The sequence below is a fragment of the Heterocephalus glaber genome, unplaced genomic scaffold (assembly GCF_053883595.1).
Source record: "Heterocephalus glaber isolate CG9 unplaced genomic scaffold, H.glaber_assembly_v1.0 deba00000594, whole genome shotgun sequence".
Taxonomy (NCBI): Eukaryota; Metazoa; Chordata; class Mammalia; order Rodentia; family Bathyergidae; genus Heterocephalus; species Heterocephalus glaber.
The window spans coordinates 25232977-25377155 of record NW_028258151.1 but is presented as its reverse complement, the minus strand read 5'-3'; the positions used below and the strand labels follow the sequence as shown (position 1 = coordinate 25377155).

Sequence of the window (144179 nt, the reverse complement as noted above, 5' to 3'; positions counted from 1 at the left end):
TACAAGGCAAAATGAGAACCCACACCAGACCCTAATCACACAGATCTAAGAACTCCAACCTCCAGAAGTGTGAGGAACAAATTTCCACTGCTGTTTTGTTATGGCTGCCTGAGCAGACAAAGACAGACTTGTTCGAGGTCATAATAACCTAGGCCATCAACATACATACACCATGACCAGTGTGCTTTGATGGAGACAAACATTGAGTATTAGACTGCCTCAACCTTGAGGGTACAAAAGTCTTCCCCAAAGGATTGAGGTCTCAAGTTGGATCCTAAAAGAGGAAAAGGGTGAGAGCATCTTCAAAAGAGCAGTGGCTATGTATAAAACCCAGAAGGCAGCAGGGAGCGTGGCTTCCATAGGTATTCCAAGTGATTCAATGCAGCGAGAAAGCAGAGAAATAAGTGGAGTGATTGGAGATATTAATAAGGACAGGTTGAGAAGCTCTCACGGGCCATGTCAATGAGTTTGGAAGTTATCCCAACAGTAAAGAAAAAGGAACTGAAGTGTTTTAAACAGGAATTGAGAAAATAGGAATTTTTTAGGAAGGTTATGTGGAATAAGCCACATGTCTATGCACAACAACAATATTAATCAACTAATATTTATTGAGGATTTAATGTGGGCCATGAATTTTTCTAGGTGCCAGGCATATAGAAATAAACAAAGTGCACAGAAATCCTGAATTTATGTAATCTATATTCTACTATGGAGATGCAGACCATACAAAAATATATAACATGTCAGATGGCAATTTGAGGCTAAAGATAAGGGAAGGGGGCTAGGGGATTGTACAGCATGCTAGGAGAAGACTTTGCTAATAAAATAACAGTTGAGCAGAGACTTGAAGGAAGTGAGGAAAAAGCTAGTGGAATCTGAGGGCAAATCTCTCAGGCAGAGGGAATGGCAAGTACGAAGGTCTTCAAGTAGAAGCAAGCATGTCCCGAAAATATCTAGGAGACCAGTTGTAGATGGAGTGATGAGAAAGGAGAAGGGAAGAGCTGAGAGCAGAGGCCAGCTCGTCAGCCTCTGTGTTGCACTCAAAGCCTTCAATTTGTGCACTGCTAGAAGGACAGATCTGGGAACTGGGACATTATTCTGAGGCTTCTTAGAGTGCTAAGCCAAAAGGAAATGCCAAAAAATTTTTTTAAAGGATCCACAACAATGATAGCATGTCAGAGGGACTTAGGAGCCGACAAAGGAGCTTTGAGTGACAACCTCTAGGATAACTCGAGCAACAAAAATAATTTCTGAAAGAAAAGTAGAAAATATAAACTTCCTCATCTCTATGTCACACATTGTCACCTGGGCCCCCAGGATGTGGATCTACAGTTTGACCTGAACAGTTCTGGTAGCTGCTGCTCTTGGGCCTTTGACCTATTTCTCACAGGTCGGTTTTCACCTCTGCTCCTCTAACCAAAGAAATTTAAACTCACCAAGGAATCTAAAAGGAACTGAACTAAGCCATCCATTTCAACTTCTAATCATCCCCTAGCTTCTAGCCCTAATCAAAATTCTCTCTCTCTCTCTCTCTCTCTCTCTCTCTCTCCCTCCCTCTCTCCTGGGAACATCTGAAAATACAAACACTTGCAGAAGCAAATACACTTACCTGCACTAGTGTCTGCACACCTCTCCCCTGAATAGTGCTGAATAGGTTAATTTTCACTAAGTCCTAAAAGTTAGAAAAAACAATTCAGTAGTGAATTTTCATAAAACTACATTTATTCCATTTCAATTTAGTTTGAGAGCTGTTTTGATTGACTGCTGTAACAATCAACAAACCTCTTAGTGGTTGAATACAACAAAAGTATATGTCTTACTGTGCTGCTGGTGATTAAGCTATCATCTTTCTTCTGGAAGCCTGCCTTTCCATACTCAGATTTCTGAGGCTGGGGCTGGAATTCTGCAAGCCACATTCTACAGGCATAGTTGTATCCTGTCAGTAGTGTGCACTAAAGAAGATTGTAAGACTGAACCAGAGCTAGAAAAGATAAGAGATGTGCTCCATCATGGGCCTGGGTTGTTGTGATTTTTGTGGATTTAGTTTAGTTTGTTATAGCTGTCAAGATTACCTGAGTGCCACTTTACCTGGTGACCACAGCTGGTCTTAAAAGTAATTGGCTCCAATATTTTGCCTTATTTCTAGAATGAGCTTCAGAGTCATCAGCACCAGTGGTCAACATCCCTTCCTGAGTGTCAACTTGAATGTCAACTAGGAGCTGGCTCATTCATAATTCAATGAGAATGTGCCAAATTAAGGTGCCCTTCCATGTGGTCATTTGGGTACACTGACCCCCCTCACCCTGTGGCTCAGCCACCAGTGGGCTCTGGGGTCCTGTGTGCAACATTTAGCATCTGTCCTACAGATGACAAATTGAAGAGGATTGTATGGGATGTTTCTATGGGCCAGGACAGGGAGTGGTGAACCTCATTTCTGCCGCATGGGAATGGGAAGCTGGGAACTGTACCCAAAATGTGGCTTTTGGCAAGCACTGCCACACAAGTAACAGTACAGAGTGAGGGTTTTTGTATTGGCACAATAACGGGTTAATTGTCCCCCAAACTTCACTGCTCAGTGGGTGAACCACTATTCTGTGCTAATACAGCTAGCCTCACATGCCTTCTTTGTCCTCATATAAAGTGATGTTCTGGATCTGCTCATGCTCATTTCCAAGTTATACCCTCTTTTCTCCTGAATAGAGTGAAGCACACAAAGCTTCTCTCCCACTATTATACGGAACACTTACACTTATATATCATCCTCGATTCCTAACGTAAGGATAATTGTTCTCTAGCAAACTAGCGTATTCTAGACTCCAAATGAGTGTTGAAACTGGGAGAGTATCGGTCAAGTTCTCTGAGTTCCCGAAAAGAAATTTTCTATTAAAAAAAAAAGAATAGGAGCATATAGAATAATGTGTATATCAGTTCTGATTTATACATGTTTTTAGCTTTTTTAAAACTTGCTTTCCAGGTAGCTAGTTATATGTCACATATTTGCATTTGGCTCCTTTATTAAGGAGCCAAAGAGGTTTTAAGGGGTTTTCTCCTCCATCAAATTCCATGCTGCTTAAGGGTAGGAAGCAAATCTCAATTGTTTTTGTTTGTCTGGTATCTGGTTCTGTTTCTAGCTCCATCCGCATCAACAAATCTCTGTTGACAATAATTACCAACCAGAGTCTAGAATTGTTTGGTTTTGAAATACTAATTGGCATATTCAAATTTATTAAAGCTAGAGTGCTGCTCTTCAGGACCAATCCCAAAGTGTGCTATTTTAGATAGTTTAGAAATCCCCCAGCACCTCTGTCAGAGTCTCAGTCATGAAATCATCCCTTTTTAAGAAGTTAGAAAACAGAATTTACTTCTTAATTCATTCATTCATTTAATTCTAATTAAAAAAAAATAAATGCCATGAACTCCCTTTAATTAGGATACAGAGACACAACACAAATGTGACACTCAGAATGGGAACATGTACCCTTAACCATCTAGAAGCCACCTCAGAGATTTTCACAAGTATTAAACAGGATCAAACATCTGCAGTCCTCAGCACAAAAGCTGGAACACAGTAAGTTCTTAACAAACATCTGCTATTATTATTTTTGTTATTATTTAAGAGAACAATAACAATCATTCACTTGAACTATAAAATAATTCATTCATTTACCAGTACTAGGCACCAAAATAAAATTGTCTACTTTTCTATGGCCTCAGAAGGAAAAACAAAGTGGAAAATAAACAGCAACCAAATGAGATTGTGGCTATGAAGTCACCTTATAAGCAAAAGATGCTCTAGAACACAGGCAGCAGGGTCTCAACAGAAGACAAAAGTACTTAAGAAGGGTGTCACATCACTGCACCTAGTGGCCCTACTCCCAGTGTGAGGACTATTTATTGTTCTCCTTAACAATTGGCTTGATCCTATAGGAAAGTGGAAAGGGCCCCAGACTTGTTTCTTCTGTGGACATAGATCACACGTCAGTCCTATCTGTGTCCCCATGGGAGCCAGCATCGTAACGAAGAAAAACCACCTAAACCCAGCCTTCTTCACTCTCTAGCCTGAGAACTCTAAGAGGGGACACCATCTTCAAATTCAACTGTTTTCCATGTTTTGAGCTATTTCCTATTTCCTCCAAGCCACATGAATTCATTTTCCGTCCTTGTGGTTTGATTGAAAGCAAGTAACAGCATCTCTCTTGAAACAGGAGAGGATTATTTTTAATTGAAAGAACCTGTGTTACTATAGGTGCATCACATACATCAAGCAAAGATCCCTGCTGTGAGAAGGTCTATAGCAGTATTATCAAGCAGGACATCCCACTGGTCGATACGGTAGCTACTATCTGATGTACATACTGAGCTTTCAGAATATACCTACTGTAACTGAGAAATTAAAATTTTAATTAATTTAATTTTAACACATTTAATTAGACACATATAGCTAGTGGCTACTATATTGGATATTATACCTCTCTCAACCACTTCTACTGGCCAGTGCAGAAAGGTTATTCAGGTGTCAGGAGCTGACCTTCCAAGAAAAGCAAAAAACATAAACTTGCAGGAGGCTGGTCCTCTTAAGACAATCTGTAGAACTATAGCCCCAAATATTTCTAAAATTTGCTTCCAGAAGAATAGGACTGCTCAAATTGGCCCTGGGCCATTTGGTCACTAGTCAAGTCAAGAACATGAAATAATTACTTCTTTCAGTTCTAAGTAAAGATGGACTACTGACATTTGAGCAGCAGGAAAAATTGGAATTGCCTGCTTTCCTATGAAGATGGATTTGCTAAAGTGGAAGGAAAGATGACACATTTTTCAGGACGTATAAAGAGCTAATGCTAAGTTTTTCTGATGATGCGAGTTTGAGCAAAGAATGTGGGGACTGAATCTTAAGAGCAGTGGGAAGCTATGACAATCAGGGAGGGGACAAGACCGGTCTGGATTTTGTAAAGATGCTACAGCTGCCTTGGGGAGAAAAGTCAGGAGAGGGGCAAGAGGGGGGTGAGTTACAAGTTAGGGGGCCTTTGCCATTGCTCTGGCAAAAACCAATGGTAGTGAGGATCATGCACTTAGTAGAACGAGAAAGGAGTTGGCAGATCCGACAGATATTTGTGGACAAAATTAATAGGGCTTTGTGAAAGTTGCATAAACAGTAAGGAGAGAAACAGGTAATGAGCCAGAGATACTATTCCCCATGATAAAACACCAGAAAGAACCCAATCTGGTGGAATGAGAGGTAAGTTTCACTTTCGATATTCATCTTTTGTTGTGGCAAATCGTGAGTCCAAATGATTGCTCAGAGACAGGAGAGTTGAGTAAAACAAAAAGAAGTTTATTGCCAGGCAATGGCCAGCTTCAGGAAACGAGTCCTTATAGGCCAACCTCAAGTTAAGATAATTTCTCCTTTTTATACCTTATCATAGCCTATAGGGTAGCTTAAGTTGCAGTTACATAGCAGAATGTAGCAAGGACATGGCAAAGCAGCATTAGGCAATTTTCCATGGTTTCAAGGTTGGAGACTTACATAAACAAATCTCAAGGCTGATTTCTAATCTTTCTGGAAACAGGCTGCCCCACAAGAGGGTGAAGGCCACCCGGAGTTTCCAAGCAGGGACAAGTTTCAAACAAGTTTCAAACAGGGTTTTAGCACAGAGTTCATAAACAAATATTTTACAATAATTATCCATTCCATGTTATGTTTGGCAACTCTTTCTGCCTCAGTTTGACCTATATGATGAAAACAATGAGAATGACAAGTAGAGATTTCAAAGCAGTGGCTTATTCTATACTAAAAATTTCATCTTTTAAGATGAATTGATAATTTGATGAAATGTCTTACTTTCCAATCCGCTAAAGGTTAAGCCCAGAAGTAGCATCAGTAGAACATGGACTCCACCTGAATTGAGCATATAGAGGTAGTAGCTTAATCCTCCCAGGACTTCATGCTGCTCAAAGCCTGCAGAAAAGTCTGTAGTCACAATTCATTTGGGGAACACTGTGGTTCATGGTCGTGTTCTCATATATCCTGCTAAGAGACTTCTGTTTTTACCAGATTTGTGGACCCTTTGTTCTGCCTCCTAGGCCGAGATGGTCTTAAAATTTCAGCACTTGATGAGTTTTGAGGTCTCTCCTGACCTCTTCCTCAATCTACAGCCATGTAACCTCTGAGCTCAGAGAAGGCATAATTAGTCTGGGATTAGCCCTAGTGGATCAATGTCCACTGGAGTCAAGCTTATATTAAGCTACCACCTAGCTCCATCTTGTTGTTGTCAGGAAGGGAAGCCCAGTACCCTTGGCATTTAGAAGAGAATCTGAAAATGTGGATATTTTAAAAAATACAATGGTGCCTGAGCTCACGAACTTAATTCTTTCCATGGTTCTGGTCACAAACCAAGTTGGACAAAAACCTAATCAAATTCAATGGTTAGATTCGATGTTGCCCTTATGGGGAAATTTAATTTGGTTCTCATCCAATTCAGGTTGTGACCAGAATCATGGAAAGAATCAAATTTGTGAACCAAGGTACCACTGGATATGAAATCAAGCTCAGATTTTTTCAGGACACTACCTGTGCCAAACAAAACCTTCCATAGGTTCCATTTATACCAAAAGCCATTAATTTGTGACTCTTCATCTCATGGGTGCCACATGGACAACATTAGGAATTCATTCATTAATCATCCATAACAGATACACCTTCCTGTCAAGTCTGAATGTAGCCTCAAAATCCATATCAATGTAATTCTCCAGAAAGACAACATCCCACACGTTCAGAGTTGCATGGGAGTTGAAATCATCCCCCATGTCTATTCTTATGGTAGCCAATACTTCTTCATAGGAACATGAGAACATCAGAAGATGCCTCAAACAGAGTTCTCTTTTTCTGCTTTCAAAGAAAAAGAATGCCTTGGAGGCCAGCCACAATGCCAGAATCCCTTTAGTGACTGCTTCCCTGGTACATATTATCCAAGTTTGCAGACTCCTCCAATTTCCTCTGCACCTTGACTTTGCATAGCGACCTTTTAAATGCCACTGTTGTTCAGTTAAATCAACATCTTTTTCTTTTTCCATTCACTCTTGACCTTCACCTCTCCTCTCAGATTTTTTTTGGGAAATCTCAACAGCATTTCTCTAAACACTTTGTCCTGATTAAAAGCAAGGCCTGGACACTTTTCTTTACATAATTGCATAACATGGTGATAACTGATGAAAATGACTTTACATACACTGACCTCGGAACTCAAGGGCAAGTGGAAGAATTTGCAAGTCCCTGTAATTTCTGGCAAATGACTCACTTTGTTTTTATCTGAGTTTAAATGAATTGAAGAAAGAGTACGCATTCGTCCCAATTAGTAAAAAAACTATCATTTTCCCACATAAAATTCAAGCATACCAGGCACCTTTCCTCAGGAAGACACGAAGCTGAACACTTAATTTAAGCCAAACAGGAGCATTAAGAAGATGTATTCTAGATCTGTATTCCTTCAGGGTCCTTGAATGCCAATTATTGGCTTACGTTTTCACCAAAGTAAAAGATATTTTTGCTCTTGTCTTTATAGATTACCATTAAGAAAAGAAGGAGCAGTTATTCCATTACTGAGTTTCCATCAACAGGGGCAGAAGGAGGAGGAATTATAGCCTCATGACTTGGGTGGCCATTGTATTCATTAACCAGAGCTGCCAGACTGGCTGGCTAAAATCATAGAAATTTATTTTCTCATAATTCTAGAGGCTAGAAGTCTGAAGTCAAGGTATTGACATGGTTGATATTTTCTGAAGCCTCTCTCTGGGCCTCTGTAGGGGCATCTTCCCCACGTCTTCATATCGTCTTCCCTATACATATGGCTGTGTCCTCATCCACTCTTCCTATAAAGACCCCACTTCACTGAATGAGCCCTCACCATCCAGTGACATCACTAAAATGTAATTATCTCTTCAAAGGCCCCGGCTCCAGACACATTGACATTCCCAGGTACTGAGAGTTAGGACTTCAACACAGGAATTTAGGCAGGACATAATTCAGGCCATATCTGCAGTTTTGAATATAATCTATGCTGGAGTAGAATATATGCTTTCAGGAACAAATTCGCAATGCCAGTGAGAACCAAAATTTAATAATAGTGATGATGGTGGTGGTGATGAGCAAAATAAAGAAAAAAAGATCTAAGGCAGGAATACAATCAGCCCTGCCTCTGGAAGGTACAGACATTAGGAACTGAAAATTTTAATACACATTGCCCTTCTCCTCTATTCTTTCTGCAGCTAGGCTTCCTCTCCCTCCACAGGTATGCTTTTTCTTCTTCACATTCCATAGGCAGCAAATATCTCAACCTCCCACACCTACATAGGACAGGTCCTGCCATTCAGCCTACCTGTAAAAAGCTTCAGTCCCAATTTCCAAGGGACAGAAACTGACTGTCCCATCCTGGGATGGGAGTTCACCTGATCCAATCAGTTATACTATACCAATGTGGTCAACTACAGTATTTTAAACAAGGACACATATATATTGTGGGCTCAATCCTGTAAACTAGGGTGATCCAAACAGAAGCAAAGGGTGGAGATTTGTAATAACTCTTCCTGTGACTGGGCTGAATATCTTAAAACTTGTCACTCCATGGATAAGGATTCTTTTAATGCGTATTTCACTCTTTCTTGTCAGACCTCAGCATCTATTTTTCTTGCTAACTAGCCTCACTGGATATTTCTCCTCTAGACGCATAGACAATAGGTAACTATAGCAACTGATTGTACTAGTAATTACTATGAAATGTTGCCCCGGGGTTAGAAAGCCATGGAGACAGTGATCCCTACATTCAAGCTAGGCGTCAGTTCACAGCCAAGGTGAGTTTCTTGTCTCCAGAACAATTGCCACTTTACCTTTTAAAATAAAGAAAAGTATGTGCACAACAATTCTATCTGAAAGAATGCGGCACTGACGAGGGCCCAGGACATGCACTTGCAAATAAGACTCGCCTTTTTCTTCCAGATCCCTGGCTTGGTGAGGTCTTGGGGGTCTCTAATCTTCTCTTTTGTCATCTTGGCTTCAGCTGCCAGTGCACTACTTGGGGGAGTAGGCTGAGGAGGAAAGATGAGGTTCAGTGACATCACCTTTAGGGCCACCAAGTAATCAATTCACCCCCAAAAGTTCACCCCGAATGACCAGCATCGCAAAATCCTTCAGCCTCTCATTCTTTCCCTCCTCTCTCATTTGCTCCCTCTGGATTCACAGACAGAAGGACAGTATCTTTCCTTCTCCTCTGTTCTAAGCCAAACACAGCCTTGGAGTGACTTACTTTAGAATTCCTGAGATGAAGAAACAGACATAATCCAGGGATTTATGGGCTTATTTCTTTATCAACAGAGTTTGGGTGACAGCCCAGTGATTAGGCACATATATCATGGAGCCGGCCAACGAGATTGAAGCCCAGCTCTACCATTTACCATGCTGGAGTGATAGCATCCCATACTCTATTGTGCTTATTTTTACCAGTCTGTTTTCCCAAATGAATTGTGGGCTGCTTGAGATTAAGAACCCTATTTTATTCATCTTTGTATTCGCACCATCCAGAATAGCAGGAAAGTATACTTCAACATACTTCAAGTTACATGATTCCAAATAAAAGGGTTGTAGGAGTTCAAGGATAAGAAAACAACTTATCTAGATTACTTAATACCAGTGCTTTGCTTAAAAAAACACCGCTTTCTTTGACAAAATATGTACTAAATATCATGTTTCCTTTTTAAGAGTTTTTCCCTACTTTTTCTGCCATGATACCCCACCCCAGCCCACCTGTAGCCATCAGTACAACTGGTCGATTATACAACTTCTTAGGTTGTCTCCTGCCCTCCACTTCACTGTAACAGAGACTGGATCCTTTCATCTCTTCCCTGGACTACGACATCAGCCTCCCTTTTGGTCACATTATCAATTCTTCCTCCAAACCACTGTTCATAGTGCTGCTGTAAGGCTCTTTTTAAAAATTTAACTCAATCACACCCTTTCCAGTTAAAAATTGTTTAAAGGGTCCCTATTGCCTTAAAGGTATTTTCCAAAGCTCTTCTCATAGCCCGGGACCCCATTTTTAGCCGCCATCTATTATTTCCATCTCATCTCTAAACACTCTACTTTCCCTACCATCTGCACCCCAGCCTCAGAGAACCATACGCTGTTGCTCTTCTGCTCCAAGTGCTTCCACATATTGGGCTGCTCCTTCTATCCGGAATATCCCAGTCTTCTACCCCTCCTCCCAGCTCATGGCTCACTCCCACCCATCCCTCAAGGTTCAAGTCAACACCTGCTCTAAAAGCCTTCTGTGGTTTATAGTCTAGCTCTCAGTTCATTATAATCTCCTTGAGGGCAAAAAACTGTTTCTCATCAATCTTAGAATTTCCTTCACTATCAAGCCCAGTGCTGCAGAACAGAGTATGCACTATATTAAATATGTGACAAATGAATGAAGAAAGACAAGAGGAAGAGGATGCCCTTCTTTATACGCAAAGTTGATACCACCACAGTACTGCCCTATCAACAGACCATGCTGTTGGATAGGTTTCCCAGCATCAGAATGGATTACATAAATCACAGCTATGTCCTTTCCCCTTTATTGCCCTAGGACCAATACCCTCATACACTGAGAGCATTCAACAATGTCTGCCTAGGGACAAAGCCAGGCTCTCCCCCTGAAGGCAATTCTGCCTCACGATCACTTCCCAGATGACACCAAGTCCTTGTCTGGCAGGAGCTTGCAGCACAGCCTGGCATTAGAATTGAGAAACGGAAGGACAACCCTCCAACTTTCCACAAAACTAAAATAGCTCTGGTGCGCATCAGTGGATGGAAGTTCCCCGCTCCCACCTTTCTTCGACTCAGGATACCAATTGTGGAGGGGACGTAAACGTGCACCTAAAAACTTCACTGGCTGATTAAACTCTTCAGCTTCACTCCGCTGCTAATCAACGACAAAAACCGATACACTCTCCGACCTCGGAGAAGTTTTATCACTTAATTACTATAAAACACCCCACAGGTTAATGCTTGCTTGATCTCAAAGGAGTGGCAGTGGCTGTTATGTTATTTATGTCAATTGCACAGTTAGAAACAAACACAGAGAATCCGGGGTTAGAAAAGAGACCAATGAGTTAGGAGGAGAAAAGTTGCATGGCCTCCCAGCCCCCACCTCAAAACTCAGCCCATCGGTTTGCTATGGCCTGAAATTCCAGAACCACAAATGTATGCCTTTGTTATAATGCAATTCTGATAGGATAAATCACATGTGAAACCATGGTTATTTATGCCTTAGACTGAAAAAAATTAGCCATTTACCAGGGCACTGATGTTTCCAGGGGGTTGAAAGACATTACCTGGAGCAAGGACCTGAGGAGTTGGAGTAGGTTCCCATGGTGGGAAACAGGCCAGAGAGAAGCAAAGGTCTGAGAAAGGAAGTGTCGCCTGTCTCATGTCTGCACTTTCTGCATGACTTTGATAAAATTGTGGATAATTACACAGAGATAAGAGGTTGAGGAATCCAACTATATCTAGCATCCTGTTTTGCAAAATTGAGTTACTGAAATTTTCTGCCTCTGACTTTGCATCGCTAAGATCCCAAGAATGAGGCAGCATGAATTCCAGCTCAGCTTTATTTTATCCAGTGTGTACAGTCTGACAAGCTCTGGATAAATAATTTTTCATGAATAAAATCATAATATAGATAAGCCAAGTGATAACTGGTGAGCAGATGATCTTGAACAGTTAAAATGTCTTGACTATTTTGAATAAATGCATAATGCTATACAGCAGGCTTGCTAAGAGGTAAGCAATTCTCTCTCTCTCTCTCTCTCTCTCCCTCCCTCCCTCCCTCTCTCTCCCTCTCTCCCTCCCTCCCTCTCTAAAAATATTTAGAACTCTGTGACAACTAATGATTCCATTTATTAAATGCCTGCTCAGGTGCCCAAAGTTTTGTAAGTAAGTAATTGTCATGATTTCAATATGTCTATACATGATGCACGGGGTAAATACTACCCCTAAACTGGTAAGAGATTTGCTCATCTTATAAGCTACTAGAGGAACAGCAGTCTTTTCTTGTGGGAAGAAGAGACCCCAGGAACTTTTTATATCCATAGATATACATGGCTTCTTCTACCTACAGGCTCTTACATTGAGAACAACTGATAAAATGTGTATTTGAACAAAAGCCTCAGTTTCATTGAAATAGTTAAAAGAAACTCAAGAATAATGATGTATATAATTGTGTTATATGAGGTTAGACAGAGAAGTGGCTTCCAACATGGATTAACAATCTAGAGGGTATTATGAATAGAAAAGCATGCTTCATATCTCAGCCCCTTAACTGGGTTTTCACACAATGATGGTTGAGAATTTTCTCACTAACAAAAAATAATTGGTTTTTAAAGCAGTAGCTGGGGGCAAAGTGAATCAAGCCCCCAAAGAAGTGAGAAATAAGTATGCCCACTGACAGACAAACCAAATAAATCAACACTGAATAGGAGGAAACAGGAAGTCTACCAGATTCTTTATATAAAACATAATCAATGGTGTTGGAAAAGTGGAACTTCATGATGACTCAGAGGAAATATTCCTCAAAGCTATCTGTATTCTTTTGCTCTGAATCCCTACTCAACAAGCTAGTGATGAAAAATGCAGATCAAGACTGGAAAAAGTAGCTATCCAGGCACAAGCAGGAATTCTCTCTCACTGTAAATATCACACTAATGCTCTCCTTCAGCCCCCATCTTACATAAATTGAGTCATTGGGTAACCATCACCTTACATCTGATCAATCCCAGTCTCTGGCAGTGGTCAGTTCACAAAGCTACTGCTGCATATTACTAGTAAATTGTCCTATGGCTTTATCCTTCCCTTGCCCATTGATCTTTTTCTGAACTATCAGTGTGTTTGAAAGATTTATTTCCATTAATGGTATAGCTCTTAAGTAATATGTATACAATCCCAAAAGAGCTAGGTGATTGCTTTACACTTTCAGGGAAAACCCAGTTGAGATTGTTATTTAGCATCACTGGCAGAGATGCAAAGTTAGACTTCAATATGCTCTTCAATATCACCTAAAGTTGAACTTTTCAGTACTACAGACCACTATAAGAATCTGGTAAGAGCTACAGTCCTCTCTCCATTAAAATGCACAGTCACAAGGTTTGGAGTTTTGGGTGAACCATGGATCCCATCTACAGGCTGCTATAGAAGAAGTCTGGTCTTCTGAAAACTCTTCACATTGTAGATAAGGACAGTGAGGCTTAGTCAAGGGAAAGGATGAATCCAAGGTTGTACAAATACTTACTCAGACATACATAATTAGGTCTTTAATATCTTCAAGCCAAGAGTTAAAAGACCAATGTTTTTCATCTTATAACAAGTCATATTGACATCAAGGAGATACTTTCCATAATGTAGAAAATAGTTCATCAATTCTATTTGGGCACCAGCTTCTCCTGGGACTTGGAAAGGATATCATGACCCAGCCAACCCCCATTCTCTAAGCTACACTCCATTTGGTCATGCAATTCTTAGCTTTCTGTGTCATTTAAAATGGCACAAGGAGCCAGGTGTGATGGTGCTTGGCTATAATCCCAGCACTCTAGAAGGCTAAGGCAGGAGGAATGCAAGTTTGAGCCCAGCCTGGGAAACTTAGCAAAACACTGTACCAAAAAAATATGGAAAATCAAAAAGGACTAGGAATGTAGCTCCATGCAAAGGCCTTGGGTATAATCGTATGTACTGCAGGAAAAGGAAGAGGAAGAGGAGGGAGGAGGAGGAGGAGGAGAGGAGGAGGAAGAAGGGAGGAAGAGGAGGAGGGGGAAGAGGAGTGAAGGAGAAGGAAGAGGAGAAATAGAGAGGCTGAGGGGTACAGCTCAGTGGCAAAGCACTTGCCTAGCATGTGCAAGATCTGTGTGGGTCCCATTCAAACCACACACACACACACACACAATGGGAGCTAAGAAGGACAGTGGAAGTGACCTCCCCAATGTGCAGAAGGTTCCCGAGTTATTATTGCTTCTTCCTATGGTCTAGACTCATTATGTAAGTGGGTTGCTCAATTATGCCAAACAAATAATCGTGATTTCATGGAAAGAAAACAGCTAATTTATACAACCTGACTAAGCTGGTCAATGAAAACAGATCGTCTAAAAAGAATCCAGGAAGCCTTGTTCTTAACTCAATTTCTCTGTAAAATATTAACTCACATATCTTTGGTGTTTTATATTTTGTAAACTTACTTCAGGTACACATAAAAATTGAAGAAATAAAAGGGAGGAAGGGAGCAGCAAATCCTACAAGCGACACCTTTACATCAAGTTTTTTACTTCTGGAACAACCCTGAAATAACAACCTTTCTTCTCACCTATAAGGAGTCAGCCTGAATGACTAATTCTCACAACGTCACATAGTAATCACCAGAACCAAGATTCAAGCTCTGGTGCCTGAGTAGAATCCTATCTTCTAGATGACAAATTGAGAGTGTGGTAGGTTAAAGTACTGGCCCCATGATTCCCAGTTCTAATTGTTGGGGCCTATATTTGAATGCTCATCTTTAGACCCTAAAGCAGGCTTTCATTCCATTGAGTCAATATTTCTCCACATTCTACGCAGAGCACTTTATGAGAATCAGCCAGTTGCCTGTGCTTTAAGAGGTCTAGCGTAGGTCTCAAAGTAGGTTCCCTGAGCCAGCAGAATTCCCATCATCCAGGACTTGTTAAACACAAGCATTCTCAGGTCCCAACTAGACCTGCAGAAGCAGAAGCTGGGGAGGGGGGATTCCACCATAACAAGTCCTCCAGGTGATTCTTATGCCTGCCTGAATTTGAGAATGGCTAAATGGGGCATGCTTTCTCTCACCCACTTGCATGAAAGGACCTCATCCACAGCTAGAGAGAACAACTCAGTCACCTGGAAACTCATCTTTAAATACCACTGGGAAATATTAGTATTTAACATAAGCCCAACATACTTGGGAAGGTACCAGACACTGGGGCATTTGTTCCACCACCAAATTTCATTTTAGTCTCTTCTCCCAAAATATGAAGAGAAACCAGAGAACTCAAGTCCAAACGGGTCCTCAGAGATAGACACCTAATAAAGAGGGAAGAGTCCTAACAATGCCATTTGCATGAGAACATTTCATGCAAGAAGAGAATTACTTTTGATAAAGAAGCTTATAGGAGAAAATAGAGCCTCCTCCAGGCGATGCCATCAGGGTCGGTTGCAAGGCTTTAGCTGAGAGCCTATCTTGGCAACAGGATGTTGCTGTGGGCTTTTCAGTTTCCTTACTTCTTGGTGGGTGGTTTGTTGTATGACATTAAATGTTCTGCTCAAGCAGGTGTTGGCTAGATGGAATAGCACTAAGGAGTCTGGTGTTGGGGAAAACCAAGGCTTTTAAGACTGAACTTCAAACTGTCCATATTTGCTATTGCTTGAATTATATGAATGTTCTAACTAGGGGTGAAAATGAATTACTTTTCCGGAAGAATGCTGTATTTTATCATGGAAAACAGGATCAGTGGTACCAAATACAAGTATAATGTTCGCTGGTTAAACCAACACGATCCTGTATCTCCCAATTTATTGCTTAGCAATTGAATTTACCTGGAGTCAGGCCCTGGATGAAGGTCGTGTGAGGAATGATACAACACTGCCACCATGTGGTTGCTGGGTGAAAATGACTGAGGCCGAAATAACATCCATCCCCATTAAAACAGAAGCACTTCTTCCTGGACCTTCCTATATATTTAACCTTTGCATTTTCACCTTAGAACTCAGCCAGTAGAGAAGGCCTATTTCCAGACAAATGCAAGGTATTAGTCAAACAGTGCAATGGTAACTGGGGAAATCAGGTTATCTTCCGGGGCTCCTATTTTCACCTCATTCAATTCATTTCATTCTTTTCCCACCCTGCTCCTTTCTCCTTAGTAGCTGTTATATGACCCCAGTTTAATCGACCTCCATGCCATTTCTAAATCTTAGCTGTTGCTCATTTAAGTTGGGGCCCAGAAATCTACTGTACTCCCACTTTGATTCTCTAGGTTTCACAAAGCCCACACCTAATGATTAAGAACCAAAGCTTACACTGGTCTTTAAGGAACCAAAAAAAGTGAAAAAGACTTCATAAAATTCTGGCGATGATCACAGACAGTCGACAAGCCTTTTCTTTGACATTTCCTACTTCTTTATTGATCACAAAGGAGTTACTAGTGTGGATATTGAAGAACCTCACAGGCCCTTTATAACTTTGGGGGATGGTTTTTCTCAGTGATTCAAAAACCTATCGATAAACTTACATATCTGCAAAGAACAACACCATGCTTCCATTAATGAGCATTCTGGGTTCCTGTTGTAAATGATTACTTACAGTCAGTCAGTGATGACCAGGCACATATGATGTACCAAGCACTGTGTCATGTGTTTTGGATAAGATGATAAACAAGACAAACACACCCCCAGCTATCATATCTTTTACCCTCCAGAATGGAAGGCAGGTCTTTAATTTTAAAAAATAAATGAATGAGCATCTTCTACAACTCTCTCATGGGTCAACAGTGTACTGTAGTAGAAAAGGTTGTGAATCTTAAGTCAGATCTGGGTTGGAATTCTGACCTTTCTAACCATCAGCTGATAGGAAGGGGGCTTAGGCTGGTCAAATAAAGTCTTTTGAGATTTTTTTTGAGACAGGGTCTTACTATGGAGTTCAGACTGGCCTTGAAATCACTGTGCAGTCCAGGCTGGCCTTGAACTCATGGCAATGCTCTTGCCTCAGCCTCCCAAGTGCTAGATTATAGGCATGCACCACCACACCCGGCCTCAAAGTCTTGAAGCCTCGGGTGTTTTATAAATAGAATCAATGTGCAATTCTGTCCTTCATAAAGGTACTGAGAGGATTAATGTGATATTGCATGAGAAGATGTCCAAGTTCATAGCATGGAAGTATAAAAGGTAGCTCCCTCCCCTTCCCAACCAGCAGGCTCCTCATGGCAAGAGTCGTTGATGGTTCCCACCTCACAACTTCACCTGAAAGCTGGTTTGTGCACTTAAAGACTGAACTCTGGATTTCATATCCACCCCCCCCCAAAATCAGGTCACCCTATTTTTTCTTTTTATCTCCATTTTACTAATGTCCCTACTGCATGAAAGGTCTGGCTAGGTCCTCTAAGTCTATGCTATTTCTAACTCTAAAAACATTTCACTCAGAAAAAAAAAGCAAGCATTCCATTTCAAAGCTAAATACACACACACACACACACACACACACACACACAAAGTATCTGGGAGGCTTCATTATTTGCAGTGGGAGGTGGAGACTTTTATTCCCAAGGTATGGGTGATAGTTTCAGTATTTACCAATTGAAACGCTAAATTCCAAATGACTCCTATTCCTATCCCTGCAGATAACTCTTAATATAAAATGGAATACTTGGGTTGACCATTTGAAGCCACAGAAGATTTTCTAAGAGTTAAGTATATTTGTTTCTCCAGATCTGCTTGCCAGTATCTTTGGTCCACTCACCATGCCAATTCCTCAGCGTCCCCCATGAAGGAGCTCTTCTCCCACATTCCCTCCACCTTGAGAAGCACTCTGATGCCTTTGTGAGCTGGGATCCAACTTAGAAGCTTACAGAGAAGACCAGGGAATGTTCACTCCTGAAGAAATGTGAAAACAACCCACTCACTGTAGCAGGATCAATATTCACTCACAGTGTACTCCGGACGTACGAAAACAAATCACCTTTTTATTCTTCTGTAATTGATCTGGTCTTCCTCATAGGCTTTCATCTACTTGATGGCAAGAAATAAAAAAAAATGTTTGTCTTACTTAGTAAGGTACTCTTTGTGGACACTGCAGCTCGGCCAGGACAAGCTGGGTAGATTGTCAGTGTGTCAGGAACTGAGCCTCCCTATCCCTGTGTCTCCTAAGTTGTCCTATTGGAGTATAGTAGGATGTGGCTCCTGTGACCTCATAAGGGTAGAGGGAAGAATGCACACTGGTCTCTGCTATGGAGGGCTCAGGGTGGGCTGACTCTTAAGGTCAGCTGAGGTACGATCACGTGCCCTGGGCATATTGCTGAGCCTCTGTAGAGTCTGTGGCTGGCATAACTCAGGCTCTATCAGACCAGCCCTACATCAGCTCTTGCTGGCAGAGTGGTCAGCAATCACCTGGCCAGTGATTCCTGCCTTGCTATACTCAGCAACACGGCTCCTTTGCCCACCACTGAAGCAGCCCCTTTCTGCCAACTTCTAGTCAGGCTTTGCGAAAAAACTCAATAGATGCCCTAGAGAAATGAGGCATTCTTTGGTCTTTTTGGTTCATTTAGGAATTAAAGGAGATTTGGGAAATCCAAGCCTGGCACTCCCAGAACTAACCAGGCTGTGCTGACCAGGGTACTCAGATGAAGCTGCCCACAGAATGTTACCAGGGCAACCGTGAAACAAATTCACACCCAGAACCCCATGCGTGTGCACACAGGCCTCCCATCTCCAGAGTTCACCCAGAAAAGAGAGAACAAAACCTGTGTTTCACACACCCCTCACCTCCCTGTTCCCTGCCAACAGTAGACCGGATTTTCTGCTTGCTCAACAAATGATTCTCCTTCTGGGCACAAAGTCTCATACCCTTCTGTCCCAATCAGGGGGAAAATCTTCCTGCTTTAACCCACTGAAGCTCACCTCTTGACACTGTTAGAGAAAGGCAGGAGCAAGAGGACTTAGACTGCATCTTTTCTCTCTTGACAATGACTCATTTGCTTGAGGCAGAACCAGAAAATACACTTTGAATATCCAAAATGAAATAGTAAAGTTCTCTTCACGTCCCTCTCTAACCATCCTAAACAGTAGGAGTATGCAGCTAGTAAACCAGAGAAGACCGTGGGGGAGGAAATGCAAAACAAAACTATATTTCAAGAATCATCTCACCCTAGCGCATTCTCACAGCTCTTCAACTAAATCGTGCAGATCGTTCGACGTACCCATTGCATCCTCACAGTCAGAGAAGTGTTACAGGAAGCACAGAAGAGACAAGACATGGCCTGTGGCCTCAAGAAACCTATTAGAAAGAGAGCCCAGGCTGCTGAATGATAAAGGGCAGCATCTGCCTTGCACAAATGAGTGATGTACGGCCATAAACACACCAGGTAGCAGGAGTTCCAAAGGCACTCTGCCCACTGACTCCTGATTTTCTTTCCTCCTCTGCTACTGAGAGGTTCTTTATGTATTTATTTATTTTTATCTCTCTGCTGCTTCTAAGAGAAGCACTGAAGCAAAGAGAAAGCAAGCAACCGCTGCACACTGGTGGCTGCAGTCGGGCCTGTTGTGGGGAACCATCCATTCCCTGGGGTATAAGCAGAGTGATGAGGACACCCACAGGCTCTCAGTTTTGCATATGACATTGGGGCCCATAATTATTCTGATTACTTCACGGGTCGCAGAGGCTTTACCAAGCAAACATCCACTAATTAAATATTATGCAAAATGTCTTGTTCCTGTGCAGTCTTCTATAGATGGAAGTAGATTCTACTGAAAACTACACCTTCAAATGATTTTCACATGTATGCTTTAATTTCAGTAAGACTTGAGAGAATGGCAGATATTAATTTAAGAAAAATGTCACCTTACATACAGAGACTTGAAGGATGTAGACCTAAACGTTGCCACTGTTTTTCTGGATATCTTTTCCTTCTGCTTTTTTTTTTTTTTTCAAGATTAGTATCAGCATTTAATGGCCAAATAGAGCATGGAGTATAACTTTCAGAAATCAAAATTTCTTATACTAAATTTATTGTCTACAGATGGCGGAAATCTTTGTCTTTTCATTTTTTGTGTGTTTGGTTTTTGAAGACCACTTAGATTTCCACCACTTCACATGGTGTTTTCTATCTCTGAAGTCAGGTCATCACAGATTCTCACCTGTTAGCTTCGGTCTTCTGCTTAGAGGCCTTCTCCAGAAAAGGGATCCACATCTGCTTTAGCAGGCTGGCCTGCAAGGCCTCTACCTCCACTTGGCCTTCTTCTCCACCTGCACAATTTCTCACATGCTAATTTGAGTTGTTTTTCTTCTGTGAGGCCTTGTGCTATCTCCGGCCTTCCTTTCCCATTTTCAGTACTTACACACCACCCCAGCGATTCTGCGTGCTCTCCAGAGCCTTCAGTCACCTGTGTTCCTCGGATACCCTGGCAGGATCAGTGACAGCTCTATCCACAGAGTGCAGGTCTAGAGAAGTTGGTCTTTATTTTACAGGAGTAGCCCCAGGTGGTACTGATGTTGACTCCACCAAGCCCCTCTTTTCCAGCCTCCATCATTGGTTGATGATTCCTTCACATCCACCCATGATCATCTTCCTCATGGCTGGGCATTACACCACAGCTACTCATACTTTCTTAGTCCAGCTTCCAGGCCCTTCGGGCTGTGCAGCATATCTGCATTGGGAGGGACAAGGAGCAAAGATGAGTCCAGGGCCCCAGAACACATCAGGAAGAGTGCACCATGAACATGGAGTGCCCCCAAGAAATAACTCCACCAGCTTGGCATCAGGCAGATTTTCAGAGGAAGGCTTCTTTGTATCACAAATGATGTTCTTCTCCATGGCCAAGGGGACTCTTGTGGCTGGAATGAGGACTGTCCCCCAAAGGCTTCGTGTGCTCATAGGTGGGGTTTGGGGAAGATAAATGAATTATGGGGGTGCTATAGCCGACTGGCTGTTAGGAGGTGGGGTCTAGTAGGAAGATGTAGGTCACTGGGGCCATGCCCTGGGAGGACATATCTCTTCCTGTTTCCTCCCTTCTACCTCTGCTTCCTGGCCACCATGACATGAGAAGCTTTCCTCCCCCAGACCCTTCCACCAGGCCTTTTCTGCCTTGGAGCTGACCAACCATGGTCAGAAACTGTGAGCCAAAATACACCTCTCCTCCCTTAAGCTGTGGGTATCTGATCTTGTGTCTCAGCAACAAGAAAGTGACTAAGACAGAGACCCAATTTATCAGGGACCTTTTGGGTATGATGTCTTAGCTACCTAGCCAGAGCAGCATGGCAGAGGGCCACCGCAGAGGATACGGAGCTCATGGCAAGGCAGACAGGAAGCAGCATGCAGTCAAGGGCGAAAGAGGGATACATATTATATTCAGCCCATGTCCACAGTGACCCACCTTTTCCCATCAGGCTTCACCTCCAATACTACACCCAGCTATAAACCCATCAGTGGACTGATCCACTGATGAGTATCAAACCCCTGTGATCCAATCACCTCCCCAAATCCTCACCTATGCATGCATGAGGATTTGAGGAGACATCTAGATATACACCATAACGTATGGGTCAAATTTGTGGAGTTAAAACAGTTTTCTCAGGGCAGACTCCCAGGGAGAAAGTCCTAAGCTGCTCTAAATAACCCACCCGCTCTCTATGCCTGGAACACGGAACAGACATTGTAGCTCTCCTCCTTCAGATTCAGAGGACACTCTGGCCCCTGCTGGGAAGGGGGAGCATCGGCTCAAAGCACATGAACTCCCAGACCTGAAGAATTTGCTGTTTACTCCTCCCCTGCTGCTCTTCTGGGTCTCTCAATTTTGGTATGTAGATATAGATATAGATATAAATATAGACATAGATATAACCACAGGAGATTAAAATTTGCATACAAGATTGAGAAACACTAACAAAAGTATAGAGTTGGAGGCCAATGGAGGACCAGGTAATTTAAGAAGCGGCCTACAAGAGACAATTAGGCAATTGTCTCATTTCTCGTGTTTGGCTTTTATAGCTTTGCTTAATTAGGGTGTTTCATGATTTGCCAAAAGAAGATCAGCCAACTCCTCATATATTATTAGAAAATGTACTCTAGAGACAAATGAATACAAATTTTGTGTTTTTATATATAATGCTTTTTGCTATGTTCCTCTCAATTATGCAAGTCATTAAGATTTTACTATCTTTGGCTAAACGAAGGTTATCTAATATCTTCATGTCAGATATCTTAATTTCTTGCCAACTAATTGAGGGTAACACTTGTTAGCAGAGCCTGTGACTACCTACCTAATGCACAACTCCAGATAATTATTAATTCAGGCACAATAAAATCCTTTGCTTTCCCCAATCCTTTTCACATGCCTGCTGTCCACAGTGCTGTACCAGGATGCTCAAACTTTAAGGAGCATGGTCATCACAGGGAGATCTTATTGCTGCCCCACCCCAGAGTGTCCTCTTGAGTAGGTCTGGGCTGGGATCTGAATTCCTAGACAGTGGTGATACTGTTGGTACAGAGATAAGTCCAAACTAGAACAACAACAAAAAATGAACAGAATTCTCTTGGTGGAAAGAAAAGGGAAAGAGGCCTTCTCTCACTCCCTTTTCACTAACCGAATACTTTGGAAAACTAGTAATTGTAAGCTCTTTCTCTGCCTCTCTGAAATGCATATAAATCTATTTAGAAGCTAAGTAAGCCTCTTGAAAGTTTTACAAGCTGAGAATGGTTCCTCCAGGACCTAGGAGCCACCCCTTGGAAATGTAACCATCAAAGAAGATGGTTTGGCAGGAAGGAAGGAGCCTCACTTTGTCCATCCCTACAGTCAAACTGCAAATCTACCATTGGTCATAAAGGTATAATAATTTTATTTTTTATTTGGTTAAAGGCAATTATCAAAGGCAGACATTAACCCCAATCTCCAAGTGAACTTAGATTGACCTGTGTGTAACACATGACTGCTGTCAAGTTGTCTTGTTTGAGGACAAGTTACCGTTTGTCCTGAGAACAGGTATGTCATGGATTGCATCTGCTTGGGATTAGAAAATCCTAAAACTTCCTTGTGTCTTTGCTATTGCTAAGTGAATTGCCTGAGATATCACATTCTGGTTTAATGCTCATTCAAAAATGAAACTTTTCCTTTGTGCTTTTTCTTGTGTTCCAAATTCTCTGTATCTACTGTTGTGCCCAGATAGCGTAGTCCCAAAGACCACCAGGAAGCCAATCCCGATGTAAGCACACGAGGGTCGTTTATTCAAGCTCGAGCAGGGACTCTCAACTGTCACCGACACAGCGGGTCGAGATTGAGAGCCCCGAATTTCAAATTAGCGGGGTTTTTATAGAGGTTACAGCAAGGTTTGGAGATTTTCCACTTAGCAGTTACATGATTGGCTAACAATTAGCAAGCATGAAGTGTACATTTCTGATTGGCTAGGTGCATCGGGGGTTGAGGGGTGGCTACATGTAGGTTTTATGAGGGAAAAGAGGGACAAAGGTTAGTGGTCAACTGTCACGTACTGATGGTCAGCAGACACACTGACTAATAGTCACGACCATTACGTACTGACAGCACATCTACAGATTGTTCTATGGATAGTGGGCCCGGAACATTCATTTCCTGGGCAAACAGATGGCTGAGTAATTAACTCAGGAACTTTGCTTCGTTACAGATTGTATCTTTTGTCCCAAAGCAAGCACATTTTAACCATTAATTTGTGCGAGGCCAAGGGAATAGTGGATTTTAGCAAAATGGAGTCGCTTTGGTCTCACATCTACTACATATATTCATATTAGGTATGTGATTTTAACATGTTTTAATAGGCTATGGAATTAAAATGATAATTAAATCCATCTGAATGCTTGGATTAAATTAAAACCAGAGAAGAATTAAGTATCAGGAGAAGGGAAAAAATCTGGAAAATTCTGGATAATCTTTAATGTAACTATTATATATTTTGGTTTTTCTATCTGAGAAATGAGGATTATGTAACTCGTGCACTAATCGATTACAGGTATTGGAAGATGTTTAACATCTTTACATGTTCTGAAGGACAAGAAAGAAGCATCTAGCTTAACCACATATCTATGCCTCCAGGCCCTCCTGCTGGCTATAAAGCTTCTTTTTGATGGAAATTTCATTTCAAAGTATGGCTTTTCTGTTAAGTAAGTGGAGCAGGAAAGCAAAAAGAAAACAAGCTAGGGACTTCACCAACTTTTTAAGTAGTCAAGATACAGAAAACAAATACGTAGGTTTCTTGGCTGACACTAGCTGAAAGCCACCAATCTACCTCACCTATGTCATCTGTTGTATTTCTATCAGCAAAGTAGTCAAGGATTTGCTCATTTTTTAATTACTAGAAATACATTATTTTAAATCCTAGAAAGTGCTAGCTATACTCTTACATACATTTGGAGAATGCCATAGCAATGACTAATGAATAATGCACCCAAGCTCTAAGACCAAATTTCATGGCCAACTCCCTATTTAACTTCATGTGACCCATGTCTTTTACAACAGCCAGATGAAGGATGTTTTCTTTCATTACCTTAGTTTGGGGTGCACAAGCTACTCCACCCCTTCCCACAGCCTGTCTGTTGTGTAATACATCAGGAATTGCCTGTGGTCAAGCCAATCAGTAGAAGAAAGACTGATCTTTGTTCCTGCAATTTGGAGAATTGAAAAGCAACTCATGACTAAACAATTAGGATTAGATGTGCATCATTTGGCCCCAAACACCCACCTGTGAGCAGCTCACCCTGGTCTTCGGTCACCCATCTCCTACAACAAATGCTCCTAAACCAGCCTCCTAGCAAGGTGGCTCTTTAGGGATGAAATGTCTCTCCCATCTTCCAGTCTGATGGGTCAATGCAATAAAGTTCTTTCTCTACCACCATCTTGTCCCACAACTCATTGATTTGTGTTGTGGGGCAAAACAAAGCAAAGCTTTTGCATGGTAGCAGTGACAAAGATCAACGATATTTTCATTGCCTTGAATCTTTCATCAGTCCTCAATTCAAACAAGGTCGTATTAAAATAACTCATGAGGAAAATAAAGAATCTCCCTGATATCCAAAGCCCGTGTTGAAACGCACAAGCCACCTAGTAGACATCATTGCTAATTCGGTATTTCTCACTAACCACACAAGAAGCCCCCTCACTCCTCAGAGTCTCAGAAGAAGCCACACACTGAACACTGAAGGGCACAGATCTGGGATCAAAGGGACCTAACTCTGAAAGCAGGCTCAATTATTAACCTACAAGGTCAGCTTGACCAGGTTATTTGGCCTTCCTGCAAAATTCCTTCCGCTATAAAGAGAGTTCAAATTAAACTAGATAATTTCTCAATAAAAGGTACCCACTCGGTATTATCATAGGTTATTCTATCCTGCTCTGTCATTCAAATATATTAGAGTTTTTAGTTTTGCATATGTGCCAATGCCTGTTTATGACTTTGGTAATTGAAAGGAAGAGAGAGAGCGAGACAGACAGGATAGGTTGGCAAAATAATCTCATAATTTAGATTTGCAACTAAAAGCCAATAAATCCCGGCCTGACTTTCAAGTGAGTCACAAATTCTTTTATTTCTCCCTTAAAGTAGCTCAGAGTGCACTACTCAGCCAAAAATAAAAAATCTAACTGTAGCTCATCCCTATCATAGAGACTTATTGCTTTCAACCCAATTTATCATTTTATGGCACAAATCAGCATCACGATAGCATGTTTCAAATTAATTAAAAGACATTCCTTTCCATCCAAGGTATAATCTAGGCAATTTACTTCCAAACATAATCAAGAAATTATGAAAAAGAAGATTAACCTTATGAAGATTTTTTTCATGTGTGAAGTTAATTGATTTTTGTATCTTTTTTTTCAGTTTTAAATAGGGCTTCTGAAAGACTGGGTTTCCAAAATATTTCAACTGAACAGAGTTTTGAAGTACTTTCTTTTAAAAAAGATCACACTTTCCACAGAAAAAGTTCCCAGGCTATGGGAAACCTTGGGACACCGAGCTAGTGAGTTTATCATGAGACTGCCAACATTTGTCTTTGCAATTCCCAGAACCCTTGCCTGGAAATCCTGATCCCTCAGAAGAGGAGGCAGAGAATGGGGAGGTGTGTGCTCTTTCTTTCCATAAAGCTACAAGCTATGTATTTTAACTGTCCAAGTGAAGATAAGATCGTTAACAGTTCTTATAATGGCAGGGTAGTAAAAAGGAAAAACTACAGTCATGTTTGTTCACCTCAATTCCCTCAAAAAAAAAAAAAAGTCCTCATGGACCTTTGCCTCCATGAAGAGGACTAGTACTTCGGCTGAGAGCCAGGTCAGAGTGGAAAAAGCAGACTGTCACAAACTCTGTCATAAATGTGGAAGCTGAAAAGCTCTCCCTAGTCCCAAATCTCTACTCCAGCACTTCCACAGCCCCTACATCTCCTTTGAGCCACCCTAGGGAATCCCCTCCAACCTGAACATGAGGAGAGTAGCATTAGGAATCCATGAGCAGTTATCACTTACCTTTGTACCATATCTTCATGATTTAGGGTCTCTTTTGGCATACACTTCCCCAAATCTCCATGGGGTCCATGTTATGAATGATTTTACAATAAAACAAATGATCCTTAGTAACACTCCTTTGTTTCCCACTTTTTAAATTAATGCAGGACATATAAAATTTCTAATTAAGCTCTTGTCAGCACAGAGCCACTGTACTACTATCACCAGAGTGAGCTGGTATAATCCCAAACAAATGCCAGTAAGAACAGACTCTGAAACCAGAGAGCCTGGCCTGGAATCTCAGCTCTGTCACTCTCTAACCTTGAGACTTTGGGTCTCAGCCTCTCTGTACCTCAATTTTCTCATCTGGAAGATACTAGTAATAATAGTGCCTATAAGGTTGTTGGAGAGACATTTAAAGAACTTATTAACAATGTCTACAAAAAATGATAAATGTTCATTTCTGCCAGCTCTTATTAATTTTTAGCAACTCTGGTGCTAGAAATTATTCCAGAGTCTATTCTTAGGGACTTGTGTCTCTGGATGTTTGGACATAAGTGAAAGACTGCTCTTTCAAATTTTATTCTGTGTGCATGTGCCCCACAACTCCCCACTATAATTAATCATAAACTATAACACTATTATTCTGTATCAGAAGAAGTTTTAAAAAGAAGTAATGATCTATACTGGACTAAAGATGCTATTAACACTAATTCTGACCATGTAAACCCTAGATATTTTTAAATGATTTTTTCACTCATAATATCACCAGGGAGTATATATTATTGTCATATTCTCCATTTTACTTGGAAACATAGGGTATGAGATATTTGATAGAAAACCTTGCTTTGGGGAAAGGAGGTAATGGAGTGGCAAGAGAAGTCAACTGATTGTATCAGATTTCTGGGAGAATTGGTTAAAATGCCCTAAATGGCCAACTATATATTACTATAGTTGAAACGAAGACTGCAGTAATCTTAACATAAGGGCACAACTCTGAGAATGGCAGAGGCCCATCTTTCCCAGTCACTGAAATGAGTAACTATTAACTGGGTGCCATTTGGGCCAAGTGCTCCTCGTACCAGCCACCCTCAGGGCCACCAACCCTGGGAGGCTGCTTCCAAGGGCTGACTCTGCAGGCTGACACCTCATCCTACCCCGGCCAGTTTCCAATACTGGCTTGACAATCTTACAAAGGTACTCAGGGGCTCAATTTTCTCATCTGGAAAATGGAAATAATAAACTGTACCTTCCTTACAAGATTTTACAAGATATAAATGACTGAGGCTCTTACAAATCCTGACATGAACTGTTACTATTATGTTTATTTGTTAAAATTGGGTTCCCCAAAGCTAGTGAGTCAGAATCTGCAAATCTCCCCAGATGAACAGGATAGGGAGAGTCAACTACCACTTGATTATCTCATTTAAAATATCTCAGAGTGACCCAGAAACAGAACAAGGAGTTTGATGGATTTTAGACTATGATTCTTAACAGGTGTCACTTTTGTCCCCCAAAATATTCTTGTCGGTTCTTAAAGAATTCTTGGGTTGCCACATTTGGAAGGGGAGTAGAAAACAGAAATGCTGTTACATGTACAGGACAGCTCCAGAATGGAACTGCCAGTCCCAAAATGTCAACAGAGGTGATACCGAGAACCCTGCCTAACCAGGGCTGCTCATACTTCACGTGGGTAGGAGTCACTGTGGGGGTTTGGTAAAGTGTATATTTGACTTAATACATCTAGGGCAAGGGTTGAGAGTCTACTTTTCTATCAAGCATCACCAGGGAACTCGGTAGAATAAAACCAGCCCCCATCCCAGACCTGCTGAATCACAGGCTGTGTTATAACAAGTTCCCTAGAGGGTTTGCATGTCCCTTACATCTTGAGAACTTTGAGAGTAAGGAGAATAGGCACCACTGTAGACAATGCAGTCTACGGGTTGGAGCCAACCCACAGAACAGAAAGCTATTTTTCACAAGTATTGACAACGAGTAAGACTGGCCAGTCTTCTCTCAGCAACATTGTGATTTCATTTAAATATACTGAAGAACTATGGGGATGTTATTAAGTGAATCTCTGGCTTGGATGATTTAGACATCCAAAGTAAGCCTCTATACTCCTCAGTCAAATTCAGTAAAATCTCAGGGTATTCTAGGAAAGAAAAGAAAGAAAGGAAGGGAGGGGAGACGTGGGGAAGGAAGGACGGACTAGACTCTACTGATCAAGAGCCTTTTAGAGCTCTCAGTGATAACAAACAGCCCACTGTGGTACATGTGCCACAGGTTCACCACCACAGGGGAGGAAAGAAAAAGAAACGAGACTGTGAGCTTGGGAAATGTTCTATAGAATGTTCTATTAGTAGCTCTATACTATGTTAAGCAACAAAAATTTTTATCACAGGACTTCTCAAGGCCTCTAATGTTCTAATATGCATTTTGAAATTCTAAATGAAGATATTTCAAATACTTGCCCACAGAAGCTTTTTATGCCAGAACATCTCAAGGCATTAACAATCTAAGGAGCTCACCTTCAGAAGTGCTAGTCTAAGTAAGCCATCATATTTATTGGGGTCTCCAGGGGATTGTCATGCCTGCCTCTTTCTGACTGACCCATCCTCATAGCACTTTGCAAACTTGAGGAAGGAGAGTAGGCACTACCAAATAAAATGCCAACTGACATGTTTACCATTGAGTGCGTGCCACACACTATGCAGAATACTTGCTATGCATTTCCTCTCATTTGTGCAATGGTCCTGCAGGGTAGAAATTAACCCAGTTCATAATTTAGAAAAGCAACATATGGAGGCCGGAGAAAGTTGCCCAAAGCCCATTCATGTTGGTGGAGCTTGATGTGTCCTGCCAGGTATTTTGCATGGATCATGGCCTTCTTCACAGGGCTAAGAAACTATAGGCCTCAGACCCCATCCAGATTCTGGCATTGATTTCTGCTCTCCTTGACACTCAACTTCCTCTTTGCTTGGACATGGCCTGGCCTCTGGCTAGATTTCTGACTCACACCTCTCTCCTCATTTGCTTGCCTTTAACGACTCTGGTTTGCTCCTTGCCCTCTGCTGCAGATGAGTTTGGCAAGACATCTACCTCTGGACCCCTGGGACTGAGACCCAAAGCCTTGGAGATTGGGCTTCCTTCTCAGATTACCTGGAACAGTTGAGTCACCACTTCCAACACTGTATGTATACAGAAGCCACCCAGCAAATCACGGAACTGGCAGACCAGCAACTCCTACCTGAGGGGGGTCTCCTTGAACCATTCTGTATCGAGTAAACTTTGCTTCTTCTTTTGCTATCTGAGTCACAGGTGATCCTCACACTAGACTTGACTGTGCAGCCTTCCTTGTCACCTGATCCTTGCATCTGTTACTCACTTCCCCTCATTGCAGATGACAGGTGCCTACAACAGCCCACAATTAACAGAGTGCTTATTTTATGCCAAGCATAAGGCTAAGTGTGTACCTCTCTTCCTTTGTAACTCTCACACAACATATGAAGTAATACTCTCTCCTACGTCTACTTGGAAGGTGAGTACATTAAGCCATAAAAATTACATTACATACACAATCACTCAACTAGCATGTGCTGAGCTCAATTCTGCTTTGCTTGCCCTTAAAATTCATTCTCTCACATAGCTTCAGAAACCCTCAATAGAACAACTAAATCCTCATGAAATCATACTGGATGTGGATAAAGGTGGGGGGTATCAATCTCATTTGTCACTTGGTTTCCTCTTGAAAGGCACTGAACAAAGATTTCTTGGCAAATTTTTCCAGTGGCAGATGTTCAAACTTAGGAAAGCTGCTATAACATGCAATTGTATTTTTCCAGCTCAACTTAACAACTAAACAGGTTTATGTCAAAACAAGATACTAAAAATGGGTTCACAAGCTCCAATCTCGCAAAGATGCAGATTTGTGAAGAAAGTTGAACAAAATCACAATACTAACAAGTGGGCATTGTGAAACCTCCCCCACATGACCTCAACTACTTTGTAACGAAAAATGTCAGCAAATGTTCTTTATCCTGGATTTCTGGATCCTGCAGGATTTTTGTCTCAAAGCATATTCTTAGAATATCAGTTATTTCATCTGTAAAATGAGAACATGGAACAAAAGACTCTTGTATGCATTCTTCAACTCCGAATTTTATGGCTTTCTGAAACAGTAAAACAATCAAATGATCCATTGGGAGCAGCTTACAGAACATTCCCTAGAAAGAGACATAGATAAAATTGATCCTTTTCACACATAAATTTTTTCTATTGCCTACTAAACCTCAGTTGTATTTTCTCCAATAATGTGGACTTATGGAAATCCTCCACCCACTTCTTGTTTCCACTTTTCAGATACTCACAGAGTATACATGTTAGAAGAGTCCTAGGCTCACCATGACCCACTTGTGATTGCAAAAGCCAAAAAAGGAAAGAGCGAGAACCATCTCTACTTCTCTAAATGCCTTTAACCTGTCCTGGGATGCCACCATATACATATGCCTTTCCCAATTAGAAAAGCAAGACATTGGATATTGTTTTCCATAGATGGCTTCTCAAAATATCCAATGTGATATATTAATTTTCTTGTTTGGTTTTTAATTTCCAGTCCATCTCAGATTAATATTTTATCAAATAAAAGTATATTACTAGAAAAATAAAATGAGGCTTATTATCAGAGCAATTTTTAATTTTTATAGAAGTGTCTAAATGATTACTGTTCATTTCCAAACTTATCCTTCAATGGGCTAGGAACAAATAGTTCATGACAAATAGTTCACAGAACCACATATGACTGCAGATCCTACTAAGTACTGCTGTCCTACACCCTTATTTAATTCTGCATTTATTAGGTTATCTCCATATCTATACTAGGTACTGTAAGCTCCAATGATATTTAGAAGACTGGCTTAAGAATCTCTGTAATATGATGAGATAATGAGAATAAGACAAAATTGCAAAGTGATAATATTATTAAAAATAATCCATGAGTTTCTAACTTGAAGGGGTCAAAACAGCACTTGGCTTTGGAGGTATCACTTCCAACAAAATCAGGGAGTATAATATTTAATCAAGAATGAAACCTCATATGATAGCATAAGTGTCATTTTGGAAGTGCCCAACAGATCTCTCCCAACATATTTTTCTTCACCCCAGCTTTAAACCCTGGAGATTGGGAGAAAAGCCAACTTTTCTCATCTACTTCCCCTCCTCATATCTAATCCTCACTAAACTTTCATCCACTCCTCCAGAACAAGTCCTGAATCCACCCACTTCTCTCCACCTCCACCAGCCACACTACTGTCACCTCACCACAGGGTTGCTACAATGGTAGCTTCCAAGTGGGTCTCCCAGCTTCTTCTCTGGACCCTATCTCGATTCCGTCAAGCAAATTGGTCTCTTAAATATAAACACCAAGAGAGACTATGTAAAGGTGCAAATTTCCAATGATGAATGTCATTATATTGTATACCTAAAATGTACCAATGACTAGAATGAATAATTGATAATGTAAAATAGGAAGAAAAGGTCCAAAGGGGTAGGGTAGTGGGAGGGGCAGGGGAAAGGAAAGAAGGGAAAGGAAAAATGATGAGAAATGGAAAAAATGGAAATAAAGTCTTTGTAAATAGGGAAGGGTGGAGGGGGTGAAGGGAGGGCTAGGAATGGGGAAAAAATAAGAACCAAGATGCATCATGTAAAGGTATAATTCCCACTGAGAAATGTAATTGTGTTGTATACCTACAATGTACCAATAAAAGAATTTAATTTAAAAATATGTATAAACACATCAAATGTTTAACAGACAACTCAATGGCTTCCCATAGCACTGAGGTTAGAATACAGCTCCTTACCATAGTCAGAGAGTCTCTGGACCCTCCCACTCCACCTGTATGACTCTGTTCCCACCAACCTTTGCCTTCCCATACTCCACTCCAACCACACAGGTCTTCCTCGTGCTCCTCTGGCCACCACGCTTGTTCCCACTTTGGGGTCTTTTACCTATTGTCTCAGCCCAGGGACACTCTTCCACCAAGACACTGTAAGTCTGTCTTCATCCTAACATTTCATTCTCAGTTTACTTGTAACCTCCTTAATGAGGCTGTGCCTTACAGCTCAAATGATGCCTTTCATTTCACTCAAATTGCTGTTAATCACAATAATCTGATATGTGTTGGGTCTCCTCCACTGCTGTAACTCCTGCTGGCCAGTGCTTATTATATCTTCAGCATTCAATAATTTTACTGTCTTTAAGGAAAATTTTCAGCAGTCCAAGAATTTGCCCTTAGTTGCTACTTAGCAGTATGAAAAGGAACTAGTTCATTTTTTTCAATAAAAGTACAATAAAAGACAGTGGGGATTTGTTTGCTGACTTACTTGGGATTTAATTACATGGAGAATTTTGATGAAAAGAAAGAAAAATATTGTAAAGCATTTTGGTGCTAATGTGTGGAAGTTTTTATTGTTTACCCCTGTCTCCTTCCTAGGGTTTTATTAATGAGCCAACTATCTTGTATGTGATAATGTATTACAATGAGTTTCATTTGGTTGCAGGTCAAGATAAAACAGCACAGTGTAATTTAAACAAAATGATGTTTGCTTGGTGAATGGCAGACTCATTTAACACTTGCTTTTCTTCTTATGCACTTTAGCTGCACACTCCCATGTTCAAGAGACCCAGCCACCCTCCCATTTAGTCCATGGGAGGAGGCAAATGAGCCAGGGACTCAGCAATCCAATTTGGCCTGTGGTAGTGATGGGGAATCAAGGTGGCCCCTGAAACAGTCGAGCTTAGCGGACTCATTGCCTTGCCGGACAACCTTTGAACAGTAGTAGGATTTTGACAGCCAGCCACCTCTGATTTTCTGAAAAGCCAAACGGGTATTCAGCACCTGGTTACTTCTCAGAAGCAGCTCCATGACTCAGCACAGGGGACTAATCCCAGAGAGGTGGCAGACAGCCTTCAAAAGGTAGGCAGCACCTTACGCCCACCTGTGTTAACTGTCAGCTGCCCACAAGAGAGTGCAGCGGTGGGAATGCCCCCGTTATCTCCAGCTTTCATCACTGCAACAGAGAGAAGCTGCTCTAGCGGGCTGACAGGGAAGAGTTTCAAGGGTTTCTTTGCCTTTGATGTCAACACTTCACCACCACAAGATGAACATGTGCCGTATGCGGTGGAGCTAAGTGTCTGTCTAAGAGAAGAGTTGGACAAGTCAAGGACTTCCATCCATACACAGCAATTTGCCATTGAGGCTATGAAATCGAAGTGCGCCATCTCTCTCCAAAAGAACATTGAACTTGAGTTCTACAAAGTATTTTTTAAAAGTCTATCCTACTCTTGGCTATGAAAAGTAAATATCTGAGGCAGCAGATCAAGCTAATATGTTCCTAGTTCTTCACTGAGTACCCAAAAGTATGGCATTGACCCCTCTGTGCCACCGCTTGCCTCTCTGTGATCGTATGATGCAATATTTATTTTCCTCCTTCCATCCACATTTCACCTAAGAAGATTCTGAACATGTTGCAGACACTCAGTTAATACTCACTATTTTATCGCCTCTATTTTCCCCAATTGTTGTTTTAAAATATAATGACTGTCTTACCTATTTAGAGAAAATAAACACATGGGCACAATTTTTGCAAAATTTATTTCATCTCTCCTGCTAAACTCTTGTGATGGCATTGAATAGGTCAATTATTTGGTATGTGGCATATTAGAGTTTAATTACAGAACAATGCAAAGTGATCACTTTGGGTACCATCTGTGTAAAATTCTTTATGATTCTTGAAAATTGAGCACAATAACTAAATAAGATACAGTAGGCTCATTTAGGGTCATAAATACAGAAGTCATTATATCAGAGAAATCCCTTTTCTGAAAATAAATAGTATGACCAGCACTTTATACAGTCTCAGACATCTAAGGGACTCACACCTCCTTCTTTGTTTTTGAACACAGAAGCATCTTAAACCCAACACCCAAGCCCTCATCTGCTTCTTGTATGAATTCTTACTTTTGTTTGTCTTTGATTAAACCCCTTCTCCAGAGTTCCATGCACCTGCACACTAACAACCAGGTGTTCAGCTGTTTAAACACAAAACAACACCCAACATGTGTCTCTGTGTGTTACACTCGGTGGACTGGGGGAAGCAGAAGCAGATGCTGCAGACAGAGCCCAGGGGCTAGAAAAACAGAAAAGAATAAAGAAATGAGTAAAGACAAACACAGCATGTTTTTTCCCTGAGAAAGGTCAGCAAATCCAATTTCTGAAAAAACAAAATGGCAATACAGGCTAATCTTTACAACTTACTGATATTTGCAAATAAGTTGGATTCATTGCAAAAAATAGAAATATGTATATCAATATACCACATTTATGTATAACATGAACATATGTAAAAAACAATGAATAATCAGGTGTCATCAGTCAATGCATCAATAACACAGATGACACTATCATAAAAATATATGAGGAGAGGCTTAAAATGTTCTTGAAGAATGAAAGCCTCTTCAGAAACCAGTTAACCTTGATTTACCAAGGGTAAAACACTATTTTAAACTCAAGGGACTTAGGAAAATATTTTTGCAAAGACATAAATACTATAATTTTTTCAAAAGTCCCAATCCATAAATGATTCAAATTCTTCCCAGGGCTTCCAACCCTTGAAGTGAGATGAGAATTAATGGGGGGTTTTTCTGCCTGAATTTTAAACACCATAATTACTTTGAGCACCATTACCACCACCTGCACATAAGCTGTCCTTTAAAAAATGGATGCTAATTTCTTTCAAAGAATATAGCCAATATTAACACAATTTGGAGAGTTATTGGATTTACTTTTTAAATCTTAACAGGGACATCAGTATTCTAAGTGCACACAAGGGCGATAACAATCTACTACCATCCGAAGTGGAACTGACCAAAAAACCTCTTTAGAAAGACTGTAAATTTTTGTCAACGTAAAAACCATTGTAATTATATACCAGGTACCATAACTTTTATTATGGACTTGCCATTATTTTGATGATGTCTTCCAATATTCCTTCATGCAAAATTTACTTACATTAGAATTATAGTGTGGGGTATCCCCCCCCCCTTTTTTGTACTAGAAAGAACAACTTTTTATGATTGTTATCTCAATAAGTAAACACATTGGTGCAGCTTGGGAACACATTTTTCATTAGTTTCTTTGTCATAAATTCAGTGGATTAATAAATCATGACATTTTTTATTTTTATAACAAAATATAACAAAGAAACCAGACACTAGATAAATATTAGTTGAATGAATAAATCTTCACGTGTTCCATTTTTGTGGCATGCTACCTGGGTTTTGTAAGTTAATGAAGTCAAGGAAGGTAAGCATCATGTGTAAGAGGCAATGCTCACTAAAGATGCAAGAATAAGTGAGATTTGGTCCATGGTCTAAAGGATAGGAAAAAATGTGGACAAATAACTATAATAAAAGGCAGAATGTGATGAGTACTGAGTGTTGCAAAGCCTTAGCAAGTTTCTGAGGAAGAGGAAACTATACCCGCTTAAGGAAACCAGAGACTTCATGAAGAAGGTGACCCCTGGGATGCATCCTAAAGGCGGAGTAGAAATGCACTAAGCAGAAATGAAGAAGGATCAACAGGATAGAAAAAATAACGGGACCACGAGCAAGTAGGGGAGGAAACACTTGGGGTCAGTTTTGTCTGTACAGTGGGGTACATGACAATAAGTCCTTGAACCCTCCACTGAGACAGTTTTAGTAATTCGGTGGACAATGAGCGGCTGGTGGTAATTTTGAAACAAGATAACAACATAAAAATTAATATAAAAGCAATATATACAAAGTTAGAATTAAGATAACAGGCAGTTAGAGCCTACTTTGAAAATAAGAAGCTTCAAGGAAACAGGTACAGATCAAGCTCTGAATAACGAGAGGGGATATGCAGAGGACAGATTGGAAGCAAAAGTTAATGCAGAAGCAAGATGAACAGACTGGCAGCCAATGTGGTGCATAGACAGAAAGAGGAATGTCAGGAAGAGGAAAGGGAGCAGCTTTTGAGGGATGCCCCCATCCCCCTCTCGGTGTCAGGCATCCTAACCATGTGCCTGGCTACAGCTGGGTCAAACCTGACGCTTTCCCCGTCATCGGAATATCCAAAACCCTCTTCTCATCTCACTGCATTTCCTACTGCTCTTCATTCAGCACTGTAAACAGTGCTTACGATCAAGGAGCATGCTGCTCAAAATTGTAAAAAGGACAAGAACCTAATAACCTCAGTGTACGTAAACATTATAGGCCGTGAACATGAGGTAAGGTTAATAATACCAATAAGAATGAAAATGGGGAAATAGGAATTAGAGGAGGAAGGAGGGGGGCGGGAAGAGGAGGGGGATTTTTTTTAAAAGGAAGCCAGGGGCCGGGGATTTAGCTCAGTGGTTTCGCCACCTGCTGCGCAAGCGCAAAGACCCGAGTTCGATCCCCGGTACCAAAAAAAAACCAAAAAAAAAGGTAGACAGTTGTGTCATATGCATGTACCAACTCCCCGAGATGATTGTCAAGTGTATGTACCAAAAAAGAGAAAGAGAGAGAGGAGACTCTATGTTCACCTTCACAATTCTAATGGTCTAGTCCCAATGCAACTCTGGCAGAGGGTGTGTTTTCTTGGTATTAGCCTTTTTCTTTAAAAAAAAAAAAAAAAAAAAACCATGAATTTTAAAATAATATAAAATTCAAAAATTAAAATAAAGCACGCATTACACTGACAATGTGGAAGGTAAAATTGAGATAATCTCTCAGAACAGAGATTAAAAACAGGAGGGAAGAGAGGACACAAAAGAGCAATCTAGAAAATTCAATATCCCCAAAGAGGAAATTGTGGAAAGAAAGGAGAGGATAATACCAAAAAAAAGAAGAAGAAAGAAAAAAGAAGAAAGAAGAAAGAAAGAGAGGGAGAAGGAGGAGGGGGAGGAGGGGGAAAAGAAACAAAGAGGAACAGGAGAGTGGAGGAGAAAGAAGAAGAGGAGGGAGAGAAAAAGTAAAGGAAGAAAAATACAAAAATACTTAAGAAAATTTCCACAACTGAAAGATATGTCTCTCAACTAAAAGGCTGCTGGTACTCAGCGCAAAGGATGAAAATAGAAACAAATTATTATCATGAATTTTCAGAATCCTGGAGATTATGAGAGTATATAAAGTTCCTGAGATAAAAACAGAAACAAAAACACCCTTCAAAATCTAACTCTGTAAACCCCTCCATTTCACCTCTACCCAGTATAAAATAAAGCTCCCTCTCCACCCATCTCTCCTCAAGTGAAAGCCAGATCATTTTCTAAAACCTTTATGTTTGAAAACCTCTGGCTTACATTGCATTCAAGATAAATAAAGTATAAAGAAAATAAAGGAATTAGCTTTTCAGTCCACCATTCGAGTTTGATCACTTTTACCATTTGGATGAGCTCGCAAAGGATCCTATTTATGCATAGCTACCAAAATGGAATTGTTTCGTTCCATCTTCCTCATTCTTTATGTCTTCTTTTCTTTTCCCTTTCTAGTTTTCCTTTAGGCATCAATTCACACTTTTTAATGCAGAATGCTGGCAATATCAGTATTGTAGCTCATGAATTGCCAGAGTGGAATTTTTTTTGGGGGGGGGGGGGGGGTACCGGGCATTGAACTCGGGTTCTTGCAGCAGACGGCGAAACCACTGAGCTAAATCCCCGGCCCCGAAGTGGAATTTTTAATATAAGAAATTGTAAGCTTCCAAAACAGAAATTGAGAGGTGAGTAAAGTTCCCACAAGAGCAAACATTCCTTCCACTCCCCACGGGGTCACGGTAAAGGAAAGAAGGAATACCTTGGATACACAGGACAGGTCTATCCATCCAGTAAAGGCTTTCCAAATCTGCACTGACCATCAGAATATCACCAGTCTACGGTCATTCGAGAGATGAAAATGAAAACAATGCTGAGATTCCACCTCACTCCAGAAAGAATGGCTGCTATCATGAAATCAACCAATAACAAATGCTGGCGGGGCTGTGGGGAAAGAGGAACCCTGCTCCTCTGCTGGTGGGAGTGTAGACTAGTGCAAGCACTGTGGAAATCAGTATGGAGATACCTCAAAGAACTAGGACTGGAAGTCCCATTTGACCCCGCTATTCCACTGCTGGGGATCTTCCCCAAAGATTTAAAAGAATCATACCACAGTGATATATGTGCACCCATGTTCATAGGAGCACAATTCCTAACAGCTAAAACTTGGAAACAGCCCAAATGCCCATCAACTGGAGACTGGATAAAGAAAATGTGGGGTTTTTTATAAAATGGAGCACTACTCAGCCATAAAAAATAAAAAATTAGAGACATTTATAACTAAATGGATGCACACTGAGGTGATACTCTTAAGTGAAATAAACAGGACACAAGGGTAAATACCGAATAGTTTCTCTGGTGTGAGAAACTGAAAGTGTAAATAAGGACTAAAAGGTATATAGATAATGTGAAATAGGAAGAAAAGGGGCAAAGGGGAAGTGGGAGGAGTAGGAGAAAGGAAAGAAAGGAATGGAATTAATATGAGAAAATGAAAAAATGGAAACAAAGTCTTTATAAATAGGGAGGGATAGAGGGGTTGAAGGGAGGGCAGGGGAAGGGGGAAAATGGATAGTTAAAAAAAAACTTTATGTTTCAAACAATTTCAAAAATGGCTACTGTAGCTGGCACATTGAAAGGCATATGACTATTGTATGCTTTCTGTGGTGTGAGCTTGTCAGTCAAACACAAACTGCCTCTTAAGCTAATGACTAAATGGAAGATAGCTAGTATTTCCCCACTTTACAGATGAGTAAAATAAGAGCCAGCAAGTATAAGTAATTTAGCTAAAGCTCTTTATTTATTCAATTATTGAACTTCAGAGTTTGATCCCAAGTTTTCTTTGCCCGTAAGCTCTAATTTTCAATGCTGGTTTATTTCCTGAAGCTGTTGTGACAAAATACAGCAAAATGAATGCCTTAACACAATTTATTGTCTCACAGTTGTGTGGGTCTGAAGTCCAAAATCAGATTTTGGCAGAGCCATACTGTCCCTGCAGACTTGAGGGTGGTTGTCATGTCATAGTGGTAATCTTTGTTTCTTCAAGCTTCTGGTTTTATTTGGCATTCCTTGGCTGAGGATCACACCTCTCTGCTCCACATGCACATTATCTTCTCCGTAGTGTTAACCCCACCACTACCACTTTCTCTTTTATATGGGTGCATGAGACTGCAGTTAGGGTCCACTGGACAATGTGGGGAAACAGAGACTCAAGAGCTTTAATTTAATCGTGTTTCTGTGATGTAAAGTAATATTTACTCTTCTGCCATATAGAGAAACACTTGGAAGTTCTAGAGACTACCATCTTGGCACATCTGTGAATCTACCTTTCAGCTCACTAGTCACAGTACCCTGAAAACCTGATAAAACTTGACAAATTGAGGATATAACTCAGTGGTAGAATACTTGTCTAGGAAGCACAATACAGAGCAATGAGAGGGAAAGGACATTTCTTTGCAATGAAATTCTTTTATTTCATGTCGTATATGAAAAGTGATTCCCAGTAAATTACACATTTACATGTGAAAGACAAAATTCTTTCAGAAGACAAGGAAATATTTTAATTGCACTAAATAGGAAAGCATCTTTAAAATAAGAATGACAGAAGGCACAGATATCTCTGAATTTAATAACACTGTTCACCAAAAGTTACTGTAAAGAGAACCAAAAGAGGTCCTAAATATGACAAAAGATTAGTATTCTTCATACATAAAAAATTCCAACACTTCAGTAGAAAACTACCAAACTATAAGGAAAGTGGACATTTTACAGAAAAAAAGGTTTTGTCAATAGTCATAAAAAAATTGATTGACTTTGTTAGTAATCCAGGAAAATTATTTAAAAATCAAAATTTCTTGTTATTCTACTTTTTATCCAACAGGTTGACATAAAGTTTTAAAAACATACAGAAGTACCAATCATTGATGAATATGTAGAATAAAAGGAACTTGTACACATTCTTCTGACTGAAAAATCCGAGTACTACAAGAAATGGCAATTCCATTCCTAAGTAATAGAATCTAGAAAAACTCATACAACTGCCCACAGTAGGCATGTGTAAAAATGTTAATAGTAGCAGTCTTTGTAGCAGCAAAACCATGGAACCAATATCTACTTGATATAGAAAAGGCCTATAGCTCATGGTCTATTCAAATGATAGATTAGCTGTGTAGCATGGCAGGATGAATTATGAGGCACAATACTGAGTGGAAAAAATAAGCATCAGAAATTCCCTGTGTAAATGCATACACTGTATTTCTTTTTTTATTTTTTTGGTACTGGGGGATCGAACTCAGGACCTTGCGCTTGTGAGGCAGGTGATGGAACCACTGAGCTAAATCCCCGGCCCCTATACACTATATTTCTAAGAGGCCAAAAGCAGTCAACCACATGTCCTTTTAAGGGTACACATGTAGGTATTTTGAAGGCAATAAAGAAAACCATGGGAACAATGAGTGAAGCTTTTTGAATACTGACTACCTCCGACAGGGACACAAGGAGATATGATCAAGTATTTGATCTGACAGGTATCAGCACAAGGTATTTGATTTTTTTATATTTTATTTAAAGATATTTAACATACAAAGAAAGTACACAAATATAGATTGCATTATGATGACCAAGGCAGTATTCTACATGACAAAAATCAAAACAAATTTATAAAGCAAATGTACCACCACTGAACTAGTATAGCACTTGATATTTAATTGAGGCTGCATGTACATAAAATGATCTGACCACAGGTTTATGCAAAATAAATTATTTCCCCAAACACCAAAATGCCAGCCATTCTGACTATAAACTGCCTTATTCCTCTGGTAAATATTTTGAGAGAACATCTATATCATATGAAAGGAACTAGCATGACACCAAAAGACTGCAAAAAATGTAACAATATTAAAAACTTATTTGTAATGCAATTCTGCATAAAATATCTGAGTATATCTCACTACTTAAAAAAATTAAAAACCAAAGACCACCCTGAATGAAGATTAAAACTTCATGAAAGGCAAATGCTCACCATTTTTACATCATTGGTAGAAAACTGCTAAGACTTTGTTGGGAACAGGGAATATATCTAATGAAGTCATTCATTTGAATGAATGTTCATAAATGAATGTTCAAAAATGTTCATAAGGTTGTAACTGGCTGCTTACACCATCTTAAAATATTTTACCATGAGCACAGATCTTACTGTTTTTGAAAATGAGATCCAAAGGCCCAAGAGACTTCTAATGTGGGCCCAGCAATACACATTATAAATAACTCCCTATGTGATTCTGAAATGCCATATGGGAAAGAGCAACACTTAAAAGAAACATCACAGATACAAACATATTTCTGACATGTCAGGATTCTCTACAAGTTTATGATGTCAATACTGCTTTTTTGTTTTAAAGCAAGTTCCAGGCATTAAGAGAAACATAAATACCTTTCAAATAAACATCAGAATGTACATAAACATTTTCTTTTGAGGTTTTCATTATTTTCAAATTTAGTTATTTAGAGAAAAGACAATATATGACTACAAGCTTTGGAAAAGTTACATTTCTAATGAAATGGGGCTTCCAAAAAAAGATAGAGATAATTTATTAAATGTCTACAAGTTTTAAATCATTCTAAATTTCAAACTTAGATAGCTTACCTAAAATGAAAATTTACTAAGACTGTAACATTGTAACTTATTTAGATGATCACGGTTACTTTAGAAGTCCTTTGCAAAAACTGGTGCTAAAATAAACAGAAGAATGCTGCATCTTGAAACTGTTTAAATAAATTGCTAACTACTAATTATAATAAAAATAGTAGCACTGTGCTCCTAAAATGAATTCTACTATCTATTTTATGTGTTACCCTACTCAAGAAAAAACTTAAGGATTTAGAACTATAATTTATGTATTTTCTACAGACGTATTCTTTGGATTTCCTTAATAACTACATAAACTGAGGCCTAAAAGTATAGGTAATGTGGTTTGGAGAAAAACAAGCATAGTTAAGACATTCTACTTAAAAGATAAATTATTTTTCTGTATGGTAAATAGTAAGAAAAAGTGTTAGGCATTCTGTCTCCAATCAACAAATGGAACGTGTTTACATGGTTGGCTAACAAGCAATTGCCTCATTTTATTTAAGTCAAATGACAAAAAGCAAGTCTATCAACAAAAAAAAAATCTCAATATTCTCTATTATAGATTATAAGAATCAAGTATTACATCTAAATATAACTTTAAAACAATAAAGTAAAATTAGCCTCCAGACAATTATGAAATGGTTAATTCTATCCAGGCTGGTAACAAGTTTTTCCAAGCATTAAATGGCAACAGAAGGAGAATGCACACTTGAAAAATGAGGATCAGACCTATTCTTCTTCATACATGGATAGGCGACTGATATACTCAAAACCTGCAAATTCATATCCATCAATCTTCCTCACAGTGTCATTATCAACTGGGGTGAGCTGAACAGGTTCATTAATAAATTGAGGATCAAAGTTGTCCAAACTGAATCCCCCTGAAATATTTGGTTTAAAGGGTGGTACCACCTGCTTTTGCTCCATCACGTCCCAGTCAACATTTTGAAAGAATGGATGCTTCTGAACATCAGCAAAACCCCTTTGAGGATGACACCCCAATCTTTCCTTTGGGTCTCTGTTTAGAAATCTCTCCAGGACACTTGCAGCTTTTACAGACAGACAACGAGGTATGAAAATGTCTCTTTCCAAAATTACTTGCAAGAGACAATCAACTGAGTTTTCATAAGGCCTCTCATCAAGATGGAATGGAGACTCTCCAATCATCATCTCATACATCAGTACTCCGAGACTCCACCAGTCCACACTGAAACCATAATCTTCTCCTCTTACAACTTCTGGAGCCAGGTAATTAGGAGTGCCACAGAAAGTGCTGGTTGTATCTCCTGGCTGTAAGCCTTCCTTACACACGCAGTAATCGGTGAGTTTAATGTGCCCTTCTGAGTCCAGTAATAAGTTGTCTAACTTCAAATTTCTGTAAAGTATCCCTTGCTGATGAAGATAGTCGAATGCTAAATTGATATCTGCAGAGTAAAACCTAGCATGTTCTTCAGGAAAGACTCTTTGTTGTCACATATGAAACATCAGATCTCCGCCATTTACATAGTCTAGAACAAAGAAGAATCTGCTTTCTGTCTGGAAGCAAGAATGCAGTCCAACGAGAAAAGGACAGTTGGATGCCTGCTCCAAAACGTGCTTCTCTGTCTGTAACTGATCAATGTTGATACGCTCTTTGTTCACTACTTTCATTGCGTACATACAATCTGATTTTTTCAGTTGGACTAACAATACTTTCTCATAACTTCCTCTGCCAATCACAGCAAGCAAATCAAAGTCCTGAAGACCTACACAAGATGAAGCTTTGCTACTTTCCCTGTTGTTCACTATCTCATTCTCTTCATCAACTTGTTCTAAAGCCTCATGAGTTGAAAGGTTTTGTCAGATCTCTGTGTGTGCAGAGTCTGAAGCTACGGATGATGGATCCACTGGCACAAGGGTCTCTGATGGTAAGGAATGCTGCTCACATTCAATTGTGACAAGTTTGTGGCACTTCTTGTGAATCAAGAGTTTACAGTTGGTGCACTTATATACCTGGAGGCCCAGTCCCCCTACATGGTCTGTGCAGACAGCACAGTGAGCTCGCCTGCTGAAGCGTTTGGCCTGAAAAGTGTGGCCATTCACATAATACAGCTTTCTCCAGCAGCCTGCAGCTCTGTGGTGGATGGATTTCTCTCCTCCTGGACAAGGCACTTTAGGATGTTCTGGTATACGAGGCGATGAATGAATTAAGAGCTCAGAATCTTTCTTTTTTTGTTGTTGTTGAATTCTTTTATTGGTACATTTTAGGTATACAACACAATTACATTTCTCATTGGGAACTGTACCTTTACATAATGCATCTTGGTTCTTATTTTTTCCCCATTCCTAGCCCTCCCTTCACCCCCTCCACCCTTCCCTATTTACAAAGACTTTATTGCCATTTTTTCCATTTCTCTTCATTTTTCCTTTCCCTTCTTTCCTTTCCCCTGCCCCTCCCACTACCCCTACCCCTTTGGACCTTTTCTTCCTATTTTGCATTATCGATTATTCATTCTAATCATTGGTACATGTTAGGTATACAATATAATGACATTCATCATTGGAAATTTGCACCTTTACATAGTCTCTCTTGGTTCTTATTTTTCACCCTTGCCCAGCCCTCCCTTCAACCCCTCCAGTCCTCCCTATTTACAAAGATTTTGTTCCTATTTTTCCATTTTCTCATATTAATCCCATTCCCTTCTATCCTTTCCCCTAGCCCTCCCACTTCCTTCCCCTTTGCCCCTTTTCTTCCTATTTCACATTACCTATTATACACTTTAGTCCTTATTTACACTTTCAGTTTCTCACACCAGAGAAACTATTCGGTATTTACCCTTGTGTCCTGTTTATTTCACTTAAGAGTATCACCTCAGTGTGCATCCATTTAGTTACAAATGTCTCTAATTTTTTATTTTTTATGGCTGAGTAGTGCTCCATTTTATAAAAAACCCCACATTTTCTTTATCCAGTCTCCAGTTGATGGGCATTTGGGCTGTTTCCAAGTTTTAGCTGTTAGGAATTGTGCTCCTATGAACATGGGTGCACATATATCACTGTGGTATGATTCTTTTAAATCTTTGGGGAAGATCCCCAGCAGTGGAATAGCGGGGTCAAATGGGACTTCCAGTCCTAGTTCTTTGAGGTATCTCCATACTGATTTCCACAGTGCTTGCACTAGTCTACACTCCCACCAGCAGAGGAGCAGGGTTCCTCTTTCCCCACAGCCCCGCCAGCATTTGTTATTGGTTGATTTCATGATAGCAGCCATTCTTTCTGGAATGAGGTGGAATCTCAGCATTGTTTTCATTTGCATCTCTCGAATGACCAGTGATGTTGAACATTTTTTCATGTATTTATTTGCTATTTCTACTTCTTTGTCTGAGAAATGTCTGTTCATTTCAGATGCCCATTTTTGGACGGGGTCAGAATCTTTCTTTAGCTCAGAAAGCCTAATGGCTTCTTCTAATTCCAGCTGAGGTGACACAGAATGTGGGTCTCCTTCCTCCTCTACCCAGGGTGTGGTGAAAAGTTGTTTATTGTCCAGACACCACACATCTGGATCTTTATCACAGGGGCCCTCAGAGGGAATGGAATTCTCAAGAGACCTTGTCATGATGTCTCTTCCCAAAGTCAGGGCAGATCGGGTAGTGGTGTGGGTGGTGGAGGTGCCTTGGAAGAAGGGACCATAGATGGGTTGGCTGCCCATGGAAACAGGCAGGCAGGGCTCAGAAAATGAGAGCTGCCTGACTGACTGCAGGGACCACACTGACTGGAATTCTGCAAGGCTCTCTGTGAAGATGTCTCCAGTAGTGGCGGCCAGGCCTGGGTGGATGTACACCAGCCTTCTCAGTGTCTCTTGGGGGCCAGTGGCTGTGTCTTTGGTCTCCCTCCCTGGACTTTGACTCTCTAGGTTTTTTGTGCCCGGGTCTGGGGAGACCTGCCCAGAGCTGGGTGTTTCTGGGCATGGTGATACTTGCCCTGGGCTCTTCCCAGTTTCTGTGCCATTGGTGTTTGGGTTTAGGGAGACTTCCCTGGGGTACCTTGATTTCAGTAGGTCACTGGTGGTCACTCCCAGGGAGACTGTCCCTGGGGTGTCTGTGACAGTCGTGCGGCTGCTGCAGCATGGCCTGCGGTGTCTGGATGGAGTCAGCTGTCTTCTTAATCTTTCACAGATACTTTCTCTGCCTGGAGTCCTGAGGCTGCAGCCTCTCAAAGAGGAGAAGCAGCTCAGCATGTTCGATGTTGACCGTCTCCAGCCAAGTGAGCTTGGGAGACTGCTGTTAGTAGATTGTGATGCCCATTCAAAAGGGTTCCAAGTTCTGTTTGGAGATGTTGCCAAGGAAGTGAGGTAATGTCGCCAAGGAAGTGAGGTCATGTCTTGGGGTTCCACAACCAGAGTCTCCTCTTCATTAAGAAGACTCTATGGCCCATCTTTTTCTTTATACTAAATAAATCAGTGGCCACTTACTTATTTTTATCTATTTAAATATCTGTGTATCTTTTTTATCTAATGTATCATCTAACTACTGAGTTTTTTACTTTTGCAATATTTGGCCTTGAACCTTGGGTCTTCACATGAAACTATATCCTCCCATATTTTTTTCAGATACCCACTAGGTCATGGTGATTATAATGATTCATAATATATTTGGGAAAATTGCTGAATGAGAAAATTTTATGTTCCTACCATGAAAAAAATGAGAAGTAATGAGGTTATATATATTTTAATTAAGTTGATTGAACCAATCCACAATGTATACATATTCTAAAACATGTTGTATATGGTAAACATATACATATATAATTTTTATTTTTCAAATAAATAAATGAATCAATAGAAAAAAAAAGAATCAAAATTAGAGGATGTTATTCTATACCAGATGTGCAGCAGGTGCCATTTCTTTACCTGTATTAGCTTTATCCAAGAGTATTATCAAATTTTTTACATTAAGTTTCTAAGACTATCACTGTAAATTTGGAGAAAATTTCAAGCTTTCTAACACACAAATTAGAAGTTTATAAAGACAGGAGTTGGGCTGGTTCATTTCTAAATTATCTACTTATTAGCTGTTAAACATCAGGTAATTTATTTAACCTCTCTGTTCCTCAGTTTCTTTACCTTCAAACCACAGATGGAAAAAATACCTTTCTCATAGTTATACTATAAAATACTGATCAGTACAGCAATGCCTCAGTTCATGAACGCTTCTATTCATGAACAATTCTGTTTATTCTGCAAAATTTTGCTTCCATTCACAAACTCTGCCTCGATTGAGGAACATGACTGTGACCATCTTCCCCACACTAACATGAATGTGGCCATCTTCTCCAGAATCATGGAACAAATTAAGTTTGTGAACCGAGGTACCACTTTTATTATTATCATTTAAAAATTAAATGTATCTTAAAGATCCTAATTTCACTCTTGAAAGATTTGCTCAAATACTCCATCCTACCAAGCATTGCACAAATCATCTTCAATTTTTATAAAGGTCTAAGAGGCCACCAAGGTCTTCTGCCTCTTGCCCTTGACTCCATAATTTATTTCTAGCTTCATGCTTTTCTTTTTTCATAGCTCTTATCTAGATCAGAAGTTATAATCATAATTATAACTAATTATATATAATTATAATCAGTGGTCAAAAACTAACCCAATGGCTGTTTGAGGAAATAAACTTTTGTTAAAATATAAAATAAAGTTTATAAAAGTATTGGGAATTATTTTTAATTTTTTTAAATTTGTCAACCATATCTTTAATAACATAATTGTATTTCCTCTTTACTTCTCTTGATATGGTGAAAATAAGTGCTGATTTCAAATTTGAATTCCCTTCCCCTAAAGCACCGACTTAGGAGTTGTAATCTGAATCAAGACAATATTCTGCTAACTGGTCTGTCAGTTTCCAAGCTATTTCTAAACTCTGTAAAATGTTGCAGAGTGATCTTTTGGAAATAAAAATGTATCTCATTGATCCTCTGTTTAAAATTCATCATTACCTTTTCATCTCTTTAGTAAAGATTTAGTCTTTATAGCCCAGAGTTGAAGATCCCAAATTATATGACTTTTGCTTTTTGTTTCCTCCATTATCCAAACCCAAATTCCTTAAATGCTCTCAGTGGTAGATTGCTAAACTGACATACCCAGTTTTCCCTACTTTTGTTTGCCAATATGGTTGTTAATGCAGTCCCACACTGACTTTGTATTTAGTCATCTGACTTTCTTCAGCCCATGGACCGTATCAATTTTTATGCAAACAGTACACAAAGAAAAGTGTTTGCACATTTCTTTTCTCAGTTTTAGAACTTTGTGAATATGCTCAGGTCTAGCAACTGTAGGATGAAAGACATAGATTGAGATGTTTGTTCTAGAAACAGTTTATCAGCCAACAGCAAGAAAAATCACTACATATATGATTGTATCCTAAGGAAAGATCCAACGAAATTACCAAATAGCAATACCAACACCATTTATGTACATATAAGCATTGGAAAAATCATTATCGCGTAAGGATCTGAGTTGGACAGGAAGAATTATTGTGTAGGAGGTAACTGACACTGAAATTGGCACTGGATGTAGTGTTTCCACAGCAACAAATGAAAATAGGTTGCATTAGATTTGAGAATGGGCATTGCACAGTGGCTAGCAAAGCAGTGAAGATTTGCTAAAACTTATATTCTAACTAAATAATTGGCGTAATTTTGACCTGCTGTACACTGGAAGGGGTACTATTTAACTAATAAAATTTTAGAATTTCCAATCAGAAAGGGAAAAGGATCATATGGCTTTTATATATTTTATGTGGGACAGGCAAGCCAGCAGTTTCTAAGATGTATCATACGACTGCCTCTCATCTCCAATTGCCAGTAAGATAGTAACTCTCAAAGTAAAATACATTATAGGAAATAACAAACTAAACCAACAGGAATTCGCTAATTAGTCAAAAGGATTGCCCAGATTATATATTATTCAGTTAGTCTACAGAAAAAAATCATGTCTCAAAAACAAATTTTTCCTTTAACCATAGAATGAACTCGTGTTTAATTAATAGGGAACACAAGAAATTTTGAGGACAGTATTGGTGAAAGTTATATAAATGTCATAAAAGAAATATATATATATATGTATTTCAAATGAATTAAGACTTTACAATGGGGAAAAAATAAGAACCAAGATGGATTATGTAAAGGTGCAAATTTCCAATGATGAATGTCATGATATTGAATACCTAAATTGTGCCAATAAAATAAAATTTAAAAAAAAAGAATATCCCCAGTCTAGAAAGTAAAAACTTATATATCCTTGAATATAAAAAGTGCTCCATAGATGTCTAGCCAAACTGAATTGATGAAATAGACCTCCACATTATTCAAGCTAATAAGTTTATACTTTCAGGTTGGATTCAGTCAGTAAATATTTATTGAACATCTGTTTTACTCAGGGCCCTTTTTTGGGATTCAGGGGGCAACAGTGAAAAGATAGACAGCCCACACCTTCCCATAGTTTGCATTCTAATGTGAGTCCTTAAGTAGTGAAGGAGACGAGGTAGGGTAAGGGGATCCGAAGTGACAGGGCAGAGGTTTATGGGGAAGGAATTACTTTAAATAAATAGGGTTGTCGGAGACTGTGGGAAGACACATTTATCTGAGGCTTAGGTAATGAAAAGGATCCCGCCACATGATACTCAGAGAAGACCAAGTAGAGGAAGGGAAAAGAGCAAAGATCCCAAGGTAGAAACAGGTGGGCTATTTGGAATTGACAGAGAGGTGACAGAGACACCGAGAGAGAGGGAGAGAGGGAGGGAGGGAGGAAGAGAGACAGAGAAACAGAGAGACAGAGGGAAACAGACAGAGAGACAGAGACAGTGAGACAGAAAGACAGAGTAGCAGAACATAGGGAGAAATAATGACGGTCGTACAACATGAGACAGAGGTGCTAAGAGGGCACCATATTATGTAAACCCGTGCCATGTGAGGAACATGATTCCTTATCTACATCTGCAGAAATATATTTCTAGAAAAGTAAGATTATCATTCTCAAATCCTTTCTTATGCTATATTCACTTGCCCTCACCTTCTAAGAAATAGGCAAATGAATGTTTTCCTTTAACTGTCTTTTTCATATTTTAATTAGATCATAAAGTCAACTAACACATAGAAAGTTCTCTTTCTATGTGAGGACACAGTTCTGTCTCTTTTATGGGAAAAGGAAAGAAAAATCCTAGCAAAGAAATAAAAAATTTCAGGGTCATTTTGAGTAACTTTTCTCCTTTTGTGCTCTGCACACCCAAAATGAAATACTAAGGTCACTCCATGTGCCACCACACTGGACAAGCTAAGACAGGCATTGCAGGCTTAAAGTGAAATTTTCTCCATTTTGAGTTAGTTGATGATGCAATGGCCACATTATTTCAAGGTATTTTAATTTTTTAACTGTTTTCCTTCCTACTTTGGTGTGCACACCCAGGCACTTGTCCTTGTTTTCTACTCTTATTAATCTTACTTCTATTGTCACTACTTCATCCAAGTAAGCACAAGCCGTCCGTGGACATACGGGCTTACTTGGCTAGGATCTGCCAGCTAATGTACATCAAACCATTTCCATCAGTTCAAGGGATCTCTAAAATTGAAAGGCAATTGCAGAGAAGTATTTTCTAGTTAAGGCAAGAGCAATGGTACAATGGAGACAAAACAATTCTATTCAAAGGCTTTAAGGGACTCCTTTTCCAGTGTCACTTTTGCTGTAATACACAATTACCCCCAAATAATGCAGAGATCAAAAGTGCCAAGAGGGAGGAATGAAGCCAAAATATAATATACCTACCCTACAGGTAGAACATTCCACAGTAACATTCACCTGCTGTCTCCCTGTCTGATAAAATATTGAAATACTCCACTAAAATAGTTGTGTTAAACAATTAAAAAGACAGTTTTATTTCTTCTATTATAAAAACTAAGTCCATAAACTGAGGATGTCTTAAAGTGGTAAAATTTTCTGTTTATTTAAAATATCAAAATGCTACAAGTCAGTCAAAAGTCTCTGATCCTCTGAACAATTACAAGTGCAGCCTAATTCAGCATGTACCTAGATTACACACCAACATTTGCCTTAACCTTACAATCCTTCTCTCTTTCCCATACTGCAATCTTCCTAGTTCTGCTCCCACTTCTAATCACACCCATGCCCTCTACTTCCACCCACACTGCCTTAATTAAGGCTTTCATCATCTCCCACACAAACTATTCCATCAGCCTCTAAGCCTGCACCCCTGATTTAGTGTGCCCTCCGCTCCTTTTACCTTTCACATTCACACCAGAGCTCTCTTCCTCAAATACAATTTGGATCTTACTATTCCTCTGCTTAAAAACCTTAAATAACTCCCTATCAACTAGAAAACAAGAGTCTACAGCACGTAAAGCCTTCATACATTTCCTAGGTTGTTCTATATGTAACTGAAAGTTTTCCAATAGCAGAATCAAGTACAAATTTTTAACTTTAAGTTGAAATAAAAACTAATAGCATGAAGAGATCAGTTCCTCAGGCATGCCAACTAAATTTCAAGTGCTCTAGTGCACTAGAACACAGCTGGTAGCTATTATATTGGACAGTGCAGCTCAACTGTAATTATCTGTGTATTCATCTCTCTTTTCTACTAAATTAGACCATGTCTAATTTACTTGTATCTTTTCTATCGCCTAATATAAATGAGACCTAAAACATAAATGGTGTTTCACGGAAGTCTGTTGAATAAATAAAAATAAACATGCAAGTCATTTGACTCTACCTCGACATGAAATTGAGAGCATTCTTTTGTAAAGAATATAAATGGAATTTTTCTGAATACATATATACACTTATACACAATTCATCATACACACACACACACAAGCATGCATATAACACCTGCAGCATTAGTCACAATGGCCAAGATATGGAAACAATTTTGATGTTCAGTGACTTATAAGTGAAGGTGGGATATACATACAATGGAACACTATTCACCCTTTTTAAAGAAGGAAATCCTGCCATATTCAACAACATGGATGAACTGGAAGACATTACTCTAAGTGAAATAAGCCAGTAAAAGAAAAACAAATACTACATGTCTACAGATATGGAGTATCCATTGTAGTCACATTCATAAAAGCAGAGAGTAATATGGTTGTTGCCGGGGACTGGGGAGGAGAGGAAAATGAGGAGTTACTGTTCAGTGGGTGTAAAGTTTAAGTCATAGCTGAATAAATTCTAGAGAGCTGGTCTAGAAAGAATATTATTCACATATTTCCTAACATTGTATTTCGTGCTTCAAAATTTAAGACGGTAGATCTCATGTGAAGTGGCCTTACCATGGGGGAAGAAAAGGACAAGTAATACAAAACAAATAGTTTCTGGTGTGGGCTGCTGATAGCTGGGCAGTGAGCGTACGGGGCAGGGAGTATATGGGGACATTGCACTTCCATTTTCAATTTTGCTGTGAACCTAAAAGTGATCTGAAAATTAAACCAATTATGACTAAATACATTTGATTTTCTACAGATTGATTCAGTAATAAAAATTGCTTCAGGGCCCTTGTTCTGGGCCTTTACCCATGCTTTGTGTCCCTTTCATGCATTTGTGGGTATTCTACATAAGTATCATGTCCTAATATGTTTTACTTCTCTAGTCGTCTTGCCTTTTCAAACTATATTTTAAGCTTCCAGCAACAGAGCATATTCCGTGTAATATCACATGTAGTTTAATGGTAATAGTAAACTGCAAGAATTCTGTGTAGAACATGTAATCAACTCTCAGGTGTCTTCTTTTTCACCAAAGCCTTTTCAATCCATCCAGAACCTAATCTCTCAACACTTACATTGATTCTGCAATTCCTACAAAGCCAAGGCCAGTGACCTACTCATATAAGCAATTGTACTCTGTGTTATAGCATATTTTACACGTATAATCATCCTTCACCTCCAAGAAGATGGGATCGTGTTTCAAATCTTCATTCCAGTTCCCCACATGACCTTATGCAGCTCTTTCATCAAAGGGATCCTTTAGTAGGTGCCAGTTCCTGTCCCCACTTCCCATTCCTATCTGCCCAACCAGTCACAGAATACATCATGACAGAGAAAATTCAGGAAGGGAAGCAATCACTTGGTCTCGTTAACTGCCCCATTTCCCTAATGATAGGTAACTGACCACTGAATGCACTCACATAAATTTCTACAAAGGGAAATACAGTTGGTTTATCTTTTATTCTAAATGTTGTTTGAATAGGAACAAAATAAAAATAAACACACAGATGCCTTAGTGAATCAGTTGTGGGGTCCCCACATGTCAGCATTGGTGTTGTTTCTCTCTTGCTTCAATAGCTCCTTGATGGTCTCTATCTCTGCAGACGTGAACTTGGGAGTGAGAGTCACACTGTCATAATCAAAGTCTTCATCAAGTGAAAAGGGCTGAACTTCATCTCCGAGTATCTATAAAAGGTAACAAGGGAGGAAGGAAACACACACAATCATTGTAAATGAAGATAAAGTTGCAAATATGAACTCCCTACTAATATTTAGTTAAACCCTTTTTTTAAGATTTCAGCACTCTCAGCTGATTAAGCTGTTTTTTAAGTAAAGAAAAAAATTCAATTATTCAATTTGACCTACTTTAAACCTCTTAATATGCCCCATTTGTACCATGCTATATCTGAATGAATATCATTAACTAATTCTGCCCAAGGCAAGAATCAGAAAGTCTCTTGTGCACACATTCATTACATTTTTCACTTGTAGTGTCAGGACTAAATGCTTATGGAAAAATTAGAAGTGACATTAAAATATGAGAAAATAAACCTTAAGATTTTGATCAATTGTAAATATATTTTCCTCATTTACTAAGAAAGACGTGTATTAATAAAACATAATTTTCAAAGATAAAAATAACCTCCACTTACCATATACTTCTTCAGATAATACCCATCACACCTGGCCAATAACAGTAGAAATTAAAATGTCCAGGATTCTTTTTTTTTCCCCTATCAAGAATTTTTAAATATACTACAGCTTATCTACAAGTCAGAGTAGCTGTAAAGAGATGTAATAGTTTTGCATCTATTTATTCAAAATTTGTGAGTTTTCAAGACTTCCTAATGGATAGATAAAAAGCATATCTTCCAATAAACAAAAAGAGAATGGCTTAAATCTTATTATATTACCCCCTAAAAAGCCCCTCCAAAAGCAAATGGTGTGTGACATAATGAAATCATCCAGTACCTCTATCCAGACCTATAATATGTATAGTGATGCCGAAATAATTGAAAACTATGGTTTATGCAAGAATGAAAAATACTCCCCCGAAACTATAATCAGTTTTAAATATTCTTGCATGTAAGATGATCTCACTGGAAGCTTTTGAAATGTTTGTAAAAATGGAGCATATTGCTCAGAAACTATACAGCTGTTACTAAAGGTGAAAAACAAATCAGGGAAAGCAGATCTCTCCTATCCGTTGAGTAAGTCATGTCTTGCAGTCAGGTGTGCCGTGCTAACAGCAAATGCCCCGCCACTTGTCATCCTTTCTTAGTAAAACCAGCAAGAGAACAAATTGCAGGGAGTCAGTCGTTTCCTCTTTATCAGAAAAGGCCTTTGTGCTTTCCTGAGAGGTGTAGCGGTAACTGCTACAGGTGAAAGGGTTCCTGCCCTTTGCCAGCCCTACTACCAGGAACCATGAGGGCCTTAGCAGTAATCGTCAAACAACCTTGCCAGTAGTCACTCTTACTCCTTCTTAACACCCTTCCTCCTCCTATGGGGGCTCTGAGAGGCTAAGAACTTGGCCACGGCTATACAATCAGTGAGGAAGAGAAGCCACATTTGAACCAAGGGCAATCTACTTCAGATAAAGCTGCCCCTACTCAAAACACACTAGCAAAAATCAACCTACTCATGGTTCTTTGAGAGAAAAGACCGTTCATTTTTTAATAAGCTCAGCAGTTCCTCGACCTACCACAGAAAATATCCTCAAGGCTACATATAATGCCATGACTGCCGGCCAGCAGAGTTGATTGACCAATCTATCCATTTTTATCACTTTTTGAGATTAAATTTATCCTCAACACTGCCAAAGTGACAAAGGAGAAATACTGCTAAGATGAACTCCAATGACAAAACATACACACAAGGACACCAGACCTTCATTTCCTGAACATGAGATTCTGAGCCATCTCCAACTCTACTCAGCAGTACCAGGGAAGCCTGTTTACATGGCCACCTCCTACCCTAAGCCAATTCCAACTGATCCTGCCAAAATATGCAGAAGCCCCCAGCTCTACCAGGGCATACAGTCTTGTGGCATATTGCTGCACTTTTATTCCTGAGCTAAAGGCCTATTGGCACACACATCCCAAGCTTCAGGTCTCCATTCCATGTTTGCTCATGCCATTAGGACTCTGCAGGCTCCACCCTGCAGCCTCTGAAACCAGCCATTCTGGCTATATGTAGTCACTTCACCTTCAACAATCCTCCCAGTGTGGCAAAAATGCAATTTCAATTAGATAAATTCCTCTACTAAAATCCCAACAACACCATACTGTGCTCTCCACACACAACACAAACAATGCTCACATTCTTTTACTTGTTCACTCATTAACCACATGTAAATTATTAGACAGTGGCAAAATGAAAACAGCAAAATGTGTATCCATGGGTTTCCTAACTTCAAAGAGAAGATATAAGTAAATGAGTTATATCAATACCATGTGCCATGCTCAACAATAAGAGTTGCAAACAGGGAAATGAAAACAGAGAGAAGTATAAAGGCTTAATTTACTCTCAATTGAGTACTGCTACTCTTTAGAAAAACCCTACCAGTCCCATACACACCCCACTTATTACCCACATTGTCTCAGTGGCCCAGGTAAGGTAAGAATGGTATTTTGGCTTCTAAATACTCTGATAAGAACACATGGCCAAGTTGGTTCTCCTAGACATGGCCCACCCAACCCATGGCCTTTTTACCCCTCTCCATTCCCTAAGGCCCCAATATACTGTTTGGCCATAGTGTCCAACACTATGTTGTTACAGATAGACAACTTTGTTCTTAAATGGAAAACTCATATGTTTCTGTAAGTTTTTTTAGACACTTAAATTCTCCATTATAGTACAAGATTGTCTTCAATCACTATGTACTAACCAAAAGATCAGCAAGGAACAAGGTTTTTAGGAAGTTAATAAATACACCTAAACAAGGATTATTCATTTATAATATACAAGGGTATAAAAATAAAGATATAAATTTCTTTACTTAGAAACTAGGAGTTATTAAATATAGCACCTATTACTAGGTTATTTTCCTAGGCAACCAGTGAAATGCTAAAGTAGAAAAGCAAGAAACCAAAAATTGTGATAATATCATTTTTCAAAGGAATAGTCAGTCTCCTGCAATCATTCAAATATTTTTCTTCTTTTTTCACAAACCCTGTGATTCTATTAAATTCTAGGCATGGTTTAAAGAGCTAGAGATGCAAAGATGAATAGCTGCATGAAATCACAGACAAATGGCATAAACACATAAACAAATCATTATGGTACAGTGTGGAAAGTACGAATGGTATAGTAAAGGAGTTGTGGGAACAAAGAAGGGCTACTTAACTCAGACCAATTGCAGGGATCTAGCAAGGAACCAGAAAAGGCTGGAAGGGGTGATACCTAAGCAGGATCTTAAAAGGTGTAATAGCTAACAAGCGTGAGAGAAAAACAGCTTAACAGATAGAGGGAGTTCACATGAGCAGGCCATGGAAGTAAGATGCAGAATTTCAAAGTTGTGAGTTTGAAAGAAGCTCAGGATTGAGAGAGTATAAATGGGGGCCAGAGATGAAGATGATGTCAAATCATCTAGAGATGATGAAAAGTCCCTGAAGAGTTTTTTGCAAGCAGAGCAGACACTTGGTTATCTATGCATTTTGGATAAATTCCTTCATTTATTCCAATTTGTATGGAGTGCCTGCAATAAAACAGGTGTTGGAGTATAGAAAAGAAAGATGCCCTTGACCTCTTGGAGATGACTTATATCTAAATAGCTCACTTTAAAGGTTAAATTGATGGTAGATTTGAGAAGAATAAGTCAGCAATTAGAAAACTAGTCAGGATGCTTCTGAAGCAGCCCAGGCAAGAGACAATGAGAACAGGGCAAAGATTTTTAGAAATATTTAAAAAGTAAAATTAGCAGCAATGACTGGGTGTAGAAATGACAGGAGCAAGAAGGCAGGAAAGGAAGCAGCCAAAGATGAGCTTCATTTTTAGTGGGTTGAGTTCAAAAGCATCTGAAGGAATCCAAACGTGGAGGTTAATAGGCAACTGAGTATACAAACCTGAAACCCAGAAAACAATCTGAAACACGGTACGGATTAGGTAGTAATTTAAAGACAAAAATGGATTCAAGCATGTAGGGTGAGAAGAAGCATGGGAGGTTGTGCTGAAGACGCCGAATCAGCCCGCTGCAGACAGGCAGGTCTGTGCACGCCCTACTGAGGTCCCCAGTCACAGGGAAGATGCCAAGTCAGCCTGCTGCAGACAAGCAGGTCTGTGCATGCCATACCAAGGTCCCGAGTCGCACACAAGACACCGAATCAGCCCACTGCAGACAGGCAGATCTGCACACGCCCTACCATGCCAAGGTCCCCAGTCACTCAGAACACACCGAATCAGCCCGTGCCCCGGCAACAATCCACTGGACCCCTTCCCCTGCTCCTCTGTACAGCCACCTGGTTCCACACTATAAAGACGCAGAGGACACAGGACCACCAGACCACAGTACTGAGTCCTGCTGCTCCTGGCCCAGAAGTAGGGGCTACTGAGCTGCCATCCCACCTGGTCCAGAGGAAGGGGCTTCCCGGCCACCATCCCTCCCGCTGCTCCCAGCCCAGAGGAAAGGGCTTTTGGGCCACCTTCTGTCCCACTGCACCTGGCCCAGAGGAAGGGGCTTCCAGGCCACCATCCTTCCCAAGGCTCCCAGCCCAGAGGTAGGGGCTTCTGAGCCGCCATCCCACTGCTCCTGGACCAGAGGAAGGGGCTTCCCAGCCACCATCCCTCCTGCTACTCCCAGCCCACAGGAAAGGGCTTTTGGGCCACCATCCCTACCACTGCTCCCGGCCCCTGTCTCACCTCTCCCAGCTCAGAGGAGGTAATCCATGCAGGCACCAACAGACACCCCGCCAGTTGAAATGAGAAAACACATAAATAAGTCTCAAAACCAGACTTCCAGATCACCTACAGCAACCCCAAAGGGAAATGAGAGGGAACACTCTGATACTCAACCACCTGGACCCACTGAACTGGCAACAAAAGAGGATCTGGAAAAAATGAAATCAGAAATAATTTCTCAGATAACAGGAGAAATTGCACCCCTAGTGCAAGACATGATTAATAAATCTAGAGAGGAGCTCAGGAACATGATGGAATCCCAACATAGGAAACAAATGGAATCCATAAAACAGATGCAAATAGATTTCCAGGACATGAAAAACTCCACTGAAAGTCTACACAGCAGAATGAACCAATCTGAGGACAGAATTTCAGATATAGCAGATAAGATTGCAATTAGTGACCAGGAAAAGAAAAATTGCTTCAAAATTATAAGGGAACATGAGAAATCAATCCAGCAGCTGCTAGATGATGCAAAGAAGAATAACATAAAGCTGACTGGAGTCAATGAAGAAACAGGAGAGAGTGCAGATGACATAAAAAAATCTCTTCACAGAAATAATGGCAGAAAACTTCCCAAACAGGGGAAAAGAGCTTGACATACAGATAAGTGAGGTATATAGGACTCCAAATAGCCTTGATCAAAAAAAATCTACACATAGGCATATAATTGTTAAGATTCCAGAAACACAACAGAAAAACAAAGTTCTACAAACAGTGAGAGAAAAGAAACAAATCACATACAAAGGAAAGCCCATCAAAATCACAGCAGACTTCTCAACACAAACCATCAAGGCAAGAAGAGCTTGGAGTACATATTCCAAGCCCTAAAAGAAAACAGTCTCCAACCCAGATTGATGTACCCTGCAAAACTATCTTTCAAAATGGATGGAGAAATAAGATACTTTCATGACAAAGAGTGCCTTAGGAAATTTGTGAATACCAAACCAGCACTCCAAAGAATTTTACACAATATCCTAGGAACAGACATTGAGGATCACAACCCCAGGAAGCAAAGCAGAATGAACCCATCTGGCATGACAAGAAATTAAATGGAAAGGGGGAGAACCCAACAAAAAGAAAAAGTCATGGCAATGACAAGTCAATATGTTTCAGTTATAACCATCAACGTGAATGGTCTCAATTCACGAATCAAAAGAAATAGACTGGCAGAATGGGTCAAGAAGCAAAATCCAACAATATGCTGCATACAAGAAACACACTTAATTCAAAAGGAAACTCATAGACTGAAAGTTAAAGGGTGGAAAACAATACTCCATGCAACAGGAAGCCGAAAAAAAGGAGTAGCTATCCTCTTTGCAGATCAAGTAGATTTCAAACCAACACTGATTAAGAGAGACAAAGAAGGACACTACATCCTTGTAAAGGGAACATCCAAGAGGAAGAGATGACAATCATAAATATCTATGCACCAAACACTAGTCCACCCAACTATATAAAACAAATACTAACAGACATGAAAAGTCATATATGCACTAATACAATTGTAGTGGGGGACCTCAACACCCCACTGTCACAAATAGATAGATCAACTAGACTAAAAATAAGTAATGAAATACTAGAACTCAATCAAACTATTGAAAAAATGAACTTAACAGATGTTTACAGAGTCTTCCACCCCACAAAAGCAGAATACACATTCTTCTCAGCTGCACATGGGTCATTCTCCAAAATAGACCACATACTCACACATAGAACATGTTTAAGTAAGTGCAAAGGAATTGAAGTTATCCCCTGTATATTATCAGACCATAGTGCAATGAAATTGGAGATCCATAGCAAAAGAAACTCAAAAAATTTCATAAACACGTGGAAATTGAACAACATACTTCTGAATAACCAGTGGGTCACAGAGGAAACTAAAGAAGAAATCAGACAGTTCCTTCAATTAAATGACAATGACAATACAACATATCGGAATCTATGGGACACAATGAAAGCAGTCTTATGAGGGAAATTCACAGCAGTGAATATGCATATTAGGAAAACAGAATGAGCCCAATTAAAAAACCTGATGCTGCATCTCAAGCTTCTAGAAAAAGAAGAACAGGACAACCCCAGAGCTCATACATAGGAGGAAATTATAAAGATCAGAGGAGAAATCAATGCAATGGAGACTAAGAGAACAATACAAAATATCAATGAAGCCAAGAGTTGGTTCTTTGAAAGAATCAACAAAATTGACAAACCCTTAGCCAACCTTGTCAGAAAAAGGAAAGAAAAGGCCCAAATCCATGCAATTAGGAATGAAAAGGATGAAATTACAACAGATCCAGCAGAAATCCAGACGATCATCAATACCTACTTCCAGAACCTATACGCCAATAAGATGGACAACACAGAAGAAATGGACAGATTCCTAGATACATATGAATTACCAAAGTTGAACGAAGAAGACCTAAAAATTCTAAACAACCCACTATCAACCAATGAAATTGAAAATGTAATTAAAAACTTATCAACTAAGAAAAGCCCATGCCCTGATGGCTTCACTGCTGAATTCTACAAGACATTTAGAGAGGAACTGCTGCCACTACTGTTTAAAGTCTTCAGTGAAATTGAAAGGGAAGCAATACTCCCAAATTCATTCCTGGAAGCAAGCACCACCTTGATCCCCACAGCAGAGAAAGACCCAACCGAAAAAGAGAACTATAGGCCAATCTCACTAATGAACATAGATGCAAAAATCCTTAAGAAGATAATGGCAAACAGAATGCAGAAGAGATCATCAAGAAGATCATACACCCTGATCAAGTGGGATTCATCCCAGGGATGCAGGGAAGGTATGATTATCTCCATACACACAGAAAAAGCATTTGACAAAATCCAACATGCACTTATGATAAAAATCCTACAAAAAATTGGAATAGATGGTCTCTACCTCAAACTGATAGAAGCCATCTATGAAAAACCAACAGCCAATATCATACTAAATGGTCAAAAACTGAAATCCTTCACGCTAAAATCAGGAACAAGACAAGGATGTCCACTGTCACCACTCTTGTTCAATATAGTTCTGGAAACATTAGCCACAGCAATTAGACAAGAGAAAGAAATAAAAGGAATAAAGATAAGAAATGAAGAAGTCAAATTGTCATTATTTTCAGATGACATGATACTCTATAGAGAAGACCCCAAGAACTCCACCAAAAGTCTTCTAGACTTAATAACCAAATTCAGTCAAGTAGCTGGTTACAAGGTCAACACACAAAAATCAATAGCTTTCCTCTGCATGAACAACAGACTCACTGAGAGAGAAATAGGGCAAATAATTCCTTTCACAATAGCATCCAAAAAACTGAAATACCTAGGAATCATCCTAATGAAAGAAATCAAAGACCTCTTCTCTGAAAACTATGGCACTCTGAAAAGAGAGATTGAAGATGATATCAGAAAATGGACAGAGATCCCCTGCTCCTGGGTAGGAAGGATTAATATAGTGAAAATGGCCATACTTCCAAAACTGCTATATAGATTCAATGCAATTCCAATTGAGATCCCAGCAGCATACTTCATGGACCTTGAGAAAACAATCCAAAAATTCATTTGGAACAAGAAGAGACCCAGAATAGCAAAAGCAATTCTAGGTAACAGAGACATGGCAGGGGGTATCACAATCCCCAACCTGCAACTATGCTACAAAGCTACTGTGATAAAAACAGCATGGTGCTGGAAAAGAAACAGACCTGAGGACCAGTGGAACAGATTAGAACATGCAGAAACAACGCCAGACACACTCAGCCATCTCATCTTTGATAAAGGAGCCAAACGCCCTCACTGGAGGAAAGATAGCCTCTTTAATAAATGGTGCTGCAAAAATTGGGCTTCAAGTTGCCAAAGATTAAAACTATACCTATATCTCTCACCATGCACTAAACTAAAATCAAAATGGATTAAAGATCTAAATATTAAAATAGAAACTCTGAACCAGTTGGAACAGAGGTTAGGTAGAACCCTTGAAGACATCGGTGTAGGGAAAGATTTTACGAACAAAACCTCAGTTGCCCATGAACTAGCACAAACAATCAACAAGTGGAATCTCTTCTTATTAAAAGGCTTCTGCACAGCAAAAGAAACCACCAGCAGTGTGAAGAGACAACCCACAATGTGGGAAAAAATCTTCACCTGCTCTTCCTCAGACAAAGGTCTACTATCTCAAATCTATAAAGAACTTAAAAAGATCAGACCTCCCAAATTTAAAGACCCAACCGAAAATGGGCATCTGAAATGAACAGACATTTCTCAGACAAAGAAGTAGAAATAACAAATAAATACATGAAAAAATGTTCAACATCACTGGTCATTCGAGAGACGCAAATGAAAACAACCCTGAGATTCCACTTCACTCCAGAAAGAATGGCTGCTATCATGAAATCAACCAATAACAAATGCTGGTGAGGCTGTGGGGAAAGAGGAACCCTGCTCCACTGCTGGTGGGAGTGTAGACTGGTGTGACCACTGTGGAAATCAGTATGGAGATACCTCAAAGAACTAGGACTGGAAGTCCCATTTGACCCTGCTATTCCACTGCTGGGGATCTTCCCCAAAGAATTAAAAGAATCATACCACAGTGATATATGTGCACCCATGTTCACAGCAGCACAGTTTGTAATAGCTAAAACTTGGAAACAGCCCAAATCCCCAGCATCTGGAGACTGGATAAAGAAAATGTGGTTTTTTAATAAAATGGAGTACCACTCAGCCATAAAAAATGAGAAATTAGGGACATTTATAGCTAAGTGGATGCACATTGAGGTGATATTCTTAAGTGAAATAAATAGGACACACATGTATAAATACCGAATAGTTTCTCTGGTGTGAGAAACTGAAAGTGTAAATAAGGACTAAAGTGTATAATAGGTAATGTGAAATAGGAAGAAAAGGGGCAAAGGGGAAGGAAGTGGGAGGGCTAGGGGAAAGGATAGAAGGGAATGGGATTAATATAAGTAAATGGAAAAATAGGAACAAAATCTTTGTAAATAGGGAGGAATGGAGGGGTTGAAGGGAGGGCTGGGCAAGGGTGAAAAATAAGAACCAAGAGAGACTATGTAAAGGTGCAAACTTCCAATGATGAATGTCATTATATTGTATACCTAAAATGTACCAATGACTAGAATGAATAATCGATAATGAAAAATAGGAAGAAAAGGTCCAAAGGGGTAGGGGTAGTGGGAGGGGCAGGGGAAAGGAAAGAAGGGAAAGGAAAAATGATGAGAAATGGAAAAAATGGCAATAAAGTCTTTGTAAATAGGGAAGGGTGGAGGGGGTGAAGGGAGGGCTAGGAATGGGGAAAAAGTAAGAACCAAGGTGCATTATGTAAAGGTACAATTCCCAATGAGAAATGTAATTGTGTTGTATACCTACAATGTACCAATAAAAGAATTTAATAAAAAAATAAATTTAGCAAAGGACAAAAAAAAAAAAAGCATGGGATAAGCATGGAACCCTGGGGACACCAACTCACCGGGGATAGATGGGAGTAAAATTCCCAAGGATGCAGGCGAGAACAGTCAGAGAAGTGCAAAAAGAACCAGAGAACGATAAAGCAAGTGTGAACCAATAGTGTCAGTGATGGACGTGTCAGTGGAAGATCAGTGGCATCCGGACAGAGATCCATGAAATTACAAACTGAAAGGGATCCACGAGATGAGGGCATTGGGAAGTAACTAGTGCCTTCATTCTAAACATATCCAGGCAGGAAATTGTGCCAAGGACATTTAGCAATGTAGTGAAACAGGACTAGAGGGACAAACTGAATCAACTAACAGAATCAAATGGCTTCTGAAGTCTGGGTGGAAAAGGAAAAAGAACAGACAGTAGCCAAATACAAGTCCAAGGTGACAGGAAGGCGGTTTTCCCTTGTTTTGTTCCATTTTGTTAAGGATGAGAGAGGCCTGAACGCGTTTACGTGTTAAGGCGAATGAACCTAGAAAGAAGAAAAGAATGACCCAAACCATGTTATTATATCAGAAAATCACTCCCAGTAAGTGGTGGTAAGTTTTGTATATTTTTTCATTCAATAAATATTTATTGCATGTCTACTGTTATATATGGCACTGAACCCAGCCCTCGTTCTGACTTTTTGAATTAAGTAAGCTTATGAAGGCATGCGTGAGTGACTTTCGGCTCTCCCAAGACAAGAGATGCATACGAAATTCAAACTGAGACTAGGTGCACACTGCAATTCAGAAAACATCACTGTGACCTTCCAAATGACAGCTTTTAAAACACAGCAAGGCTGCATTTCTATTCTGCATTTCAGCTGCTGGCTGTTTCGGCAAACTTTGTGAATCTCTCCTTTCAAGTTAGGTTCACTTCTGGGTTCAAAGCTATAACACTCCAAGGTTTTAGACTACAAACTGAAATGCTGATTTATTTCAGAGAAGAATTCGCACAAGAGAACAGCAAATCCCCTGCTACTAAACAGAAAAGCAACTGTGAATTAAGTTATTAGCTTGTTTTTGCCTAAGGAGCTGAAAGAAATATGTGGATTGCAGGTGTCTAATTTCAAGCCTAATTGAAATCTTTTTGTGGACTCTTAGGGAAGAGAGTTTGTGCACTATTAGAAAACTTAGAGTTTCCTTAAAATTGTCCGTGTGACTTATTCTAACAGAGACACCACTAAAGGGGGAATCATTTTCATTCATAATACCACACAGGCAAATTAAAGAAAACAGAACTAATGCTCAAATCAATAATGGCAGCATTTAGCTGCATGGTAGCATACAAAGTAGCATGGTAAATAAACTGCCTTTACAGGTGGAGATTTTTAGAACCCCATTATGAATTGGAAAAACAGAAGATTTCCTATTAAAATATGACTCAAATTTCAAATAAGACTTCTATTGTTTTTTGGGGGGGGTAATTTTTCAACTTCCTGATGTGAACTCTTTTTGCTCTATAAAACTGTTTAAAATTTCCAAAAGTTATCAAAATAGAATAAATAAGGCAAGATATTATTTACAAATAGGAAGTAGAAGGTTTTTGGAAAACGTTTAACAGTAAGGAGAAAATATACATTAATAAAACCAGTAATAAAATTAGGGGAAATATCAAAGAGGTCCAATCTATATTAGAGAGTTGATGGTTCTTAATGGGCAATTAAGAGGAAGTCAGGGCAACCAGAACACATTTTTATCTTTTAAGACTTAAGTCCCAGAAAGAATGGGCCTGGGATTTAGCTCAGTGGTTTCACTGCCTGCTGCACAAGCCGAAGGACCCAAGTTCGATCCCCGGCACCAAAAAAAAAAAAAAAAGAAGAAGAAATTGCCATCCAGGCCCTAAAATGGCCTTTGCTACCCCTTACAACATATGTGCTGGGAAGTGATGATTATATTCTTTTACTGACATTATGTGCTTTAAAATAAAATTAATGCTCATAACCAAGGCAGACTTGGTGCAATACTACAATTCTACAGAGTTCTGGAAAGTTTCTCTAACAAATAATGGTTAGAAACAAAACCTGCAAACAAAATATAATATGGATATTCAAATGAAAGAAAAAGATATTCACTGATGGCTCATGAGTTTGCCAACACAAAAATAGTTTGTTATTTTGATCCCAACATGAAAAATGTTCACATTTTCTGTGAAATTAAAAAATCTATATTCCTTTTCCAAATATAATCATACATACAGTTTTAACTTTTATTTCACTGGCTGTTGGAGAGATTCCAAAAATCGTACAGCTTTTTAAATTTTTTACTCATTAACTGAAACCACTTTATAACAATGTCTATAATTGTCCTAGAATATATATATATGTATATTTCTTTTTCCTATAATCATATTGTTACCATGTTCACTTGTACAGTCACAACTGATGCTAAGAACACAAACAACTCTCAAAATGAAAATGATTTCTGATAGAAATAATCTTGCAATTTTAGCTTCTTCCAAGTTAGAAAAAGCAATCTATAATTCAAAAGCACAGTGAAAAGTGTTGTCTTGACAAATTTGTGTTCTCCCAATTTGTGAGTTTAATAAAAGCCTGCAAGCATCCTGGATATACTTTGTGATGCCAGTGAATAAAAGGACCATAAGGAAATTAGCAATTTAATATTGAAATGTGTGGATTATTTCTGATATTCTATATTGGAATATCTTCCAGTAACAAGACCAGCACCTGAATGATTAATCAAGAAAGACTCTAGGGAAGGCTGAGAATTTAGCTCAGTGGTTCTGCCACCTGTCTCACAAGTGCAAGGTCCCAAGTTTGATCCCCAGTACAAAAAAAAAAAAAGAGACTAGGGATTTTTATTAAAAAGCAATATTAAAGAATCCTCTACAACTTTCAGTGTCTGATCTCCTCTACATTTTAGTTAAGAGGGTGGAAAGGTCACTTCCCACCAGCAGCCTGTATGTTTGTTAAGTACACGTACAAGAGTTACAAAATGATAGCAAAAGATGACGTTCGAGTTGTACATTTGGGAAAGTAAAGATATATCAAAGATTGCAGTCTCCCTTGCTTTTGAAGCCCATGGTTTGGTGACATTTCCCAGCTTACCTTGTGGCTAAGAAAAAACATGTGACTAAATGGTTCCCAGTGGAATGTGAACAACAATGAAACATCCTAAACCTTGTGGTGACATGCTTCCCCCATGCTCCCATCCCAAGCCCTTCAAGGAATGATGGTGACCTGACTTGGAACATACAAATGAAGACAATGTCCCAAGGGGAGTGGACATTCAGAGATGGAACCCTTGGTCCCCGATGACTTCAGGGAATTAGACCCCTGATCATATTAAGAGCTCTCTACAGACTGTTAAATGAAATTTCTCCTTCCTTTCTGCACTTGAATTTTTACTGGGTTTCTCTGCTATAGAAGTCTAGCCTGACCTTAACCAATACCAAAGGTATATAGGACCTTAGAAATGGTAAGAAAGGTGGCCAGTCCAGACTAAAACAAGAAAACTGTTCTTCCTCTTCTATAGTCTCTAGGTAGCATTGTTCTATAGCACAGCATACTCCCTAAAAAATAGTTTCCACATATAAACATAATTTCTCCATGTGTCTAAAAGAAATATGATCTTTTAGGAGAGATGGATGAAAGTGAGAGGGACCGATTAAGCCATTTGAATCCTAAATTTTCTCAAATCCAAGAAAAACACACAAGCAAACAGGTACAGTTGCACTTCTTTGCAGGGACAAATTACACAATCTAGGCACTGTGCTGAGACCGAGTACCTCTTCCTTTTGTTCTCTTCCTTTTATAGCGGGCTTCAGCTTCATTTCAGCAGCACAAGGCTGGCGCACAGAAGGAATGTAAGAAGGAACACGGCTGCTTATGTCCTCTTCCACTTCTCCTGGAAGCAGCACCAAATCTGTTGGATGCAAAATATTTCAATTAATCCTTTGGCCAAGTTTACAATTTACCTAAGTCATCTAAAAGCCTACCACAGTCAAAAGAATAAGGAAAATATGTTCTTTGAAAGTAGGTGCACTTTGCAATGCCTGTCCTCATTTGGGAAACCAACTGAAGGGAATCTCCTTTCTATAAAACAGAAGCCATTAATGCCTTTATTTTATCTTAATGTTGCAAAATTACAGCCAATCTAGAAAGTCTGGGAGAACTGATGTTTTAGGAGTAACTTGATTGTGCCTTACACTCCTAATACAACTTCTACTTCTAAAGGAAAACAAAGCAGGAAGATACTTCTTTTGCTTCATTTTCCCCAATTTTCCTGCAGGGGGTAAGAGAAAGAAAATGGAGTGCTGGTCTCATCCTGTAATGATATAGCAATATTTCAAAAACATATATACTACAAAACAACGATGCCAGAAGGAAAGTATTTTACCTCTCAGCAGAAAAATGAAATACTCTGTCATATTCAAAAAGCATGGTCTCATTTTCAACACTTGCAAACAACAACATGTTTCCTGCTTGTTTGTTACAATCACAAGAATTCAATAACCTATCTTGGTTTTCTGATCCATTCATTAGAAACGAAGGCGCTCCCTTATTGTCACATAGTGTGATCGTTTATGAATGCATCACAGATGCTGGTGATCTTCCACATCTTTCTTTAAGGAGGTCAAACAAACAAATAGAAGCACAACAGGTTTCCCCTCAGTCTGTTTCCACAGGACCAGAAGGTCTGGCTAGAGCTGGCCAATAATTTGCAGCTAGCTCAGGATGCTGCTGCCTGCTACTCTGGGATGATCCTAATTAAGCCACTAATTAAGTTCTCAGTGGAAGTGATTAATTAGCAATAGGCATATCTTGGCAGTTGCCAATGGCAGCATATATAGGAAGATAACTGAGCAGGTATTGATATTCAAAGACTGAAACTTATTTGAAATGCACCTCATGCCACTGTCACTATCACCCTCAGGGAAAAAAAAACAACATAATGGCAGAACTGTTAAAACTGGCAATACAGACAACCTAGAAATGGAAAAATGTACTGGGGAGATGGTGAAGAAGTTCTATTATGATCATTTTTTGAAATCTTAGAATATGATTTCATTAATTAGCAGAAATAAAAAATAATAATAGCCAACATTCTCATGCCCAACATTTCTAATTTATTATGTTCTGTGCGTCAGGCTCTGAGCTCTAAGCACTGATAGTAACCTCACTGGATCCCACAGCTAGAAAAGGCAGAGCAAGGCAGTCTGTATCTCAGCACATCATGAACGTCTTTTAAATAAGCACTTTCGTTACATGTTTTACTTTAATATGATCAGATTATGCATCCAAACTCTGGGTGAAGAAATGTCACTATTGCAGCAAAGTAGCATAGTTAGGCAGCAGCAAGTGCACCTTCCAAAGATTTCTTTACCCAGAGAAGTACAGTATTTAAACCCAAGAAGGTAGGCAGAGGGACTAGTTTTCAAATTACCTATTTATGCATTCAAAGTCAAACTCCTGCACTGAGCTCCCACGTGTAATAGCCTAGGGCTGATCCAAGCCTGGGTAGGGCCAGCTAAAGCAAGGCAAGAAAGAGGTTAGGCCTCTCAATGTGAAAACCGACTTCTACCAGACCCACTGGCTGCCGGTGTAAATACTGGTTCAGATGTGAAACCAAAATCAATTCTGCTTTCACAGCTATTTAAGATCATCATTTTGACTGACAAATTGTGCAGCAAGAAGGAAAAGCCTGCATTTGCATTACTGAAACTCTTCCCTTCCCTAATCTGTTTGCAAAATCTGGTAAGATTTTCAACAAAAGATAGTTTCTTTCATAACAATTCTACAGCCATGGGAACAATTCTTTCAAAACAAGACTCCACATCTTATATTCTTGTCATTTATTTCTTCAGTCTAAAGGCAAAATGCACCAATACAGATTTACTGATGCCTAACAAAGCACCTTATGCATAGTGAATTCTCAACCAATACTTGGAGACAGAAAATGAATTTTCTGCATCTCAGTCCTTAACCTGAACAGCAAGCTATCAAAGTCTACCTGCCAACTAACATTGTGGATGATGTAAACTAAGTACAATCCTTACCCTAAAAAACTACCAGTTGTTACACATATAAGTCTTTGACCTATAAAACCAGAGAATGGTCAAGAAAAAAACTGAATGGCTCTAAGTATAAAGAAGACAGATTTATAAAAGGTAAAACAAGGGCCAGGGATTTAGCTCAGAGGCACTGCCCCTGCCTCGCAAGCGCAAGGCCCTGAGTTTGATCCCTGGTACCACAAAAAAAAAGGCAAAACAAAATATGAATTAAAAGAGCCTGGGAGGGCATATGTCATGAAGAAAACTAGTGCTATTTTATGATCATAGGTATGTTATTTATGTACATACTCACATGCTCCCAGAAGGAGAAATTATTGTATTCACTGATGGTGGGAGAGGAATTCCTGAAATGCCCTGCAAAACTTTCTAAAACTAAAGTCTCATAAGAGACTTAATCCAATCTAAATTATTGTGTCTAAAACAACCAAAAGCCTTGGTTATTTCTTAACCAAATGTCACTATGTTGGTTGGCATGAACTCTACAGTCAAGACAACAACTTCCAAAAATGAATTCTGAAGTTGCATTACAAGAATGGTTGAAACATTTTAATCTCTTCTTTCTCAATTACATGTTAAGAATTTCTACTATTATACACTATTTATGCCATTTGTCTTTCTGTATTTAGTCAACGATCAGCAAGACAAAGGCTATATCCATGTAAACTAATAAATTGAAAAGCGAGCAATCTACTTTGACCTCTGATAACTTGGACTACAATAATACTTAACTTGTCTGACATATTTGTAAAATTGACCAATCTATTTGCTTCCTACCATGTAAAGTGGTCACAGTTTTCTGAGAATTTGGACTTCTACAACCAAAAAGAGCATGGGATAAGAAATGCTTTAGCCATTGAGGCCTCTTGTACACGTAACTGCCAGCTATGACAGTCTCAGTCAGTAATTCTTTTTCTAAAAATTACTGAAGACCCAAAAAGCTTTTATTATTTATATGGATTATCACTATTAACATTTGCCATAAGACTGATACATATTCCAATATTACTTATAATATCATTAAAATAATTCTATTACATATCAAAAGTATTTTTATGAAAATTGTATTTTCTAAAAAACTAAGAAGCACTGTTTTACATTTTTTCAAATCAATTTTAATGTCTGCTTTAAATGAAGAAAGCCAGATTCTATATTTGTTTCTGCATTCAATATCTGAAATATGCTGTTTCAGCTGAAGCAAATGAAGAAAATCTAGTCTCACACAGAAAATAGCTGGAAAGGGGAGAATTAAAATCTTTTTATGTGATTGTGAATATTCTTCTTGATACTATACCAGCACCTAACAAATGATAGTTTTTTAAAGGTTGGTTTTAATGAATAATCTGAAAACATATCATTGCATTTTTCAGTGACATTAAAATCTATTGGTCTATCTTGCAATTTGAATGAATATTCCCTCTGTGCATAATTTTGTAACATCATGAATTGTTTATTTGGAAAATATTGATTCACTGTGTTAGGCAGATCTTCCAAATGTTGACATATTTCATTATGCAGACTAAAAATCCCATCAGTTAATATCACCAATTTTACCAGAATAGCCTCCAAATATTTGAGAAGCCATCAAGCTCATAGTATTGGATACAAGTTTTCTAAAAATCTAATTTTCATTTGATCTATTGCCAATTTCATCATTCATTTTATCATTCATAGCAGCATCATTCATTTTTGAGAACCAGTTTTTCAGTCATTCTTTCAAGTAAAAACAGGCATCTATTAAAGAGAAAAACTAGTCTAGCACATCACTCAGTCACCTGGGGTTCTTTCACAAGGCAACCACTTCCAGACACAGTCAAAATGCTATATGGGAACTTGCTGTTTTTTCACACAAATCATTAAAAAGAAGTATGTTAAAGGATCAAGATTTAGTAAAATTAATGATTTTTGCTACTTCATCAAGAACATTTTCGTTATAAACTGGCATTCATTGTGACCATAAATCAATGACAATAAAGACAGTGACTGCTTGTGCAGTTTGGTACCATTATGACTCACCCTAAGCCAGCAGCATCATCCGCTTCACTGTTCTGCAAAATCAGTGTGAATGTCAATGCATCTGACATGCAGACCTCAGGGTTTTCCAAGGGTTCCCAGATTACATCCTCAGGGACCCATTACTCTAGTTAATATCACTAGTTAATATTAATCCAACCCTCCCACCAAGAACAATTAGAAAAGCTGAATAAATTACCAAAAAAAATCCAACTATTTGAAAGCACTGGAGAGTGTCCAAGGTAGCCCATGAACTGAAGAGCCCATTAAAAAAAAAAGCACTTTGCAAAATAAATGAAAGAGTAGATAGCCATAAAGAATGAGAAATTAGAGACATTTATAGCTAAATGGATGCACATTGAGGCCATACTCTTAAGTGAAATAAATAGGACACACATGTGTAAATACCAAATAGTTTCTCTGGTATAAGAAACTGAAAGTGTAAATAAGGATTAAAATGAATAATTGATAATGTGAAATAGGAAGAAAAGGTCCAAAGGGGTAGGAGAAGTGGGAAGGGTAGGAGAAAGGAAAGAAGGGAAAGGAAAAAATATAAGAAAAAAAATGGAATCAAAGCCTTTGTAAATAGGGAGGGGTGGAGGGATTAAAGGGAGGACAGGGGAATGGGGAAAAAATAAGAACTAAAATACAGCATGTAAAGGTACAAGTTCCTAATGATGAATGTAATTGTATTGTACACCTAAAATGTACCAATAAAAGAATTTAAGAGTAAATGGAAGAGTAGAAAAAATTTAAAATTTTTAAATTATTTAAAAAACTAACAAAAAAATTAAACAAGTAACTATTAATAGAGTATCCTTGTAAAATATAGACTTTTTCCCCTGCAAGATTTTGAGTGATCTCTGAAACCAAAGAATTTTTAGCAGTCTTTTTCATTTTTTTTTCATTTTTTATTAGTACATATTTGCTATACATAATGATCACATTCATCAGAGGGAATTTGCACCTGTACATATGTCTTAATTCTTTCTTCCACATCCCACCTTCAACCCTTCTTCCTCACCCCATTTACAAGAGCTTTGTTTCCATTTTTTTCTTCCATCATCTTCTAGTTCCTCTTTTCTCTTACTTCCCTTTCTTCTCCCACCTCCCTTGTTCCTTTTCCCATTCCAACAAGTTCCTCCTATTTTCCAATACCCTCCATTTACCCTTTGCATTTCTCACATAAGAGAAACAATGTGATATTTAAACTTTTGTGTCTGATTTATTTTATTTAAAATTATGGGGCTGGGGATTAGCTCAGTAGCAATATCCCTGCCTTGCAAGCACAAGGTCCTGAGTTTGATTCCTGGTACCGGAAAAAATAATAATAAAATAAAATAAAATAAAATAAAATTATGGTCTCACAGTGCATCCATTTACCTAAAACTTTTTCCTTCTTTATGGCAGAGTAGTACTCCATTGTATATAAATACCATATTTTTTTTTATCCATTCATCTGTTGATGGCATATGGGCTGTTTCCAACATTTAGCAATTATAAATTGTGCTGCTATAAACATAGGTATGCATATATCACTGTGGTATGATGCTTTTAACTCAGGAAGATACCTAGAAGGGGAACAGCTGGGTCAAATGGAATTTCCAGTTTTCATTTTTTGAGGAATCTCCATATTGATTTCCACAGTGGTTGTACCAATTTAGACTCTTACCAACAATGGAGAAGGGTTCCTTTTTCCCCACAGCCTTGCCAGCATTTGTTATGGGTTGATTTCTTGATGATAACCATTCTTTCTGGAGTGAGATGGAATCTCACTGTTGTTTTAATTTGCATTTCTTGAATGATCAGTGACGCTGAACATTTTTTCATATATTTATTTGCTGTTTGTACTTCTTCGTCTAAGAAGTGTCTATTCGTTTTAGATGCCTATTTTTTGATTGGGTCTTTAAATTTGGATGTCTGGTTTTTCTTGTTTGGTTTTTTTTTTGAGTCCTTTATATATTCCAGAGACTTGTTCATCTGTTTTGTTACTTTTGCTACTCATTCAGAAAGTTCATCTGGGTGGCTTTTGATTTCTTCCACCTCAGTGCCTCCTGGATTTGCCGTGGACAAGTTGGGGGTGTTAAGTTGCATCTTGCTTGATTCTTTTCTCATTTTCTTTTTTGTTTGTTTGTTTATTTGTTTTCTGTGCTGAGGCTTGTAAACTGTTTATTGTCAGTAGCTTTGTTATTAGTATCAAGATCTCATAAGGAAATGATTACTTTTCAGAGATGTTTTCTAGGTATAGCCGGCTTTTGGCCTTTTAAACAGTCCCAGGATCCTGCCTCTTCCATTTATTAAGGATAAAAGGTTGCAGCCTATTTGACTTAGCACCCAGTTCTTCAGTACTGCCCTGTAGTATTGTTTATGACCCCCGGATAATGTAGGTATTGGCATACAAAGAAGATCAATTGATCACGACAACTCTGTCACCTTGGCTAAAATAATACAATCAGCAATAACAATAGTGTCACACACACACTGGAAAAAACAAACTGTGATAACTAATAATTTTCTACCTTTAACTCTAGGTATAAGATTTATAGTTATATAACAAAATATAAGACAAATCAGAAAATTATATATAGTAAATATCCACTCAGAGCTATTCTACACTAACGAAAGAAAATTTAAAACGGACAAGAGGAAAACATAGATAAATGAAAGAAAAAAAGGGGGTTGGGGATGTAGCTCAGTGGCACAACACCTGCCTGGCAAGCACGAGACCCTGAGCTTGATCACTGGTACAAAAAAAGAGATGATGACGATAATGAAAAAGAGATTAGAAGCAAGGCTGAATGACAAAGGAAGATTATCCAAGCCTCAGTACTTAAGATTACTGGTGAAGAAGACAGGAGAGAAGGAAAAAAGGAGACCACTAAAACAACAAAACCAAACAAAAAAACTAAAATAATGTTCACACTCACAAAAACAAAAACAAAAAATCAATTGAAAACCAAACAAACAAAAAATTTGTTAAAGACCAAAAGTAAAGAAAAAAAAAAGATAGAAACAAATTTCTCTATGATTTCAAGCCTGTGGTTATCCTCTGGGGTCTACAGTTTTGTGGCAAAGTCCAAATCAAGGCGTGACTCTGCTCTCACTGGTAGACAAGGGAGGCAGTCAGAGTCCAGATCCAGGCTGGATAATCCCAGCAAGGCAACAGTAGGATTAGGTGGTGTGCAGGTTCTGAGACTTTCAAATCCACAGAAATTCACAGTGAACCTGGCCTCTGGTTGTGGGGATATGGCCTGAGTCATTTAGCTCATAGCACACTGGGTGTCTCTTGCCAGCCTGACTATGGCTCCCTGACCACGAACATCTCCCATGGTTGTTCCTCACCCAGTCACTGTGGGAGTTTAACAGTGGGAGCCCTGAGATGAAGCCACCCCAAGGCTTCTCTGAGTCCCAGGTTCAGTTGCCCCCTCCCTAAATGGCATCCGACAAAGCACTCTCTCCAGGTGATATGGCAGACACTTAGACTGGAGCCACTCACCAGCTGTTGTACTCCAAGGCATCCACTGCTCTATTCCTCTGTTCCATTTCTCCCTGAGAGCTTCTGCAGTTGCTGCTTTCACTGTATCTCTAGAGTCAATCTTCCTTTCTCTTGACACAAGCCAGGAGCCAGGGAAAAACTGCAGATTTCCCCTTCCTTTTTCTGCATTGAGGTCTTTCTCTTCAATTTCTCTGTAGGCTCCAATTTTCCTATCAGATCCTTCTTGGGTCCCAGGGATCCAGCTCCCTCTTTCTTTTCTTTCCCAAGTTGTTATTTTCCAGTGTCTGGATTCTGAATCTTGGAGAGGCTGATTTAAAACTCCCTACCACTCCACCATCTTTCCAGAAGTCCTGTATATATGCTAGAAATTATTTTTTTGTCTGAGGAGTAGCTAGTAAAAAAATTTTTCCATTCTGTGGGTTGTTTCTTCAGTATGTTTGTGGTCTCTTTTGCTGTCCAAAAGCTTTTTAATTTGATTTGATCCCAGTTGTTGATTCTTTGTAATATTTTCTGTGGGATCAGGGTTTTGTTCATAAAATCTTTTCATACACCTATGTCTTCAAGAGTTTTACCTACTCTGTCTTCAGCAGATTGTTTGTTTTTTGTTTTATTTTGTTTTGTTGGTACTGGGGATTGATCTCAGGACCTTGGGTTTTCGAGGCAGGTGGCAGCACCACTGAGCTAAATCCCTGGCCCCAACTGTTTCTGTTTTTATACTTAGATCTTTGATCCATTTCGATTTTAGTTTAGTGCATAGTGAAAGATATAGTCTAGATCTAGTTTTTGACATGTGGAGATTCAGTTTTTCCATTTGTCAAAGAGGCTACCTTTCTTTCAGTGAAGGTATGTGGCCCCTTTGTCAATGATAAGATAGCTGAGTGTGCTTAGAGTTGTTTCTGCATCTCCTATCCTGTTCCACTGACCCTCAGGTCCGTTTTTTGCCTGAACTATGCTGTTTTTATCACAGCAGATTTACGGTATAACTTCAAATCAGAGACTCTAATGCCTCCTGCCTTGAACAGTCTTAAGTGTAAAATAAATAAAATGTCTACATTGGCTGAAATGTGCCATTTTTTTCTACCTCAGACCCTCAACACATGCTGGCCCTTATGCTGGCCCTGTATTCTCTTATCTGCCCCTCATCCTTGCCTCCCATCCCTCATCTAGTTAGGCTCTCAGAGAGCTTTCTGTGATCCCACAAATTTAAATTCCCATACCCTATACTCTCATGTGATCCAGAACAATATATCATCATATATTTGTGATTATATGGTCCATGTCTGATTCTTCCAATTAATTAGGAATTGTATAAAGATAAAAAATTGGCCATTTTATTCTTCATTATATTCTAGGCACCAACCACAGTTGTTAAATGTTTGTTGAATAAGAATTTCTGGTTAGGGCGTGGGGGGTAGCTCAGTGATGGAGTGCCCACCTAGCATGTGCAAGGCCCTGGGTTCAAGTCTCAGTACCAAAAAAAGTAGCAGGAGAAGGAGATGGAGGAGAAGAAAGAGGAGAAATAAGAAAAGGAGGAGGATGAGGAGATCATCCTCATCATCACTCCTGGTCACACAATCCCTGAAGGTGCTTAACATTGAAGATAACCAAAGAACTAAAGGGAGTGGCTGATACCCTCATTTATATGCACTCACCTACTAACTGACTGCAAGCAGGGGAAAACCTGCAAATGAAAATCAAACAAGACTGCCAATTGTTGAGCACCAGTCAGTGACTGTTCTCATTCAACACCATTAACCACAGCATAAGTGCCCTGCTGGCCAACAGACTTGGAGAAGACAGTAAGATTTTGAGATCTCAACCTCAAGAAAATCTCTTCAGCCAATTAGGCTTACCCAGAGAAGAGGTTTTCTAACTGGGGAGGCAAGTTTATAAGAGTGTGTGTGTGTGTGTGTGTAATGAATGGAGAATCTTTCCTATTCTAATGGCCACAGAATAATAACTAAGAGCTATTCCAACTTATTTTGCTGGATAACACTGAGCCACTGGTGTGTGGCATGACAGTCACTAATGACTACCTTATCTCAAATTCAAAGGAGGAAAAGGTCGCTAACTTGATGTTATATAAACACATGGCACCAAATTTTCTAGCAAGCGCTACCCTCAGACAACCATACAATATCACTGCACAAAGTTGCCTCCTCTGAAAACTGTCCCCACTCTCCACCTGGGTTGCCAAAATAATAAGGCAAATACTGAGAAAGAATCATGTTCCTGAATCTTGGAGAATATTTATGAGAGTAAGGTGAACAAATAAAATCAATAGTAGAAAAACAATATGCAACCCACTTCCTTGTTGCCCTAGGCAAATCTGTTGCTTAAACAATAACAACAGAATCTAATCAGTAAACCTCCCAGCTGCCAAAATTATACAAGCAACTTGCCTATTTAAAATGTCACATTTCCCATCTGATATAAATATTTGCCTTCTGCTCACATTCCTGAAGTGTAATACAAATTAGGCTCAAACTGAAATCCACCTTGGCACAAACTATTTAATTTCTTTTTTCCTTTCAAGTGACCCAGATTGTGCATTATGAAAATTGTGAAGCCCTAGTGGTCTTTTCAGTAATTAGAATAGATCACTGAAGCCTGGATCAATTTTCAGCCCAGGATTTGCACATTATTTTACATATGGGAAGGTCCTGACTAGTTCATTCAAGTCCACTGAGTCTAGGTTCAACCTCACTAACCTTTTACACATAAACGCAAGATATCTGACCTCTGGAAAAAATCATACTAGTGAGATGTCTTTAGTCAACTTTTTAAGTAAAGGAATAAGTCTGGTAATTAGAAGGTGCAACTTGAAAAAATGTTTAGTGAAAATAATGAAAAAGGTTAAAAGTCTATTTTACAAGATTGATACAACAAAAACCAGATTTGTTGACTATGTTGGTTTGTTAGTATACAGTTGCTGGCAGAAAATGAAAAGCTTAAACTATCACAAAAACACCCAAATAGGCACTGACTTTTCTGCCCACCTATAAAATTTATTTTATACTGTAAATGTATTATACGCAGACTAGAAACATTGGGCTTGAAGTGTCATCCTGTCATTCTAACTACCTTAGAATCGCCTGGGGTATTGGCCAAAACTGTAGATCACTAGATGCCACCAAAGACCTTGTAAATCAGACTCTTGGGAGCAGGATGTAGGAATCTGCATTTTTTTATGGAAAGTCCCTCCCCAAATCACCAAACCCCAAGCTGTGAGCTGAATCTACAACTGTAACTTCTTGACAGCCTTTGGCTCTCCTTTGTAGTCCAACAGAAGTCCCTCCGCTACTCTTACAAAAATTCAGAGCCTGCCAAGGATTTAGCTCAGTGGTTTCACCACCTGCTGCACAAGCTCAAGGACCCAAGTTCGATCCCCGGTACCAAAAAAAAAAAAAAAAAATTCAGAGCCACCTAGAGTATGAGGCTGGAGAACTCTTCTTGCAAGATATAATTCCTTTAGATCTCTGATCTCCTTTATATAAGTAACTTCAGAGTTAACTGGTTAATAGAGTGATGGAGAAACAACTCCTTCAGTGGAGTAGTGAGCTGTTTGAGACCAGAATAAAAATGTTAATTGCTTCTAATTAACAAAGCCTCAGCAATTCAAGAAGCCAAAGAACCCAGAGCAAAGGTTTAGAGATCCAATTTACAAATAGTCATCCCTAAACTTTTACTCCCAGCCACTTTTACTCTTCTGATTATGAATAAACTATCCTTTTCCAACAAAAATGGCCATATTCCATGTTTATGACTAAGTAAAAACTGTAAACAACAGTTAAATGTCAACTGACTGCCCCTAAAATTTAACAATGATGTTGAAATATTCTTGCATATTGAATGAAGAATGAGTGTTTTCAAAACAACACTAATTTTAAACATATTTCACAGATCCTTTGATCAACAGAGGATACCTATGCTTAGGTAGAAATGTTAACCAGGAAAGGAAAAAGTCCTCATCTATATAAACATCAGCAGACTAGCATTAAGCCTCTTCCAGTCCAGACCATACTGGAACACACCCAGAAGAAATGTTTTTCTTTAGTCTTAAGTGTTTAAGTTTACATATTTAATAAATATTTTCTAAAAGAAAAAATTTGAATTTTATTTATTTTTATGATCAATTCTGATTTTTTTATGATTTTATGGCCAATTAATATTTTGTGTGTCCCTCAGATAAAATAACCTCAATTTACAACATTGCATTTCTAGGAAATAAGAGGTTGCCTTTATAATAGCTGTTCTGAAACAATTATTCACGAATCACTTATGTGGTGAATTGTAGACATGCAGTAGGGCAGCTTTATTTCACTTAACTCCAAAGGTTTTATAATCCTCAAGAGGCTTTCACCAAACTGGTGAGACCTCTGTTTTTGAAAAAGAAATTTCACAACTTCAGTCTTTCCTACTTCAGGGGAGGTGGAGGTAAGGATTGGCCTACCCCAATAAAAGAAAAAAGAACGCTGTCTAAAGCCTCAATGGTAGTTTCGAGAAAGAGGTGAAGTATGAAAAAGAAATAGAAAGCATACCTTTGCTCGTTTGGGGCTTCATTTCATCTACATCCAAATCTTCTAAATCTAAGAAATTGTTCACCTAGAAAAAGAAGTAACATCATTTTATGCATATTAGACTTTTAAAAAATGCAGTGAAGTCATGAATCCACTTCCACAACACTCAGCTGAGCAGCTGAATCTACTTTCTCATTAATTCTTAAGTCCCAGCTCAAAGCTTTTGTGTTCCTGTGCTTTCCCATCTGAAAGCAGCAGTAAATTTGGAAGCTGGCCTGGATTTTATAGGCAATATAGTCATCTCTCTATAGTGAAAGGGGGAAAAAAAAACAGGCTGCAAGTTTTTCAAAAGGAACTTTGTTCCAGATTCTAACTCAGAATATACACCACAATCATGATGGTCCTAAACAGGACTTCTGTTTTTTGTTTCTCTTGTATTGCATCTCAAGGAAATAGTGGTAGTAGATCTGGCTGTCATCGTAATGGTGTGCTGTAAGAATATAGCACTCTGAAAAGCCAGACAGAAGAAACTAAAGAAAGCAGGAGAGAAAGGTTCATTCAAAACAAAATCATCCTGCCCCACGTAAATCACAAGAGAGGTGAGCAGGGTGAAAAAATCAAGTGTTCTCTCTTTCGAACAAATAAAACTGAAAATTACTTCAAAGGTAAAAAACACAGCAAATGACCTTTACAGAGACAATAGCATCATTTCAATGAAAAACAATTCCATATGGAATACTGCTTTCCACTGCAAGTTGACAATCAGACATTTTAGATTAACAAAATGCCAACATTTCAGACATGTACTAATGCATCACAGAGGAATATCAAAGAGTGTAAGAAAATGATTTCACCACTGGCATGAATGACAAGTATTAAAGGCATAAGGTTATGATGCTTTTTATGCTCATGACCTAAACATGCGCATAACAAAATACCTTAAAATTACATATTTAGATTTCATAATTGCAATTCAAAAGACAGACTTTTTCCCCTTACTCTACTTGTAATAGCCAGACCACAGCCATTCCATAGGAATTTAAAATGGTAGTTTCCATTGCTTAGAAATATAAAACTGCAATTATTACTTGGCATCCCAATGACAGCAAAAATATATCTTCTATATGAATGTTTCAGTACTAGATCCTGTTGTATTGTCATTTTCTGAATGGTCTATGCTAAGGGGGACTGGAGACACATTTTTCTATTAAAGCACCCCTTCCATGTGTTAAAGAAAATATATCTAAAACTCAACCAAGAAAAGATAGTTTTAAAATATTAAAACACCAATTTAAAAAAAAAAAAAGTCAAGGACCAAATCTGCCAAACTCTCCAACTTTATACAAAGGAAAGCAAATGAGTTTGTGGTTTTGTTTGTTTGTATTTTTCTGCCATAGAAGAAAGCTAAATTATGCCTTACCTTCACCTTTCCTGCCCGGTTCAGATCACCTTGAAAGAAACTGCCAACCTTCTGGCCTTCATCCAACACTATCTGAAAATACAGTGAGGACATGTGGATGGGAAAACAAAGTAACTGATCTTATAGCTTTTTTAGTTGTTGTTAGTTAGCTCTATATGAAAGACCAGATTCTCTATCAGCATAGAAGTGGTCAGACAGTAAGTTTCAGAAGTCTCACAAGACCCATCTACACTGTAACCCACAGTAGATTACCTAATCCCAGAGTTCTTGTGTGTAAAACAAGGATATTCTTCACCTCCTCTCCCATCCCAAGGAACCTCTGATGGACAAATCAGAAAACTTTAACATAATATTTTCTTGTTAGAAAATAATTGTCATTCAATAATCATTTGCTTCTTACAAGCTGATCAAACACACAATATGCAGTATAATCCAAATACTTGCTCATAAAGTGTAAATCCTCAAAGGGAAAAAGTTCATCTCTCACAATCATCTTACTGAAAGTAAGATCTGGAAATAAAGGTTTACAGATTTATTGGCCTCTGCTGCATATAAACACATTTCCAACACAGAGATTTTTGTTTCCTTGTATAAAATCACAATCACTTCCACAATTTGATCACAATACCAATGGGAGACAAGATAAGGCAGAAGTAGAAACTCAAATGGCTTGAAAGATAGAATAGTATCCACTATCATTCTTTAGTAATTAAAAAACATGGCCCAGGAAAATATGAATGGTCTATAAAGTCTTGAAGATTAGGAAGAAAGCATCCAACATTTATTGACCAAATCTTGGAAAACCAAGATAATAGTTCCTCTATCTTTAAGTTTGAAGAAGATTGTCTTAGTTACTCTTCTCATTATTAAGACAAAATACTTGACACCCAAAGTTAAAGGAGGAAAGGTTTATTTATCTCAGAGTTTATAGAGGTTTCAGTCCATAATCAACTGGCTCTAAGGTAGGGTGGCATGGCAGAGGGGCATCACAGAGGAGAAACAGTTTGTGGTCAGCAGAAAGTAACAAAGCAACAAGGGACAACCACAGCTCTTTGTATCCCTTGTATCTTATCCAGGCTACTTAGGGCGTAGCACTCTCACCTTTAATCCTAGTGCTCTTGATCCTAGCATTGCACCATGAATCAATTCCAGTGTCCCACACACTAGATCCAGCTACCTCTGAAAAAGCCAAACCTATGACCACATGAGGCTTTGAGAGGACATCTAAACACAAGCCATTGCAAAGATGAATCTAGGATAGGTAAAACAAAGTCCTATTTTACACAAAGAAGTATAAAAAGGAACCCTTTCATCCCAAACAAAAGGGATACAAATACTATACAAAGAATTTACAGATAACAGATTCTTTTTTTTTTTTTTTGTACCGGGGATCAAACTCAGGACTTGAGCTTGTGAGGCAGGCAGTGGAACCACTGAGCTAAATCCCCGGCCCCCAGATAACAGATTCTTAAGAGGTTTTTAATGAAACTTGAAGATAACCAAGTTACTATCACAAATGATGGCTGTTGAAATACTGAAACGTAATCATGATTTTCAGACAAGTGCCCCATGACATTCCTTCTAGAATTAAGAGTTAGAAATCTAGTCACTGGCCAATGTTTCTTATGGTCTCTTTTTTTTTAGTTCATAAACAATGCTTCTTTCCTTGGATTTTTTCGATAAATATGCTAAAATATTACCTGTTCTTCTTCTAAACACTCTGATGAGGTACAAAGAAAAGTAGATGTATTTCTAAGATGGTGGTCATGCAGTTCATTTTTGTGAGTAAATTCTAGTGAGGTAAATGTGTTTCCTGAAGCAACCGGCCCAAATGCTCCCTTTTCAGTCACATTATTCTCTGAAATAATAAATTATATATTGTTAGAAAATATCCATTATACCAAGTTTGCTTTATTTTGTGTTTATTGAGAAACTTTCGTCCAAGAAAAAGGATACTTTTCAAAGAAACCTACAAACTGAATTCTTCAGGCATTAAACACTCTTAAATATAAAGTTATTTCCAACATGCACAAGATAACTATTTCATTCAACATTCAACAAACATTAATTGAATACTTGCTATGAATTCAGCATTGTACTTGGCCATAATTAAAAGGCCAGTATTGCTAGACTTTTAGGCATTACTTATTCTATTTTTTTCTAAATTTAAGAAGTTTTATCTTATATGGAAGTAATGTATGGATGATTTTTTAAAATTTATAAGAGAAAAAAGTAAAATACAAAAACCACTAATAGGGCCAGGGATTTAGTTCAGTGGTTCCACTGCCTGCCTCGCAAGCACAAGGTCCTGAGTTCAATCCCCAGTACCAAAAAAAAAAAAAAACCAAACTCATAGTCCTACAAGCCAGAATAACCACAACAAAATGCTTTCAGTGGCTCCTTTCACACATCCCTGTACTTTTAAAAATCAAAATAAAATCATACCATACATATTATGATTCAATTTGCAGCAATGTTTCTTTTCATCTTATTGAATATTTTTGTGTAAATTTAACAGCAATGCAATTGCATTGCATCAATGTAAAATCATTTACTGAACCAATCTCTTATTCTAAATGCTGCAATTATTAACAATAATACCTGTAAATTAAATCTATGAATGTTCATGATTATCTATTAGGATAAGAATAGAGCCTGCAATTAATCCAAAATTAAGACACTGAGAAAATTATAATATTATGGTGCCATTAACAGAAATATGGGAGAGAAAAATGCAATAAGTTAGGTGAAAGATAGTAAATCTAGTTTTGGCCATGTGGCATTTGAGCTACTGGTGGAAACTATAGTACAAAGGACTCAAACACAGTTGCAAATGTAGGGAGAAATATCATAGCTACAGGAAATTATGTGCCCATCAATTACACCGAGGTAATGGTAAGTCATAAAATTATTTTTAATACTGTAGTGATATTAAAACTAATGTATTGGTCAGGGATTTAGCTCAGTGGTTCTGCCACCTGCTTCACAAGTACAAGGTCCCAAGTTCGATCCCCAGTACCAAAACAAAACAAAACAAAACTAATGTAAGAAGTTAACATTTATTGGGTGTCAAATACTTATGCCCATCTCACGAGTCATCTTATTTAAGCCATGCAATACCCCCGGAGGGAAGGACTGTTACCATCCCCACTTTACAGATAAGAAAACCAAGGCCAACAGAGAGATTAAGCAATTCCTTCAAAGCTATACAGGTGCTAAGTAGCAGAATGGAAGTCTGAACCCAGTCTTTGAACTCCAGAATCTATCCTCCCAACCACTGTGCTTTGCTACCTAGAATGATATAGCAGACGACAGGAAAAGGTCCTTACAGAACACAAGAACAAAGAAGTACAAAAAGGGGGGCAGGGATCCTAGACAGGAAATGAAGAAAAGCACACAATAATCAAAGAACAACCAGGGTAGCAGAGTATATCCCAAAACTGAAACTTGCTTGTTGTCAAAATGGCAAATATAGAAATCTATGTCTATGATTAGAGAGTGATAAAGGAATACAAAAGTGATCAAAGAACCGAAATCAAGCCATTGCTGGGTTGGGGCATCTTGTTCTATTCCCTTACTAGACTCTACCATGCAAATGTTTCAGAGATGAAGGGTTATTTTATCTATGAAGTCCTTAGACAAGCTTCTAACTGAAGGAGTTATGAGATAACCTGAGCCGGAAAAGTTACTGTAGTTGTTTTTCTTGAGCCACCAGGTACATGGCATCAAAACCACTGAGACTGTTGTAATGATCATGGCCTGATGCAAGACCAGCTGAAATCGTTTACTTCTAAACACCTTATCATTGATAGAATTAAGACTTGCGGGACGTCATTAGAATATTAACACAGAAATTCTGTTGAGGAACAGAGATAAGGTAGCCTGGTGTATCGTTAGTAAGCCAGAGAAGGAAAACACAAATACTGAATGCATCACTTTCTGTTTTAAAAAGTCATATCCATAAATAACACACACGCAAACCAGTTCTACACTACTGCCTCGGGCACCAGCACCCACAACTCCTAACAATTCCTGGGAGAGGTGAGCCCTGCCTTTTGGCCCCAACCAATCCCTAGAAACTCGGGTGTGAAGCACTAGTCTTGGATGCTGGGAAGAGTACCTGGAAGGCTGAGCAAGCAGTTGAGAGGGTTGCTAAGAATAGTGCTGGGGCAACTAGTGCCATGAAGGATCACAGAAGTGAGATGGAAAAGGTCTTAGAACTTAGTCTCCTAGACATCCTCCTCTATAGATAGCCACAGCGATGTCCTGAATTAATCACATGGTAACAATAACCAGTGGTACTAGGATAAAGCAAGAAAGATATGGATACACTTGGAAAAAGGGGTAATCAACAGAAGAATGAAAGAGCTCCTCAAACTTCAGGGAAGTTAGGAAGTTGATCTCTTGTGGCTACCACAGTTTTCCCAGTTTATCCTTTAAGTCAAGCACAACCTAAATCTGGGATTTATGAAGGAAAGACTATTGACCCACCACAACACTACAGTAACAGTGACTTAAACAAATGAAAAGCCCAGCGATGTATGAAAATGACTGATGTTCTGGAAGGACAAGTTCTATTTGTTCTCACTCAATATGCTCCTCTACCAGTTCAAGAAGACACTCAGGTTATCTGCCAGTTAACCATATCAAACGCCTTTGAAACAAAAAGCAAAACATAGTGAAGTCCCACCTATACTGAACTACTGATGAAGTCTCAGATCTAACAAAAACTCTTCCCACTCTTTGAAAACTGCTCCCTTTTGTAAATATAAAATTTTTATTTTTAAAATACCACAAGGTATATAAAAGAACCTATTCTCTCTCTGATTAAAACTTCAGTTTAAAGGTCCTTCCTCAACCTTGAAATTACTTCCACAAGGATATATTTTATATCGCTCCAAAGACCTAAAAGCACTTTTTATAAAGGCTTTTATCCAGTTTTTAAACCTACTGAATACTAAATCTCTTGGCAGAAAGTGATAGGAAAAAAGTTCTTTTTCAATATGATAATGTCAAAATGGCAGATGCTGGCACAGCCCAGGCTCCGGAGAGCCCGACAGTCTGATCAGAAGCCAGATGTTGCTTCCCGGGGTGATCCTAGTGGTGATCCACACGTGCCACCCAACTGTTCATCTCACCTTCTTCTGTTTCTGTTTTTATCACAGACCTTTTCTATCGTTTCATCTTATCCCTAATGTTTCTTGCTTTGAAATCCGTGTCAGGCATGATACAGTTTAGAAATCCAATAGCAATGTTTCAGAGAACAAGTAGGTTATTGAGACCTGAAAGAGTATTTCTTTGGGCATTTCTGAGTCAAAACTTCAATACAGATGAGACAAAAGTTTTTTCTAAAGGTTTTCAGAGGTTTCATTATTCTGAAGCAATGGAATTTCAATTTCCTTTTGATACCAAACAGACAAGCTTCCAACAGATCTGCCTTACAAGGCCACCACTACACCTTCAGTGTCTAATTTCAGACCAAAGAGAAAGGTTACACTCCTTGAAAAGGTGAAAACTTTTGATGCCTTCATAAATTAGATACTAAGCACATATTGATTATGTATCTTCCAGGTGAAAACGATTACTTTTGGAAAACTCAATGTGGAAAGAAATTGTTTTATAAACTTCAAATTCACCCATGCAGAGCCAGACTGGTATCTATGTACCGAAAGCACTACAACATTTGCAGTAGGTTTCACAGATCAGCACAACCAACATCAGAATTCATGATCAACCCTGCCAGCAGCCTCAAAGTGTCTGTTCTTCTGCACCATGGTCAAGAGCAATATAAATCAAGAGTGTGTTCTCAGTCACAATGAGATACTGAATATATTGCTAGAAGGGAAGAAAAAAATCATAGGGGGAATATTCGGTACAACAACGGGCAGCTGCTAAAAAAGCCTTCTGCAAAGAGAGTAGAGGATAAGCAATCATGCTTATAACAAGGCTGGGCACCTTGAAAGTCGGGGTGATTTTCACATTATGCTCCTAGCCTAGAGCAATGTTTCTCTGGACAATAATATTTGCTCTTGATTCATCTAGCCAAACGACTTCACTCCACTGCTTCTGGATCACATGCTTCTTGGTATCTGGCCTCCCCTGGAGCAAGAGTCATTAGGATTAAATAAGCAATTTTAGAACCAATCAATCATAAATCAGAATAAACCTAAAGAAGCTAAATTCAGCACACAAATGTTTTATCTAAATTCCCTTTGCAGTGCTCTGAATTCCAACTGTTTCATGTTCTCCATTTGAAAGGGCACAGGGAGGAGAGGATTACCTCAGCCTGGCCAGTCAGGAATAACTGTGCTTTCCCCAAGGCTGGATGATAATTGACTCATTATTCACAGTCATAGCCATCAACCTGCCAAGACACAAATGCTCCAGCCTGGCCTGAAAAAAATGTATGTCAAAAAGCCCTAGATGAGGCACACAATGGCAGTAAGATGAATTTTTTTGAAATGTCCAGTATTGGGCAATTACAGAGAGAAAAATGGGAAGACTGCAAAATTGCTGAAAGTTTATTTTCAGGAAGAAAAACTGCATAACAGTTGAGTTATACCACTCCTTAAATCCAAAAGTTATATTCTGGACATCAACTACTTGCAAGATGAGAAAGATAGGTAAGACCCAGTCCCCAGCCTTCCAGAGTTTGCAAACTAGAAACAAGCCATGTATCTACACCACCAAAACAAAAGACACCTACGGCAGACAATATAAGGGGTACAAGTCAGGAAATGGTAAAGTCATAATCAGTTTGGGAAAATCATGAAGGCTTCAGGTAGGAATGGAGCTAGGCTTTGAAAGACAGCTACAATTTCAACAGGTGAGCATTGTGGAGAGGTTATTCCACAAAGAGAAATTTTTGCGAACCAAATCCCTACAGTGGAAAGCACAGGGTTTTGTGACAAAATCACGAAGACAGGGTACACATTTAGTGATAGGTGGACAGGGAACGCCCCACAAAACGGTGCACTTGACTTGGAGAGTCATAACAGAGCTGGGTTCTAAGGTGACAATGGATCCCAGTGGCTCAGCACTAGAAGCAGAAAGAACGGAGCTACTGTAGTAACCCAGGTGAAAAGCAGAGAAAGCCATAGCTACTGCAGTGGTGGAAGAAAGAGAAAAATCTAAGGGAAAAAAAACAACAGAGCTCACAAAGTGAGTTCTTTTTGTGTGTATAAAACAGAAATGAAGACACTGTCTCCAGTTGGTTATGTTCCTCCCTCCAGGTATCACAGAATATTCACCTTATCTTCACACTGCAATCTGTACCACTCTTTTCCTTTTAAATTGGCATGCCCTCAGTAGCTTTTTTAAAGCAATCTCTGTGATGGTGGAATAAGATAAAGCAGCATGCTTGTAGCCTGTCAAGTGAACTACATTCGGTGCAAAGAGGCCACACATAACCACGTCACAAGATGGGCTAACCTTCCTAGCTAGCTCAGCCAAGGCCACAAAAAGGGGTAGCCAGGGTGGGAGTGGATACAGCATATTTGAACAGAGTCCTGTAGTTCCAGAATCTTCAAGAGGATGACAGCAAGTATCTATACAAAGGAGAATCTGTTGCATCTAAGAAATTCATCTGTTTTTGCACATTTCTCCTTTTCTACCTTACTTGCAAGTAAGCACAATCAACTTATTTTCTTCATATGAAATATTTACACACAAGCAGGACCAACCTGGTTTGTGAATCACAAGGGCACATACTCACTAAGGAGCTAAGTATCCTTGAAGATGCTTCCACTTCTCTACAGCTTTATTGAATATAATTTACATACCATAAAATTCACTCATTATGAGCCTACTATTCACTAAGTTCATCACAATTTAACTTTTAGCTCATTTCCATCTCCCCAAAATGATACCTGGTGCCCATTTGTAGACTGTGCCCATTCTTACCTACTAATCTACTTGTTGCTGCTATAGATTCATCTTTGTGAGACATTCCATATAAATGCAATAATATGATATGTGGTGTTCTGCACCTGCCTTCTTTCACTTAGCATAACATTTCTGAGATTTATCCATGTTGCCATATGTATTAGTACTTCCCTCCTTTCATTTTCAAACAATATTCCATTTAATGAAGAGGACCACATTTTATTTTTCCGCTCACCAGCTGATGGGCATTGGGATTGTTACCACATTTTGTGCCCCCTTGATTATGATGTTGTGTGTGATCCAAGGGCTATCATCACTAATCTACTTCCAAGCAATGCAACAACATGATGAAATCAAAGTGAAAGAAAACAACAGTCTCAGCTCTGCTCCACAGGCAGATGTGGGAGGGGTCCATGTGTCCCTGGAGGCTACACTGTCACTTCACCTCCTTAGCACCTTGTCACAGCTGTAGAATGGGGTCACTCTCTATCACCTGGCCCCATTTTCTTCAAATCCATATGTAATCATCTGGAATTATTTTTCAAAATTTGTTTACTGCCTATCTCTTCCCAGTGAGACATAAACCTAAGGAGAACAGGGAGTTTACCATCAGGAACTTACTCAGAGTTTCTGTAAGGGGAAAGAGTCATTCTCAGGTTCTAAAGACGTGGAACAATTCAGAGTGGGATGTAGACTAATGCTCACCCTTCAGCCAGAAGCTCTGCACTGAGCATTCACAGTGTGCTTAACACCAAGCTGGCTGGACAACGAGAGGGAAGGCTAGGAGAGTTATATCAATGACCTCTGCCTCTAAGAACATACAATTTATTCCCTTAAAACTTTTATTCTCTCAAAGGCCTACCAGTTTTCCTATTTCTCAGCCAGAATTTTCAATTTTAAGAATTTATTCAAAAGAAATAATTAAGTATGTGGGCAAAGATTTCACTGTCAAGCCAAGCACATCTAATCTGGTCCCTTGAAAATTTTTACTTAATCAAAGCCACAAATACTGCATATCTTTGAACCAGCACTTCTCTTTGTGAAAATCTATCTAAAGGCTATAAAGAAAAGGTGTGTAAAAGATGCAGATACCAAAAAAAGGCTAAAGTCCTCACAAGGTCCTACAAGGTCATGCAAGGCTGGTCTGCTCCAGCTCCATGCCCTGTGACCTCAGCTACCACTCCTCTCACCTTTGCTTACCCCGATCCAGGCACGCTGCTCCTCAGGGAGGCCAGGGGCTGTTATTACCAGGCCTTTGCACCGGCTCCCCACTGGGCCTAATGTATCTGCAGGCTTAACTCCCTCACCTTCTAATCTTCTTCAAGTTTTACCTTCCCAAGGAGGCCTAACCACATCACCCACATAGACATGCCACCTGCACCCTCCTCTCAGAGCTCACGATCCACTAAACCCTGCTGTTTTCTTTTTCCCAAAGTGATTACTATCTTCTAATACATTTTTCTTTTTTATGATGTTTATTGTCTGCTCCCCCCCCAGGATGTAAATTCTCTGAAAGCAATGATCTTTATTGCTTTTGTTCACGTATATGAGGTGCATTTAGCACATGAGTAGGTATTCAATAAACATTTATTAAATGAATAAAGGTCTTTACCATTGACAATAGCCCAAAATTAGAAATAATGCAAATGTCCAATAAAAAGAGGATGGTTAAACAAAATAGTAGCACATCCATACAATTAAGTACCATGCAGCCCTCAAAAACATTGTTAAACAACAATATTTATTGCCAGAAGATATATAATGTTATATGAAAAATTATAATTATAATAAATTTGCTGAATGTATTGAAAGGGGAATTTTGCCTCTGTGATTCAAGCTGGACTTACTGAGGGAAATCCCCTACTTGAAATTTTCTCTGTTCAAAATGTCCAGGCCTGTCCCACCTCACATGCCTGGATGTGACCAAGTCAACTTTCACATCTCAGGAATACCTTTGTCTCTAAAATAGTTTTGTCTTTCCGCCTAGATGCAAATAAGAGGTTAACCCCATATTTTGAATCACCCAATGGGCTTGTTGCCAGTATTATGTTTGAGCCAATGTCATGCTTGATCCTGCCTGTTAATGCATATTCAAATTCTGTAACCAATGAATGTATACCAAGAGTGCCTCACTTGTAACTGCCCCTCCCAGAATGCATATTTCTTTGCTCAAACATTGGATGGGGCCAGTGTCCTGCATGCAAAAGCAGGCTGGCCCACCGCTGTAAATAAAGCTTTACTTTCACTTTGTCTCCAAGGCTCCTGGTGTGCTTGCTTTCCATCCTCTCGGACTAGCAGTAAGGAGTTTTATCAGCGAAATGGAAGCTTTGCTGTTTCCATATAAGTGAAAGAAAACATTGGGTTGAGCTCTTACCTGTAATCCTGTAATTAACTTCCTTAAATTAGAAAAGTCAGAAGTTAGAGGGATTAATTTTTCCCTCTTCTTTACAAATAAATCCTTCCTTGAAGTTATCAAACTATCAGAGAGAGAATTACACCTTCTGCATGAAATTGTAATAATCTAGGATTCAAACTTTCATATATGGCATTTGATCAGTTCAAGAACAGAGTTAAGTCACACAAATATCACACATTCTGTCATTTTTACAGATTGGTCCAAAATATCCCTTATTAATAATAGAAAAAAATAATAAATAGCTTGGAATAAAAAGGACCTGAATATCCACTGTTATAGTCATTCTTGTTGCTTAATAAATACTCATAGAGTATTTATTCAATTTAAAACCAAGACCCCAGAACCAAAGGCTGAATACTATTTTACCAGCACTATGCAAAGAGTAGTTAACACTGCCTTATAATAAGCTCTAACTATACAAGCTATAAACATATAAATTGCTATTCTGCATTCATACATCTGGAGCATTTGGGAATCAGGTCATTCGTTATAAAGAGATAAAAAAATAAATAAGAACAATATATCTGCTGGTGAATTCTTCTAGAGTAAGGGCTGTTTTATTCATCCCTCTATTCCCAGGTTCTAGATGAATGCCTAAAACTAGCCAGAAGAGCCAATACTAACGAAATAACCTCAACATTAGCAAGAACTGGACTAACACCATAATTAGAAATTAAACCCAGAAGAATGAGATGAGTGGTTACAATCCTCTCTTTCTAATCAGTGTCTCGTATACTACAAAACCTAATGGAAAAGGGAGGCTGAACCCTAAGGGAAAACAGTATGATTCTTCCCTGTACTAAGGGAGCAGGGGGCTGCAGGAGGGGCAAGCTGGCTGGCTTCACTTAAATCTACCCCATCTAGAACAAATCCAAGTAGAAAAAAAGACACAAAACACATACTAGACAGACTGTGGTTTGATTTTCATAAAAGGAAGATATAGGTTTGGTTAAAAAAAAAAAGTTTCCTGTTTGTATCCCTTTGGGTTTAGTAGACCATTTCAAAGAAAATATTATTGTTCCATGGCTGAAAGAACATTTCGCTAAACCCATTCAGATTTGAATACTTGCCCATTCAACTGAATCAAGGCACACAGACCTGTGACCACCTCAGTTTCACATGGAGCAATTCACCCTTTTCCTTCAAGTAAAAATAAACTTAGCAACAATAACTAAGACTAACTTCTCCAGTTAAATAAATACAAACCAAGTGTATAGCTACTTAATGTTATATACATCAGCTTCAGGTAGATAATGACTATCTTAAAAGTTTAACTATTAGTAGCTCTCTGCTTGGGTCTTGCAAAAGTTTAAAGTCCCATTTGCTTATGAAAGTCCAACTCTCCAATTTATATGTGCACATGAAATAGAGCATATATAACATATGTAAATTGAAAAGCCAGAGAGAATTAAAGAAAATGATTATTTTATTTGAAAACAAATCAATTTTTAATCCTTCTATCTTTCTGACAAAGCACACTAGAAAAGATATTTATTGTAGCAAAATAGTGTGCATTAACACCACTGCCAAAAATAAATTTAGTGATTACAATTCAGTATGTTGTACATATTCAAATATATTTCCTTTCCTTATCCAATTACACCTAAACTATCGCAGATGCGAAAAACAAACGATTATCTATGGACCAAATATTCATGTTTGAAATGAACATAAATTGTAACAACCACAGCTGAAGATTTATGCTAATATATCTAAAAAAAATGGCTCGATCAGCTCAAAATTGGTCATAATTGGAGGAGGGAAATTTCCTTCTGCAACTGAACCAGCAGTTTTCTGTGTCTCATAATTTGTCAATTTGTTCCCTCAGTGTAGTGATTTAGTGACAACAAAAGAAATAGAGAAACAAATGAAAATTGCTTAATTACAGTTTGCAGATGTTCCCTCTACTGAGAAACAACAGGTTAATGTTACTATTGCTGTATGACTCTTCCATAAGAGTCTGCTATAAATTAGTTCAGTCTGCTCAATACATTTTTTTTCTCCTTCAGTGTCCTATGTGATGTTTGATGTTATGACAAAGAGGTCACATGCAGATGGCTACTGAATGTATGATCCTTATAAAACTACAAGCTTTTTCTCTTGTCCTTTTTCACTTCTTTTCAACAATACCAAAAAATATCAATAAAAAAGCTTTAAAGTAACAACCGCTTCCTTTCTCCCTTTCTTAGGATGCCAGATTAATTTTTTTAATGGTCTAGTACTTTCATCTAGTAAGTTCTCATAGGATGTTTTCTCAAATTTCCCCCTAAGGTTAACTATCTCAGATGCCTATGTGTTCAGTTTATTGCTATTTGCTGTGTTATTTTAGATTGTGCTCTTTGCTATTAAATTCACATTTGCAAAGGGCTTCCCGAGCCGTCCTTTTTTTTTTTTCTTAATGTGGCTAACGAAAAAAAGGAAACAGAAAGACACTGCAAATGGGCTGTGAACTAAAAACACCACTCGATATTCAGTAGGGAATTAAATGACTGCTAACAACAGCACAAAATCTGTGGCACAAGAACCACCTGGAAGCGTAAAGCTGGCCAGTTGTCCCCAACTTCCTCCGGCAGGCAATCTGCCAGTTGCGAGGGTATCAAAACAATGCTAAGCCCTCTGGTCTCTATCTTAATACTCGACAGAAAATAACTCCACAAGGCTACACAGCTAGGACTCTTTTTCTTGTTGTGTTTTCTTTTATGAGAGAAAGCTGTTTTTATGCTCTACTGAAATTCTTTTTTCCTCCTCCGAAATTGGTAAGAAAGCCAGCTGCTCTCTGGATTTTTCTCTGTGGTATTTTTCTACAGCAGAGTTTAAATTCGTTCTTCAAATTGGGAAAAGCCTCTCCTTGTACCCCCGGTTTAAAGATGCATTTCTAACATTCAAATTGAAACAGCTTTGGGGACCATAATATGTCAACTTTTGAAATGCGGTATTTTATGTGCTGTCACCAGTTTCATTTTTAATTACATTTTTTTTGAAGTTGTCAAGTTATGAGTAGTGATATTCCTTTGCCTGAACTGACAAGTCAAAATCTATCAATCCAGAAGTGTAAACCAAATCCCAACCCAAGATTCTGAGCTCCCAACAGAACATAAACACAGTAAGGAAAAAAAGAATAAAAGACTCCGCAAATGAGAACCGTGCAATTTTGAACAAGTCACCTGGCCTCTGAGGGCCTCAGCTGCTCCTGGGCTGAATATTTGTGATTCATTTGACTCCTTCTTCTCCCTGCTCCTCCACCAGTCACCTGTTACTAAATGCTGTCTGCCACTTCTTCACTTGCAGGGTTCCATGGGCCCTTTGCTCTCCATTTCCTCCTCCACTACCCTGGTCTACACTCTGCCTGTGTCTTCTGCTCAGCTTCCTACTACTCTCTCCGACTCTAGATATTTCTCTCCTTCTTTGCCTCTACCTTTCAAACTTGCATGAAATGTGTGATATTGCTTTTTGCGTGTTTGTATATTCCACTGTGGTTTCCAGTTACCCAGTGTATCAAATCCAAACGGAGCATCACAACCTCTTTTGTGGTCTCTCTTTCTCGTGCCTGTCCATTAAATGTGGATATTCTTCAAGGTTGAGTCTGAGCCCCCTGCTGGTCTTCCATTCTTCTCTTATTTTCTTTTTATTTCATTTATTCAACAAATGTCCATTAAGCATCTACTCATTCTACATTATCAGTCATCACTTTAGGCACTAGAATAATAAAAGTGAACAAAATGCACGAGAAGCTAGCCCCTGTGTAGCTGAAACTCTAAAGAGGACAGAATAAATGTTTGAAGTAGGGTATCCTTTCTGAAGGCTTATACTATCCACACGTCAGTGTCACCCCAATCTTGAGAAAACTGCCCTGTACTGAAAGGAAGGTGGAAAACAAGGTAGTTCAGGGTGTAGGCTGTGAGCCACACTGACTAGGCTATAGTACAACTCTACCACCAACTAGTTATACAATCTCGGGTGAGGCTGCCTGGTTTGCTATATTGAAACACTACTGGCTAGATGTTTTAAATAAAAATGTATTTTCCCAAAGTGCTGGAGGATGGAAGCCCAAGAACAAGGTGTCAGAAGGCTTGGTTTCTCCCAGGAGCCCTCTGCTTTCTATGGCTTTTTTTTTTTTTTTTTTGGCTTTGTCTGTTAATTTGGCTTGGTTTAGTGTCTCTCTTTCTCATCTTATGATGACACTAGTCATACTGGAGTAGAGCCCTACCCTCTAACTTCCTTTAATCCTAACTACCTTTTTAAGGGATATGTCTCCAAATATAGTCCACATTAGAGTTAGAGCTCCAACATACAAACTTGAGAAGTACGCAGTTCAGTCCACAACAACAAGCTATTGGGAAAAATAAAAATAATAAAAAGTAAAATGTAACACACACACCTCCCCACGCTACTGTAAGGACTCAGATGATCCACATGAAGTGCTAAGCATACCTAGTAGTTAGTAAATGTTAGCTGCTATCAGCAATAATATGTGGTTTTCTCACAATCTCACACTGCCAGATATCTGTGGAAGACACAATGGTACAGATGGTCACCTGTCTGGTGTCTGAACCCTCCACATGACACCAGGGAGTTTCTAATATACAATGGCATTCAGTTTGCTGAGCTCTAAAAAGTCGTTAGTAGTGGTGCACACTTGTAATCCCAGTACTCTGGGAGGGTGAGGAAAAAGGATCACAAATTTGAGCCCAGCCTGGGCAAGTTAGAAAGCTTAGCAAGACCTTGTGTCAAAATAAAAACTAAAAAAAAAAAAAAAAAATTGGGGTAGAGCTCAGTGTCAAGACCCTGAGTTCAATACCTAGTATAAGAAAAGGAATAGTAATTGTTATTTCTTTGTATCATTATGACAATTAAATAAGTCATTCAAGATAAATGCAAAGTGAATATATCCATAAATGATTCTAAAATAAAGAGCAAGGGACTGTTCCCATTAACTCTACAATTTAAACAGAAATTAGCTTAAATGATTATCTGGTGTCTTAAAGTAGTATTTTATCCTTGATTTTGAGGGGACTGCATTACAAGAATTTGTAGTCTAAACAGTGGTTTTTCAAAACTAGTGGTACATTGGAAACATGTACAGTTTTAGGAATATATAAATTCCTAGTTTATTTACTATATATACTTCTTTTATTAGCCTAAAATAGACCTGAAAGTCTGTGTTTTTATAAAAGCTTACTATTATAAAAAGCCTTCTAATAGGCAGCCAAATTTGAGAACTACTGGTCTATGAGTGTAATGCCCAATAGAAATAGAATGCAAACAACATGTGATATCAAACTTTCAAGTAGGCATAACAAATAAAATTTTAAAAGGAATAAAAGTGAATTTTAATAACATTTTATTTGAATCAACTTGCTAAAATATTATCATTTCAACAGTCAATATAAAAATGTCATTGACTTCCAGGCCCTCGTACCACTGCCCCCAGTGCCTAGGAGCAGAGCCACCCCCAGTGCCAGGGAGGAGCCTTCCGGGACACCGTGCCACTGCCCCCCAGCCCTGAGGAGCAGAGCCTCCCCCCAAAGTGGAGGAGGTGAGCCACATGAGCACCAGTAGGACCCCCCCCCACCTTGAAATGAAAAGACACGTAAAGTCTCAAAACCAGACTTCCAGATTACCTAAAGCAACTGCAAAGGGAAACAAGAGGGAACAATCTGATACTCAACCACTTGGACTCACTGAACTGGCAACAAAGAGGATCTGGAAAAAATGAAATCAGAAATAATTTATCAGTTAACACCAGAGATTGTGCACATAGTGCAAGACATGATTAATAAATCTAGAGAGGACACAGATGAAAAAATAGAGAAGCTCAGGAACATGATGGAATCCCAACATAGGAAACAAATGAAATCCATAAAACAGATGCAAATAGATTTCCAGGACATGAAAAACTCCACTGAAAGTCTACACAGCAGAATGAGCCAAGGTGAGGACAGAATTTCAGATATAGAAAATAAGATTGCAGTTAGTGACCAGGAAAAGAAAAATTTCTTTAAAATAGTAAGGGATCACAAGAAATCAATCCGGCAGCTGCTAGATGATGCAAAGAAGAATTACATAAGGCTGACCAGAGCCAAGGAAGAAACAGGAGAGAGTGCAGATGACATAAAAAACTATTCACAGAAGTGATGGCAGAAAACTTCCCAAGCAGGGGAAAAGAACTTGACATACAGACAAGTGAGACATATAGGACTCCAACTAGCCTTGATCAAAATAAATCTACACATAGGAACATAATAGTTAAGATTCCAGAAACCCAACAGAAGAACAAAATTCTACAAGCAGTTAGAGAAAAAAAACAAATCATATACAAAGGAAAGCCAATCAGAACCACAGCAGAATTATCAACAAAAACCCTCAAAGCAAGAAGAGCTTGGAATGATGTATTCCAAGCCCTAAAAGAAAACAACCTCCAACCCAGATTGATGCACCCTGCAAAACTATCTTTCAAAATTGATGGAGAAATAAGATACTTTCATGACAAAGAGCGCCTTAGGAACTTCATGAATACAAAACCAGAACTCCAAAACATTTTAGACAATATCCTAGGAAAAGACAATGAGGATCACAAATCCAGGAAGCCCAGCAGAATAAACCCATCAGGCACAAGAAATTAAATGCAAAGGGGGAGAATCCAACAAAAAGAAAAAGTCATGACAATGATAAGTCAATACATATCTGTTGTAACCATCAATGTTTAATGGTCTCAATTCACCAATCAAAAGAAATAGACTGGCAGAATGGGTCAAGAAGCAAGATCCAACAATATGCTGCATACAAGAAACACACTTAATTCAAAAAGAAATACATAGACTGAAAGTTAAAGGGTGGAAAACAATACTCCATGCAACAGGAACCCAAAAAAAAGCAGGAGTAGCTATCCTCTTTGCAGATCAAGTGGATTTCAAACCAACACTGATTAAGAGAGACAGACGAAGAAGGACACTACATCCTTGTAAAGGGAACAATCCAAGGGGAAGAGATGACAATCATAAATATCTATGCAAAAAACACTAGTGCACCCAAATATATAAAACAAATACTAACGGATATGAAAAATCAAATAAGCACTAATACAATAGTAGTGGGGGACCTCAGTACCCCACTGTCACAAAGAGATCAACTAGACCAAAAACAGGCAAAGCAATACTAAAACTCAATCAAACTTTTGAACAAATGAACTTAACAGATGTTTACAGAATCGCTTCTCGGCCTTTTGGCTAAGATCAAGGGTAGATGTTTACAGAATGTTCCACCCCACAAAATCAGAATACACATTCTTTTCAGTTGCACATGGTTCTTTCTACAAAATAGACAACATACTCATAGAACATGTTTAAGTAAGTGCAAAGGAATTGAAGTTATCCCTTGTACATTGTCAGATCACAGTGCGATGAAATTGGATATCAATAGCAAAAGAACCATAAGAATTTCATAAACACATGGAAATTGAACAACACACTTCTGAATAACCAATGGGTCACAAAGGAAATTAAAGGAGAAATCAGAGAGTTCCTACAATTAAATGACAGTGACAATGCAACATATTAGAATCTATGGGACACAATGAAAGCAGTCTTACAAGGGAAATTCATAGAAGTGAATACTCATATTAGGAAAACAGAGTGAGCCCAATTAAACAACCTGATGCTGAACTTCAGGCTTCCAGAAAAAGAAGAGCAGGACAAACCCAAAGCTCATACAAGGAAGGAAATTATAAAGATCAGAACAGAAATCAATGCAATGGAGACTAAGAGAACAATACAAAAAAATCAATGAAGCAAAGACTTGGTTCTTTGAAAGAATAAACAAAATTGACAAACCCTTAGCCAACCTTATCAGAAAAAGGAAAGAAAAGGCCCCAATCCATGTAATTAGGAATGAAACGGATGAAATTACAATGGACCCAGCAGAAATCCAGAGGATCATCAGTATCTACTTTGAGAACCTATACACCAACAAGATGAAAAAGAAGAAGAAATTGACAGATTCCTAGATATGTATGAATTACCAAAGTTGAAGGAAGCAGACCTAAAAATTCTAAAAATTGAAAACGTAATTAAAACCTTACCAACTAATAAAGGTCCAGGTCCTGATGGCTTCACTGCTGAATTCTACAAGACATTTACAGAGGAACTACTGCCACTACTGCTTAAACTCTTCAATGAAATTGAAAGGGAAGCAATACTCCCAAAATCATTCCTGGAAAGAAGCATCACCTTGATCCCCAAAGCAGAGAAAGACCCAATCAAAAAAGAGAACTATAGGCCAATCTCATCAATGAACATAGATGCAAAAATTCTTAATAAGATAGTGGCAAATAGAATGCAGAAGATCATCAAGAAGATCATACAACCTGATCAAGTGGGATTCATCCCAGGGAAGCAGGGATACTTCAACATATGCAAATTAATCAATGTAATACACTATATCAATAGAGCCAAGGAAAAAAACCATGTGATCATCTCAAGAGATGCAGGAAAAGCATTTGACAAAATCCAACACGCATTTATGATAAAAACCCTACAAAAAATTGGAATAGACTGTCCCTACCTCGATCTGATAAAAGCCATCTAGAAAACAACAACAGCCAATATCATACTGAATGGTCAAAAACTGAAATCCTTCACACTAAAATCAGGAACAAGAGAAGGATGTCCACTATCACCACTGCTGTTCAATATAGCTTTGGAAACATTAGCCATGGCAATTAGACAAGAGAAAGAAATAAAAGGAATAAAGATAGGAAATGAAGGAGTCAAACTGTCATTATTTGCAGATGACATGACACTCTATATATAGAAAAGGCCCCAAGAACTCCACCAAAAATCTTCTAGATTTAATAATCAAATTCAGTAAAGTAGCTGGATACAAGGTCAACACACAAAAATAAATAGCTTTCCTCTACACAAACTACAGGGTCACTGAGAGAAAAATAAGGCAAAAAATTCCTTTCACATTAGCATCCAAAAAACTGAAATACCTAGGAATCAACCTAACAAAAGAAATCAAAGACCTCTTCTCTGAAAACTATACCACTCTGAAAAGAGAGATTAAAGAAGATATCAGAAAATTGAAAGACATCCCTTGCTCCTGGTTAGGAAGAATCAACATAGTGAAAATGGCCATACTTCCAAAACTGCTATATAGATTCAATCCAATCCCAATTGAAGTTCCAGAAACAAACTCCACAGACCTTGAGAAAACAATCCAAAAATTCATTTGGAACAAGAAGAGACCTAGAAGAACAAAAGCAATTCTAGGCAACAGAGACATGGCAGGGGGTATCACAACCCCCAACTTGAAACTGTACTATAAAGCTACTGTGATAAAAACAGCATGGTACTGGCAAAGAAGCAGACCTGAGGACCAGTGGAACAGATTAGAAGATGCAGAAACAACTCCAGACACACTCAGTCATCTCATCTTCGACAAAGGAGCCAAACACCCTCACTGGAGGAAAATAAATGGTGCTGGAAAAATTGGGTTTCAACTTGACAAAGATTAAAACTAGACCTGTATCTCTCACCATGCACCAAACTAAAATCGAAATGGATTAAAGATCTAAATATTAAAACAGAAATGTTGAACTGGCTGGAAGAGAGGTTAGGTAGAACTCTTGAAGGCATTGGTGTAGGAAAACAAATTTTTTTTATTTTATTTTATTGGTACATTTTAGGTATACAATATAATGACATTCATCATTGGAAATTTGCACCTTTACATAAGGAAAAGATTTTATGAACAAAACCTCAGTTGCCCGTGAACTAGCACAAACAATCAAAAAGTGGGATCTCTTCTCATTAAAAAGCTTCTGCACAACAAGAGAAATCACCACAGTGTGAAGAGACAACCCACAATGTGGGAAAAAATTTTCACCTCAGACAAAAGTCTACTATCTAGAATCTATAAAGAACTTTAAAAAATCAGACCTCCCACATTTAAAGACCCAATCCAAAAATGAGCATCTGAAATGAACGGACATTTCTCAGTCAAAGAAGTAGAAATAGCAAATAAATACATGAAAAAAGGTTCAACATCACTGGTCTTTTGAGAGATGCAAATGAAAACAACGCTGAGATTCCACCTCACTCCTGAAAGTATGGCTGTTATCATGAAATCAACCAATAACAAATGCTGGCGAGGCTGTGGGGAAAGAGGAACCCTGCTCCACTGCTGGTGGGAGTGTAGACTGGTGTGACCACTGTGGAAATCAGTATGGAGATACCTCAAAGAACTAGGTCTGGAAGTCCCATTTGACCCAGCTATTCCCCTGCTGGGGATCTTCCCCAAAGAATTAAAAGAATCATACCACAGTGACATATGTGCACCCATGTTCATAGCAGCACAATTTGTAATAGCTAAAACTTGGAAGCAGCCCAATTGCCCATCAACTGGAGTCTGGATAAAGAAAATGTGGGGGGTTTTCCTAAAATGGAGTACTACTCAGCCATAAAAAATGAGAAATTAGAGGCATTTATAGCTAAATGGAGATACTCTTAAGTGAAATAAATAGGGCACAGATGTGTAAATACCAAATAGTTTCTCTAGTGTGAGAAACTGAAAGTGTAAATAAGGACTAAAAGGTGTAATAGATAATGTGAAATAGGAAGAAAAGGGGCAAAGGGGAAGGGGAAGTGGGAGAGGTAGGGGAAAGGAAAGAAGGGAATGGAATTAATATGAGAAAACGGAAACAAAATGTTTGTAAATAGGGAGGGATGGAGGGGTTGAAGGGAAGTCAGGGGAAGGGGGAGAAATAAGAACCAAGAGAGATTATGTAAAGGTACAAATTTCCAATGATGAATGTCATTATATTGTATACCTGAAATGTACCAATAAAATTGATTTTTTAAAAAATTTTAAAAAATAAAAATGTCATTGAGATATTTTACATTATATTTTTATACCAAGTCTTCAAAATCTAGTGTATATTTTATAATTACAGCATATCACAATTCAGATACCAAATTTTCATTAGAAATACCTGATTTATATTTGTATCACATAACATTTACATCTAAAATATTGATTCACAAACCTAAGTTGTCCCAAACACCTTTAAAATTTTTCCAGTACGTGAGCCATCATTTATTAACCTTACTTTTAAATTAACTAAAAGTAAATAAAATTTAAAACCCAGATTCTAGGTAGCACTAGCCACCATTTAAGCATTCAGCAGTCACATGTGGCTCGCAACGACTCTATTGGACAGAGCATACCATATAAACACAAATGTCTAGTAACCATATATTCCTGAAATTTGTTATGGTGGTAGAACATTAGCATAGCTCCTTAAATAATTAAATGTGAATAAAGTAAATAATAGATTAAATTCTCTATGACAACATAAGATTATTAAACTATAAGAAAAATTGGAATGTATTTATGTGTTTTAAAACTCTAAGATTTTGAACTTTTAACAGAGGCCAGAACACCACCAGTTTATAAAGCCACGAGCATAGCCATTTGTCCTGAACATCCAGACACAAAGTGCCCTACCTGATGGGAAATTTAATTAATATAACAAGCTCATAAAATCACAGTAAATTAATTTCAGTTTTCAAACCATGATAAGTTAAATAGTTGATAAAAACAGGAAACTTTCATAGAAATTAAATATTTAGCCTAAAGTACACAACAAAAACAATAATGCCGTGGGTATAGGTACGGGTGTTGGTGTGTGGATATGAATGTGAGAAAGAGAAGGATAGAGAGAGACAAAGGGTGAGAAACTGGAATTACTATAACCTGTATTACTCTGTTACTTGTTGCTATAACAAAATACCTGAGTCTAGATACTTTATAAAAAGAATTTTGTTTAGCTCATACTTTTGAAAATTAAGATCCTGGTGCCAGCCCAGTATCTGCTGAGAGTAATGCTGGTGAACTGGGGACAGCCTGGGGACAAATGGCATCATGGGGGTAACAATGCAAGGAAAGATCACATTAAAAGATAGCAACTCATGCAACTGAAACTAAATCACTCCATAGACCAGTATTGATCCCTTCTGAGCACAGCAAATCCAATGACCTAACTACCTCACAGTAAGTTCACCTCTCAAAGGTTCCATCACCTTGGTACCACCACAATGGGTACCAATCCTGCAACACATGAACCCTTGGAGAACAAGCCACTTTCAGCATTCAACACCATAGCTCTATAGCATTGCCCCAGTGTTGCCATATGTAACAAAATAGAGTTGAAAAGATGCAATGTCATTTTCTAAGTTACTGGCTTCTTAGCAAGATAATCTCTATGTGAGAGCAACATGAGTAGTAGCCATCACTCCAAAAGGTCAGAGCAAATGCTTCTAATATTAGACCATGTGGTCATCCTGATATGGAAGGAAATTAAAAAGAAATTGCTTTTTTCTTCCAGCAGTTCAGAAGTTATTAATTATAAATCTTACTGAAGCAAGGCTATATAATCTTCATCTGGGAGACTTACTATTTAAAAGTCTAGCTGTATAAAACAAAAATATATACTAAAACCACAATGGAAACCATGACATGGAGGCATTTTAATGTGTCATTCTTCAGCTTCTATTCTGTCAAACCTTCCCATGCTCTTCTCAGTGTCTCAGGACACGAGGCAAGTTACACTTCCATGGTTGTCCCAGACTCATCGTGAGCCTGTTTCCTGTTGCTGTAACAAAATACCTGAGTCTAGATACTTTATAAAAAGAGGTTTCTTTAGCTCATACTTTTGAAAATCCAAGAGCCTGGTGCCAGAACAGTATCTGCTAAGGGTGATGCTGGTGATCTGGGGAGGGGAGCAAGCTGATGGGGAACCTTTATTGTCTCCCCTCAACTACAGGCTGGGGGACCCTCCTATAATCTCTCATAGCACAGAGTCTATCTCCATAGCTGGTACTTATACATTAGTGTAATTTCCTCCTTGCTTGTTTATCTCTCACTGGACTATAAGGATCTTAGAATAAAAACTATGTTCCACTTTTTTTTCAATCCTCAGCCCCTAAAATAATACCTAGACCATAACAAGATATTCAAAGAACCAATAAAGGAATAAATGAATTACTGCATTAACAAAAAAAGCAAATATAAGTATTCACACCTGTGTTTTTAGAATCTAAGTAAAATATAAAAATGTAGGGCCACGGATTTAGCTCAGTGGTTCTGCCGCCTGCCTTGCAAGCGGAAGGACTGGAGTTCGATCCCCGGTACCAAAAAAAAAAAAAAAGTGACAAAGAAGAAGAAGTCTTTTCCCCACAGGTATTTTAGAAAGCTCTACAAAGTACCTATGTTCACAAAGAAACTAAGATACAGAAGATTGAAACCTAGCACTTATCTTTATCCACACTGTCAACAATATAATAATGTCTTTAACAATAATGAAAAAATAAAAGCTGTATTCTGATTTTCTAACATATATCTTACAACTCAATTTATCCTCTTAAACTGAAGATACTACTGAGAATTAAATTATAACTATCTGTTTAAAACTAAGACTATGTCTCTTTACACATATGGATAGAAAATTGTACTTATTAGCAAATATGCACCACTGTTTAAAAATCTAGAAATTTTTTAAAAAGAAAAAAGTCCCAAAACATGGTCACAAAAATGTACTACAGTGAGATTACACTGACACATTAAGTTTCCCACTGTTTTCTATGATTCTAAAGCAGTAATGTGAATATCTTTCAATAAGACTGTAATTTAATTTTTCCAGGGAAATATTTTTAATAGGATTACTGACCCTTTTAACACTCTTGGAAAGAAAATGAATCCCATAACCATTCTGGCACATAACTATTATAAAAATAAATAGAACAGTCAATCAGTAGAAATGGTAATGGACTTGAGAAACTGAACTTACTAAGGAAATGTACATAAGTATGCATAGTGATAAACACTTTAACAGAGAAAAGATTCATGGCAAATCAGCAAAACAACCAAACACAGTGAGACAAATGAAGGACCTGGAAGGCAAGAGATGGGGAACATGATCTGAACTTTGAAGGAAGAGCCTTAATGTTTTTCTCAAACAGAGCTGACTATATTAACCTAGATCAAATCTCTAAGCTATCATTCAACTCTTAGGTGTGTCCCTAAGTCCTACTTGGTTTTTCAGATGGTACTGAAATATTTCAGAGGAAAAGAGGACACTCCTGATTTTTTTTTATTTACTTATTTATTTTTTGTACTAGGGATCGAACTCAGGTCCTTGCGCTTGTGCAGCAGGCAGCGAAACCACTGAGCTAAATCCCCGGCCCTAGGACACTCCTGATTTAAGGCATATTTTTGCACTCACAACTCTTTATGCTTTAAGAGGAATTTTTTCAGGTCATTAGTTTATAATGTGAACCAGCGCCTAGGGATGTTTTGAAAGGAAAAAACAATTTGTGTGCTTGGAGATACAGTTTATGTGACTTGTGTTATCATTTATTTCAGCTCAGTTTTGGGTTCTGTACTGAACTCAAAATGAAATCACCATATCTGCAACAGTTTTTGCTCTGGATGCAATGATCATACCAGAATCTGAAACCAGACTAGACCTCTTGTCCCCCCCAAAAAATACAGTATAACCCCTTAAAATATCAAACTTCTGGCAAAAAGTTTTCATTACTCCAGGGTACTAAAATGAAATTAGTGGGCTGGGGATTTAGCCTGCCCCGTAAGTGCAAGGACTCAAATTCGATCCCCGGTACCAAAAAAATAAAAAATAAAAATAAAATAAAATTAGCCACACAAGTAATTTCCAAAATAATTTGAATTTTCAAAATTGGCACACCAAAATTTATGAATTCTGCCAGTTTTATCTTTGTTTGAGTCCAGAAAACAGGAACTTGATCATTAGGCTCAGAAAAAGCAAGCATGTTCCTAAACCCAAATTCTTAAACTAAAGATGATTCGTCTATTCTCAAGATGAATTTCATCTACACGTCATATCAAAACAGATCATTCACAGACAGTCCCAAAGTTAGTTTGATAATCCTAAATTCTCCATTTCCAATAAGTGTAACTAAAACCTACAGGCAATGGTTTTTTTTGTTGTTTATGTATAAACAAAATAGATACCAATGTTATTCTACAGGTTGAGTATCCTTTAAAGTGCTTGCAACCAGAAGTGTTTCGAATTTCAGATTTGTTCATATTTTGGAATACCTGCATATACATAATGAGATATCTTGGGGATGAGTCCCAAATCAACACATTTATAAAATTCATTTGTGTTTCATATATATGTTAGCTGGAAGATAATGTTACACAATACTTTTTTTACTGTACTGGTGTTTTGACTTTGACTTGTCACATGAAGTCAAGAGTGGCATTTTCTATCCGTAGCACCATGTTGGTGCTCAAAAAGTTTTAGATATTAAAGCATTTCAGATTTCAGATTTTCAGATGAAGGAGACTCAACCTGTACTGTGCATGTTCATTATAACTACTTCTCTTTTATATTTGTTTAGAATGTATGAATCAACACTTACAAGCATGAGACTAGGTTTCCTAACAGTGTCATGACCTTGAAGATTATGACCCTCCCCTCCTCACCCTTGGGTACATATTAGAATTGCCAGAAGAGTCTTCAAAAAATACCAATTTCTTGACCCAAGAGGAGCTTCAGAGTGGGCTCTGCTACCAGTGCATTCCAAAAGCTCTCCAGGTGAGTCTAATGCACAGCTGGAGAAGCAGTGACTTCAAGGAGATCCTCGAATGTGGATCAATAGCCAAGAAAGGACCATGGCTGAGAGCAAGCCAACAACAATCTGAGGCAGAACCTAGAACAAAGATTACAACTCTCGTGCCCATGAGTGCCATTTAGGTGAACAAACCACACAATGTATGCACATTATTTTCAGACTGAGTATGACAGCATGACAAGCTAGAGAGCTCATGGGACTGGGGATCCTGAGCTCCAGCTGACATTGCCAGGAGGAAAATCATAAGTAACAGATCTCATGCCATCAGATTAAATGAAGCAAATCAAGTCTTTCAGGTAAAATCATCCAAATTTTAAGTGTTGACTTAATTAAAAATATCAACACTAGTTTAGTGCATGGTGAGAGATACAGGTCTAGTTTTAATCTTTGGCAAGATGAAACCCAATTTTTCCAGCACCATTTATTAAAGAGTCTATCTTTCCTCCAGTGAGGGTGTTTGGCTCCTTTATCAAAGATGAGATGGCTGAGTGTGTCTGGCGTTGTTTCTGAGTCTTCTAATCTGTTCCACTGGTCCTCAGGTCTGTTTCTGTGCCAGTACCATGCTGTTTTTAATCACAGTAGCTTTGTAGTATAGTTGCAGGTTGGGGATTGTGATGCCCTCTGCCATGTCTCTGTTACCTAGAATTGCTTTTGCTATTCTGGGTCTCTTCTTGTTCCAAATGAATTTTTGGATTGTTTTCTCAAGGTCTGCGAAGTATGCTGCTGGGATCTCAATTGGAATTGCATTGAATCTATATAGCAGTTTTGGAAGTATGGCCATTTTCACTATGTTGATCCTTCCTACCCAGGAGCAAGGGATGCCTTTCAATTTTCTGATATCATCTTCAATCTCTCTTTTCAGAGTGGTATAGTTTTCAGAGAAGAGGTCTTTGATTTCTTTTGTTAGGTTGATTTCTAGGTATTTCAGTTTTTTGGATGCACTAAACTAAAATCGAAATGGATTAAAGATCTAAATATTAAAATAGAAACGCTGAACCAGCTGGGACAGAAGTTAGGTAGAACTCTTGAAGACATTGGTGTAGGAAAAGATTTTATGAACAAAACCTCAGTTGCCCGTGAACTAGCACAATCAACAAGTGGGATCTCTTCTTATTAAAAAACTTCTGCACAGCAAGAGAAATCACCAGCAGTGTGAAGAGACAACCCACAATGTGGGAAAAAATCTTCCCCTGCTCTTCCTCAGACAAAGGCCTAATATCTCTAATTTATAAAGAACTTAAAAAGATCAGACCTCCCAAATTTAAAGCCTCAATCTGAAAATGGGCCTCTGAAATGAACACACATTTCTCAGACAAAGAAGTAGAAGTAGCAAATAAATACATGAAAAAAGGTTCAACATCACTGGTCATTTGAGAGATGCAAATGAAAACAACGCTGAGATTCCACCTCACTCCCGAAAGTATGGCTGCTATCATGAAATCAACCAATAACAAATGCTGGTGAGGCTGTGGGGAAAGAGGAATCCTGCTCCACTGCTGGTGGGAGTGTAGACTGGTGTGACCACTGTGGAAATCAGTATGGAGATACCTCAAAGAACTAGGACTGGAAGTCCCATTTGACCCCGCTATTCCACTGCTGGGGATCTTCCCCAAAGAATTAAAAGAATCATATCACAGTGACATATGTGCACCCACGTTCATAGCAGCACAATTTGTAATAGCTAAAACTTGGAAGCAGCCCAAATGCCCATCAACTGGAGACTGGATAAAGAAAATGTGGTTCTTTTCTAAAATGGAGTACTACTCAGCCATAAAAATTGAGAAATTAGAGACATTTATAGCTAAATGGATGCACATTGAGGAGACACTTAAGTGAAATAAATAGGACACACATGTAAATACCAAATAGTTTCTCTAGTGCGAGAAACTGAAAGTGTAAATAAGGACTAAAAGGTATAATAGATAATGTGAAATGGGAAGAAACGGGGCAAAGGGGAAGGGGAAGTGGGAGGGGTAGGGGAAAGGAAAGAAGGGAATGGAATTAATATGAGAAAATGGAAACAAAATGTTTGTAAATAGGGAGGGATGGAGGGGTTGAAGGGAGGGCAGGGGAAGGAGGAGAAATAAGATCCAAGAGAGATTATGTAAAGGTACAAATTTCCAATGATAAATGTCATTATATTGTATACCTAAAATGTACCAATAAAATAATTTTTTTTAAAAATCAGCACTATGTGGGGAAAGTAAAACACATAAAGAAAGGCAGCATGGGTTTGGCCTTTAGGCTCCAGGTCATTTCCACAGGTCTAAAGTGTTATTTCCTATCTACAGAAATCATACCACCATCAAATCACCATCAAATCATCATCATCATCATCATCATCATCATCATCATGACCTTCACAACAATAACAATACTTAGCACTCCTAAGTGCTTATTATGTGCTAATCACTAAGCTAAATTTTCCATGGATTACCTCAATAAGCCTTTATCAACATTGATGGGAAGTATCTCCCCTTTAATGAACAGTCATGCACACCCAGATCACATAGCCAGTAAGTGGTGATGCCAGGATCCAAATGGGTCCAGGGTTTACATTTTAAACATTCTTTTAAAAAGCAGGACTCTTCTCATTTGCATTTCTTAAAAAAATAAAATGAAGTGATTATATTAAATAATTTCTCAGGATATTTTTAGTTAACAAGTTCAATAGCTCTGACTCCATAATATAGCTCCTTGATGTGTAAAGGCATTAGTATTTACACACATCAGTCACAGATGCCCTAATAAGAATTATCTGATCAAAGAATTGCATGAATGCTAATGAAATAATCTTTCTTAAAAGGTAGCACTGACACAAATAAATGTATAATACAATGTTTATCTTCACTGCAGTAGAAAGTTTATTTCTCCATTTTACCTTTTGAAAGATGAGTGAAAGTGCTCAGAAATTCTTCGTATGTCTGCTCATGAGAATTAACAAACTTATCCAAGACTTCTTCCATTAATTGATCTTCATCCATTATCTCCAATCTCAATATCTGGGCAGGCATTCTTATTCATGAAGCCACTTTATCTACAAGATAAAGAAAAACACAAGCTAGGGAGAATCGTGCAGCATCAGCCCTTCCAAAAATAATTCTGGGTGGGCAGTGGAAAGCTTGGAAGGCCCAGAAAGGACAGGGCAAGAGAAATACTAAACCAATGTACTCCTGTTCAACTACAGATAGTTTTACTCAAATCTTTGCTGCTGAGTTCATGGCAACAGTTTGGTTTTTTGCCTCTGTTTCCTCATTACCACCTTCTTAATTCACCAGAATACTGTCACATAATTGCACAATTAGAACTTCAATGTCAAGCTAAGAGGAACTGTAAAGAGCACACCAACTAACCACCACTGACAACAATGGTATCCTATATTTATTAGTGACTTACTTAGCACTCCCCGAACCAGCTGCTGTTCTGAGCAATTTAATGTTAATTATCATCACTCCAGTTAAGGCCACAGAGCCAGCAAGGTAGAAAAGTCAGGTCTAGGAGTCTGACCCCAGAACTTATGTCCCTAAACCCTTCCTTAGCTTCATTCTGTCCCAAGTGACCTACTCTCTTGCACTACTGCTGACAAAAAAAAGATGACTTACCTGTGTTTTAACACAACTGAGGACTGGAAACTCGGGAAAACCTTTGGACAGCTCTATTAAAAATTTTTTAAATTGAGACTAAATCTGTCTTCCTGTACCCTACCCCAACTGATCCTGAGCCTGTGAGGCTGCACTGAATAATATCAATTCTTCTTATACCTGATACTCTTTCAAATAGACAGTATAACCGAAAAGTATGGTGAATGTTACACCCAACATGTACTGATACAACAATATTTTAAATTGTTACAGTAAAAGACACGGTGCCATTAACCCCTCTCAAAATACTTTCCCTGACTTCAAACACACTTATCCCATCATTCTTGCCACTTTCTGAAGCAGTTCCGGATGTCCTCTTTTGTGAATGCCTTTACTTGTGCTGTCCTGTCTGCCTTGATATCCTGAACTGATGACCTGTTATGGTCATTTTGGTCTGGTGAATGAGGTGGGTGACGGCATAACATAATGTTTTAATGACCCTGCCTTTCTGTCGGATGATACTCCGGGGCAGCATTCACTGTGTTTTTGATCACACTTCATAAAGACACTCACTGAAACATATTTCATTTTCAAAATCCAGCTCAGAGTTCAGGTTCCCTCTGAAGGCCTGACACCCACCCCGTCCCGCCCCATCTCCTATCACCATAGGAAGAGTTAGCTGTGATTTTTCTGTGCTGCCTCTGGATTAACTGTGTGCTGCCATCTGTCAAGCTTTTGCAAAGAGTGCACATGGCTTTATCCTTTATACACTCAGAGCCCAGGAAAGGCAAAGTCTACATCTTTTCACCTCTGTATCCTAAACACTGGGCCCTCAGGATGTGGCAGAGACTGGTAGCCTATAAACACTGGACTGAAATTACTCATTTGAGATGGTAAGAGAGTGAAATATTGCAACAAGCTGACAAAACACGCAGCTAAGCTTGCCCGATGATGTCACATGTGCCACCAGGACATGATTTCAAATCCTTCACCCTCTCTCAGCCCTTCTGCCTAGAAAAGATTTCACATTGCTTGCATCCCTTTAAAATATGAAATCCAGGCCAGGGATTTAGCTCAGTGGTTTCACCACCTGCTGCAGAAGCACAAGGACCCAAGTTCGATCCCCGGTACCAAAAAAATAAAATTATATATATATATATATATATATATATATATATATATATATATATATATGAAATCTAGCACTGGAGACATGACTCCAGCCATGGTCTAGATACAGTGAGATCTGACTCCTTGTCACATTCTAAATACTGTGTTCCTATGACAGAGCTGAAGATAACATTCACATTGCTGGTGGCCCCTTCACATTGTCAGTTCACTCAGCATATTGCTAACTAACTGCCTGTCAGCCAAGACATGACACCTTAACCCTGGCTCAGCTTGAACTTTATATTCCACAGGTGATATTTCATCTTGCTAAGCTCCACTCATTCTGTACGAAATGCTATTCTTATGTACCTCTGAGAAAACTACAGAAAACAGACGAATAATTACACTGCCCAAGTAGCCAGTGTAATGCATGAATGACAACAAAAAGAAGGGGTCCTGCATACTGTGTGGCAGGAACAGTGGGCACCAAGCTTTTTAGTTTTCTGAAGCAACATTAAAAATTTGTTACCTGTCATTAGCTTTTTCCTCCCACTTTTCCTTTACACATGTATTTACCATTTAAAAATACAAATAACACAGATGGGTATATGGCAAAAATGTAAAGACATTCTTAATTATCATGACCCTGTATATCCTACCCATCAGAGGTGTATTCTGTCAAGAATCTAATGCATTCTCTTTAATGTATATATATAACAATAGAAATTTTTCCAAAAAATGGCACAGTATTATATGTGTTATTCTTTACAAATGAATATTTTTCTGGTGCTAGAGGCTGAGTACCTTTTTAATTTAATGAGTTCTCATAGAAACATCACCACTTTAGTATGTATAGACCTAGCTGGTCTTTCAAACTGCTATAGTCATAGCCCTGCTTTGCCCTTTACACTATAACCATGGACAGGTTTCTTGACTTCTCCAGGTCTGTTACTTCTCTATAAAAAGGGTTTATAGGGGCTGGGGATTTAGCTCAGTGGTTTCGCCGCCTGCTGCACAAGCACAAGGACCCAAGTTTGATCCCCAGTACCAAAAAAAAAAAAAGAGGGCTTATATATTAGTACAGTTTTCTATTTCCTTAACCTCAATTTCAAAATACCAAAAAGCTGAGAAAAGGACAAAAATGTTTTCTTAAAATGAGGCTCAAACTCATTTGGTGGCCAGAGCTGATCTGAATTAACATGAGAGTATTTATGGTCTTTATTTATTCTGTTCAGTGTAACTATTCACATCTGCCTGCAGAAATACTAATGGCCTTGCAGATGAGGTGCTTCCCCGGCCCCACTGGAGAGCAGTATATTATATGGCATCTGCACTAATTACCTTTCTAGACTCCAAAAACATTGTGTATTCTGGAAAGTAGCCGAACCAAAGGATTTTAAATAACTAATTGTGAAGCTACATGTACCTCACAAGAATGTAATAAGGATTAAGTGAGGATGTGCCTTAAGAAATGTTAGAGATGATGATGATGATGGTGATGATGATAATGATGATGATGATAAATAAATCTTAATATTCTGCCCTTTGTCTGCCCAAAGATTTCTTATGATTGCAACCATTCTCACTTTAAATGCATACTTACCTAAGATAAATCAAGATAATTCCTCAGGCATTATAAGACAAGATAAAACATGGTGTCATAATAGATTGAGTGAAAGTGAAAAGCATATCTAGTACTACCTCCAAGAGAAAGAAATTGTTTCGAGCTATTTGTACCTGAAAAATTAGATGTATGAAAAATCATCAGTAACAGTTTATCCAAATTTATCTGTAACAATGGCAGGCTTCAGCAATGCAAAGCTTACTAAATTATGCTTGCAGTTGCTAGATTATAAATACCAATAAATAACCTTAAAGGTGGCTATTATTTTACTATCAGTAAGACATGTAATTATTTATAAGAATTTCAACATCTATCTACTTTTCCAGCATTAGACCCTAGCAAAATTCCAACAGTGCATTGTATCATTCTCTTCTTCAAAGCATCTCTGGCATCTACTTCAGGGAACAAATAATACTGAACAAAAGCAGCCAGCCTGTGATTTGTATTGCTATAAATGTCTTCTTCTGGACATTTTAATAATGGTAATAGAAATTCCTTTAAATTCTCTTCTCAATTCTCAAACTGCCATATTTTGAATATTTACTCTCAACGTATTTCAATAGTACCAAAGGCAAATCATAAGCAGGCTCTTCATTATTAAAATTAAAGGCCTTTAATTTTATGTGTAGGGTTATAATACAAAATTTTACTGATTATTTGAAAGACTTTTAGAATACACAAACTGTTATTACTTGAAGAGTTTAACAAATATCTACTGTCAAATTTAGAACTTTCCTAATCTATAATAACACAAATAACTTAATGTTAGAGGTCTCCAGGGAGTGACACAGCAGAGAATCACTTACGAGTCATTCAAGTGGTTTATGTAAATCCTGGTGGTTTTCTAGAAGGAAGTAATGCTTTTTCAGTTACCATTCACATACCTTTGTGTTTTCACCATGAAATATTTTTCTAAAAGGAAAGAAAGACACATTATTTAGGTTTGGTTTTTTGTTTTAAGGCTTTGGGTACCACATGAAAGACCCAGAGCATATTGTAATGACAAGTAAATGTATGTAAATATCTACTGTGACATTACAAGCAACACTTTGAGTCACAGCCCCCCAGAAGGAAACACAGGATACATGCGTGACTCTGCGTGGACAACTGAACTCCACTCAGAGGCCAGGAGCCTGGTTAGGAGTCTGGTTCTCTTACCAAGTCACTGAGAGATAAGGAGGAAATCCTGTTTTCTATAATGAAAGAATGAAACAAACAGTAATCTAAGCTAATTAATGTTGTGTACTCTCTGAACGTACACCATTCTGAAATATGGTATGTAAAATTATCACTACTGTCTTAGCACATCTTTAATATTGATCTTCAAGACTCTGCTTCATCAACTTAGGCAAGCAAAATACAACTTTCCGAGACAACAATGGTAAGCTTTAAAGAAGCAAGTCGCTGAATGAGTCTTCTCTCAAAGTGTGCTAAGAATCTACCGCTATGATGAAAAGAAGATGATATATTATCAAAATAATTCACCTTGCCTAAGGAAAGGACACCGTCACCCTTGGTACTTCACTGGCTGGCTGTCCTTTCACATTTGCGTCAAATCTCCAAAAAATCAAATTGCACTGTAACTGCAGATTCATGTATGTGATAGAAAAGACAGGGTATGAATGGATTTCTTCTTCCTTGACTAAACTATAAAGATTCTACATCCTCCAATTTCTTTTATGTCTTTTACATCATATTAAAAGAAAAAGAACTCCACTGACAGAAATTCAGATCGTCTTGAGTTGAGAGAAACCTGACACTAACCTAGTTCAATCCTATGGAATAAATGAACGAATCTGGGAAAGAAATTTCAGGTGGGGTTTTTAGCAATGAATGACTCTACTGGCAAGCAGTAACATGTAGTTCTCTCATCATAAACAGTAATGAGATCCCATGACTATGAACTTTACAGTACACATGAAGCCAGCAGGAAATTAAACATAAAGCAGTAAACTCACTGTGGTTGGGTGTACCTATGCCTTCAACTGCATTCTAAACCACAGAAACAGAAAAAACATCTTGAGTGTGAACATATATGTATGCTTTCTTTTTAGACATTTACAATTACACCCAAGAAAACAAAGAGATAAAAGGAATAGTGAAGAAGCCAGACATGTGAAACAATGCATATCTTATAAAACAGAAAAGAACCTAAACCCTTTCATTATTTTTTTATCAAGATGAAATAAAAACATATGATTCTAGCTTCAAAGAATGCACTGCAGTTCAAGTTATAAAGTTCTACTGACATTTTCTAACATGTAAAAGGTATGGAATGTTTTAATATCTCCAAATAAGTTGGTGTAAACATCTATATTTCTATATAAATTCCCCTAAGTACAGCCCTCTGCAGTGACTATTAAAGGAACTATTCAAGGAGAGATTTTAAAAAAAACAAAGCTTTGGGATTAATGTTGACTACAAAGTTTTAAAAGGGATACATATTTTCTACTCAGGTCTTACAGGTAGGACAAAATCTTAAGGAAAAGAAAGAAAACATATCTGTACTAAAAACTGCACGTAATTTTAAAATGTGGCTCAGCACATGGTTACCATGAATACAGATATCACAACTGTTGCCTTAACAGATCTAGTTCCTTCCCTAAAGAGGTTATAATTTACATATTGAATATGTAACATTTTCAACAGAAATGACTCTAATGAACCATCCCATGATTAGTTTAAAATTAGAGCAATATGGAATTGAGTGACAATATTTTAAAATGAAGAAAGTAATAGGAATAAGAAAAATAAAAACATAGCAAGGCAGCCAAGCATGGTTATGCACACTTGTAATCCCAGATACTCTGGGGGCTAAGGCAGAAGCATTATGAGAGTTCAAGTCCAGCCTAGACAACATAGTGAAACACCATCTCAAAGAAGAAAGAATGAGGCCAGGGATTTAGCTCAGTGGTGCTGCCACCTGCCTCACAAACGCAAGGTCCTGAGTTTGATCCCCTGTACCAGAAACAAAAAAAAAAAAAAGAAGGAAGGAAGGAAGGAAAAAGAAAAATGAAAGGAAAAAAGAACAGAAAGGAAAAAAGAGAAAAGATAGTTTTGTAAATGGTAAGGGAACCAAGAGATGAAGGGAAGGGAAGGGAAGAGAGAGGAAATGGACAAAAAATAATTAAGATGTGTTATGCACACGTACCAACTTCCCATGATGAATATAATCACTATGCACTGTAAATACGTACTAATGAAAAGTAAAAATTTAAGGAAAAATAAAATTACTTTTTAAAAAAGAACAGAAAAGATAGCAGGGCAAAATAGATTTTATTATAAAGGAAACAAACCATAGACAAACTTGATACAGGACTAGGCAAAGAGTTCTTAGACTTAACTATAAAATTTCTGATCCATTAGGAGAAAAAAATGATGAACTGAACTTCATCAAAAAGTTTTTTAAGCAAATACCCTGTTAAAGAAAGTGAAAGGAAAAAGTTGCAGGCTTGGAGAAAATATTAATAAATCACATATCTAATAAAAGACTAGCATCTAGAACGGTGATGGCGAACCTTTTAGAGCTTTCAATGATACAAACAGCCCACTACAGCACGCATGCCATAGGTTCACCACCACTGATCTAGAATATACAAATAGCTCTCAAAATTAAATCCAATTAAAAAGGAAACAAAGGCATGCACAGACTGTCCACTGAAGAGGATATATACTCGTAAACGGCAAGTAACCATGGGAGGAGATCATTGGTATTGGTAGCCATTAGAGATATTCAGATCACCATTCGACACCACTACATGCCTACCAAAGTGGCTAAAATGAAAAATAGTGATACCTCAAAAGGCTGGCAAGGATGCAGAGGAATTAGGTAACTCATACATTGTGGGTGGCAATATGAAATGATTCAGCTACTCCAGAAAATAGTTTGGCAGTTTGTTTGAAAACTAAAAATGAACTTACCACACAACCTAGCAATTGCACTATTGGGCACTTATCCCAGAGAAATAAGAACTGATTTTCATGCAAGAACTTGTACATGAATGCTCATAAAAGCTTGATTCATAAAAACCACAACCTGGAAACTATCTGAATGTCCTTTAATTGGTGAATGGTTATGCATACCATGGTGAATCCACACCAAAGAATACTATTGAGCAATATAAAAGAAAAACTATCAATTCATGTGACAACTTGTATGAATCAAAAAAAATTGTACTGAGTGAAAAATGCCCGCTTCAAAAGACTATGCATATGTACCTGTGATTCCATTTATATAACATTTGTAAAATAATATAATTATAGAGGTGAAGAATGGATTCCATGGTAGTTGGAGAGAGGAGGGGTGGATATCAAGAAGTCTTGTGTACGGCTGGATACCTTTATTGTGGTAGCTGTTAACATGATATAACTGAGCTATACACACACAAATGAGCATGTGCATAACTGGAAAAATCTGAATAAATGCCATATCAGTTTCCTAACCTTAATATTATGCTACAGTTTTGCAACATGTTAACCTTGAAGAAGGCTTGACCAAGGGTTCATGGAACTTCCCTGTACATTTCTTTTCAACTTCTTGTGAATCTACCCTACGATTCTATGATTATTTCAAAATTAAAAGTTTAAAAACGGGGAGAGTGGAGCAAAGAAGGAAGGTAAACCAATTAAGACAAAAGATAATTAGGAAGAGAAAATTATCACTAAATTATTGAGAAGCCAAGCATGGTGGCACACTTCTATAATCCCAGGACTCGGGAGGCTGAGGCAGGATGATCATCATGACTTCAAGGCCAGGCTGGGCTACCTAGTGAGTTCAAGGCCATCTGAACTACTATAGCAGGACCCTGTCTCAAAAAAAAAAGAAAGTGGATTATAGACGTAGTTCAGCACACCCCCGGTGCAATCCCCACTATCGCAAAAATAAAAGTTGACTGAGAACGTTGGATCTCAGGTGTGTTGTTATTTCCCCCTGCAGAAAGCAGTGGGGAATGGGACTAACACTAATCTATAAAGTGCCGAGCTTAGGCAGAAACTTTCCCCTTGAAAGATTTGCTTTCCTTTCCTGCTCATCCACCCAACCTAGTATAATGAGGTTTCTGGAGGTTCTCATTCATTAGGCCTTTCTGTCCATCAGCAGATTGCATTAAAATCAATTTTAGCTTCCCAAAATATATACTTCCTCCCAGCCATTTAAGTCAACCCAGAAATGTCTGCATTGACTCACTGAGGCAGGTCAACTAAGTATTAGATTGTTTTCAATTACACAGTTATGAATTCCATTAAACAAAGAAAAATGCAAACTGTTAAGCATTTGAACTCTCCCTGCTCATTTCCCATCATTAAAACACACACACACACACACACACACACACACACAGATTAACTTTGCACAGGGACTCTCCAGGGGACACTCACAGGACAAACCTAGAAAATTTATTGTTTTTGAAGTCAGGAAGATGACTTTTCACCGCCACTTTTGTTTCGTTACTTTTTTGAAAAATTTACAGTTGTGTGTATCACGAATGAACACTTTACCTTCATCCCCAACAACACTCCTACAAGCACATTAACTCATTTCTCGCCTGATACATTTATCAAGAAAATGTATTCTACAAATACTTCAACCATGTTCAAAATTCATCTCCTCACCTCGGAAACATTACCAGCTGCAGCAGTGACTTACGGATGACAACAACGAATGCTTCCGTGAATATTTCTCAAAAGGCCCCTGATGAGGCTGTTGATCCCAAAAGAACTAGGGTTTCTAGGTCAAATTTATAACTATATAATCACGCAATAGCGTTTCAATCATACAAGATTTATTAGCTCAAATGTAATCCCACCTTCATGTGGTATGCAACATCCCACTAACCCATTTATGCTGAAGGTTGCATGTTGTTAATTTTTTGGCATGAAATTCATATGTGAATTCAAGGAACAAGAATTTGAGGAGAAAAACTTTTATTATGTCCTATTGCTTCTAATGCCCCAAAGATGGACCACTAGGCATAAATGCATTCATGTTTATTTTATCTGTATTGTATAACAATTATGACACAAAGGCACCCTTGCTTAATTAAAGTGATCCCTTTCTCTCCTACTTTCTGAGCCTTACGGCCACCTGCATCATGCACAGCACTTCTACAATACCAAAAAGCCAACTTTAAAGCGAAACCCACACAGCTGGTTAGGAGCAGGTGTAGAGCAACTGAACTAAATCAACTCTGCCTGTAGGAATACATTTCTAAGTGTTTCAAAATGCCAAATCTTGCAAATAAAATCGACCTTTTCATTTGGCATTCTCTTAACAGAAATAAGATTTTTGAGAGGTGCTTCTCAGCTATTATTAATTCTAAAATTCCTATGGCTGTGGAATAATAAATGGGCTTTCAGAAATAATGCAATGGTTCCCCAGCTTCCAATTTCTCTCAACACTTTATTGGCAGTTTTGCCTCAGCATACACAACATAATCTTTACATGCACCTATGTACAAATGTCTTCTTTGCCAGTATGTTTTCTATTTGCAAACAATCACAAACTCCTTCCTGCAAAAATAAATTTAAGTGATTTTTTTTCCAGCACAACAATGAAAAGCTCCTCTGAAACTTCTCCATTTTATTTTAAAGCAAACAGGGCACCTTAAAACAGAGGGCATGGGACTTTTATAGCAAAGTATCTGTCATCCTGGTCAGATGGCCATATTTAATTGCTTTAACTAAAAATGACAAGTCACTTGTCATGTCCTTTGCCTGACAATCCATCACCCTAACTGTAAATTGTTTCCTTCTTCGTGATTCCTTTTCCTTCCTCTTTTTTCTTCTTTGCCAGTTTCGGTTGTGGCTACTATTGTAGAATTCACTCAACAAACCAAACATCTCCCTTTCCAATACTCTTTGTATTATTACCTTAAAACTTAGCCACTTATTAAAAGAGTAACAATTGTCTATGCCTACCCTAATGCTGTGAAAAGTTACCACTAGCCTTATTTCAACACATGTGAATTCATGAAGTGATACTGTGGTTTAAGTGGCTCTTCCATTTACAGTGTGGGGGGAAATGCTTGAGGGGACATGGCACTTCATAAAACAGTCATGAGTCCACAAAGCAGGGTTTCTCCTCTGCCTCCCCAAGTCACCATGTACACGGCCCCCTCCAGCCATGTTGTCCTTAGCAAGTTATTTCACTTTCTATCCTTCAGTAGTTAGAATATAAAAATAAAGGTGCTGGGCTTGAAATTGTCTTTTATGCTTTTTTCCAATGATTTTTCCTTTTTTATTAATGACTACAGATTGACTTATAGTCATTCTCCACTGTTTTGATCCAAGGAAGGACAAATTTATATATTCTATATCCATACTAGATACTAATATCTGTATCTACTATATACTAGAACATCTATACATTCCAGTAGAAATCTGAATTTGATTCTGCCTCAAGAAAAGGTTGAGTAGCCTATAATTGCAATGTCCTAACAAACGTCTAAAAACTTTTTATAAAAAGTTTGAATGTGGGAAGAACATAAGTTGTTCTCATCAGCAATCAAAAGTTGCTGCATCCTACTACCGTGTACGTTCTTTAAGAGAAAGGCTCGTGTTTATGATTTTCTTTTCTAATTCTCTACATGATTTTGCACATGGTGGATGTTCAATAAATACGGCTTACCACGATACCCCCTTTATCTGAGGCCAATTAGTTATCCTTCTCCCTATTATTCCAAAACCTCCAGTGATGCCTGGAACTGCAGATAATACCAAATCCTATACATACATAATTTTTTCTATAATACATACCTATAATAGAGTTTGGTTTATAAATTAGGAACAGAAAAAAATGGTAATGATAACTAATAAAATAGAACAATTAATACAGTATAATAAAAGTTACATGAACATGATTTCTCTTTGTCTCTTGTTCCTTCTCAAAATATATTGTACTCATCCTTCTTTCCATGATGATGTTAGATGATATTTAAAGGAAGCATTCTTGGCTTCTTTGCCAGCATTGGGAGTCTTGAGCTTTGGCATTACTGGTAAGTAAAATAAGGGCTATTTGAACTCAAGAACTGTGATACTATGACAGTCCATCTGATAATGGAGACAGCTACTAAGTAACTAATCGGTGGGTAGTGTACACAGTGTGGATACATTGGTCAAAAAGATTGTTCGTATTCCCAGTGAGATGGAGCAGGATGGTGCAAGATTTCATCATGCTACTCGGAACAGTATACAACTTAAAACCTATGAATTGTTTATTTCTAGAATTTTTCACTTAATATTTTCAGAACACATCTGACTTTACAGGCAACTGAAACCAAGGAAAGTGAACCCAGAGATAAAGGAGAAGGACTATGGTACTAATATCCAATCCCCTTGGGAGACAATTTACCAATTCAGCAACTAACTGCTATGCTACAAATTACCTAATTTTTGATGTCTGTAAAACCTAAAGGCTAAAACACTTTCCTAAACTAACCATGGTTTCTATTTTGTATTTTCTGTAGATACCCAATGCACCAACTTTATGAGCACTGTCATTATTGCAGTAATTTTAAGGTCACCATCATTATAGAATAATATTAATAGGTCAGGGAAATTACAAATATCCTTTTGCAGACAGATAAAAATCATCATGGAAGTAACTAGAGGAATTGATGGTTCTTTTTAAAAAGACAGACCAATATTCCAAATGAAATTCAACAAGCTACACATCTATTTTTCAAAAAGTTAACCCTGAAAATGTATCTTTAAAAGTGAAATAGTCAGGGTCAGGGATTTAGCTCAGTGGTTCCACCGCCTGCCTCGCAAGCACAAGGTCCCAAGTTCGATGCCCAGTACCAAAAAAAAAAAAATGAAAGTCATTTATTCATGCATATCTATAACATTATCATCATTAGGCAAGATTTCTTGTGTATATTCATTTTACCAGACATTTTATTTCCATAAGTCCTTAGAATGATATAAGGATATTCCTCACTTTAAAGATAAGAATATGAAAGCTCAAAAAGGCCCTTCATCTACTGAGTGGTAGAACTGAAACTCACACCCAGATTTGCATGCCTGTATCACAACATTCTATCATCTAAGCCACATGAGCACTGATTTAAATAACCAGCAACAGTGGGTGGTTAGAGAAACTGTGTTACACATGCAAACTATTAAAAATTATAATGTAGTTTTGCTAACAAGATAACTGTGGAATTTTAATGTCTTCCTTGGCTGAGGACTTTACATTTGTTATCTCATTTCACATTCTCCTACCGATCATTCAAGATAAATATTTCTGTATCTCCATTTCAGACATGGAGAAACAAGGCTGAGGGTTAGGGACTCCACCTGGACAATGACAGGGCTGGCAAAGGAAACCAGGCCAGCTGGGCCCCAAACTCCCTTTTCTTAATCATTACACTGTACAGTATCACACACTGTAGCTACCTGGCATGAAGTTGGTAGAGACCCTCCAACAATTACAATTCCTGCCTTCTGAGTCTGCATTAAAGAAAATAATACCATAGATGAGCACTTCAATTTAAAGGGGAAGTAGAAAAGATCAAGATGCAATATGTACAGGTACTAATTCCCCAAGATGAATTTAATTGTTATGTATCACAAACATATATTAATTTTTAAAACTAGTTTAAAAAAACAAAGTTAACATGACTAGCACTGGTACTAATGTTCTTTGCTTTAGGGCAAGTAATTTCTCATTTGATTCACATAAATATTTGATTTCACAATAAATATTTATTTAAACCAGAATAACTATATTCATTTTTTAAAATATTTTTTAATTTTAATAAATCAGGTTTCAACCGGACCTTTGTTTTTTTGGTGTGTTTTTGGTTTTGGTTTTGGTTTTGGGGTTGGGGGAGGGCTTTACAAATAAATAGTAAATTGTATTTCCACTGCTGTCAGTAATGAAATAGTTAAATCTTGAGTTACACTCTGGTGCATAGCTCTCTCAGCCATCAAAGAGGAAAAATAAAAAAGGTCACAGTCAGTTACTCCCGTTAGATCTGTGTTCACTAGAACATCTGTAGGCACCATACACACTCTCTTGGCCACCAGCCTTCTGCTCGCTGCAGTCACAGTAGGCAGTGAGTGAATCTGCCCCAAGTGCTGATTTAAATACCTGGCTTAACGGCAAAGAGTCAGAGAGGGGTGAGCAGGCCCTCTGGCCTTCAGGTAGGTCCAATACCTTCATTTCTACCAAAGCTTGTTTGTAAACTTGAAGGGAATGATGACACACACTTCAGCAACGTGTTAGTTACAGATGGACAGTGGGTCAGATGGGGAAAGGATGAAGCAGAATTTAGAAAATGTGGAGCTCCTTGTTCTCTGGCTGTTTGCGAAGATTTAATTTCTATACCTTCAGAGCACTATTATTAATCTTAGTACATAAATGTTTCTCTGGTATTAATGTAGGAAGAAAAACTTAATTTTGGTTTTACTGCCAGCCAAAAAAATCAAATAATATATGCCTCAAACCTGATTAACCATACAAAATAGTGTTAACTCACACACCAAATGCCTGCAGTTATGAGGCACTAGATGCCTTGTACATGAGGTTACTTGCTATTTTGGAGCAATCAGGAAACATAGGAGCACTGATCAGTAAGATTTAATGCCTCAGAGTACCCTAACTTTCTTTGGAAAGAAAACATAAGTGAGTTCAGAGCCAGGAAACTACAAACCCAGACGTTACACCATTAGTCCTCTTTTGATACTCAACTATGCCCTGGCTTCAAAGTGAATAAATGAAAATCTCCCTGCTGAGGAATGTTAGCATGGGGTTGGGAAAATTGAGTAAGTGTGTCGGTCCTATATCTCTGCCTTTTAAAAAGAATCTTTAATGCGTTGACTTTGAAATTTCCCTCAGTTGAAGAACAGTGTCTTATTTTTAAAAATCTGCCTCTTTTTGTCTAGTCTATTTAAAGAAAAACTCTTCAGTAGGTTATTTTAGATCTAGTATAATCTTTTTTAAACTTTTTTATAACTAAGATAAAACTAATACGGTTATACTAAAATCATGAAAGAAATACTATGGTCTCTATTTGAAAACATAAGTAAGTAAAGCAAAATATCCCAATATCATCAGTCTTTATAGGTGTTTAAAAATAAGCAAGCTTTGGCAACAGAGGTCCCTTTACCCAAAATGGAGCGACTCTCTGAAAATAAATAATCACGTAACATGCCGAGTGTAATCACCTACAGTTTTCATTTACTGAATTGTGGATCAATAATATTTTCTTTTAGTGCCTATGGATAGAATTTTCTTACTTGTTGGGATGCCTTCTCTTACGTATACCTGGATAGACCACCAAAAAACAAACCACTTGGCTAGGTCATTTCACAAGCAGGGTTAACTGCTGAATTTACAAATGACGATGGACTGGGGAAGAGAAAAGCTTGCTTTCCTAGACTTGGCAATAATACCTCTAAGGCACCACTTCCTCACTTGATTTAATAACCCACAAGGATATTAGTAAAAGATCATACCTTGAGGAACCTCTTAAAGTAAACTAAAAAATTTATTAAGTACAAGAGAATGTCTAGCAATTAATGACATCCAATCTACAAAAGGCTTCCAGGCAAACAATGAAAATAAAAAACAACAACATCTCATTAGAATGACGACAGATTCAGAATGGTCCAAGCAATAAAACCACCTTATAGTGCCAACGATAATCACTTTCTTTGTGGTTTGCATGTGTTATCTCATTTATTTCCCAAAACAATCCAATGGATAGGTACCAATATTACCTTCATTTTGCAGATAGACAGAGAGAAAACAACTTGCCCAAGGTAACACAACAACTAGTAGAGCCCCAGATTTGTACTCAGAAAATCTAACTTTAGATCCTGCATATTAATGAAGGGTTAGAGACATGACAAAAATAATAAAATATCTCTTGTTATTTACATTAACTCAGCAGCAGCACCCTCAGCATATATATTTATCCAGTTCATTAGTTCAAAAGTTTATATCCACTGATCACATTCCAATACGCTAAAGCCCCTTCTAACCATTTCCAATTGTGTATCCGTTGTCATTAATGCCGGACAATTGTGCTCTAACAGTCTTGCTTTTGATAAAGTCAGGCCTAATCATAATAATAACTTTCATATAGGGTGGGAAGCTTGCTCTAAGTGCTTTACATGTATAATTGACATATAATTCATCACTGACATCAACCTATGAAGTAGGCATAATTATCCATTTTACATATGAGAAAACTGAGGCACAGAGAGGTTAAATAACTTGCCCAAAGTCATTGAGCTAGTAAGCGGCAGAGCTGGGATATGAATCTAGCCAGTCACGTAGTAAGTGACAGAGCTGGCACTGTATCTAGCCAGTCGAGCAATTCTGCTTTTAAGTATATTAACTATTTACTCTAAAAGTCAAAGGAATCTGTGTTACTGTGTTTCCCTTAACTTTTGGTGCCTAAAATTTCCCTGGCAAACAAGAAATATATTTTTACATCTTTATACGTGAGATAGCAATCATAAAATTAGAAGTTATCAAATTTACTTCTAGTGTCGTTTTAAATGTCATAATACAAACATGCAATCCTGAACAATTCTAGCACCTTTTTGCTTAGTGCCTGCTTGCTAGATTACTAAAGAATTACTAATTACTAAAGAATTACCGCAAAGTTCATGAGCTGGAAAGAGATTTGAAATAAAATCTACTAAGACTATCTTCCTAGAAAGAGGAAGGGGGAGATGTGTTTAGGAACCTTCTCTGCCTCCCTAAAAGAATTCTAAAAGCAGGAGAAAAGGCAGCTAAGGAAACTAGGGGCCTTTACGATGGTACCAGCAGAAATCTAATTAGTACATTTCCATTACTAAATGCAGAATAGTAAAATCCCTATCAGCCAATTTCTCCCCTGCACGCCAGGTGTCTGGTTCTCTAAGATCATCACAGTTTGTGTAACCTCCACGGCCCCTTTAGCCCCCCTGCCTTAGCAACCCAAGCACCCTCGAGAGTGTAATTCTGAGCCCAGCCCAAAGCGTCCAGGCAGGAGTCGTACTGACACCTCCGTCTCGGGGTCCCTTTACTGTGCGGTTTCCAGGCAACCATACTCGGGCCAGAAGCAACTTTGCCTCCTGCTGGGTCACCTGTTTCTAAGAGTCTCCGGGGAAGGATCAGGCAATTCCAGGACGTGGGTTTGCCCGACACCCATCCCGGTGTTGCAGCCTTCTCGTAACTCAAGGTTGGTTGGATGTGTGCCAACCTCTCCCCTCCCATGAACCAGTGGTCTGAGCCTCGACTCACATCTAGTCACTTCGCACTTTTGGCGTCCTTATTCAGAGAGCCATCCCAGAAATCTCCCGTTTTGGAGCAACAAAAACAATTACCATAGCTACTGGGTTGTACAGAAAGGATTTCTGGGAAATGTAGTTCTTTCCTCTAACGTGTGTGGATTCTTAGAGGAAAAGAACTATATTTCCCAGAAGTCTAAGGGCGAATAGTCCAGCTCCAAAATATGTCCCAGCTGCTTGGATTGTATTAGGTAAGAAGGTTCTGGGTCCCTTTTGCATACCTAACTCCCTGAATTTTGTTCATCTGGTCCTATTGTAAACTTGTGGGAGGACTTTTTTTTAAACACGCCTTTTTGCATGTGAAGGCATCTGGGCATAGTGATTTATGCGACGAGAGAGTGTAAATCTTTTTATTTTATAATTCTTTCAGATAAAAGATCTACTGACCATTGGAAAATATGTCACTGCAGATGGTAACGGTCGGTAATAATATAGCCTTAATTCAACCAGGCTTCTCACTTATGAATTTTGATGGGCAAGTTTTTTTCTTTGGTCAGAAAGGCTGGCCGAAGAGATCCTGCCCCACTGGGGTTTTCCATTTTGATGTGAAGCATAACCATCTCAAACTGAAGCCTGCAATTTTCTCTAAAGATTCCTGCTACCTTCCTCCTCTTCGCTACCCAGCTACTTGCACGTTGAAAGGCAGCTTGGCGTCTGAGAAGTATGAATATATCATCCATGGAGGGAAAACACCAAACAATGAGCTTTCAGATAAGATGTATGTCATGTCTATTGTTTACAAGAACAACAAAAGAGTTACTTTCCGCTGCACGGAGAAAGACTTGGTAGGAGATGTTCCTGAAGCCAGATATGGTCATTCCATTGATGTGGTGTACAGTCGAGGGAAAAGTATGGGAGTGCTCTTTGGAGGACGGTCGTACATGCCTTCTACCCAAAGAACCACAGAAAAGTGGAATAGTGTAGCAGATTGCTTCCCCCATGTTTTCTTGGTGGATTTTGAATTTGGATGTGCTACATCGCATGTTCTTCCAGAACTTCAGGATGGACTATCTTTTCATGTCTCTATTGCCAAAAATGATACCGTTTATATTTTAGGAGGACATTCACTTGCCAGTAACATCCGCCCGGCCAACCTGTACAGAATAAGGGTTGATCTCCCCTTGGGAAGCCCAGCTGTGAATTGCACAGTCTTGCCAGGGGGAGTCTCTGTCTCCAGTGCAATCCTGACTCAAACTAACAGTGACGAATTTGTTATTGTTGGTGGCTATCAGCTTGAAAATCAAAAGAGAATGGTCTGCAACATTGTCTCTTTAGAAGATAACAAGATAAAAATCTGTGAGATGGAAACCCCAGATTGGACCCCAGATATTAAGCACAGCAAGATATGGTTTGGAAATAACATGGGGAATGGAACTGTTTTCCTTGGCATACCAGGAGACAATAAACAGGCTGTTTCTGAAGCATTCTATTTTTATATGTTGAAATGCTCTGAAGATGATATGAATGAAGATCAGAAAACATTCACAAACAGTCAGACATCAACAGAAGATCCAGGAGACTCTACTCCCTTTGAAGATTCAGAAGAATTTTGTTTCAGTGCAGAAGCGAATAGTTTTGATGGTGATGATGAATTTGACACCTATAATGAAGATGATGAAGAAGATGAGTCTGTGACAGGCTACTGGATAACATGCTGCCCTACTTGTGGCGTGGATATCAACACTTGGGTACCATTCTATTCAACTGAGCTCAACAAACCTGCCATGATTTATTGTTCTCATGGAGATGGCCACTGGGTTCATGCCCAATGCATGGATCTAGCAGAACGCACACTCATCCATTTGTCAGAAGGGAGCAACAAGTATTACTGTAATGAGCATGTGGCGGTAGCAAGAGCACTGCAAACTCCAAAAAGAGTCTTACCCTTAAAAAAGCCTCCAATGAAACCTGTCTGCAAAAAAGGCTCTGGGAAAGTCTTGACTCCTGCCAAAAAATCTTTTCTTAGAAGACTATTTGATTAGTTCAGCAAAAATTTTTTAAAAAACACTTTCAAGTGCATTGATTTTTTAAGCATATTTTTAAAATGATAAACATATTTCTCAATTTTTGTTTATTGAACATGCTCCTGTTTTCTTTTAGTTATGTGACAAGTGCTCGTGTTTTAAGGTATTGATAAATGCAGTCATTCTAGCACCTATACATTTTTAAAATCTTTTCCTTAGAGATATCTTAAATGATAATTTTTGTTTATTAGTACATGCTATACATATTGATCGCATTTGTCATAGGGAATTTGTACATGTACATAATATGTCTTAATTCTTTTTTTCCTATTTCCCTCCCCTCCCTTCAATCCTGCATCCCCTCTCCATTTACAAAAGCTTTGTTTCCATATTTTTCTTGCATTCTTTTTTAATCAAATGAGAATTTTGTCTGATTTTTTAAGAGATCATAAATAAGCAGTAATAATAATCAAAATATATTTCATTATGTAAAGGTATAAATTCTCAATTATCAGGGGCCAGGGATTTAGCTCAGTGGTTCCACCGCCTGCCTCAAAAGCATAAGGTCCCGAGTTTGATCCCCAGTACCAAACAAAAACAAAAAAAAATGAATGTCAGCATATTGTATACCTAAAATAAGCCAATAAAATTGATGAAAAATATATATATTTATATTACTTGTATCATTTTTAGTAGCAACATGTACAGCTGAACCCAAAGGAAGCTAATACAAAGGAATTAATTTCTGTGTGCAATATAACAATTTGGTAATTGTCCAGAAATTCAAACCAAAATTCCACACTAGTGCTCTTTATAAATCTTTAGCCTCTTGGCTAAATAAAAGTACTTATGTTTATATATAATCTCCACTGACATGAAGGAAAAAATAATCTACAACATATTTGGCATGTGTTTTTGAATTAAGGTAATTTGCTGCACTGTCCTCAGATATCCCCCCCTTATAATATGATAATTGATGATGTGTCAAAGCCAGCCAGTTGGTCCCGTTATTTGAATGAGCTTTCACGAGGAGAAAGAACACTAATGATATTGAGCATTCTGGGGAGAACAGATGAGTGAAAATATACTGAGAAATGACCAAATAAATCTCAAAGAGAAAATCCATATTGATTATTTCCTCAAAACAATAAAAGTTTCAAAATTTTTATGAAGAGAACAAGCAGGAGCTTGTAAATGGGGATTTTAAAATGTGTGCAATGTGTGTGTATCTAGTTAACTTGTGCAGTTTGCTATCAGCAAATATTACAAGACCACTGACTTTGCCAAGATTCAATTAGATTTGCTAGGCAAATCTTAATTTTGAGGCTTCAAGACTTCAGTTGATAATTAGATGAACTTAAAAATAAGTATCTTCTGTCCTGGAACATTTTTTCTGGGAAAATATTTCACTTTATCCTAAGCTATTCAGACATAGTCTCCCATTCATCATTCTTCACTGAAATTCCAGTGTTTAAGGTAGTATTACCAAACTTAGGAGCAGCATGAAATAACAGTAAATGAAACCCCAGAGTACAGGTTGTTTTCCAATGCCTGCAAGTCCCAGATACTGGAGTTGGACAAACCAAACCAAATCATGTTCTCTCGCCTTTGATAATGTTGCTTGATGAATATTCTCTTTGAATAATTTGTTGTAATGTTGATTTGAATTTTTGCTTCTATCACCTATGTGAGAATAATAAAATGTAGAAGTCTTCTGTTTTTATTGATTTGCTCAAATTAATATTATTTACAGTTACTCAAATAAAGGTAAAATTAAACTAACTTTTTCAGGATCACTACTTTGATTTCTTTTCTATTTGTAGGTAGAGAGCACATAACTTTGAAGTTAAAATATCTTACAGACCACAAAGGTAATATTTCCTCAAGAGGTACATATAGCCCCTTATCTTGATGTGTCTATAATGCCTAAAGAATTATTACCCTGGTTTTGTTTTCTACTAGATGAAATCAAGATGCAGTCATCTAAATGGTTCAGTTTTGAACTTACTGAGCTCCATAGTCAGACTCATATCTCACCATCATAGCCTATTTTAGGGTGCATGTGTGTGTAGAATGTTTTGATTTTACTGACAATACATTTGTGTAAAAATAGTTATTTTAAGTGGTCATCAATGAGCCTATCAAATAGGACTTTAAAATAGTGAAGCTTCTTTCTGGCAAATATATGCAAACATTCAAATGAGCTACTTTAGAAGAGTACACATTTATTCCAACAATATTGCCTTTGTCTAAAAACGTTCTAGAGGTTCACTTCCATCACCTTCAGAATCCATGCTTCATTCCTCTGAAGATGTTCAACAGTTGTCCTTCCTCTCTTAGAGATGGGTTTAATTTCTGGAAATGGTTAAATATCATTCAAAGCCTAATAGTATAAAACTAGGTATTACAGGGCTGGGGATTTAGCTCAGTGGTTTTGCTGCCTGCTGTGCAGTGCAAGGACTCGAGTTCGATCCCCGGTACCAAAAAAAAAAAAACTCGGCATTACCACTTGAAATCAAAAATGAAGCGTGAATATAAGTTAACACAATGGATTTCCAAATATGACTCATAAACAAGTTCTAAAGGTAAGCCCAAAAATTGTTTGCACAAGAGTGTAATTATAAACTGGACATGGTGGCGCACGCCTGTAATCCCAGCACTTGGGAGGCTGAGGTAGGAGGATCACCTGGAGTATGAGGTCAGCCTGAACTACATAAGCCTGAACTATATAGTGAGATCCTGTCTCAAAAAAAAGTGTAATAGTAGTATCAAAAAATAAGTACATTCCAGAGGTGATCATTTTAAAAGATTGTAAATATTTACAAATACAGGTGATTTCATTATGTTAGGAGAATGGAAAGAATAACAAAAATAGATTAGTTAGTCCTAAGGCCCTGGGGTAAGAGGAAGTTTGTAACATTTGAAGAAAGATGGCCAGTCTGGTTATTACATGATAAACAAATGGGAGCAGTAGGAGGGCCCAGGACCTCCAAAATTATCAGTAAAGTAATGTCACATTCTGCCCTTCCCCTATCAGAGAATAATTATAAAGGTCAAGCTGAAAATTACTCTCTGAACACTTACTGTTGTTATCTGAGTGTTCAAAAAATAGTTTCATTATTCTCTGTCACTGTAAAATAAATCCAAATGCTCTGGGTAAAACTCATCTGAGAAGAGGTTTAGTGCTATTTGCAAGAGATTTTGCAGTAATTAAAATAAGTAACCATAACAATTTCTAAGTAACAAATACAGAATCTAGGCTAGACACAATCAAGGACTACATAAAAATATTTTAGACGTGTTAAAAGAAGACAATCTAGTGGTCATGAATTATTGTTAGAAAGATGCTCAATGAAGCATACTAGTTTAAAATCACTGGTGAATCTCATATCTGTGATCTCATCTTATGTGGAAAGTTAAATTGTGAGATCAGACCTACTGGGAAGGATAAGTAATTGGAAATTGTTCTGTTCTTGGTAGGACCTTGTATCGACAAAACAAAGTGTATGAAGTTTATTGACGAGACAAACCTCTCATTTGGCATAATATAAATGGATCTGTTTTGACCCTTTCCCTCCAGACTTGCCTCTCAGACTCACTACTCTCTTCACACTCTGTGCTCAATCTCCAAAAATGCTGCATGGTAACACTTCTCGCGAGTACCCTTGGCGGTTTCAGACCCCAGGGCCTTTGATGAACCTGTTCCTTTTGCAGAGAATACCTTGCCACTTGCACTTTGCAGTTCCTGTTAATACCCTAGTCCATCTGGTCCATTCTGATTCACTATTTATATCCCAGGTTAGAGATTGTCTCCTCTAAAAAGGATTCTCTTAACCCCACTACCTCCTAAAAGTCTGTAATGCTTCCAAATTTCAGGCAACATACTCAGGAATGCAAGAAGTACAGCTGATTGTAATTTCCTATAATTCAGCTAACATTACATCATTCATTCCTTTTAGTGCATTCCTTTTAGTGCATTCTCGATCTTTTCTCCAAACTTTTCATCCAGGTTTCAAGGAGAAATATGATGCTGCTGAGCTGTCAGAATTGAGAGTGAGAAAGAGCAAAGAATCTGGTCCTCTGGTTTATCATATGTCCTCAGGCCCTTCTGCTATAGCATCTGCAACCCTAACTGGCTTGCTGTTATCAGGCCTCAAAGAGGGCTCTTGAATTTTACCTCAGTCTTAACCACCAAGCTTCATTAAGTCTAGTTTCTCTCTCTCTCTCTCTCTCTCTCTCTCTCTCTCTCTCTCTCTCTCTCTCTCTCTCTCTCTCTCTCTCTCTCTCTCTCTCCTTCTTTCATGCCTCTGGTGCACTCACGTTTTCATAAGGAGACCACTCTGCCCCTTCCTTCCCAGCTTGGTTACACTTCTCTCTATGGAACTACCTAGAACTTGCCTATTTCCATACTTTTCCTGGGCACATCATGCTGCTCTTGCAGCTTGCTGGACAACAGAATCTTCTGAATGTCACTAGCTAAACACATCTCCCCATCACCCCCCTGGATATTACTAAATCCAGAAGCCTTCTCAGGAAAGCAAGGTGCACGTCCTCTCTGTTCCGGACTCCCCTAAACTTATTTCTATTGTTCTGCCCAATTCCATAACTCAGTCCTAGATTCAGCGTACAAAGGCCCCTTTTCTCTTGGACCCACAATCTTTGTTCATTCCATCCTTTTCTTCTAACATCCTGTACAGAAACCTGACATGAGAACAGTTTATGGTTGTGCTAAGCACCTGATAAATATTGAACGAATGATGACATCATCAACTAGCTCTTAATCATGTAGTCTTCAAAATGTAATACTAGTGGTAATACATGCCTGTATTCCTAGAACTCTGGGAGGCTAAGGCTAGAAGATTGCAAGTTCCAGCCCAGCTTGAGCAACTTAGCAGTTTAACTAGAACTTGTCTCAATATTAAAAAAAAAATTTCTTTCTTTAAAAAGAGGTAGGAATGTAACTCTGTGCAAAGGCCCTGAGTTCTTTTCCCACTACCATAAAAAAGACTAAACAAATGTAATGCTGATAGTTTTAGGGTTTTTTTATATTTCTCCATGAAGCATAAACTTTTGAAAACCAAAGCCAAGATAAAAGGAAAAAGTAGAAGGAAAACAAGTCAAGTAGTATCTCAAAATATTATACCATGCAAAGTGCATCATGCCCTCCGTGACCACTGCAGCATATTGTAATGATTTCTCCTGTTACATCTAAACCAGAAAAAATACTGCTTACTAAGGGTGCTAAGTTTCTGACTCTTCTAAGCAACTATGAGTTCCATGAGAACTGGAATAAAAGCTTTGTAATTTCTATATATTGTGTCCACAACATAATGCGTGGCAAATTGTACACAAAGTGCTGCTGAAGTGAATTGAACTAGATTCCCTAGTTGCATCTGCCTTCCATTGTGAACAACCTATACTTTAGTAAAACACAATTACACTTTGCTACAATTGATATACTAATACTTATCTCTTCCTTCTCTAGACTCCTAATTCCATCATGGCAGAGATCTCGTTATTTATCTCTGAACCTTAAGTATCTAACAGACTTCAGAAAAAGAGTAAGAAAAATAAACTAAAGGTACCAGAGAGACAAAGGATATGCATGGAAACAAAGCCAACAAAACTCTGACATTACTGCATAAGAGAAAAGGAAAATAAATATTAGGGCAATTAACTCTAGATGCTACCGCACACAAAAAAAAATCCAGAACAATTGAGTAAATTGTCACAAGTTTATTTCTTGCTCATGCGAAGTCCAGTATAGGTGTTCTTATCAAGTGGTTCACTTGACTGGCTCTCCTCCAAGACATGTCTCAAGGAGCCAGCGTACTCCTGTTTGGCAAGTCTTCCATTTTTGTCTCCGTCATGTGTCCTTACCACTTCAGAAACAAAGAAAAGAAAAGGTAAACACTTTGGCCTGTATGTGAGAACATCATTTCCTCTGACATTCCTTTGGGAAAAACTAGTCCCATGACCCCATTAGATAAAAGGGGGCCAGAAAGTGTGTTTAGCTGTGTGTCCAATAAACGTGAAATAGATGTAGTGCTCATCTGGCCAGTCTCTGATACAATATATATATTTAAACAACTCAGAGGAAATAGTCCCATTTATCTTGAAGTCCTAATGAAAGGTACTAGTATAGCTCTGTTAAGCTAGAATCAAAACTACACATATATGCATTGCCACTATCCTTACTATCTTTCATTTCGAATATTTAAACAATGCCCTTACTAGTCGCCCTATCTCCAATCATCTGACTATGGACCTGTTGCCTAAGGCAGAGGACTGAGGGCCTGGGATCCTCTCGTAAAGAGATCCTCTGCTTCCTTCCTGCGACTCTCCGGCCCAGTAGGAAAGCAAGGGGTGAGGTGAGGCTGACTCAGCACCGAAAGTCTCCCCTGTGCGGCATAAGAAACCCAGACAATGAAAGTAAAGTAAAGCAGAAGTTTTACTGATAATATTCCAAAGGTGGAGGGAAGGGGTCTGCCGGAAGGGAAAAGCCCAACGTGAGGCTCTCCGCCTGATGTCCTTGCCTTCTCCATATTTATAGGGGGTAAGCTGATTGTCTAAAAATAACTATTTCTCGGATTGGTAGAGTCAGGGTCTTAGCTCCTGTTTCTGAGATGAGCCAAGGTTCACAGGAGCTATGGGCACACGGCAAAAAGTATGCAAAGGTCCCACAAAGGGCAGGCGTCCTCCAGTACATGGTATCCTGAGTAAGCATCTGGTTATCTCCATTACGCTCACCACCCAGGTCGTGCCCTGTGCTGCCTCTTCCTCCCTAAGTATCCCCACACTCCGATCCTGACTCTTCTGAAAACACAGCAATCATTCAAAAATAAAAACCTGATATTTATTCATGAAAACTCATAAATAGTTCCTTATTTCTTTGGGGGAAAAATCCAAATGCCTCAGTATGCCATAACATGTTTCTGTGCATCCCCTTTCACACATTCCCTTTGTACTTGATTCTCGATCAACACCAAACTTCCTCCAGTTGGAAAATCCTTCCCCTTGGTGAGTAGCTACCATACTTCAAGATTTAGTTCAATCTTGATGTTATCTATGACGTTTACAGCATGAACAGGGTGGAATCCTCACCTTTCTCCCTCAGCCACCTCTCTATGGCACCTATCAACTTACATAGCGATTATTTATACGCTGTCTCTTCTGTTTGACAATGGGCTCCATAAAAGAAAGAACAGTTTCTCTTTGACTCTGTGTCCTTAACAGAAAGTATAGTTTCTAGTGCATTTTTAGTTGTTCTATAGCTATTCACTGAATTGAAGTGAATTAAGTTCATGATATATAGACTTAAATAAATTCATTTATTCGGCTGTTGTCTTAAAGTTTTTCTGATTCTTTAATAACTGAGTGATGAGTTGTGGAACAGACTCTTTGTGTTCTAAATAGCATCTTGTTCAAATAGAATTTGGAAACCAAAAGTACAGCACAATTCACAGAAGGCAATGTTAAATTAAAATTTTCCTTTTTCTGGTGAAAAGAGTTCTTACTGGATTAAAATAGATTTCATGGTAAATTTAGATAGAACAGGCAGCCATTGTAATCCACAGTGACAAGAATTCCAAATTATTTATATGCCACCAAATCTCCTCTCTAGCATGAAACATTGCTGTTTGACTTGGAATTTACCATAGATGACATCACACTTTCCCAAACCTTATTGTGTCAGGAAACTCCTAATACTGTACACTGATTTCTAAGAGAACTAAATCTTCATCCTAGCTCCAGATAGCAATTCAAAAAATATATATTCAATTAAATCATATTTGCAATAATAAAAAAATTGCAAGAGCATTCTTTTTAAAAGGCTGATTAGTATATGTAGTTTAAAAAGAAAGATCTCCTGAAATCTGTGTCACAATTTCTCTATCACAAGGTTTCTTTGGGGTATCTACAAGAAAGCACTTATTAAAATTCCAAAGACCATGTGAAATATTATGAAACCTCCAAAATAAACAAAAAACAGGATCCCATCCTTAGGAAAATTAAAGTCCCATTGCAGAGAAGGGTCAGGGGAGAGGAGATAGGACAGGAGAGCAATAGAAAATAAAATAATACACTTGAAGTTGGATTGCTTATGTGGAGCAGGCCACCTACACAATAACAACTCCTTGGCCAGGAATTTAGCTCAGTGGTTTCACCGCCTGCTGCGCAAGCACAAGGACCCAAGTTCGATCCCCGGTACCAAAAAAAAAAAAATAACAACTCCTTAAAAAATACCTAGGGTATATTGATAAAATTAAGAAATCAGAGCTGGGCACTGTGGCACAGGCCTGTAATCTTAGCGCTTTGGGAGTCTGAGGCAAGGAGATCAGTAGTTCAAGTCTTAAATAACTTAGTAAGACCCTATCCTAAAATAAAAAGGGTCAAAATATCTGTTTTGTGGTATTGACCTCCACTGAAGAGATGCTGTGACTAAGATAATGGAAAAAGAAAAATAGATGGACAAGACAGGCAAAATGCATAGTTATAATTCAAAAGAGGAAAGATACTGTATATGTGAAAAAGATGGCTAAATCATTGGTTTTGAACTCCCCAAACTGTGAACTCCTTAAACACTAAAATGGAAAGATAGCTGTGTGGGACTGGCAGAGACCTCAATCAGACTTTCATACAGAAATACACAGGCCTTGAACTCCAAGTAAGTCATGATGCATATTTTGAAGGAAGAAATATGTTGTCATCATCAGAAATGGAAAAAAATTATCACACAAAGGTCAGGAGGGAATAAAAGGAAATTTCCATGAGAAAGCAAGAAAAAAGACAAGGGGAGAAATGCTGACTTCATGAGAAGATGAGGATATCAAGGACTGCAGAGCCTCCCTTCATCCCTTCCTCCCTAGGCTTGGACACATCTGAGAGAGTGAGACATATGAGTTCCTAGGCAATGGACCGTTGAAGTGAAGAAGAATGCTTAAAATTCTATCATCCCACTCTAATGCCATGCATAAGCCTTCTTAGACTGGGATAAAATCCCCCATACTTCACACCTTCCCACAGCACACCAATGAGCCCCACTCTGGCATGGTGTGCACTGCATCATCTGTACACCTCAAATTCAAACCAAACATGGTTTCCCTTTGCACTTAGGGTAAAGTCCACCAGGTCCTGCCTGACAAAGCCTCTGCCTGATTCTCCAAGTCATGCAGGCCCCACCCACTTTGTCCACCCCTACTCACTTGTGTTCCTTAAATTCCTAAGTACTTCTAATTGCTCTCCAACCTCAGAGTCTCCTTGCAGGTTAAATCTGCTTCAGGTCCATCACCCCAGGTAACTCATCCCCTAAGGCATCCATTCCTTCTTCACAGATGATTTCTTTGACTCCCCAGTTGAAATTCTATTGTCCTATTGTACTTCATACTGCACCTATTTTACTGACTGCTTCTGGTGCTTTTCCTTCATGACATCTACTAATAACCAAGCAATTATTAGTCTTATTACTGACTTGGTGTCTACCTTGCTTCCCTCTTTGCAAGCAGCATTGTCTATTCTGTTCACCACTGTCTCCAATGCGAAACACACATTGTTCAGGGAAGGCATCCTACCAATATTTGGCTGAATTGTTGGAAAGAATATCAGGAAAGATGCAAACCTTAGCTGGGCCTTCAAAGATAAAAACATGCTATGTTTTCAAAGGCAGGAGTAACAATCAAATTAAAACGCCAGATGTAGAAGGCCCCAGTTCTTCCAGGAATTAACCTGTTACTTGCTGGATTGGGGAGTGATCCAGGATTCTCGGGGAATGGAGTGGGGCTATCAGGGTAGTGTAGAAACACTTGAGCCTTGTGGCACAGGCTGTTTATCTACAAGTACAGATATATTTCAGTATTTTGCAAGAGAGGCAGTCAGTCTGAATTTCAATCCTGAGTGAAAGGGAACATGGAAGCCTCCAGCAAAGGGTGAAAAGGACCAAGTTGTACAAAGGTGAGCAGGATAGAGCTGGAGGGCAGAGTGCAGATGTGGTTCTATGGTTTTCTGGTTGAGTTACGCTTAGGTGATCTCACATGTAGTGTGGACATCATAGCAGTGCTCCAGTGCTCAAAGAAAATGTATGCAAAGTGTTTGTCATCCAAAAGAGTTTAGTAAGTAAATAAGGAGGGATGGAGGGGTTGAAGGGAGGGCAGGAAGAGGGGGAAAAAATAAGAACCAAGAGAGATTATGTAAAGGTGCAAATTTCCAATGATGCATGTCATTATATTGTATACCTAAAATATACCAATAAAATTAATTTTAAAAAGAGTTTGGTAAATGGAAGCTATGCATTATTATTATGTAAAACACTGAACAAAAGAATCTGAACTCTAGGTCATTTTGCTATCAACTAAGTGGTCCTGGACAGACAACAACAAAAATGTTGACCAAAATTTTAAGCATATAGGTAAAAGAATATCCCAGAGAAAGTCTATATTTTCATCAAATTCTCAAAGGATTTTTAAAAAATCAAAAGATTCACTATTCAAAGTCTACTTCCCTATAAGTTTCACGGAGATGAGAAGGGGATGTGGGGAAGGGGAGAGAGAGGGTTGGGAGGGGAATGGGAAGAAAAGATGATTAAGATGTGCTATGTGGAGCCGGGGATTTAGCTCAGTGGTTCTAGCACCTGCCTCACAAGCACAAGGTCCCGAGTTCGATCCCCAGTACCAAAAAACAAAAACAAAATAAGATGTGATATGTATATGTTCCAATTCCCCAAGTGTAAATGTAACTATTATGTATCACAAACATGTAGCAATGAATAAGTAAAAATGGTTTACTATTTATCTTAAGTATCTGGAGCCAAATGGTCTCATCCTACATTAAGATAAATTATACTCTTTATCATCAGGCTATTGCCCTCTCCTTCAAAGATCACTAAATTTATTTTGTATTTCCATCGAGGATAAATGTGCTCATTATTAAGTGCTGTACTCAATGCTATTAATATGCAACAATATAATAATAATAGAAATCACAACACCTACTCTTTTCAAATCTTAAGCTTTTATTTCAGATATTTCAACAAAATTGTTAACAATAATCATAACATGAATGATTGGAAATAAAAAATAAGTAAATATAAAAATAAGCAATGAAATTCATATTTCCTTTCATTTGAAAACTTTAACATGGAAATACAGGTCCCCTGTGTCAAATAAATCCATTGCATCCTGGTACCTGAACTTTCCCTAAAAGAAAAATAAGAAAGTTCTGGAAGCCATTCAACAAATTGCATGATTGTTTGTGAGAAAATAAAGTGAAGTGGCAGCCCACAAAGGGAAATATCTCACCAATAATCAACTCTGAGGTATATTAGATAAGTTCCTGTAGTCAAAGAGGGGAAACTGAAGTGGGTATAAAGTATCTACTCTTACTTAAAATCTCTTACTGGGGAAAGAACAGACCATCTGTCATACAATAACTGAAGACACACACGTGTACAACCAAAAACCACTTGTGTCCCAACGATGACTTGTTCCTCCCAACCACCTATAAATCCTGCCTCCTAGCTGTGTATAATCTGCATTCTGTTTGATGTAATACAAGACCCACACTTTAACCACAAAGAAAAATCTTTATCTTCATCTGTATTTTGTGAAAACAAATCAAGGCAATACTAAATTCCAGCTCACTTGGAAGAAAAAGACATTTTCCCCTCCTGCTCTGGTTATCTGGGCACATGCTTATTAATCCCAAGGTATTTCTTAACCTTACACTGATCATTCATCAGTTTTCATCAGTCATTATCACTGGTCCCTGCAGTGCACCCCAGTGGGTTGGCAAGACAATTTGTAGGAGAAGTTTTCAAGGGAGAAAAATGCATTGCACTGCTCAAGTCCTAGTCTGTATTTCAAAAAAAAAAAATGCTTCATTCAATGTAGTGAATTTCCCTGGAGTATGTAACTGCACTAGCAATGGGCATTGTTAAAAATAAAACTCAAATATAACACCAGGGTCCAGGATATTGCACTCTTAACAATGAGGGTAAAAAATAACCATAGGCAGAATTTCTACACAGTGAAATCCTGCAGCCAGATGTTCCTGGGGTTTATCAAAATGTGATCTGATTAGGGGATTATGGGGAAGGTTGTGTTATAAATCATGCTCTTAGTCACATGAAAGAGTTCATAAAATACTAGAAAAGGGGATTGTTTTTTTGAGACAGGGTCTCATTATGTAGTTCAAGCTGGCCTTGAGCTCACTATGTAGCCCAGGTTGGCTTCAAACTCACAGCAATCCTCCTGCCTCAGCCTCCCCAGGCCTGGGATTACAGGCGTGCGCCACCACGCCTGTCTAGAAAGGGGGAATTTAGTCTCAGAACATATTTACAGTGCTACCAATTGAGCAACAGAGTGGAAATGGAGGGAAGAATCTACAAATCATCACCAGAATGCTTCAGGGAGTGTGATTACCTGAATTTAGCTGTTTACTGGTGCAGAGACATGCTGTAAGGATTAATCAGGATAAAGGAAAGCAGTGACTTAGAAGCCCTTTCATCTCCAAAATGCAAAACAAAGAGTTTTCAAGGAAAGTAATATTAAAATATGTTTATGTTTTGACAACCAAATTATGAATGTCTTTGATACTCTGCATATAAAAGGCAAAGAGAACTGCTGTATTTTTAAAGAAAAAAAACCCAGTTCAGTCTCTGCAAATCATCAAATGCACACCACTTAGGATAATGTCACTGATGCACATTTGACAACTAAATTACAAAGCTCTTTGATATACTGTGTATGAAGAGTGGCAATTATGGCCAATAAAATCAAAGGAAGAAAAAACTAATTAACACTAACATATCATTATGACTCACTAGCATATAAAATCCCATGCCTGCTCTAAATTGCTAGCAACTTGCAAATCCCAAATTCCTAAGGATACAGACAATAGTTTTCAAATAACTGGAGCCACCCACCAGAGGTTTTATGGATTCTGGAGGTTTAGCACTTTCTTCTATCAAAATGCCAAAAATATACAAATGACTGAAAAATTCACCCAACTCTGCCCCCAAAAGATGTAATCTCAAGGCTACAAACTGTAGTGATTAGTTATGGATCCTAAATAAGTTCTGATACTATCTTAAAAACAAAGAAAGTTATTAATTTTTATGGCATAAAGAGCATGAATTTTAGAGACAAAAGCCTGGATTCAAATTCAAAATTAGATATTTATCATCCCTATAATTTGGGGCATGTCATTTAACCCTCCATCATTGGGATAATAAACCTACCCCAGAGAGTGGTGAGGTAAAATGAATGTAAAAAAATTCCAAACATGCCAGGTAAGGTGGTGAACACCTGTAGCCTCAGCTATTCAAGAGGCTGAGGCAGAAGGAAGTTCAAGTTCAATACCAGCCTGGACAACTTAGTGAGGCTCTGGCTAAAAATTTAAAAAAAAAAAAAATAGAAAAGGACAGGATGTGTACCTCAGTGGTACAGCACTTGCCTAGCATTTGCAAGTCCACGGGTTCAAATCCCAGTACCGTAAAAAGAAAAGAAAATTTTCAAAAGTAACAAAAAATAAACAATGTACAAATGTTAATTCTTCCATTGAATTATGAGTAATTTCTATCTAAATTTAAAATTGCAAATTTACCAGCTACTATAATTTGAATAAATTGAAAGTAAACTAATCATTATTGAATGAATGACATAGAGGGGAGGACTCTTAAGAAACCTGGATTTAGCCGGAGATTTAGCTCAGTGGTTCCGGCACCTGCCTCGCAAGTGCAAAGACCCAAGTTCGATCCCCGGTACCAAAAAAAAAAGAAACCTGGATTTAATAAAATTGACCAAGTCTTATGTAGAGAAAATCTGATATTTTCATCAGCAAGACGTTAAATCTGTTTTTAGACAGTGAGCACATTAGGATTTGTAAAAGTCTCTGTGACCTGGCAATTGCACGGGAAAACATTTACATATTCTAAACTATTTGAAATAAAAAAATAATAATAAACTTGGCTACTGATAGCTAAATGAAGTGAAAATGTATTATTGGAAGATTTAATAGCTAGCTCTAGCAAGCAGGAGTATTCTCCAGCTTCATTACTGAAAGATTCATGACAGCAAATGACCTCCTACACTCTGAAGGTAACAGTAGAGATATCATTGAAACCTAGAAAAGGGCTGATTTTCCAAAACTTTTCCTCGTGTGGGGTATTTTTGCATAAATGTACCAAATGAGAAAAGGCACTGAGAACACTGTGTAAAGGTTTTTGTGCCTTACAAATGTTTGCTATTGTTAGAAAAACCTAAAAGACTTTTCTGAATCTTATAGACTAAGATATGTGAAATTGATAAAATAAAGAATCCTACCAAAAAATGAAGTAGAAAAAAAACTTGCTATATCTTAATACAAAATATAATAATTTGAAAGGAATAAAAGAAAACTGCAAGACAAATTCCTTTCCTGGCCTCACTGGCTGTTCTTTGACAACCTGGGCTTTGATTTTTACAACGCTCCATCTTGTTCACACACACATCTTTGCTCATCTCTGGTCCCCGCCCCGCTGTTGCTCCTGTTCTAAGTTATTGAGCTTTCAAATAACTGATTTCTCCTGTTGCTTTCCTGAATGCGCTAAGCAGCTCAGGCAATCAGCTCATCAGTTATCCATTCCTGACATGGTTACAGCACCTGTCGCCTCTCCCTCCAACCTGCCACCTCTCAGGTGGTGAAGCCCCACACACAGTAGTGAAGGGTGCTTAAGAGAAGACCGGAATGCAACCTAAGAGAAAACTCATCTGCAAAAACCAGCTCATAAGTAGCTTCCCTACTTAAAACTCCATTGAATCTTGGCTTTCCAGAGAGTCCTCTATGCCTAATGGGTCGTCTAAGGTTGCGTTTGAGCTTGCGTTAAACCCAGAGTTCTTTAATGCATTGTGAGCATTCATAAACTTCTGGAGGTATTTGGAGGTGTATAACCAGTGATGTTTCAGGACATCTTCCATCTCATAGCACTTGGACTGCCTGGCATTCATTTTCCTGAAGCGCCTGAACAGTTTGTTGCCAGATTCATTTCCCTCACTTGCCCATGCCCCAATGGAGCCATCCCTCTCAATAATTTCAGGGACATGTGCCAAGGTTTTGTGAAAATAATTGGTAATTTTGCCTTCGTATCTGTACTTGAACTTGGTGGAGAGAAGCTCAGCGAAACGCTGGGAATTGAAACTGTACTGGCAGAGGGAGTCTGGGCACTCCTTAGCAGGACTTGTGGAGCGCCACACGGGTTTCATCTTCAGGTACAGGTCCATCAGCTCCCTGAGAGCTTCGTGCCTCTCCACAGAAGGAATTAACTCACAAACTGCCTCCACAGTCTCTTTAGTCATGAGCTTCCTGGCAAAGTTGCCGTTCATCCTCATGATTGGTTTCAAGTTCATCTTCTTCCGGAGATGCTTGTCCAGTGTGGCCTGCCATCTTTTCCTTTCCTCTTTGGAGGCATTGGAATTTTTGTATACCTCCCCTATCTCGAGCTGGAAAATCTTGTAGAATTCAGCTGCATTGCCGATGTCACAGTGGAGAGCATCTATGGAAGGGACTGTCTCAATGAAGGGTTTGGCTGAGACTCCTTTCACTCGATCTCGTAGC

At 38.4% G+C, this 144179-nt stretch overlaps 3 protein-coding genes and 1 pseudogene across 6 annotated transcripts in view; 1 reads left to right on the top strand and 3 right to left on the bottom strand.

Moving 5' to 3' along the window:
* Positions 1 to 42060: 42060 nt before the first annotated feature.
* LOC101702560 (protein kinase C iota type pseudogene) lies at positions 42061 to 45558 on the bottom strand (annotated as a pseudogene).
* A 7603-nt stretch (positions 45559 to 53161) lies between these two features.
* Iftap (intraflagellar transport associated protein) lies at positions 53162 to 126687 on the bottom strand. 4 transcript variants are annotated; one of them, XM_021264333.2, is made up of 8 exons: positions 126664 to 126687; positions 114150 to 114255; positions 109910 to 110065; positions 82755 to 82912; positions 81055 to 81126; positions 79656 to 79719; positions 67323 to 67459; positions 53162 to 53405 (listed from the first exon to the last, which is right to left on the bottom strand). In XM_021264333.2, the coding sequence occupies exons 3-8, from the start codon at positions 110040 to 110042 to the stop codon at positions 53241 to 53243; spliced, it is 729 nt and encodes a 242-aa protein (XP_021119992.1). In that variant the 5' UTR covers positions 110043 to 110065; positions 114150 to 114255; positions 126664 to 126687; the 3' UTR covers positions 53162 to 53240. The 4 variants fall into 4 exon arrangements, with proteins under 4 accessions (XP_021119992.1, XP_004852068.1, XP_021119993.1 ...); XM_004852011.4 differs by having other exon boundaries at positions 126581 to 126682; XM_021264334.2 differs by lacking the exon at positions 126664 to 126687 and adding an exon at positions 126581 to 126654 and having other exon boundaries at positions 114228 to 114255.
* A 164-nt stretch (positions 126688 to 126851) lies between these two features.
* Rag2 (recombination activating 2) lies at positions 126852 to 130206 on the top strand. Its single transcript, XM_004852014.2, has one exon. It carries the CDS (start codon positions 127026 to 127028, stop codon positions 128607 to 128609), a length of 1584 nt encoding a protein of 527 aa, XP_004852071.1. The 5' UTR covers positions 126852 to 127025; the 3' UTR covers positions 128610 to 130206.
* A 12785-nt stretch (positions 130207 to 142991) lies between these two features.
* The window catches only part of Rag1 (recombination activating 1), a 3564-nt gene continuing 2376 nt past the window's right edge, over positions 142992 to 144179 (bottom strand). The window contains exon 1 of the mRNA XM_004852015.3: positions 142992 to 144179. This exon is cut by the window's right edge and continues 2376 nt beyond it. Within this exon, the coding sequence (XP_004852072.1) occupies positions 143369 to 144179 (811 nt within the window). The 3' untranslated portion in view covers positions 142992 to 143368.

Bases quoted from the DNA above. Each gene is read 5' to 3' on its own strand.
- Iftap (XM_021264333.2), bottom strand. From the start codon at position 110,042: ATGCCTGCCCAGATATTGAGATTGGAGATAATGGATGAAGATCAATTA. The intron at 82,913-109,909 runs GTAAAATGGAGA...TTATTATTTCAG, and splicing joins TTTCACTCATCTTTCAAAAG to AGAATAATGTGACTGAAAAG. The intron at 53,406-67,322 runs GTACTCGGTCTC...TACCTTTTATAG, and splicing joins GAAGAGAACAAAAGGAAGAG to ATACTCGGAGATGAAGTTCA.
- Rag2 (XM_004852014.2), top strand. From the start codon at position 127,026: ATGTCACTGCAGATGGTAACGGTCGGTAATAATATAGCCTTAATTCAA.